Source organism: Sus scrofa, chromosome 5 (assembly GCF_054392235.1).
Source record: "Sus scrofa isolate SSC_HxYL_T2T_F1_AM1 chromosome 5, Sscrofa_HxYL_maternal_Yorkshire_Landrace_v2.0, whole genome shotgun sequence".
NCBI lineage: Eukaryota > Metazoa > Chordata > Mammalia > Artiodactyla > Suidae > Sus > Sus scrofa.
Window position 1 is genome coordinate 773,667 of NC_139387.1, and position 138,072 is coordinate 911,738.

General features: G+C 59.4%; 2 protein-coding genes and 1 pseudogene across 23 annotated transcripts; 1 reads left to right on the forward strand and 2 right to left on the reverse strand.

Annotated features, from left to right (window-relative positions):
* Positions 1-807: 807 nt before the first annotated feature.
* On the reverse strand, positions 808-23,142 carry ZBED4 (zinc finger BED-type containing 4). Its single transcript, XM_021091352.2, has 2 exons — positions 22,988-23,142; positions 808-5,902 (listed from the first exon to the last, which is right to left on the reverse strand). Exon 2 carries the CDS (start codon positions 5,560-5,562, stop codon positions 2,041-2,043), a length of 3,522 nt encoding a protein of 1,173 aa, XP_020947011.2. The 5' UTR covers positions 5,563-5,902; positions 22,988-23,142; the 3' UTR covers positions 808-2,040.
* A 295-nt stretch (positions 23,143-23,437) lies between these two features.
* Positions 23,438-73,430, forward strand: BRD1 (bromodomain containing 1). Of its 21 annotated transcripts, XR_014845352.1 has the most exons (16): positions 27,119-27,397; positions 35,724-36,050; positions 37,511-37,817; positions 42,090-43,467; positions 54,150-54,306; positions 57,952-58,083; positions 58,294-58,422; positions 58,584-58,896; positions 60,236-60,496; positions 64,494-64,804; positions 64,887-64,991; positions 69,799-69,931; positions 70,282-70,409; positions 71,128-71,237; positions 71,444-71,598; positions 72,303-73,430. XR_014845352.1 is itself a non-coding variant. In XM_085024971.1 (15 exons), the coding sequence occupies exons 4-15, from the start codon at positions 42,104-42,106 to the stop codon at positions 72,484-72,486; spliced, it is 3,171 nt and encodes a 1,056-aa protein (XP_084881097.1). In that variant the 5' UTR covers positions 23,438-23,514; positions 35,724-37,364; positions 37,511-37,817; positions 42,090-42,103; the 3' UTR covers positions 72,487-73,430. The 21 variants fall into 21 exon arrangements, 12 of the variants coding, with proteins under 12 accessions (XP_084881097.1, XP_084881092.1, XP_084881096.1 ...); XM_085024971.1 differs by lacking the exons at positions 27,119-27,397; positions 64,494-64,804 and adding an exon at positions 23,438-23,514 and having other exon boundaries at positions 35,724-37,364; XR_014845348.1 differs by lacking the exons at positions 27,119-27,397; positions 35,724-36,050; positions 37,511-37,817 and adding exons at positions 39,581-39,736; positions 66,882-67,114.
* A 46,879-nt stretch (positions 73,431-120,309) lies between these two features.
* LOC146403058 (palmitoyltransferase ZDHHC3 pseudogene) lies at positions 120,310-133,324 on the reverse strand (annotated as a pseudogene). The gene is made up of 4 exons (XR_014804646.1): positions 133,207-133,324; positions 129,619-129,686; positions 126,961-128,287; positions 120,310-120,743 (listed from the first exon to the last, which is right to left on the reverse strand). The product of XR_014804646.1 is annotated as a palmitoyltransferase ZDHHC3 pseudogene (transcript).
* Positions 133,325-138,072: the final 4,748 nt, after the last annotated feature.

Below are 138,072 nucleotides of genomic sequence, written 5' to 3' on the forward strand. Positions count from 1 at the left end.
TATGGTTGGAAGGGTAGGGAAGGGAATTTTAATTTTAAATGACATCCAACGTTTTAATCACAGACAACAGGATTTGCTCATGGGGATGGGATGGGCCCTGACGCTCAAACAAAGGCTCCTGTATCATGACAGTGACCAGAGAGGTTAAGCGGACCGCCGGAGACGTCATCGAGCTGCCGGGCAGTGAACGGCTGGCGACCGGGGTCTGAAGGGGGCGTTAAGGCGGGAGGAGCTGAGAAGACACACACCTGCCACCGTATGCGCGGCGCCCTCGGCCTGTGCCGCTGTGCGCCAGTGCCAGCCCCGAGGAGCGTCCCAGTGCTGCCAACGGCGAGCCCCGGGCTTCTTCCCGCAGGCCCACCGCTCCTGGCTCCGTGGCACCTGGTTTTGGCTGAACATCCCCAACCCCGTGAGCACCCCACTGCCCCAGGAGGCCCGTGCCCTTGGCCGACTGGAACCACCCCCCCTCACCACCTGAGGCTGGGCTCCCCGACAGGCAAACAGCAGCCCGAGGCCACCACCAGTTTAACAACACAACAGGGCAGGCGTGCGGCAGGCTGGCAGGCGTGCTCTGCAAAGGGCCGCAGGTGACCTGCCCGGCTGCCGGGCCCGTGGGCTCTGTCCCAGGGACTCAGTGCTATACCCCTGCCAGACAGGCGGCTGCAAGTACGCCTGCACTGCCCCCGAGGCACCTGGGGTGAAGGAGACAATTCCAAGGCTGAGCGAGTGTGCTCTCTGTACGAGTCGGCCCCCGAGAGCAGGACGATTTTATTGCCCTCAGAAGAAAGAGGCAGTGTTCGCCAGCAGTAGAAAATTGCAAATAAAAAGTTTAATTTCAGAAACTGAGTTCACCATTTATAAATACACTAAAACATAGTCAATGCAAATCCAGATTAATGGTAGGTACAGTATTTTAACAGAAGGACGACTTCTCTAAAAGTCGTAGGCAAGTGAGAGACCTGTTTCATCCAGAACATTTAACTGGCTGGAAATAAGGAAACGAACCTTTCCTAGATGTTGAGGCAGAAACTTCGAAGACGTAGTATTGTTAGGAGAACCTGGTGACTGATACTGCGTCCCGATGTCCTGGGTTCTGACACCCGCTGATGGCTGCATCTTCCCTGTGAAACAAAAAAGAAATTCGAACCCCCTAAGGCTAGTCTTACAACCGCAACACGACAATCGCTTTCCCCGTTAATAAGCCGCCGCCGCCGCTTCTACAGAGAAGTTTACACAGAAGGTGATCAAACTGGAGGTCAGTGCACACGTTTCCAGCTGGCTTCACGGCGTGGAGCCACCAGGGAGGGCTTGGAGAGGGGTCATCGACGGGATGCTGTAAACGGGTGTGCTGAGCACCGGCCACACGGCGGGCACCGCGGGCACTGCCCGTAAACAGCTGGGATGTGTCCGGGGCATCCGAGGGAACACCTGAAATGGGCGCACGCCCCCGAGTCGCGCAGGACCGGTAGCGTGACGTGCGAGGGAAGGCTTGTCTTCAACGCCACGTCTCCGCTGCAGTGACAGTCACCTCCCAGATGGCGCTCTGGACTCGAGGCGCGTCAGAGCTGCAGCCGGGAAGGGCGCGGGCAGGATGGCTTGAACTCCGCCTCCTATTTACAGATTGGACTCGACGGCCACAAAAGCTGCTTTGTTGCAATTAAAGCAATGTTAAACGACAGTACAGTACCTGATTGGTGGTTTTTACGTAATCGAACAAAAAGCCTAGAGAAAAAAACCTGCTTCCAACTCCTCTGCCATTCCAGTCCAACACCTCACTGACCCCCACCCTACAAACGCGTCACAGTCACGGGTGGACGCCTAGTCATCGGACTTCATGATCGACACGACAGGAGGTTTCTGGCGGACGCCTCAGAAACCGCGCCGCGGTCCCGGGCTCAGGACCGGGAGTAAGGCACGCGTGGGCAGGACGGGGAGGGCTGCGGCCCGAGCGCCGGGCCCGCTGTCCTCGGGGCCCCGGGCGCGCGAGCCACCAGCCGCGGGGCAGTCGCTGCCTCTCGACCGGTGGCTGCACTGCGCGTCTCAGTACTGGAAGGAGATCAGGGGAAGGTTCACTTTGAGAAAGACGAGCTTCTCGAAATGCTCCATCATGAGCCTGGACGGGCCCAAACTGCCGCTCTCGGTGGGGGTGCCGAACAGCTTCTCGGCGGGGACGGCGCTCGGCGGGCAGGCCAGGAAGCGGACGGCCAAGGCCGCGAGGCCCGGCCAGGCCGCCCTCTTCAGGCTCCAGTAGGCGAGCGGGTCGCAGCCGTGCTCCAGCACCTCCTCCTCCAGGTACGCGAGCACCGCGTCCTCCGGGAGCCCGGGCTGCCCCCGGGGTTCGGCCTTCTGCACGGTGGCCATGAGCGACCACAGGCTCTCCTCCCCGGCCCCGGCCCCGGCCCCGGCCCGCGGCGGGGACGCCGGGTCGCCGGCGCCGTTGGCGACGGGCGCGGGCCCGGAGGAGGAGTCCAGCGTCTCGAGTTCCCTGATGAGATCCTGCTTGTACTGCTCGGCCTCCTCCTGGGAGAAGAGGGAGGCCTTGTACCGCGGGTCCAGCAGCGTGGCCAGCGCGTACCGGGGGTCGTGCAGCGGGGCCGACAGGCGGCTCACCATGGCCTCCCGCAGCGACGTGAGCATCGTGTCGACGCCCGTGGTCTCCCCGAAGAGCATCTCCACGCGCCTGTGCAGGATGTGGATCATGGGGATGACCTGGCTGAGCGTGGACACGCGGGCGCCCAGCTCCCGGCGCGCGGCGTCGAAGGGCTTCAGGGCGTGGCACACGGACTGCATGACCTCCCACTGGTCACAGCTGATGAGCTCGCGGAAGTGGCACTCAACCGACAGCTCGTTGACCGCCCTCTTCTGCTCGAGGAGCCGCTCCAGCATGTGGAGGGACGTGTCCCACTTGGACGGCACGTCCTGCAGCAGCGGGTGCGCCGGCAGCGCGTACTCCCGCTGCAGCTCAGCCAGCTTGGCCTTGGCCCGCGGCGACCGGTGCACCCGCTCGCAGATCTTGCGCGCCGTGCTCAGGAGGTTCTGGACCAGCCTCTGGCTCTTGATGGCCTCGCCGACGATGAGGCTGACCGTGTGGCTGAAGCACTGCACGCTGGAGCGCGCGCCCTCGTTCAGCGTCCTCCCTATGCTGGGGTTGTCGGTGACCGTGATGCCCACCTGCAGGCCGGCCGACGTCACCCAGGCCTCCCACCAGCACTCCAGCTGCTTCTGGACGCTGCTGCCGCTGTAGTCGCAGTCCACCTGGGACACGTCCAGCAGCGCCGAGCAGTGGCGGTCCTGGCGGTGCGGCCGGGCCGACGACTCGAAGGTGACCCAGTGAGCGGTGAGGGTCAGGTACTCCCGCGTCTGGCTGCTCATCCAGACCCCGGACGTGAAGTGGACCACGCCGCTCTCGGCTTCCTGCAGCTGAGCCATGACCACGTGTCTCACGCCGTCGTACATGGCCGGGATGGCCGTCCTGGAGAAGTAGGACGCGGGCGGCAGGGAGTACTGGGGCCTCAGGTGCCCGAGCAGCCTGCCGAAGCCGACGCTGTCCACCACCGAGTATGGCTGGAGGTCAAGGGCGATCATTTCTGCCACGAGACTTGTTATTTTTTTGGCAGCTGGGTGAGAATCGGGCAGCTTCTCAGCGGTGTCCTCGCAGGAGGCGGCGCCGGCGGGCTGCAAGCTCAGGGGCGCGGGGAGCCCCGGGGAGGCCGACGGGGCCGGCCTGGGGGCGTCGGGCTTCAGCACGCTGCCGTGGAACCTCTGCAGGTGCCGCAGGAGGCAGCTGGTGCCCAGGTTGGTGGGCTTCTTGCCCCGGCTGATGGTCCGGCCACAGTGCAAGCAATCCACCTTCGTGGGGTCTGCGGAGCAGACGGAAAAATGGTTCCACAGCTTGGAGGTCTTTTTGCTGTTGGCGGGAAACAGGCCTTGGCTGTTTTTGGCCGCCGCTGTCGGCAGGTCGGTTACCTTGGAGGCGGTTTCTGCAGAGGCCAGGGTGGCGTAGGGCGAGCCCGCCAAGCCGGCGCCCAGGAAGCCCCGCTGGCCCCCGACCACGGCGGGGTGACGCCGGCAGAGGTGGCGCATCAGGCAGCTGGTGCCCACGTCGCCACGCCTACCCCGGCTGATGACGCAGGCGCAGTGGCGGCACACGGCCTTGAGGCTGTCGGTGGGGGCCAGCGAGAAGTGGTGCCACACCTCGGACTTGAGCCTCTTCATGACCTTCTTGTTCTGCTGGAACACGGCGCCGGGCTCCACCGGGCGGGGGCGCGCGGCGTCGCCCTGCTGCTTCTCGGGGGAGGACGCCAGCGAGGCCTCGCCCCCATCGGAGGACGAGGACAGGGCGGGCGCGTCTCCCGCCGGCGCATCCCCGGGGCTCCAGCGCGCAGGCAGCTCCTCCCGCAGTCGATCGGGGGACGGGGACGCGCACGGGGACTCCGGGACCGGCTTCCCTGGAGATGCGGGCCCGGAGCTGGGCTCCCCGTCCGGGGGCGGCGGCGGCGGCGGAGGCGGCGGCGCGGGCAGCAGGGTCGGGGGCGCGGAGAAGGGGGGCGGCACGCCGGCGCCCGCGCCGTTCTCCTGCAGCACGACCGAGCGGTGCGCCCGCCACATGTGCCTGATGAGGCAGCTGGTGCCCAGGTCCTTGCCGTTCTTGCCGCGGCTGAACTCGTTCATGCAGTGGACGCACACGGCCTTGGAGCTGTCCAGCGGCGACAGGTAGAAGTGCTTCCAGACAGCCGATCTCCGCCTGGACCCCGACGAGCTCCTCGGAAGCGGGAGGTTCTTCTCGGCCCCGTTCTCGGGGGACTCGTCATAAAGCGGTGGGGGGCCCCCCGGGGCCTCCTCCCTGCCGCCCCTGTCCGGGACCGACACGTCCGGGGGGACCTCCTCGGGAGAGAGCCGAGGCGCAGCTTCCTCGGCGCCCTGACCGGGGGACCTCGGGAGCTTGGCCGCCGTCGGGGGGGCGAGCGGGGCGGGCGCGAGGCCGGCGGCGCCCGGGTCCGCAGCGTCTGCGGGGGCGGAGAGGGAGGCCAGGCCCGGCGCGCCGGCGCCGGGGCCCAGGAGCATGGCCGGGTGCGCCCGGCGGACGTGCCGCATCAGGCAGCTGGTGCTCAGGTCCTTCTCGTTCTTGCCCCGACTGAACTCCTTCATGCAGTACGTGCAGATGGCCTTGGTGCTGTCCCGGGGAGAGATGAAAAAATGCTTCCAGGCTGGGGACTTCTTCCGCGAGCTCCCGTGCGGGCCGGAGAGCAGGCTCTGCGTCACGGCCTCCATGGCCACGCTGTACAGGGCGCTGCTGTACTGCGAGAAGAGCGCCCCGTAGTCGTCCTCGGCCTCGGCCGAGAAGGGCTTGCCCGGCGGCCGGCAGCCGCAGCCCGCCTCCCGCACGGCCTGCTCATCCCCGGCGGCGGCGCGCTTCCTGTCCTCCTGCTCCCGCCTGGAGGCGGCTCTTTCCAAACTGCGCCTGGGGATTTGACCCTCATCTTCCTCTTCTATTTTAAAACCTACTTTGTCAGAAACAAAACCCCCATCCCCTTTGGGGCTGGTCTGCCGGCCGTTCTCCATGACCGAGCATAACTGTTCTGGCTGCTCCAACACCCCACGTCTCAGGTTGGTAGGAAACGGACCAAAATGCTCATTTGTGCCCCACTGTACATCGTCTTCAGTTCTGCTAAATGACCTGATCCTTCGGGCCGCTTCTGCACATGGCTGATCCCAAGCCTCTGAGCCGTGCAGCAGAGATGGGGGCTCAGGTGCGCCCGGGCCGAGGCTGCAGGCCGCTGCCTCCAGGCACTCGACGGCTCACCGCCTCCCGGGGCAGACACGCGTGCGCGCAGGGGGCACCTGCCCGTCTCCGACTCAGGGCCGCCGTCATCTTCACGGCACGACGACCCTTTGGCGTCATCTGTAAAAGAAGAAACCACGTCAGGCACGGAACGGAAGGCCACATTTCAGATGCACGCGGTCATGGATGCACGCGCCTGGACGCGCACAGGAAGACAGTCCATGATGCGAAATTAAAGCGAAACACCTTGTTTCTTGACTTTTTCACAATCCAGTTTCACAGTAAAAACACCCCACAAATGCACAATAAGCAAAAAAAAAAAAAAGATGCAAATTTAAATTCAAAGGGCCTATCCGTGCGGGACTGAGGGCCTGGGAAAGGCCCCGCAGTGAAAGGCAGAGAGCGGCCGCTCTGCTCAGGAAGCTCCTCCCTTGTCCTTGGCGGAGGAGCCTGTGCCGCTGTGCTCGGCAAAGCTGCCCACAGGAGCCCAGCAGCAGCAGCAGGCGCCCGGCCCGGTCTCTTAGCACCCCCGCCCCTGCAGACACAGCCTCTCAGCCTCCTTGGGCCCAACCTGCCCATTGGGGGCTGGCACAGCCCAGGCCGCTGGCTGCCCAGAAATGAGCAGTGCCAGCCAGAGGGACCTGTTCCTGAGTGCGGGGTGGAACACGGCCGCCCAGCTCCACCCGCCGACAGGCACCGAGGTGAGGGCCCCACAAGGTCCAGCCTGAGCCACTCCACACAGCTGCCCCCGGGGAAGCAGGAATGCCCTCCTGCCAGGGCCCCTTTGGCCGTGAGGGCAGCCCCAGCGCCTCTCAGAGGCTGGGACCCAGCAGGCAGGGGCGGGGAGGGGGGGGGCTCTGCAGGCGATGCAGCCTGCGGAATCCGTGGGTGTCAGCACCCCTGCCCTGTGCCCCTGGGTCCCCCCCACCCCCGACCTTACTTTATAAGGTGGTATGGGGCACACACACGAAGAGCAGGGAGGGCAGAGCTGTGCCCCGCCTGCCAGGTGAGGCTGTCCGCGGGCAGCGCCTAACACACCGGCCCAGTGAGCCACCACCAAGTTCTGGGGCCAAAGCCATGAGGTCGCCCAGCAGTGATGCCAAACCAGAGCATTTTCTTCTTCTTTTTCTTCTTCTGGTCACTCCCACGGCCTGCGGTTCCCAGGCCAGGGACCGAACGGGCACCACGGCAGTGGCCCAGGCTGCAGCAGCAACAATGCTGGATCCTTCACCCTTATGGCCCAAGAGAACTCCCAACACCAGGGCCTTGCTGAGAGTTACAGGAATCAGGGTTAATAATAACGCTGGGACAACAGGCGTACACTGAGCCTGCCCGGGGCAAAGGCAGAGGGAAACCGCTCACTTGCATCAGAACAGATGGGGCAGTTTCCGAAAGAAAGCACTGCAAGTGATCAATTCCACCGGGTTTAGCCAAATGCTCTCAACATTTAAAATGAGCATATAAACAAAACCTCACGAAACACAAGGAAATAGGCCACCGAGAGTAAGAGAGAGGGTAAAACAGCAGATTGGCGTCAGCGAAGCCTCCCCTCGCTGGAATTAGCACATACAGCGCAAGAGAGTCACACTTAAAAGCAATTCCAACCCGTATCGTTACACATATGTAGTTATTTTTAAAATGAAACACAGGAAACAAAGAAAAGTGAGCAAAAAATGAGAGACTACAAAAATGAGCAGCACCACAAGTCATATAACCTGGAAACAAAAAGGTAAAACTGTCCTCAGTCATATTAAATACATCTGGGAAGGTAAAATAATCCTTAAGAAATCTATAAAAGGCTACTAAAAATTAGTGAATTTAGACAGTTACAAGAAACAAGAGTTGATTTACAAAAAAAATTGCATTTCTACAGGCAAACAATAATTACAAAGGAAAATTCCCCATTTTACAGCAGACAAAAATATAAAACGTTAAGAGATAATTCTTTTAAAATGTACACCTTGGCGTTCCTGCTGTGACACAGAGGAGACGAATCCAACTAGCATCCATGAGGATGAGGGTTTGATCCCTGGCCTCTCTCAGCAGGTCAGGGATTCAGCGTTGCCCTGAGCTGCGGTGTCGGTCGCAGATGCGGCTCGGGTCCGGAGTTGCTGTGGCTGTGCTGGAGGCTGGTAGCTGTAGGTCCGATTCGACCCCTAGCCTGGGAACCTCCACATGCCGTGGGTGTGGCCCTGAAAAGCAAAAGCAAAAAAAAAAAAAAAAAGATCACCTGTGCACTGAAAACTCTGAAACACTGCTGAGAGAAACGAAAGCCCGTAAAGAGTTCACGAACTAGAAAATCCAACACAGGCATGATGTCAGCATCCCCTGAATTGATCTATACACGCACTGCAGTTCCAAGCAAAATCCCAAAATGCTTTCTGGCCGTGGCTGATGAGCAGAATATACAATTGACACGGAACTCCAAACAACCAGGACTTTTTTTTTGGGGGGGGGGCCGCACCAGAGGCACATGGAGGTTCCCAGGCTAGGGGTCCAATCGGAGCTGCAGCTGCCGGCCTCCACCACAGCCACAGCCACACCAGATCCAAGCCACAACTGCGACCTACACCACAGCTCGTGGCCCCTCAGGATCCCTAACCGGCTGAGCGAGGCCAGGGGTTGAACCCGCGACCTCATGGATGTGAGTCGGGTTCATTTCCTCTGAGCCGCAACAGGCTCTCCCAAGAACCAGGAGTTTTTAAAACATTATTTTGAAGAACAAAGTGGGAACAAGCTGTGCGTGCAGCCATGGTGGAGTAACAAGGACGGGCAGAGCCCTCACATGAGACAAGCGGCAAAGCAGGCGCTACACAGGCACACCTCCTTTTGCTGAACCTGGCAGATGCTATGCTTTTGTACGCTGAAGGCTTGGGGCGGTCCTATGCTGGCAGATGATGGTCAGCATCTTTCAGCAATGAAGCCCTTTTTTAATGGCCATCCGTGCAGCAAAGGGAAGTTCCCAGGCCAGGGATCAAATCCCAGCCACATCTGCAACTTACACCATGGCTGCGGCCATGCGGGATCCCTGACCCACTGTGCCTGGCTGGGGATTGAACCTGCACCTCAGCAGTGACCTGAACCACTGCGCTTGGACTCTGAACCCACTCACCTACGGCACATGGAACTTCCCAGGCTAGGGGTCGAACTGGAGCGGCAGCCACAGCGATGCAGGATCTGAGCCACATCTGAGGCTTACACCACAGCTCATGGCAACGCCAGATCCTTAACCCACTAATCGAGGCCAGGGATCGAACCCGCATCCTCACGGATACTAGTCAGGTTCTTAAGCCGCTGAGCCACAATGGGAACTCCCAGCACGGTGGGGTTTTTTTGTTTGTTTTTTGTCTTTTTGCTATTTCTTGGGCCGCTCCCGTGGCATATGGAGGTTCCCAGGCTAGGGGTTGAATCGGAGCTGTAGCCACCGGTCTACGCCACAGCCACAGCCACGCAGGATCCGAGCCACATCTGCAGCCTACACCACAGCTCAGGGCAACGCCGGATCGTTAACTCACTGAGCAAGGCCAGGGACCAAACCCGCAACCTCATGGTTCCTAGTCGGATTCGTTAACCACTGCGCCACGACGGGAACTCCAGCACGGTGTTTTTAATGAAGGTGTGTTTGCTGTTTTTCTCAGACACGATGCTCTTGTACGCTTGACAGACGACCTGGAGACCATAGGCCGAGACAACCAAGTCCTCAGGCGGGTGGGGGCTCAGTGGGGCTCGGGAGCCCCCAGCAAAGCTCCAGCGCCAGACCCAAGAGGCCCCCTGCGACCAACCTACCTACAGCCTCAAACAGCCTCCCCATTACTCATGAGCCGTTACAGCATCCTGCACCCAAGAAAGTAAAATTCAAAATGTCTTATATCAAACAAAAATTCCTGGACACACAACAAAGCGGGAAACACTCCCCCGGCCAGGAGAAAACAGACCCGGCTACGACACAGACGACAGAAGGAGGAGCTACGGCCCTTAAAACAGGCAGTACGAGTACGTGCACGGTCGGAGGAAGTAAGGGAGACGGCACGCGTCATGAGCAGACGGCAGAAAGAGGAGCCCAGCGACCCCTCTGGAAAGGGGAACCCGAGGCTTTGATGGGAGACTCATGTTGCACGGGGTTAAGGGCGCGTAAATACCACAAAAGAAGAAATCGATAGTCTCGAAGATCTAGCAACGGAAGTAAAGCAGGACGAAGCAAAAAAACCAAACAGACCCAAAGTTTACGACTTCTGCGCATCAAATGATATCATCAAGAGTGAAAGGACAACCGATGAATGAGAAAGATACGCGCAACTCATACATCTGATAAGGGGTTAAAACCCAGAACAGATGACGTGAGCAACGCACCAACCAAACCCAAACCCAAAGTGGGTAAGGGGCCCGAGCAGGCGCTTCTCCAGAGAAGCTCTGGAGACGGCCCGCAGGCACCCAAGGTGCTCCCCCGTCATCGCACACGTGCACAGCAAACTCCAAGGAGCTCTCACTTCCTGGGCACCAGGCTGCTGTTGTTTAAAGAGAAAAAAAAGGCTGACAAGGACGTGGAGGCGTTGAAACCCTGTGCGTTGCTGCTGAAGAGAATTAAAAAAAAAAAATGGGGGGAGTTCCCATCGTGGCGCAGTGGTTAACGAATCCGACTAGGAACCATGAGATCCCTGCCCTTGCTCAGTGGGTTACCGATCTGGCGTTGCCGTGAGCTGTGGTGTAGGTTGCAGACGAGGCTCGGATCCCGCGTTGCTGTGGCTCTGGCGTAGGCCGGTGGCTACAGCTCCGATTCAACCCCTAGACTGGGAACCTCCATATGCCGTGGGAGCGGCCCAAGAAATAGCAACAACAACAACAACAAAAAAGACAAAAGACAAAAAAAAAAAAAAAAAAAAAAAAAAAAATGGGGCAGCTGCTACGGAGAGCGTGTCGGTTCCTCAGAGAGTTAAGCCAAGAATCCGGGTCGGACCCGGTAACTCCACTGCTTGGTGTACCCGGAGGACGGACACCGCCGAGTCCACAGCTCCCCGTGAGCAGCAGCCACGGGTGGAAACAACCCGAGCGTCCGTCCGTCGAGAGGTGAGTGGACGACAGGCCGTGGTCACACGGAATACGCTTCAGCCCCAAGAGCAAGGACAATGGGGCACCTGCTCGAACGTGGCTGGACCCCGAAGACGAGACGCTCCAGGAAACGGGCCCTAAGGCAGAGCCAACAGGAAAAACACGGCGCGCTGCCCCTTCGGATGGGGTCCCGGAGAAGCCAAATCCAGAGACACACAACAGCTGGGGGGTCACCAAGGGTGGGGGAGGTGGGGAAGGGCGGGCACCGCTTAAGAGGGACGGGGTTTCTGCTCGGGACGAAGAAGACGTTCCGGAAACAGCCAGCGGCACCACCTTCGAGAATCTCCTCAACGGTTCTAGATGGAGATTCAGGTTTACACCTAAACCCTGGAGGGCACGGACACGCCAAATACGCAGACCCCCAGGAACGAGAAGCATATTCCTGCTCCTTAACCAATCTCTTTGAAAGACGAGCGACTACGGGAGCTCTCTTCGTGGCACAGTGAGCTAAGGACCTGCCGTCGCCACTGTCCCTGGGGCACTGCTGTGGCACAGGTGTGATCCTTGGCCCGGGGCACTTTCCCATGCCACGGCAGAGCCCCCCCAAAAAGACCGTTGACTATATAAAGCAAAAACCGTAATGTGCTGAGACGTTTACAGTCCATGCAACAAAATGTGGAAATAAAACGCAGGACAAAAATGGCTCAACACGGGAGAAAAGACCATTTCCAAGTTCGAAGGACAGGGCGTCAGTTGCCCGGAGAGCGCCTGTGACGACGACACGAGTGGACATCGCGGGACCCGAAGAAAGGCCCGCAGAGACGAAGATGGGCAGAGCCGAGAGGACAAACGCGGACACGAACGAGCATCTCCTTTTCACAGCCCACCCGGAAACGCCAGCAAAGGACGCAGAAGGAAAACACCCGCCCGGGGGAGCCCGCCCTGCCGCTTCGGCCCTTCCCACCGGGCGGCGGCGGGCGCTCAGCAGGGCCTGGACGTGCATCGACTCGAGGGACAGCGCGGAAGGTCCCACACGCTGCTTGGCCGCGGCGTCCTGCCGGGGGCCTGTTCAGCTCGTGCGTTTTCTTGGTGCCGAGCTCTGGAAAGAAGTCCTCCAGCGGGCGTGGGACTCCAGCCTGTGGCTCTGCACTCCCTTCAAAGAGTAAAGGAGAAACGAGAGAGCCTTTCCTCATTTACAGGCTGTACTTAGGAGGTGCCGTCGTGGCGCCGTGGTTAACGAATCCGACGAGGAACCCTGAGGTTGCGGGTTCGATCCCTGCCCTTGCTCAGTGGGTTAAGGATCCGGCGTTGCCGCGAGCTGTGGTGTAGGTCGCAGACGCGGCTCGGATCTGGCGTGGCTGTGGCTGTGGCTGTGGTGTAGGCTGCAGCTCCGATTGGACCCCTAGCCTGGGACCCTCCATATGCCATAGGAGCAGCCCTAGAAGAGGCAAAAAGACCACAAATAAAAATAAAAATAAATAAAATACAGTTTAAAGAAGATCTAAAACGTGTGTGCTCCGACCCGGCTCCCCCCATCCACCCCGGAAACCCGGAGGGCGAAGCAGGAGAACAAGGAAGACTGAGGGCTCTGAAATGCCCACGGTGAAGGCACAGAGTGAAAGGGCGGGGGCCAAGGGGGTTTATTTCAAGGGGTGGGACTCACTGAAAGTTTACTGATTTAAAGTGCGACCTCCAGTGCGCCTTAAAACAGGCGCGCGAATGACGGCTCTTCTAGAGCAGGGGCTGGCGACCGGGCAAAAGGGCCAGAGGTTCAATATTTTGCAATCTGACCTCTGCTGTGTCTGCTCATCTCAGTCACTGCAGCCAAAAAGCAGCCACGGATGCAGGGTGAGTACAGGAGCATAACTGTGTTTCCGTCAAACCACATTTACAAACAATGAAATTTGAATGTCATATACTTTTCATGTGTTACGGGATATTCTGTGAATTACTTTCAACCATTTAAAAATACAAAAACTGGAGTTCCCGTCGTGGCTCAGTGGTTAATGAATCCGACTGGCATCCATGAGGACGCAGGTTCGGTCCCTGGCCTCGCTCCGTGGGTTAAGGATCCGGCCTTGCCGTGAGCTGTGGTGTAGGTCGCAGACACGGCTCGGATCCTGCGTGGCTGTGGCTCTGGCGCAGGCCGGCAGTACAGCTCCGATTCGACCCCTAGCCTGGGAACCTCACATGCGGCGGGTGCAGCCCTAAAAAGACAAAAGACAAATAAATAAATAAAAATATAAAACCCATTCTAACAGCTGAGAGGCTCTCTCCCTAACACTTAACACTTGTCTCCTAGGAAAATCACTGGACTTGGAGGAAACGAAATGCCATTCAGGCAAAAACGCTGTTGCTTACAAGGGAAGGAAAATGAAACTGTCATTCATTTGACAGCGATTTTTTGTGCTGAGGCAAGAGAGTAACATTTAAGATGCTCAGAGAAGAAACATGTGAGCTAAGCTCTTCCCACCCAGTCAACGGGACTTCCGAGAGTGGGGCGCAAACTGTTACCACCAGGCAAGAGCTCAGGCATGCCCACTGGGGCGCGATGGCATCAGCCGCGTCCGGAGAGTCGGGGAGGAGGGTCTGACTCCCGGCCTGGCGCCTGGCGCTGCGGCCTAGGCCGCGATGGCTGCTCAGCTCTGATCCCCGGCCAGGGAAACGCATGAGCCGCGGGGAGGCCCGAAACGAAAAACAAAACAGGGACGCGTTCAGAAAACAGGTTTTCAGGAGTCCTTCCTGAGAAATCGCCCAGCAACAGACCTCACCTAGAAGTCTGGAGCGAGAAGCACCAACCTAGGACGCCGGCGAGCGCGACGCGCCAGCTCGCAGAACCCGCTGCCTGCCGGGTCCGGGAGGCACGAGCAGCTGACGGCGGATGCCCCACAAAGCGGAGCCCGAGCAGCCACAAAGAAGGGGAAGGTGACCAGCCCTTGTCATGGGCGAAGCATCCCGACTGCCACGGGCAACGGCCCGGGGACAGTGGCACAGCCACTGTTATCGGGGATGGGGACGAGCTCGGCCGGACGAAGGCGCAGGGGTCGGGCTAAGGCGCTCCCTCTCTCGGCGCCCATGTGCTTGGGAGCCAGGATCCTGGGGCGGGAAGGGACGACCAGGGCTAAGAAAGAGCAGGCATCCTCTGGGTGTGAAGAGAACACGCGCCCTGGCGCTGGTCCCCGCCAGGACCTCAAAGTCGCGGTCGACTTAGCGGGCACGAGCTTCCCTGACGTCCAGACCACGGGTCCGAACACCACGGCCCAGGCAAAGACCAGGGCTGGGCAGGAGGGTCCGGGCGCCAGGCCGCAAGGGCCCCCGCTGCCCAGAGCGGGGGCAACGTGCACGTAGATGCGGGTCATGGTCACCCAGGAGCCACAACAAAACCCGCGACGGTCGCCTCTGCAGGAGGACAGGAACCGGACGCGTCACTCTGAAGACGGCAGAGGGAGCACGGAGCGCCTATCTTCAGTTGCCTACATGACAGACAGCACGAGATGACCCAAGAGTAGCTGAGGCCAGGGAGCTCCCGTCGTGGCGCGGTGGACGAGTCTGACTCGCACCCACGAGGACGTGGGTTTGACCCCTGCCCTCTCGGGGGATCTGGTGTTGCCGTGAGCTGTGTGTAGGTCACAGACACGGCTTGGATCCTGCGTGGCTGTGGCGTCGGCCGGCAGCTGTAGCTCCGATTAGACCCCCAGCCTGGGAACCTCCACGTGCCGCAGGTGTGGCCCTAAAAAGAAAAAAGAAAAGAAGAAGAGTAGCTGAGGCCAGGACTGAAGTCCAGCTCGTAAAAAGGACACTGTGGCTGAGCCCAAACATCCCTGTGTGGTAACTTCGTAACAAGGAGGCATGTCGGTGTGGGCATCACGGGCTGCGGGGAGGCGGGGCCAAGGGCGAGTCCCCGCCCACTCCAGTGCCTGCCACCCCGGAGGAGCTGGCGGGAGAGCAGACCTGAACCCGATCCATCCACCGACCAGGGAGACGGGGGGAGCCGACCCCGCAGCAGAGGCAAAGCCCAGACCTGGGAGACAGGAGTGCGGCCTCCCGCTCCCTCCACGCTTGGCTCCCGTTTGCCATCGCCTGCCAGACGCGGGGGCCACCGGCGGGCGTGGCACCGGGAGGGACAGCGCTCCTGTGTCTCTGCCGCCTGCGCCTCCTTTAAATGCTCGGTTTCCCATCCATCGAGGAAGAGCCGATGCGCAGGCCGGGCCGACCCCACGCTGCGCCCCGCTTCCCCCCCGCACTGGAAACCCGACGGCGCGGCTCCTACTTGAGCAAAGCGGCCGGCGTTTGCTCGAGTGGCCTTTCACTGCCGAAGAAAATCCCTCTCCACGAAGCCAGCACTGACTTTTAAAAAAGCAACACACCACGTCAGCCCGAGTTTTCCAACCACAAGAGGAAGACGGGCCTCAGGGTCTCAGACACCGGCAGGCGGTGGCGTGAAGAGACGGGGTCCCGGCGGCCCGCCTGCCGCTGGAGGCGGCGCCCTGGCCCCGAAAGGCCGCGCTGCCTCTTTGCAGGGCACCCGGGAGGCAGCGGGGACCCGTTACTCCGCGGTTCTGCCTCTGTGCTCCAGCAGCTAAAAATCGGTCTAAAAACAAAACCCACGCGCACCTAAGATGCGGGGCTCAACGACAGGAAGCCGAACAGAACCTCCCGGAACAAGTCCCCTCAGCTTCCCTGCTGCGACGCTGTCCCGGGGACCCTGCGCCCCATCTCGCCCGGCCCCACCCATCTCTGGGTGGCGGGGGCCACGCTGAGGCACCGCGGGAGTTAAGGCAATAAGCGGCCTGGGGGTTAGGGATCCAGTGCTGTCATCGCTGCAGCTCAGGTCAACCCCTGGCCTGGAAGCGTCTCATAAATAAAATAAAATCCGAAAAGGAAAACACTGTTTCACTCAAACAGTGAGCACAGCTGCACTACATCATGAATGGAGACAGAAGAGAGAGGATGAGGAGAGAAGAGCCGCCCAAACCCAACCTTCCGCAACTTCAAGCTTCAAAGACAAAAACAAAAACAGCCAAAAGCAGAGGCAGCGAATCTGAGGACGCTTTCCACCGGCTGGAAAAAATAACATGTACGGAATAGCCTCAATTTTTTTTTTTTTTTTTTTTTTTTTGTCTTTTCTAAGGCCACACCTGCGGCACGTGGAGGTTCCCAGGCTAGGGGTTTAATCGGAGCTGCAGCTGCCCGCCGACACCACAGCCACGGCCACGCCAGATCCTTAACCCACTGAGCGAGGCCAGGGATCAAACCCGCAAACTCATGGTTCCTAGCTGGAGTCTTTAGCCACTGAGCCACGGTGGAAGCTCCCCGAATATTCTCAATCTTACACGTGTTCTGACCTGGAGAATATATTGTTATTTTTTATTTCAAGAATTAAAGAAACCACTTCCCAGGAGCTCCCTTGTGGTGCAGTCGGTTAAGTATCCAGCACTGTCAATGCCGTGGCTTGGGTTTGATCCCTGGCCCAGGAACTTCCGCAAGCCACAGGAGCGGCCAAAAGAAAAAAAAAGAGAGAGAGAGAAAAGCAAGACACCACTTCCCAAGCTACTGTAACACAGAGGTAAGTGTAAAGGCAGCGTTTCCCGTTTCCCGTCCTCGCCCTTCAGGGGCCACTCAGACTCAGTGACTCATTAACAGTGAGCAACTTTCGGAGTTCCGGTTGTGGCGAAGGGGAAACGAATCTGACTAGGATCCATGAAGATGCGGGTTCAATCCCTGGCCTCGCTCAGTGGGTCAGGAGCCCGCGTTGCCATGAGCTGTGGTGTAGGTCGCAGATGCAGCTCAGATACCACGTTGCCGTGGCTCTGGCGTAGGCTGGCAGCTGTGGCTCTGATTCGAACCCTGGCCTGGGAACCTCCATATGCCGCGGGTACGGCCCTAAAAAGCAGGAAAAACAAACAAAAAACCAGTGAGCACCTTTTCCTGAATGCCCTCATCTACTTTGATACCTATTCACGTGTTTGCCCATTTTTCGCATTCGGGGTGAAGCCTATCAAAAGACACCGCTTCAAGCTACCAAGTCTCACTGGGTCAGACCGGCAGAGACCCACAAGGGTGGCAGCGCCTCCCCGTCAGGCTGAGAGTGATGCTGTGAGCAAGCTGGGAATTTGGCGACACCTGCCAAACGACAACTGCCCAAGGAGCTGGCGAGCCCACTGCCCGGAAAAGACCCTGAAGATGGACTTCCTTCATCAAATGCAAAACATCTGCCCGGGTGACGGCGGGGTCAGCCGCAGGGCAAAACCACTCCAACACTCACCAGTGAGGGCTGACGCGCCCACAGACTGTCCCGAAAGCAAGACACAAGTGTCACGGCACCTGTTACGTTTCATCAAAGACGAGAGGGAACACAAGGGAGTTACCAACACGTGCGCTCATGTTGATGGGATAAATGTGGCAGAAATAAAAATCGTTGCCTATAGGAGTTCCCTTCGAGGCTCAGCAGTTAATGAACCCGACTAGGATCCATGAGAATGCAGGTTCGATCCCTGGCCTCGCTCTGTGGGTTAGGGATCCGACGTTGCCGTGAGCTATGGTGTAGGTTGCAGAGGTGGCCCGGATCCAGCACTGCTGTAGCTGTGGTGTAGGCCGGCAGCTGCAGACCTGATTCAGCCTCTAGCCTGGGAACCTCCATATGCCGTGGGCGCAGCCCTAAAAAGAAAAGAAAGAAAGAATGAAAACTTTCAGGATGAGAAAAAGACACGGGATTTCGTGCCGTGGTGCAGTGGGTTAACATTCCAACAACGATGACTTGAGTCACTGTGGAGGCGCAGGTTCAATCCCACCTGGTGCAGTGGGTTAAAGGATCTGGCGTTGCTGTGGCGTAGGCTGCAGCTGCAGCTTGATTTAATCCCTGGCCTGGGAACGTTCATATGCTGCAGGCACAGCCCCCCCCCAAAAAAAAAAGATCAGAAAGCTGAGTATGAGCTCTCCCTGTTTTAACACATATCCTAGCTCTGCCCAGCAGGTGCGTGCTCCACGCTGCAGCAACACACAAACACACCTAGTGCCTAGACCTTGGTTTCTAAACACCTTCAGACACTGAGGGCACCAAAGCCCTGCAGAAACAGCGGAGGGAAGGTCTGGAAGGGGGGCGGGGAGTGCAGCCAGGACAATGGGAGATGCTGCCCGCGGCCCCCAACGGGTCACCTCCCTATCGGAACCTGCAGAGGATTTGAACAGAGTACAACATAACGACCAAATTAAAATCCACTAGTCTGCACTGATATGCAAAGGCGAAAGGGAAAAAAAAAAATCTGCCACAACGGAGGTGAAGGTTATGGCCACCACTTTGCCAGAAAAAGAGGGATTGGAGCTCCCGTCGTGGCTCAGTGGTTAACGAGTCCGACTAGGAGCCATGAGGTTGCGGGTTCGATCCCTGGCCTTGCTCAGTGGGTTAAGGATCCGGCGTTGCCGTGAGCTGTGGTGTAGGTCGCAGACACGGCTCGGATCCCGCGTTGCTGTGGCTCTGGCGTAGGCCAGTGGCTACAGCTCCGACTGGACTCCTAGCCTGGGAACCTCCATATGCCGCAAGAGCGGCCCAAGAAATGGCAAAAAGACAAAAAAAAAAAAAAAAAAGAAAGAAAAAAGAAAAGAAAAAAAAGAGGGATAAGGGGAGACGGCGCCTTGGTCCTGTTTCCCGTTTCCCAGAATGCAGGGGATGAGGCGACGCGACCGGAATCCAGAAAGAGCAGCAGTCCCGGCAGGCGGCTGTGCAGGCGCGAGGCGACAGGAAGCCCAGCACCGCCTGCGCGGAGGCCGCTCCCAGGAGGGACCCGGGAGGGCGGCATCGAGGATGCGGGGGAGCCCTGGAGGCCGAGGGCCCCTCCGCGCCCCGCCGTCACAGGGTCCAGCGTCAATGACAAAGCAGAAAACCAGCAGAGACACCCAGAACGGGGGACCTTCACGACAGCTGGCCCAGTCTCTTCAAAGAGTCAATGACCTGGAGTTCCCTCCTGGCTCAGCGGGGTCAGGATCCGCTGCTGTCACTGCTTTGGCTCCGGCTCCTGCTGGGGTGCGGGTTCGAACCCTGGCCTGGGACCTTCTGCATGGCGAGGCGGTGGCCCAAAAAAGTCGATGGCGTGGAAATAAACGGGGGTGGCAGGGGGCCTACAGTCCCCATGCTCGTGCGATGACCCAGACGAGAGGCTGGTTCGGAAACGAGTGCCAACAAACACCCTGGGCAACGGGACAGCAGGGCCATGGGGCCTCAGGAGGGACTGCGTGCCCTGTGCCGCCTCGGCCGCCCGGCCGCTCAGGCAGAGATCCCCGCTCTGCCTCTTCTCTGAGGAGCAGCACCGGAGAGGAGGTCCCAGGACAGGCGCCGTCCCCCCAGGATGCGCCGCCGGGGCGCGAGGGGCAGGCGACGCTGCGCCAGGTGGGGGCTCCCCCACCACGGAGGCCGTCCTGCTGTCGGGTCAGGGCCCAGGGGCTCCGGGAGCGGCCAGGCACGGAGGCAGTCTGAGCCCTGGCCTGGCTTGCCCCCGGCCCGGCCTCCGGAGAAGGCGTGCCCCGAGTCTGAGGGTGACGGGAACGCGTTCGGAGGGCGTGAGGCCACGACTAGCCGATTCGGGGGGACAGGGGCACCCGCCGTGCCAGCAGGAGTGGCTGCAGCCACATGAAGAGCGCTGTCCACGAAACGCCTGGGGCAGGTGCAGAGCGGTCCACAGCCGAGCCCCAGAAGGGGGCCGCTGAGGCCACCCGGACCCGCCACCCCGCCACATCCTGGCCCAGAGCAGCCCAGTCCTGCCAAGGGCCCTGCCCCGGCCTGCCTGTGTTCCCTGGAGCATCACCGGGCCTTTTCCTCGGGTTTAAGTGTCCCCACCATCATTACGGAAGTTCCTGAATGGCAGAAACTTCTCTCTTCTTCTTTTCTGGCCTCGCCCGCGGCATGTGGAAGTTCCTGGGCCAGGGACCGAACCCATGCCACAGCTGTAACCAGGGCCTCAGCAGTGACACCAGGTCCTTAACCTGCTGAGCCGCCAGGGAACTCCCGGGAACCTCTTTTAAAAGCCACTGTTGTTCTCAGCAGGCAGAAGCGTGCCAGGTTCAGAGTAGAGAGGGGAAGAAACCACAGGCGGAGCCAGGCACGCCTGTCCTCAGCAACAGGGGGCACCAGAAGAAAAAGACTCCACTTCGTGCCTAACAATGCCTTCCGGGATTCCAGCTGCCGAAAGTTCCTATCAGATAATTAGCCAGGAAGTGGTCGGGAACGATGAGCACCTGGCAATGAGCAGCAGGGCAGGGCAGAGGGCAGAAGAGACGGGAATTCGAAAGGGCTGAGCATGGGGAAGGTGGCTGCTCTGAAATCCGCTGAGATCCGGGCTCGAGGGCGGCCCGGCCCGAGAGGCTGCGGGCCGGCCAGGGCCACAGGCACCCCGACTTTCTCATGCAGCTGAATACGTAAGACACAGAAACGCCCACATGCACAACTACGGCCCCGCAGCTTCTATCAAGTCCGCATCAGATGCTAATTACGAGATGGACACTCGAGGCTGTCAGCACGTCTGTGCAGAGATGCTCAGAAGGAAACAGAACGCGGCTGTGAGGGAGCCAGAGGCCCCGCACCCAGAGCCGAGTTCAGGTAACGCGGGCGCTGAAGCCGGGCCCAGAGCAGCGCAGACCCGACGCCAAGAGGAGAAAGCATGGACCACTGTCACTGCTCTTCTGGCTCCAAACTCCACGCCAGGCAGGGGTCTGAAATACAGGTACACACGTTTCCTGCACCACATAAACGCGGCATCGGCGCCTTTGGGCAGACACAGATCCAATCGGCAACCCTAATAATTCCCAGCGTGTTGGGGACATTCTTTGCACCGCCTGAGTCATGGACAGACCTCCTTGTGTGTGCGGTGGCATTTTTTAAAAAAGAGCAGTTTTCAAGCCCAAAAAACATCAGGAATGAACCAGAACAGGGTTGGGGGAGGGGGGCTGTCCAGGAAGACCCTTCTTCCAATCCAGTAGGTTAACGCCTTGGAAGATTCACAGAGTTGCTCTTGAGCAGTGCTGGGCTTTTTCCCGAGAAAATGTAAATCATGACAACCAGATACAATCTGTGTAAGGACCACAGGAAGTGCGCGTGCCTGCGCGGACATCCCACTCGAAACCCTCAGCACGCTCAACTGTTTCCTCTCACGGAGTGACTGTGTACAGAAATTCATAACTGAAAGCTGGCTTAGAGCACTTTTTAAAAACTCCAACTAGGAGTTCCCACCACGGCTCAGTGATAATGAACCCGCCTACTATCTATGAAGATGTGGGTTTGATCCCTGGCTCACTCGGTGGGTTAAGGCTCTGGAGTTGCCGTGAGCTGTGGTGTAGGTCGCAGACAGCAGGTGCGGCTCGGGTCCCCCCGTTGCTGTGGCTTGTGGTGTAGGCCAGCGGCTATAGCTCCGATTTGACCCCTAGCCCGAGAACCTCCATATGCTGGGGGCGCAGCCCTAAAAAGCCTAAATAAATAAATCGATTAATTAACTAAAACTCCACCTAAATTCTTTTTCATCTCCTACTTTTATCACCATGATATACAGAAAACATCAAAAATACTTTTACACGGGAGTTCCTCATGTGGCTCAGGGGTAGCGAACCCAACTAGCATTCCGTAAGGATGTGGGATCAATCCCTGGCCTCAATCAGTGGGTTAAGAATCCGGCCCTGCCATGAGCTGTGGTGTCGATCGCAGACACAGCTCAGATCCCAGCTGCTGTGGCTGTGGCGTAGGCCGGCAAAGGCAGCTCCGATTCCACCCCTAGGCAGGGACCTTCTATAATGCTGCAGGTTTGCCCTAAAAAGCAAAAACAAAACAAACAAACACTATATAAAAAGTCACAAGAATGCACCTGCATTGGCTCACTGGCCTCATGAAAAGTCTGAAGTGCAATTCTTAAAACTATAGACTTGATCGGATCAGAGTTAACTTCAAAACAAGTAACTTCCCTTTTTCACAAACATGAAAATGCCAATAGCAGGTTCTTCTGATGGCTCGGCTTGGCAGGGACTTGTTTCCAGAGAGGTACACACACCCACTGAAAGAAACCCCAAATACAGAGTCGAGGGGCTGGCACTTGTCTTCAGCAATGCGGGCCGCGTGGGTCACCGAAAAAGGAAAAACAAGACACACAAATGACTCAACATTTACTTGGCTCTAGCAAAACAAGCCCAATTGGAAAACTATTTGAAATTATGCTTGATAATTTGATTCACGTTTTTACTAACTCAGTGTGAGTGGTCATACCCAGACACACACACACAATGACTGAAAAGCATCAGAGGCCCGCAGCAGTAAGACTCGGCTCATCTGCTTCCTAAGACATATGTAAATAAGGCCCTCGGTTGCCTCTTCCTGAAAGTGCACTGAAAACGAAATTCGGTATCTAGAGAAAAACCCTACAAACATAATGAGTACGGTCATTCGCTGCGGTGGCAGAGGACAAAGTACTTGAGGAAAGACACGCGACCAACACCTGTCAGCGGCTGCGAAGGGCTGCCGGCCGCCGGCCCGCGACCCCCGCGCCAGGACCGGTCTTCCCGCACGGCTCCGGCCCCTCGGGCCCGCCCCGCGCGCACAGGCACCCGCGTGGTCAGCTCGACAACTTCACGCCGGCCCGGCACCTCTGCCACGGGGCTCCTCTGCAGCCTCCGCGGCCCGCGCGCCGCGCCAGCCCCGCCAGCCCCGCCGGCCCCGCGGCGGGGCCCGGGCCGGGGGTCCGCACCAACTTTCCACCACTTCGGCCGTTTCCTCGACCAGATCCCGCGGTCCGGAAAATGCGCCCGGGTGTGACCGTCCCGCCCGGCCCGCCGCGCGCCAGCTGTCAGCCGAGGCCGGGGGCGCGGGGGGCGCGGAGTCAGGGCGGCCCCGCACGCAGGCACCTCGGCCGAGTCGGGCGGCCAGGGCGGGGTCCCGGCGACGCGAGGCCGCGCCCCCGGCCCCCCAACCCCCGGCCCGGCGCCGGCGATACCGGGGCGACCCCCGCTCCCGCCCGGACCCCAACCCCGCTCCCCGACCCCCGCGACCCCGGCCCCAGCCCCGATCCCCCAACTCCGACCCCCTAGCTCCGCCACCCACGGCCCCCGGCCCCGACGGCGCTCCGGGACCGCCTGGCCCTGGGCGCGAGCTCGCGGCTGAGGCAGAGCCGGTGCCGGTCGCTCACTCACCGCGGGCTCCGGGCGTGGGGCGACTCGCGCCCGGCTGCGGACGACGGCCGCGCAGGCGGACGCGCTCTCATTCATTAGCCGAGGCTTTGTCTGCCCCCGCGCCCCTCCCGCCGCCGCCGCCTCTGCCGCCTCTGCCGCCGCCGCCGCCGCCGCCCGCCCGCGACGCCGCCGGACGCTGCACCCCTCCCAGGGCCCCGCGCGGCGCGGGGCGGGGCCGGGAGCGGGGCCGGCGCGCGCAGGCGCACTGCCCGCATGCCCGTCCCACCCCGGGGCGGCCGGATGGGCAGCTCGAGGGGCCGAGGCGGCGCTGACGGGGCGGCCCGGGCCGACTGCGCAGGCGCAGCCTCCGCCCCTGGCCGATGCGGGCCGACCGCGCAGGCGCCGCCACCGCCCCCGAGCCAGTGTGGGCGGGCTGCACAGGCGCTGTCTCCGCGCGCAGGTCCTGCCTCCGGGGCTGCGTCCCGGGGCTGCGGCAGGGTTCGGAGTCGCTGGAGAGCGCGTCCCAGCGTGTTCCCGGCGGCTCAGCGGTAGGCGGTGGAGAGGCTGCAGACATGCTGGGGCCGCGGGGACTGCGGCGCGGCGGGGGCTGGGTTCTGGCAGCAGGTGCGCCCAGATGCTTGCAGGTAGCCCGGCCGGCCGCGGGGCCGCGGGGCCCGCGAGGAGGGGAGCCCACCAGCCTGGGAGCCCTGAGGCCGGCTTACCCCAAATCGGCACCTAGTGTCCTTCTCGCAGAGGGGCTCCGAAGGGCTCTGCACCACGTGCTGGGTGCGCTTAAGCCCTTAAGTCTAAGGCGATAAGGTGCTGCCTTGCGCGACCTCGGTCCCTGTAAAACAGGGATTAAAACTTAACCCCTATAGGGACTGGGGGGCAAGAGAGACCCTTCCATTGCAGCCCGGACTGGCGGGCTCTGGCTTCCGAGGCCCAGCGGCAGCAGGTGCCGACCAGGTGGAACTCTGGTTGTCTTCCGGTGCATGTAAGAAAGACCTCCGGACATTTAATGTGCAATTGCCTAATACAAATTTCTGTGCAGACTGAATTTGGCCCAGAAGCCCATCCTGTTTTAGACTACAGCTGATTTTGTATGAAAGTGAGACAGATATGTTCACTAGTCTTTTTTTTTTTTTTGTCTTTTTGCCTTTTTCTTGAGCCGCTCCCCCGCGGCATATGGAGGTTCCCAGGCTAGGGGTCTAATCGGCCTACGCCAGAGCCACAGCAACGCGGGATCCGAGCCGCGTCTGCGACCTACACCACAGCTTATGGCAACGCCGGATCCTTAATCCACTGAGCAAGGCCAGGGATGGAACCCGCAACCTCATGGTTCCTAGTCGGATTCGTTACCCACTGCCCCACGGCGGGAACTCCAGATATGTTCACTAGTCTTAACGTGATGACTACAAAAGTCTTTCATTCAACAATTACTAGGAGTTCCTGCTGTGGTGCAGCGAGTTAAGGATCCAGCTTTGACTCTGCAGCGACCTGGGTTCTATCCCAGACCCTGTGCAGTGGGTTAAGGATCTGGCATTGTTGTAGCTGCAGCTCAGTTTTGATCCCTGACTGGGCAACTTCCATGTGCCAGCCAGTAAGGCCAAACACCAACAACAAAAGAAACAATGATTGGCCTTGTTCGGTGAGATGAGTGCCCCCTGGGGCTCCCCCCCCCCATGGCCTCCATGACCCCCTCCCCTGTGGCTGCACCCCCTCCACCACTGGTTGCACCCAAGCCTCAGTGCCTGACTTCTGTGACTGAGCCAAGCAGGTGAGGACTTAGGACCTTCTCGACTCTGTAATTGACTTTATTATCAGATCTCTAGCGGCAGGGTTTTGTTCTTTTGTTCTAACTGCTGGAGCCAGCCTCCTGGAGTGCTGCCTGGCACAGAGGAGGGGTGGATGTTTGTTGTAAAGCTCAGGGGGCAGCAAACTATGGCCAGAGTCCAAGTCCTGCCTGCCACCTGTTTATGTTCAGCTCCTGAGCTAGGAATATTTTCTCATTTTTCAATGGCTGGGGGAAGAATATTAAAAAAAAATGTCACCACATGAAAAAGAATGTTCTATGAAACTCACATGTCAGTGTCCTGAGTGGAGTTCGTTGGACTGAAACACAGGCACGCCCACTGATTCACGGACCCCCTACAAAGCTGCTTTCCCAGTGCAGGCCAAGTTGAGGAGCTGCTGCTGAGACCCTGTGACATGCAAAGCCAGGAATACTTGCTCTCCAGCCCTTTACAGAAATGGTTGCAAACCCCTGCTCTAGATGAATGAATAGCTTCCTACCTGCGCCTCGCCCCAGTCATTCCCCACTGACACCCTCAAGGAGGTGTCTGTTTCAGCGTCAAAGCTAAGATTCTTACAGCCGTGTGAGCAGGCCCACACTGCCAGGCTCCAGGTGCCCCTGCCGCCCTTGCTGTCTTGGCTTCAGCCCCACGGTTCTCCTCTTTGTGCACCTCAGGGCCTTTGCACTGGCTGGTTTCCTGGCTGGAATGTGCTTCCCCAGATGTCTGCCCGTCTCACTCCTTAGCTCTTCAGACCTTTGCCCAAATGTTCCTGCACCGGGGAGGTTCTCCCTGATCTTCCTCTGCCCCCGCCTCGTCCTCCTGGGGCATTGCCTGGGCGGGGGTCAGCCGCCTAGCAGACTGAACGCTCCAGGAGAGCAGGGCTGCTCTTCGTGTGGGGTGGACGATGCCTGGGCTTGAGAAGAGCGGCTGCTCGCTAAGTGTTGGTGGGTGGGGGGGTGTTGATCGAGTCCCCACCAGGGCCAGGCACCCATCCGCTGAGGTCAGAAAAGCCTCTCCCAGCAGAAGGGCCGTGGGGACTCCGTCTCTCATCCACGTGCCCCTTCCTGTCCTGCGGGGCAGCCGGGCGGGGCCTGCTCTGACTTCTCCCAGGCAGGCCTTTGTTCTGTGCTGAGCGTGGCCTGTACCTAGGGTGGCCCCCTGGGCGTGGGGACATGAAACAGGGTGCCTCGGTCGTGAGACTGGCACCGGCAAACATTGGACTGTGCCGCCCAGGCCAGAGCCCGGGGGGCCCTGTCAACAGCTGCAGGCCATTCATGTAGCAAATCTTTGATGGTTATGTTCCACGTGCCCAAGATGCTGGGCCTTGTTTTTAACTTAATGTGAGCAAAAGTGTCGGCTCCTGGGTTTTATCCAAGTTCTGAGCACAGACTTGGAGCCCCGGGAAAGAGGGAGGGGTTTGCGTCCAGCCTGACACGGGGCGCTGTGTACCGTCCACACTCAGCCTGGGGACTAAAGAGTGACTGGGCACCTGCTCTGAGGTCACTGAGGCCACCGAGGCAGGGGACTGACCTGCAGAGCCCGCGGTGGCCCTCGGTCCATGCGGGCAGCACTGCAGTTCTTGGAGGGGCTTCACTCCATGCTCAGCCACACAACTTTGAGCAAGTTTCTCAAATGGTAATTAAGATTCCAAGCTTAGGAGTTCCCGCTGTGGCTCAGCAGGTTAAGAACCCAACTGGTATCCATGAGGATGCGGGGTTAATCCCTGGCCCTGCTCAGTGGGTTAAGGATCTGGTATTGCCGTGGCTGTGGTGTAGGCCGGCAGCTGCAGCTCCAATTCCACCCCTAGCCTGGGAACCTCCATATGCTGTACACGTGCAGCCCTAAAAAGAAAAAAAAAAAAAAAAATCCCAAGCTCGGCTCTGGGGGCGTGAGGTTCAGCATGTCATGTAGGGAAAAGCAGCTGGCCCCCTGGCCCTGGTCCCTGGGGCAGCACATCCAGGGCCTGAGGGCCCGGCCAGGAGCAAGGGTGGCTGTGCCTTGGAGCCCCTTCCGCACAGTGGTGCGTGGCGGGCGCCTGCCTGGCTCTTGCCACAGGTGCTTGAAGCGGGCCTCCGGCTCGGAATACAGGTCCCGTGGTTACCTTCCCCTGGAGTCTTGTGTGGCTCCTGGACCTGGAATGTGGCCTCCTCTGTTGACCTCAGCATGTGTCCCTGCCTCCACTTCATGGCAGCAAGAACGCTGTGTGTGTGCGCGCACGCGCGCGCATGTACAAGCTCAGGCAGGCGGGGAGGACCCAGGGGGGCCCAGGGGGAAGGGAGCGGTCAGGCTGCAGGAAGGAGGGGCTCCAGGGGGCTGGGCCCCCACCAGGGCCTCACTGCACTGTCCCCGTTGTTTGTGTGCCCCCGCCCCAGGCAGGAAGTAGGCTCCTCATTCAAGGACCCCGAGCTGGAGGGCGGAGGGGCTCCCTGAGGTCACAGGCCAGCGGGCGCAGAGCTGGAATAGAGTCGCCCCAGCTGGGGGGGGCGGGTTCAGGTTTTACTCTGGGCCCAGGTGGGCAGGGGATTGGGAACCCCCCCAAGGACTGCGCTTCTCCTGGGCATCAGGGGGGTCACCTGGGGGAGGCGCCCAGCCTCGTCTGAACTGAACCAGGAGTCGTTCTGCAACCCTGACCTTCAAGGTGAGGCTCGGGCCTCCCCGCCCTGCGCCCTCCCTGCTTCCCGGGGGTCTTTGCGATGAGGGGGAGCTGGGCCGCTGGGTGGGAGAGGGAAAGGGGCGGCTACCCCTTCACCCATTTGGGTTGGGGTGCCCTCAGGGTGTGGGGGAGGGAGGAGGGGGGGGCGGCGTGGGCGGGGAGGAGTGAGCCCCTCACCGAGGCTCGGGTCAGGCTTGGTAGGGAGGGCCCCACTCGCCCCCAGGCCGCAGACCTCACACCTGTCCACCTGCTGGTGGGGCCCCACCCACCCTCCCTCCCAGCGAGCTCGGAGCTCCCTGCCCCAGGAAGCCAGCCTGAGGAGGCGGGGAGGGGCGAGGCCTGGGTACCACCATCGAGGCATCTCCGTAGGACCTCCCTTGCCTCCTGGGGTGGGTGCGGCCCAGAGTGACGCCCCAGTTGCCCAGGACCAGCAGAGAGGAAGGGCCTCGGGTTTTCAGGCCACTCTGCTGCAGGAGGCGGAGAGCTCAGGCGAGGTGTGGCTGGTGGCATCCTGGTGGCTGTTCCTCTGGGGGGCGGAGGTCAGGGCCGGGCGTGGCCTTCCTCCTTTGGGGCCCAGGAGCTGCAGGGGCCTGCACTTAACCGCTTCCGGACAGCCGGCCTCGGGGCCTCACTGCAGCCCCCAGTGGTCCTTGTGTCATTGACGTCCTGGTGCCACCAGCCTGGGGAGTGACGGCGGGAGTGGCAGGCACAGGGGCCCCGGGCGCAGGGTAGGTGCGAATGCCCACTGACAGGCCCCCGTCCCGCCCGCCGCTGGGAAGTCTGGGGCCTGCATTCCCCACCAGGACCAGGAGCAGCAGGGTCTGGGTTGCCCGGATGCCGCTGCGCCCCTGCTTAGAGGACCGCAGGTGCCGCCCAGGCGGAGGCCCAAGGGTGGGACTCCTTGAGGGTGGAGCCAGTTGAAGCTGAGGAGGTGAGGCCACAGCCGTGGCGAGGTGCAGTTCCTAGGGCACCTAGCTGGAGTTTGCCCTTCCTGGGGTGCAGGGGAGGTCATTTGGGGGTGGACTGGGGTGGCTGTGTGAAGACTGCTCGGGGTGCTGGGGAGGCAGTGCAGGGGAACATGGCATCTCTGGGGGGCCGCCCGGGGCGGGCGGGGGGGGGGCCTGGGAGAGAAAGTGACAGGGTTTGGTAAGGACTGATCTGCAGAGACGCTGCGGGGTGGAGGGGTGCCCAGCAGGCAGCGGCGCCCCTTTTGCAGGGGTGGGTGGCTGCTGGGAGGGGTGTGTGCAGCGCGTCCAGTACAAAGGCCCCAGGGCAGGGGAAGTGCCTGTGGCTGGTGGTGGCTCGAGCTGGGAAGGAAAGGGCCGGAGCCTGAAGGGGCTTGAGGGCCTGCCGAGGGCCCCGGGCCCAGGGAGGAAGAGGGGTGGTGACCGAATGATGCAGTGGGAGGGGCAGGGGCTGCTGCTGGAGACAGACGGGGAGATCCCGGCCGGGGGTGTCCTCCATGAGAGCCCAGGGAACCCAGAGCCTGCGGAGGGCAGGCCCCGGGGGGCTCAGCCCCTGGCCCCCAAGCGTGGAGGCACCTGTCTGTGGTGGCAGGTCCCGCTTTATTCTCCAAGGAGGAAATGAGCTCGGAGCTTTCGGTCATAACGCATATCGCCGGGTTTAGCCGAGGAAACTGCACAGGCTGCATGGGCCTCCTCTGCTAAAATGTTTTTGTTTAGCTCAACTGAACGTGTAACTTGGGGAGTTCCAGTTGTGGTGCAGCGGTGACGAACCCGGCTGGTGTTCATCAGGACGCAGCTTCCATCCGGGGGCCTCGCTCCGTGGGTTAAAGGCGTTGCCCTGAGCTGTGGTGTAGGTTGGGCCGATGCAGCTCAGATCTGGTGTGGCTGTGGCTGTGGCTGGCAGCTATAGCTCTGATTCCACCCCCAGCCTGGGAACTACCACATGCCTTGGGTGTGGCCCTAAAAAGACAAAAAAAGAAAAAAGAAAGAGGAAAGAAAACGTAACTTGGTGAGAAAAATGAAAGAAAAAAAATGGAAAGAATCAAACAAATTAAAAAAAAAAGTACAAGAGAAAGAAACTGTAGCTTTTGCCGCGCTGTATTTTCCCTACAAGCCTAATGGGAACAGGAAGGCTGTCCCATAAACAGTGACACCAACACAAAGGAAAAAGCAGCACGTCCCCAAGGCGAAACTTCGCAATCAATTCGACAAATCTTGCCCAGGTTTTACATATGAGACTTCAGATTTGGGAGTTCCCGTCGTGGCGCAGTGGTTAACGAATCCAAGTAGGAACCATGAGGTTGCGGGTTCCATCCCTGGCCTCGCTCCGTGGGTTAAGGATCCGGTGTGGCCGTGAGCTGTGGTGTAGGTTGCAGATGCATCTTGGATCCCCTGTTGCTGTGGCTCTGCCTGTGGCGTTGGCCGGCAGTGACAGCTCTGATCCGACCCCTACCCTGGGAACCTCCATATGCCGCACAGGTGCAGCTCTAGAAAAGGCAAAAAGACAAAAAGAAAAAAAAAAAAAAGAGTCTCCTGGTGGTCAAGTGGTGAGGACTTGATACTTTCACCCCTGCAGCTGGGGGTCCAGTCCCCGGTCTGGGCGCTGAGACCCCAGGTCAGGCTGTTGCCTGCAGTTGGACTCTTTTCCTCGAATCCACCGGTGTATTTAGCGTTCACGTTTAAGCCTTTGATGTTAGAGCTGAAGTCTGCCGTTTTATTATTTTCTGTTGGCTTCCTCTCTTAATGATTCCTCTCTCTCTCTTTTTTAGTCTTTCGTCTTTTTAGGGCCGTACCTGCGGCATATGGAGGTTCCCAGGCTAGGGGTCAAATTGGAGCTGCAGCTGCCAGCCTACGCCAGAGCCACAGCAACGCAGGATCCGAGCCACGTCTGCGACCTACACCACAGCTCACGGCAAAGGCGGGTCCTTAACCCACTGAGCAAGGCCAGGGATCGAACCTGCAACCCCATGGATACAAGTTGGATTTGTTTTTTGCACAATGGGAACTCCCCTCTGTCTCTCTCTCTCTCTCTCTCTCTGTCTTGGAGGACACTAAACATTGTTTAGAATTCTATTTTGATTTTTTTATACTTTTTTTTTTAATGGCCACAGCCATGGCATATGGAAGCTCCAGGCCCCAGGATTGAATCCGAGCCACAGCTGTGACATAACACCACAGCTGCAGCAATGCCAGATCCTTTAACCGACTGTGCTGGGCTGAGGATTTAGCCCACATGCCTCCGTAGCAACCTGAGCTGCTGCAGTTAGGTTCTTAACTCACTGTGCCATGGCGGGAGCTCATGCAGTGTTTTTGAGTATAACATTTTGTATAGGGAGTTCCCGTCGTGGCTCAGTGGAAACCGACTAGTGTCCATGAGGATGTGGGTTCGATCCCTCACCTCGCTCAGTGGGTTAAGGATCCGGTGTGGCTGTGGTTGTGGTGTGGGCTGGCAGTTGCAGCTCGGATTCATCCCCTAGCCTGGGAGCTTCCATATGCTGAGGGTTCAGCCCTAAAGAGCAAAAAATAAATAAAAAGGAAGGAAGGAAGAAGAGAAAATAGGTTTTGTGCCGTTTCCCAGTGACTCTGCCTGCTGTAGTTCGTACGCATCGGTCACCACAGCCTGTTGACAGAACTGCAGCTCTTTGACGTGTGGAAATCTCACTTCCGTTTAGCCTTCTTCCCTGTCTCCATTTAAAAGACGTCATTGTAGGAGCTCCCGTCGTGGCGCAGCGGAAATGAATCCCACGAGGCACCATGACGTTTCGGGTTCGATCCCTGGCCTCGCGCAGTGGGTTAAGGATCCGGCGTTGACATGAGCTACGGTGCAGGTCACAGATGAAGCGCCGATCTGGCATTGCTGTGGCTGTGGTGGAGGCCAGCAGCTGCAGCTCCAGTTCAACCCACTGCCTGGGAACTGCCGGCCTGGAGCTCGCTGTGGACCTGGTGCCTGCCGAGTTCCTGCACAGCCTCTGTTCGTTTCCCCGCAGGAGGACAGCTGGGCTTCCCCTTGGGCTGGGCGGGAGGGTGGAGAGACAATGGGCCTTTGGCAGGGGTGCCTTTTTCCTCAACGCTGGGTTGCCCTGGCAGCATCTGGAGGCTCCCGGGGCGGGGGGGGTTTGAATCGGAGCTGCAGCTGCCAGCCTACACCACAGCCACAGTGACGTGGGATCTGAGCTGCGTCTGCGCCTACACTGCAGCTTGGAACGACGCTGAGCCACAACGCAACTCCCCGCCTGGCTTTCTCTTCCACCAGCGTCCCATGATTTGCTGGTTGTATTGTCTCCCAGTTTTAAAAGTTAAGTTTAGTTGGAGGAGCTGGAAGGCCATACGACATCCCCTCCTGAACAGGAAGTCTCTGGTGCTATTTTTATTTTTTTAATTTACGTAATTATTTGTTCAACATATATTAAAAAGAGCTTTATTGAGATAGAAGTCACATATCCTACACTTCACTCATTTAGAATGTGCAATTCAGAGTTCCCATCATGGCTCAGCAGTAACGAACCCGACTAGCATCCAGGAGGATGCAGGTTTGATCCCTGGCCTCGCTCAGTGGGTTAAGGATCTGGTATTGTCATGAGCTGTGGTGTTCACAGATGTGGCTCGGATCCTGTGTTGCTGTGGCTGTGGTGTAGGCCGGCAGCTACAGCTCCAGTTTGACCCCTAGCCTGGGAACCTCCATGTGCCTAAAAAGACAAAAAAAGACAGAAAGAAAGAAAGAAAAATTGAGGGAAGGAAGGGTTCGTAGTGGCTGAGAAAGCTTGCTTAGACTCGCTAACGTAGCTTAAAAGGTGGTTAATGTTCTACAGGCCCATAAAATTACAACTCTTCCAACCAATCTCCCACAGAAATAGTACTACTGGACAAAACGCATTTGCATAGCCCTCAAGCGAGAATCGCATTACCTAGCCATTCATTTCCTGCGAGTTAATGTCCACCCTTTCTGAGTTATAAAAAAAAATCAATCAAGGAGCTCCCTGGTCGCTCAGTGCATTAAGGACCTGGTGTCACTGCAGTGGCTCAGGTTGCTGCTGTGGTTGGGGTTCGACCTCTGGCCTGGGAACTTCCACATGCCATGGGTACAGCCAAAAAAAATCATGGTCAGAGTTCCTGCTGTGGTGCAGCAGCTTAAGGATCCAGCCCTGTCTCTGTGGCAGCGTGGTTTGATCCCTAGCTTGGCACAGTGGATTAAGGATCCGGCGTTGCCGTGGCTGTGGCATAGGTCTCAGCTCTGGCTCGGATTTGATCCCTGGCCCAGGAACTTCCATGTGCCATGTGTGCAGCCAAAAAAAAAAAAAAAAAAAAAATCATAAAGAGCAAATTAAACAGGTCCACACTGCAGAGGATCACAACCCCCTTTGCAGCTGGGCTAGATCACAGCCGCCTTGTGCCGGGGACCCGCCTCCATCCCCTCGGGGAATCTTCCTCCGCGCTCCCCCAGGACCGTGCGTGGCTCCCAGGTTGCAGCTTCGCCTCACAGAGAGCCGGTCCTGCGCTGGGACCGATTCAGCTCCGTAGGTGCCGAAACGGGTAATTCACGCGGCCCGGCCTGCGCGGCCGGCAGGAACTTCGAAGCCACGTGGGTTACCCAACGCCCGAGGCCGGAAAACCCACTTCTGTCTGGAGGCATCCCGGTGGGGAATGTAGCCTCTAGCGTGCCTGGGACGGAAATTTCTCTTCCTGCTCCTCTGTTCCAGGCCCGGAAACCGAACGGACCTCCCCCTGGTTCGCCCGGGCTCTGCGCGCACGGGCGCGGCTCCGATGCGGGGACCGAGGCGCCTGCCCCATCGCCGCCTTCCCCTCTGCACCCGGTGCACCGAGGCCCGGGTGCCGCTGTGCGTCTGGGGGCCTTGGTGCCGAAGGTGGGTGGGTCACACTGAACCCCGGGAGTCGAGTCCTCAAATGTGACACCCTTTGAGGCCGAGGTGACCCAAGCTTTTTGTCTGATTACATCCTGCTAAGAAAGAGGACGGAGTGCTCTTGAACCTGTGCAAAGAGCGAGATTGCTACTGAAACTGAATAGTCGGAAGAGGTTTTTTTGCCTTTTTTTTTTGTTGTTGTCTTTTTAGACCTCAGCATACGGAGGTTCCCAGGCTAGGGGTCGAATTGGAGCTGTAGCTACCGGCCTACACCACAGTCACAGCAACGGGATCCGAGCCACGTCTTCGACCTACACCCCAGGTCACGGCAACACGGGATCCTTAACCCACTGAGTGAGGCCAGGGATGGAACCGGCCTCCTCTTGGATGCGAGTTGGGTTCGTTATGGCTGAGCCACGACGGGAATGCCAGAAAAGATTTTACCTAAGAACAAACACTGGTTTTTTTCTGAACTCCTAAGTGAGAAAATACCACTTAGGAGTTCCCGTGGTGGCTTAGAGGTTAACGAACCCGACCAGGAACCGTGAGGTTGTGGGTTCGATCCCTGGCCTCATTCAGTGGGTTAAGGATCTGGTGTCTGTGAGCTGTGGTGTAGGTGGCAGACGCGGCTCGGATCCGGCGTTGCTGTGGCTGTGATGTAGGCCGGCAGCAACAGCTCCGATTAGACACCTAACCTGGGAACCTCCAGATGCTGTGGGTGCGGCCCTAAAAAGACCAAAAATAAAATAAAGATCATTTTGTTTGTGAAAGCAGTCTGCTAAATCAAGGCTTAGACATCGATCAAAATTTTATCTTACTCTGTCAGAAAAAAAAATATTAAAAAATGACACGAGTACCTGTCTCCTTGCCTTTGTGGGGGCCAAGCTTTGGCTGCAGAAAAGAAGGGTGGGCGCGGGGCTGTGGAGCGGGAGTGGGCAGGGATGTCCCGGAGCCGAGCTTCCAGCTGAACCATCTCATGGGGGGGGGGGGGGGTGGCTGATGGGTCTGGGGCCAGGTTTCTGGCTGGCGCAGCCCTGACGCACACAGAGGCTTCTTGTTGCTGGGTGAGCGTGGGAAAAGGGGCAGGCAGGATGAGTCTGTAATGAAGGAAAAGGGGTGTGTGTGTGCGTGCGTGTGTGTGTGTGTGTGTACTTAGACACGCTCCTGGCTCTCTGCTGAATGGCAACGGAATGGGGCTTTTTGACCCTGTCTTTCTCCCACCCGGCATCACGGGTCAGAGACTTGCCGCGTGGCTCCCGGCAGTGTGGTTCATTCATTTTGGTTGCTGTGTGCTCGTCCATGGTGTGGACACACCTCATTTTATTCCTTTTATTGTCGGGCATCAGGGCGGGTTTCTCCAGCGTGCAGCTGGGCACAGAGGTCGCGCATGTGTGGCCTTGACCCTAGGGCTGGGAACAGGTGTGCACAAGCTGGTGGCTCTTGGTTTCCCAAACGGCCACCCCTGCTCGCTCCCGCGTGTTCCTCTTAAAAGGTGACCCTGACTCTTCTTTCCACAGGAAGCAGGGTGGGCGACCCCTGCCTCCTCGAGCTGGACAGCTTTGTGCAGGGCGACGCTCTGTCACTTCTGAGGCTACAACATGGAAAGGGACACAGGCCCCACCTGGCCCTCTGGGGACTCTTGCTCTGGAAGCTGACCACCCTCCCACGAGGAAGTCCCCAAGACCTCAGCCCCCAGCCTGAGAGTGCCACCTTGGGTGTGGCCCCCTCTGCCCCGGTTGGAGGTGCCCCAGGGGAGTGGCATGGAGATGCATGTTGCCCAACAGCAGATCCGTGAGTGAACCGAGTGACGGTTGGCTTTTTATGTTTTTTTCTGGCCACACCCATGGCATGCCCAAGTTCTCGGGCCAGGCATCGAACCCGCTCCATAGCAGGGACAGTGCCAGACCCCGAAGTCCTAGGCCACCAGGAACTGTGACGGTTGTCTTGGGTACAAAGTTTTGGGGGTGCTTTGTTGTGCAGCATCTGATAACTGCTGCACATCCAGTTTCTCGGGGAATGGCCTGTCCTTTACCCGGAAAACTGTGGCCCTGACGTTCCGGCCGGCAGGGCAGGCCTCGGCTGTGACCCACCTTCTTGCCGTCACTGTGACTGGAGTGTGACTTTAACAGCTGTGCTTGTTTGGTGTGGTTTTACTCTGAATTTCCAACATTGCTAGTGAGGTGATTGGCCCTTCTTCTCTGCAAGGAGACTAATGACAGGATTTGCCCATCATGTTTTGGCTTGTGTGTCTTTTCCTAATGGATTTAGAAGGGTTCTTTCTGTATTTTGGATACTAATCATTTGCAAAGTGGACCCGTTCCAAACACCCTCTGGTTTTCAGTTCTTTGTTCTCTTCAGAGTCTTTTGAGGAACAAAATTTACGTCACATCATTTCTCTCCTGTTCAGTGTCTGTGACACTTTTAGGAGTGTTTCTTGTAGAGACTACGCGACGGTATTTACATTCTTTTTTTCTTGTTTCTTTTTAGGGCTGCATCCACAGCAGATGGAGGTCCAATCGGAGCTGCATCTGCCGGTCTACACCACAGCCACAGCAATGCAGGATCTGAGCTGCACCTGTGACCTACACCACAGCTCAGGGCAATGTCGTATCCTTAACCCCCTGAGCGAGGCCAGGGATCGAACCCGCGTCATGGATGCTAGTCAGGTTCACTAACCATTGAGCCACGACGGGAACTCCCGAGTATTTACGTTCTAATTAGAGAGACTGTCTTTTGATAGGTGAATTTAACTCCATCCTGTCTCTGATTACTCAATGTTTTATTCCTGTCATCTCATGCTACGTTCTTTATTAGGTATTTACCTTTTTCTCCTTTCTGCTTTTTGTTGGCACTGTCAATTTTTCTTTTTTGTTGTTGCTGTTCTTTTTTTTTGTTTGTTTTTCTTTTTGCCTTTTCTAGGTCCACACCTGCGGCATATGGAGGTTCCCAGGCTAGGGGTCCGATGGGAGCTGCAGCCACCGGCCTACGCCAGAGCCACAGCAACTCCGGATCTGAGCTGTGTCTGCGACCACAGCTCATGGCAACACGAGATCCTTAACCCACTGAGCGAGGCCAGGGATTGAACCCGCAACCTCATGGTTCCTAGTTGGATTCGTTAACCACTGCGCCAAACGGGAACTCCTGTTTTCTTTTTTTTTTCACTGTCAATTTTTCATTTCAGTTTTCCCCCCAGGTGTTTTGAAATCTGTAAATCTTTTTTTTTTTTTTTTTTCTCTTTTCTAGGGCCGCATTCTCAGCATATGGAGGTTCCCAGGCTAGGGCTCTAATCGGAGCTGCAGCCGATGGCCTACGTCATAGCCCCGCCAGATCCAAGCCGAGTCTGTGACCTACACCACAGCTCAAGGCAACACTGGATCCTTAACCCACTGAGTGAGGCCAGGGATCGAACCTGCAGCCTCATGGTTCCTAGTCGGATCCGTTACCCACTGAGCCATGACGGGAACTCCTGAAATCTGTAAATCTCATTTCAATTTTTCTAGTGGAAACTTGAGTATTTCAGACTTTTTTCTATTGATTCTAAAACCTAGCAATACAAGCAATTTCATGTTTTGACTTCCTGCTCCCCCTCCTTGCCATATGCCATGTTGGGCTCAGGAGAGATTTTCTCTCGAGTTCTTTGACTTTCTTTGAACAGTCTAAGCTGGTTTCTTGGTTGGCATCCAGGGCTTACTCTTGGAGTCACTTTTTGTTTTGCGATGGTGTATCTTTTAGCCCTTTTTGAGAGATCTAGCATGTGGTAAAGCTTGAGTATTTACAGGGAGTGAAGACACTTGTATTTGCTGTTCACTGTGTGTGGAATTCGAGGTTCAGTTCTCGGAATGCTGACAATTTCGCTCCTTTGCCAACTGACAGTCAGGTTCAGTCTGATTCAAGAAGATCTTTCCAGGAGTTCCCGTCTGGTGCAGCAGGTTAAGAATCCGACTAGTATCCATGAGGATGTGGGTTCGATCCCTGGCCTCACTCAGTGGGTTAAGGATCCAGTGTTGCCGTGAGCTCTGGTGTAGGTCGCAGACCTAGCTCAGATCCTGGGCTGCTGTGGCTGTGGTGGAGGCCGCGCAGCTGTAGCTCCAATTTGACCCCTAGCCTATGAACTTCCATATGCCGCAGGTACAGCCGTAAAACACGGGCAAAAAACCAAAAAGGCCCTTCCTCTGAAGGTTTGGAGCTAGTCCCTCTGGCCTTGGAGTTCCAGGCCATTCCCCCCGGGTGTCACCCCTGCTGGAGTCACTCTCCTGTCTCTCTTCCTTCTCGAGGCTGCCTCCGGCCTGCTGGCTTGCATCTGACGGGCCTGGGGAGGAGAAGGGCGCAGTCCTCCACTGCTGCCCTTGGGCCTGGACGACAGACGCCTGGAAGAGCAGAGGACGCACATGCAACTGCTCGTCTGGCGCAGATGTGGTCAGGCCCAGCGGTGGCCCTGCCTCACCTCGGCCTGAGGATGTGTATGCAGGCTGGACCTGGCACAGGAACTTGACCACTAGGTGACACTGGCTGCTGTCCTAACCCACCCTCCAAGCCTTCGCTTTCGACCTGTATGCCGTGTGCAGTGGGGCACAAGCACTGGTCAGTGACAGGCCCCACTTGGGACACTTGGCTGGAAGGGCCGCCCGTTCTGCATAAGGCATCTGGAGGAGACCCTAAGCAGTGGAGGTGCCCTGCAGGGAAAGGTCTTTCCAGCTCAGAAGAAACCTGCGTGCCCCCCCCCCCCCCCCCCCCCCCGCCCCCAGCTGCAGGCTGGGGGCCACCTGCCACTCCTTGGCTCGTTGGGGCCACTGCACTAACCTCAAATCCTCAGGGAAACCAAGGAACCCTCTAGGCCTCTCCCTCCTCCCAAAACATTTTGGGACTTAATCTTGGGGTGACAAATGCCACAAAAGCACTGTATTTTGGAGTTTGAGCCAAGTTCAAAGTGGAAGCAGCCAGTGGGAGGCTAAGCTCAGGCCTCTGCACGCCAGCGCCCAGGGGCCTCTCGGCTTCACCTGGACCCCAGAGAGGGGCTCAGGTACGGAGGCTGCCTGGGCCCAGGCCTGCTACACCTGAGACAGGGCAGGGCCAGCTGCCGTGCCCCCCGCCGGCCCCCCTCCCTCTGCACATGCAGACTCCCCCAAACCCTGTCTCCTCTGCCAGGTGCTCATGGGTCCCTATTCCACCCAGCCTGGCACTCCCGGTGCCCTCAACACTCAACTGGGCCGGTCCCACCCAAAGCCCCACTATTCCGGGTCTGGCGTCCCACCTCTTCATCCCCTCAGGCCCCTCTCCCCGATGCCCCCTTCCTTGAATCCCCTGCCCCCCAGGGAACCCCCAGCCCTCCCATCAGGAGCTTCTCCCCCTCCCTGCGTCCTCTCAGAGGAGCCTCCAGAACTTCGTGTCAGGCGCCCCTCCCGGCCCGGCGCCCCCCTAGGCCTTGTCTTGGGTCCCGGTCCCCGCCCCCGCCCCCCCCCGGACCCCTAGCCCTCGCGTCGGGTCCCCCCCTTGGAAGACCCCCCAGCCCTCGCGTCGGGTCCCCCCCCTTGGAAGACCCCCCAGCCCTCGCGTCGGGCCCCCCCCCGGAAGACCCCCCAGCCCTCGCGTCGGGTCCCCCCCCTTGGAAGACCCCCCAGCCCTCGCGTCGGGTCCCCCCCCTTGGAAGACCCCCCAGCCCTCGCGTCGGGTCCCCCCCCTTGGAAGACCCCCCAGCCCTCGCGTCGGGTCCCCCCCCTTGGAAGACCCCCCAGCCCTCGCGTCGGGTCCCCCCCCTTGGAAGACCCCCCAGCCCTCGCGTCGGGTCCCCCCCCTTGGAAGACCCCCCAGCCCTCGCGTCGGGTCCCCCTCCTTGGAAGACCCCCCAGCCCTCGCGTCGGCCCCCCCCCTTGGAAGACCCCCCAGCCCTCGCGTCGGGTCCCCCCCTTGGAAGGCCCCCCAATCCTCGGGTCGGACCCCCGTCCTCGCCCGCCCCCCTCGGAGGACCCCCGCCCGGTCCCCGCCCGGCGTCCGCGCGGCGCCGGCGCTCAGGGCCCTCGCGCCCTCGGCTCCCCTCCCCCCGGCGGCGGCGGCGGCGCGTCATGGCGGCGGCGGGCGGGGCGCGTCTCGCACGCAGCGCGCCGGGCGGAGCGCTCGCCGCATTGTTTGCTTCGCTGGGGAGCGAGCGAGCGAGCGAGCCGGCCCGGGCGTCCGAGCAGCTCCGCGCCCCGCCGCCGCCGCCGCCGCCGCCGCCGCCACCGCCGTCGCTGCCGCCGCCGCCGCCGCCGCCGCCGCCCGCCGGCCGGGCCCCCGCGCCGGGCCTCCGTCCGGCCCCGCCGCCCGCGCGAGCCGCCTGCCCGCGAGCCCGCGGCCGCCGCGCCGAGAGCCGGGCCGGGCCGCCGCCGACAGGAGCCCGCGCCCAGAGCGGCGGCGGGCCGGGCCTGCGCGGCCGTTGGCGGAGGAGCCGCGGGCGCCATTAGCGCCGCCTCGGCCGCGCCGGCCCCCGCGCCCGCCGCCCGGCTCCCGCGGCCGCGGCCCCGAAGGTGAGTGCGCCGGGCGGGCCGAGCCGCCCCGCCGCCCCGCCGCCTCGCCCCGCGGGCCCCGGCCTCTCGGCGGCGGGCGCCGCCATGTTTGGCGGCGGCGGCGGCGGCGCATTGTCCGCGGGCGGCGGGCGGAGGGGCGAGGGAGGCCGCGGGGCCGGGGCGGCGGCGGCGGGGAGGCCGGGGGCCGCGCGGCGGCGGCGGCGGCCGGGCGGCGGGGCGGCGGGCGGCGAGAAGGGAGGGCCGGGGCCGGGGTCCGCCGGCCGAGGGGCGCCTTATGTAACGGGCGCGCTCGGGGGGCCGAGCCGGGGCAGGAAGCGCCGTGTTCGCGGGCGCGGGCCGGGCGGCCTCCGCCCCCGCCCCCGCCCCCGCCGCGGTGGCCGGGCGCCCGGCGGCCTCCGGGCTCTTTTGAAGAAGTAACTCGGCGGAGTGTCGTTCGCGGGGCCGCTCGCGCTGCAGGACGGAAGTCGGAGCCCGCTCCGTCGCCGCCGGGTGGGCGGGCGGCTGCTCCTGCCCGGCACCTGCTCGCCTGCGGGCCCGGGAGAGCTGGAGGGGCTTGGCCGAGGCCAGGCAGCATCGGCGCTGGCGTGGGCTCCGCGGAGCTGGCCCGCGGGCGCCCGGCCCCTCTGCCCCTCTTGTGGCCTCCTGGCTTTTCCAGAAGCGTTTAAGGAGAGGCCGGTCTGCTGGTGGGAATGCGTGTCCCGTCCAGAAGCCCAGGTCTGGCAGGAGCGGGGCCGAGAGCAGAGCTGGTGGGTGCAGGGGAAGGACGGGTCGGGGGCAGGGACCCTGTCAGATGAGGAGCTGTGTGGCCTTTGAGGGCTATTCCTCTTGGACCAAGTGGCCAGATAAAGAGCTGCCGTGCCCTTCGGGAGAGCGGGGGTTTTGAAGGGCTGGTTGTGCTTAGAGCCACTTGGTACTCTGTTGTCGAGAAGAAAACTACATGTTGGCTTTTAACTTGGTGAGTAGCCAACTGTTGCATCTGCTCTGCTCCAGTAAAGACCCCTGAACTGGGCCCGGGCGCCCGGGGATCCCCTGGGTGCAGGCTCTGGGGCTGACAGCTGGGCCTCGCCCATCTCCCTCACAAGGGCTGGCAGGGCCAGCTTGGTGGTGGCTTGGCTGACCGCACCCCAGGGTCCAGGGCTGGGGTGCAGGTGAGTTAGGGTCTGGCCGATCAACTGCGGTGTTTTCCATGCTTCTCCTTGCGGGGGGGCGGCGGCTAGTCTAACGTGAAACAGGTTTCTGCTCGAGGAAAGAAAAAGGAAACCGCAGCCTGAAAGTTCTCGTCTTCCAAGCGCACTTTGGGTCCGTCTGCTGGGATTTCCTTTGGGGTTTAACAGCGCGAACCTTGGCTGGCTCTTCCCAGAGACTGACAGCCACCCGGGCCCACAGGCAGCCGTGGGCCTTGGGCTCCACCTTGAAATGTTTGTCAGTTCCTCTCTTAAACATCATTTTGCCTCCTGTCAGTCAGGTGTGGTTGTTTGGAGGGTGGAGAGTCCTTGTCACCTGGTCTAAGGTGCCACTCTGCTTGGTAGGCAGTGGTTCAGAGTCAGGAGTCTCCCTCCAAGGGAGACGGAACGTAGGCTTGGTCAGTGACAGATGGCAGACGTCCGAGGAGAGTAAATTCCTGTAAATGTCCGCGGCCAAGTCCATGGCCAAGATCTCAGGTGCCTGAGTCTGTGTGGCACGGGGTGGTGGGGGTGGCAGGTGTGCAGGGGTCTCGGTGCGGCCACTCCTGAGTCCCCGCAGAGGCTGGCTGGGGGCCTCCCAGGGGTGAAGCCTGCCCCCAGGCCAGTGCAAGGCTTCCCTCTTGGGTCCTGGTGGCCGGTCGCCTTGTGCCTCTGCGTAGGTGTGGGGGGAACGTGTTCCTGGGAGGATGGGTTACTCCCGGCAGGGGTACTGCCGGGGTCAGCGCCCTGGGCTCCAGGGTGCTCTCCTGGGCTGTAGCAGGGCGGGGGGCGCCGGGGACCAGAGCCCCTCACGGGCCGGCCTGGTGCTCACAGCCTCCTGCCCCTGGAGTCCAGCTCTGGGCTGGGCTTTCTCCGGCAGCCCTGCTCGGGAGGGATGTTGTGCTTGGCTGGGTGACCTAAGAGGGTGGCCGGCGAGCGCTGGAAACGAGACTGTCCTGGAAGGACCCGAGACCGTCTTGGAAGGACCCGTGGGCGCGGGAGCCTCTGCAGGGCCACGCCTCCGCCCACCCGCTCTGGTCCCTGGAGTCCCCGGGGAGGGTGGCCTGGTGGGATGAGTGATTTTGGAAACCTCAGGGACCGGTGAGCGGGGGGTTCGTTTCGATAGCGCGGGAGTCTGCGCCGCCCCCGCATCCTCCGCGCCGAGGTAACGTGTGCCTGGTCTCTTTCAGGGAGTCGGTACCAAATGAGGAGGAAAGGCCGAGGTCATCGCGCCGCAGCGAGGCCCCCTTCCTCCCCGAGCAGCACGAAGCCCTCCCCCGCGCGCGAGACCCTGACCTACGCGCAGGCGCAGAGGATGGTGGAGATCGAGATGGAGGGGCGCCTGCACCGCATCAGTATCTTCGACCCCCTGGAGATCGTGCTGGAGGACGACGCCACCGCCCAGGAGATGAGCGAGTGCAACAGCAACAAGGAGAACAGCGAGCGGCCGCCCGTGGGCTCGCGGACCAAGCGCCACAAGAACAACCGCGTCAAGAAGAAAAGCGAGGCCCTGCCCAGCGCCCACGGCGTGCCCGCCTCGGCCAGCGCGCTGCCCGAGCCCAAGGTGCGCGTGGTGGAGTACAGCCCGCCGTCGGCGCCCCGGCGGCCGCCCGTGTACTACAAGTTCGTGGAGAAGTCGGCGGAGGAGCTGGACAACGAGGTGGAGTACGACATGGACGAGGAGGACTACGCCTGGCTGGAGCTGGTCAACGAGAAGCGCAAGGCCGACTGCGTGGCGGCCGTGTCGCAGAGCGTGTTCGAGTTCCTGATGGACCGCTTCGAGAAGGCCTCGCACTGCGAGAAGCAGAAGCAGGGGGAGCAGCAGTGCCTGATCGACGAGGACGCCGTGTGCTGCGTGTGCATGGACGGCGAGTGCCAGAACAGCAACGCCATCCTCTTCTGCGACATGTGCAACCTGGCCGTGCACCAGGAGTGCTACGGCGTGCCCTACATCCCCGAGGGCCGCTGGCTCTGCCGCCACTGCCTGCAGGCCCGCGCCCGGCCCGCCGACTGCGTGCTCTGCCCCAACAAGGGGGGCGCCTTCAAGAAGACGGACGATGACCGCTGGGGCCACGTGGTGTGCGCCCTGTGGATCCCGGAGGTCGGCTTCGCCAACACGGTCTTCATTGAGCCCATCGACGGCGTGCGGAACATCCCGCCCGCCCGCTGGAAGCTGACCTGCTACCTCTGCAAGCAGAAGGGCGTGGGCGCCTGCATCCAGTGCCACAAGGCCAACTGCTACACCGCCTTCCACGTGACCTGCGCCCAGAAGGCCGGCCTCTACATGAAGATGGAGCCCGTGAAGGAGCTGGCGGGCGGCGCCGCCACCTTCTCCGTCAGGAAGACCGCCTACTGTGACGTGCACACGCCCCCGGGCTGCACCCGGAGGCCTCTGAACATTTACGGGGACCCGGAGATGAGAAACGGCGTCTGCCGGAAGGAGGGCTCGCTCAAGACGGTCAGGGCCACGTCCAAGGTCAGGAAGAAGGCCAAAAAGGCCAAGAAGGCACCTCGGGAGCCCTGCGCCGCCCTGCCGCCCGTGTGCGCGCCCTGCATCCCCCCGCAGAGGTAAGTGCCCCGCGGCCCCCCGCAGAGGGAAGCGCGGCGGGCTCTGCGGCCCGAGGCCGGGCGCGCGGAGGCCCACGCGGGGTGACGGCCCCCCTGCGCAGCTGCGCCGAGTCGCTGCTCCCCGGGAACGCGGACGTTGCCGGCGACTCGGGTCTGTGAGACCAGCAGGGCGGTGGTGTCCTCGGTGCCCGCTCCGGCCGCGGGGTGCCCTGGCCGTTGTGGCGGCCTGGGTGGCTGCACCTGGGGCCCGTGGCACCCCCGAGGGTCGCCACCGGGCAGGACGAAGTGCTGTTCCTCGCCCTCCCCCTCGCCGCAGTGCGGGCATCTCGGGGAGCCCCCCCTCTGGGCTCGTGGGCGAACGATCCATTGTTGTCACTGTACCAGGTCAGGTGCCTGCAGAGGCGCGGGTTCCTTCTCGGGCCGGGGAGCTTCCACCTGGGCATCGCCGAAACCGATCTTAGGAATCTTGTGGGTTTTTTGTTTTTTTTTTTTTGCTTTTTAGGGCCGCACCCGCGGCATGTGGAGGTTCCCAGGCCAGGGGTCGGATCAGAGCTGCAGCCGCCGGCCTACGCCACAGCCACGGCAACGCGGTATCCAAGCCGCGTCTGCGAACTACACCACAGCTCACGGCAATGCCGGATCCTTAACCCACTGAGCGAGGCCAGGGATCGAACCCACAACTTCATGGTTCCTAGTCAGGTTCATTTCCACTGCGCCACCATGGGAACTCCCTTCTTGTGGGATTTTTAAAATCACTTGTGGAAAAGTTGAGCAGGGTGGCCGAGGAAGGCCAACACCAGGGCAGAGAGCCGCGTGGGGCTGCGAGGGCCGCGTGGGGCGGGGTGCTGGCCCCCTTCCTGGTGGGGGCAGCCTCTGCTTTCCTGGTTCGTTCCCTGGCATTTCCCTGGCGGTCCGGACGGGGCCTGGAGTGGTCTGTGCTGGTGGGGTCAGGACCCCGAGGGGCCCCCTCACCCCTGCACGGAGTCTAGGGCCGTCCCCACCCTGGGCTTGTCTCCTCCTCTGATTGTCCCCTTGCCACTTACTTGTTCCTTCTTTCTCCTTTAAAAAAAAAAAACCTTTCTAGGGCCACACCCGTGGCATACGGAGGTTCTTAGGCTAGGCTAGGGCTCGAATCGGAGCTGCAGCTGCCGGCCACCGCCGCAGCCACAGCTGTGCAGGAGCTGAGCCGCGTCCGCGACCTACACCACAGCTCGTGGCAACGCGGGATCCTTAATCCCCGAGAGAGGCCAGGGATCGAACCTGCGTCCTCATGGATCTTGGCTGGGTTCGTTTCGGCTGAGCCGTGATGGGACCTCCCTGACGTGTCCTTTTTGTTTCCTCCCGTCTATGCTGTGGCTCGGGACACGAGGCAAGTGATGGACGCTTTCCCGCCAGAGCCTGAAGTGCCCAGAGGTCTGGGGGAGACTCGAACCCCGGCCTGAGCTTCGGGGAAGTGGTAGCGCGGTTCCAGTTGGGCGTCCGTCCCGGGAGCAGGCCTCCCGCGGGCTGTGCCGTCAGGTCGTCCGGCGAGGGGGCCGCCCCGTGGGGTCCGGCTTTCAGCCCCAGGGGGTCGGGTCCTCGCTGTGTGTGGCTGGTGGCGGCCTGGCCGGTTTCCCCACGTCGGCCTCGGGCTCTTTGTGGAGCAGCTCAGACTCACGACGGGGCCGGTCAGTCCGGTCCAAGCGCCTTGAAAGCGCTGCCGGTGCCGCGTCTCCGGAGAGCATGTCCCGCAGAACCAGGGCTTCTGCGAGTCCGTCCCTCTGACTCCGGAGGACGGCGTCGCTCGGGTTTGGATCTGCTCCCAGGGCTCGAAGGCCGGGAGCTCGGGCGCTGCCAAGGCTGCGCCCAGGCCCGGGTGCCCTGCGGCGCCGACGGCGTTTGGGGAGGGGCCCGTGGGCACGGGCGGCGACAGCCGCTGGCGAAGGGCTCTGTGCGGCCCCAGTGGCTGGCGGCGGAGCGGGGCCGTGTCCCTCCTGTCCTTCCTTCCCCGGCTCGGCTGCACACCGAGCCTCCAGGTCGGCGTCAAGGCGGAAGCTCGCCGGGGGCATGATCCTGGCTGCAGGTTTCGAGCGCAGTGTGGACCCCGTTTCAGGCCACTTCAACCCCCTCCGTGACCCTGCCTCCCCCCTCGGCCTGTTGGTGACCGGGTGTCGGGACCCCCCCCCCCGTAGCTGGGACAGGAGGGGCAGCGGGTCTGGTGGCCACTTCTCAGGCCGGAGACCCCGGATCCCTGGCGGTGGGGTAAAGCCCGGCCTTGGTGACCAGCTTTGCTGCGGGGCCGGGCGTGGGGGGCAGGAGAGGAGGGGCCTCTTTCCCTCTCAGGGGGCTCCGAGAGCGGGGTGCCTGGCAGGGCTTGTGATGCTGTGTGGCGTGAGTGGCCGAGCAGCTGAGGACTCGGGTGAGAGGGAAACCGAGACCAGCGGGGTGGAAGGTCGCGCTTTGTTCTGGACAAGAGGGGAGGACGGGTGTGATGTTTTCACTTTGTAGTCTGACTTTTTCTTTTCGGGCTGCACCCTCGGAGTGTGGGAGTTTCCCCAGGGCCGGGATGGAACTACCCGAGCCGCTGCCGTGACAGCACCGGATCCCCGACTCGCTGCGCCACAAGGGAACTCCTACTTTTCGGTGTTTTTTTAAAATTATTTTTTTGTCTTTTATCTTTTTGTTTATTTATTTATTTTTTGTCTTTTTTGTCTTTTATCTTTTTTAGGGCTGCATACGCGGCATGCGGAGGTTCCCAGGCTAGGGGTCTAATTGGAGCTGTTGCCGCCGGCCTACGCCAGAGCCGCAGCAATGCGGGATCCGAGCCGCGTCTGTGACCTACACCACAGCTCACAGCAATGGCAGATCCTCGACCCGCTGAGCGAGGCCGGGGATCGAACCCCCAACCTCATGGCTCCTAGTCGGATTGTTAACCACTGAACCACGACGGGAACTCCATTTCCCGCATTTTTAAGTTAAAGGATTGCTTTTCATCTCTTGGGTAATAGGCTCTGGAACTAAGTCGTGGCAGTTCCCGGGCCTGGCCCCCAACTGGGGACTCGCGCTGTGGGCAGGCCTGTTGTCTGTGGCGGTGGTGGCGGCGTTGCCTTCGGAGTGGCCGCTTTTCCCGTTGGGTCCTCTCCTGCTTTATGGGGGCAGTGTTGGGGGGTCAGGCCGGCGGAGGGACTCGGGGTGGAGCCTCCTGGTTCCCCGAGGAGCTGATTTAGTCGAGTTTCTGCTGTGTGCTGGGCCTGCCAGTCGCTCTGTGTCAGGTGTTGCCCTGTCTGTTGGGGGTCCCTCCGCGTCGGGGAGCACGGCCTGTCCTGCTGGCCACTTGGTCTCACATGAGTTCCTGAGCCTGGACGCTGCCTGAGGAGCTGCTGCCTGAGGAGCTGCTGCTTGAGTTACGGGTGAGGTTGGAGGGGCGGGTCCCGTCTCTGCTCCTTGGGGTGCAGCTGGGGCCCCAGATCTGGGCGGAAGCTTGGCGTTCCCTGGACGCGACGGCGAGGAGATTGGACCCGAGGTCTGCGTGTCTTCCTCCGTGTCTCTGGCGGTTAACCTGAGCATCCTCAGGAAAGTTCTGTCGGCTCCCGCAGGTGCAGCCGGCCCCGCCCTCTGCACCCGTTGGGGGGCATCTGCCCCCGTGGGTGCTGCCCGCCCTCCCGGGTCCTGGGAGAGGGAGCACCGCGACCCTGGCTGTCAGGTCAGACCGGGAGGCGCTGGGCGTCTGGAGGGTCGGGCCCTGCTGCCCACCCTCCCCAGCTCCCTCTGGCCGCGCCCGCGTTCGGGGTGGGCCTGGCGGAAGCCGCACCTGCTCAGTGCTATTTAATTGCTGTGACTTCAGCGTCCCTGAGGGGGCTGGGTGTCTCCCTGGGTGAGCCCGCCCTCGTGGGCCTCTGGGAGGTGGGAGGTGGCACCTCTGGCGAGTAGATTTGTTTTGATCGGAGAATGAGAACAGCACAGGAGAAGAGTCTGGCGGCTTCAGGGGCGGTCTGGGGGCCTGCAGAGCTCTGCACCTCTGATGCCTTCAGGCTTGGTCTTTGCGGGGCACGGTCAGTGCTTTGCAGGCAGCACTGTGGGCCTGCCGTGCTCAGGGCTCCCGCCCAGGCGCCCAGGGCAGGCGCAGCCGCGGGAGAGCCTGCCAAGGTCGCGGCTTCTCTGCATCTGCTTTGCTTTGGCAGAGACGGGGTGAAAGTTCACCGCGCATCTTCACTCATCCTGGCAGCCGTGGGCTGGCACCTCGGTCTCACCCCGCTCCTTTCTGGACCTTGGCACACCCTCTTTATGCAGAGTCCTCTCTGGCTGACCTCTAACCTCTTTGACCTCTGGGGATGGTTCCCGGCGCCTCGGGGCCCGGGGCAGCCTCCGCTGCAGCCCTCCTGCAGTCCGGACAGTGCTTCTCAGCCTCCTTTGATCTGGGCGTCCCACGCCTCCCCCTGCCGCAGAGCAGGCCTCGTCCCGCGTTTGTCTGCGGAGGGTGCCTGGAACCGAGCGTCCCTGCTCCTTGGTGGCTGAGGTGCCGCCGGTGCCTCCACTGGGTGATTGCTGCCTTTGATCTTTGTGGCGTCGGATCCCAGGTCTGGGAGGCCCCTGGAGGTGGCGGCTCCCCTGCTTGTAGCCCAGTGGCATGTCCCTCTCCTGCCCGGCCTTCGTCCCTCTGGTGTTCGGGTCCGCTAGGGTCCTTCTCTCCCCCACCCGCTGTCGTGGCCCGGGCACTGGGGTGGGTGCTGCAGGGTGTCTGGCACCTGGTGGGGTTCCTTGTGGACCCTCACCCCCAGCCTTGGGGCTTCTGGCCGTTGTCTGAGGGGCTGGAGCCTGGAGGAGGGGTGGCTGGTCCTGACCCGCGTTGTGCTGGGTCAGGTCCCCGGGAACCTGTGTGGTGAGAACCACTGCCCTCCCGAGGCTGATTCTGGCTTTCGGGGCCTGGAGGGTGGCTTCCCTTCCCTCATGTGTCATGTTGTCCCCCTCGCCCCCGTCTGAGCTGTTCTGAGAGTGAGCACGGCCATTGTCCAAACCCAGCAGTTGGAGTTCCCTGCTGGCTCAGTCGGTCGAGGATCCGGTGTTGTCACTGCCGTGGTGCACACTTGATCACTGGCCTGGGAACTTCCGCACGTTGAGGGCGCCCCCCCCCCCCAAAAAAAGAGTGGACAGTTGAGGAGAGAAGGGGCAGACGCAGGATGCAGCTCCCCAGAAGTGATGCTGGGTGTGCCGCCGTGTCTGCACGTGGTGGGTGGGGCTGCTTCTTTAAATTTTTTTTTCCTGTTTTCATGATTTATATACAGAGCTTAGAAACAAAATACTAGACATTTACCTTTTCTTTTTTTTTTACGTCTTTTTAGGGCCATACGCACGGCACATGGAGGTGCCCAGGCTAGGGGTCGAATTGGGTCTGCAGCTGCCAGCCTACACCACAGCCACAGCAATGCCAGATCCTTAACCCACTGAGCGAGGCCAGGGATCGAACCTGCGTCCTCATGCGTCCTGCGTTACCACTTAGTTACCACTTAGCCACAACGGGAACTCTATAGACGTTTGTGTGTTTTAAAATTTGTTTCTCTTTTTTTTGTTCTTTAATGGCTGCATCTGCTGCATGTCCAAGTTCTCAGGCCAGAGACTGAATTTGAGCCCCAGCTGCCACCTGTGCCACAGCTGCAGCACTGCCAGATCCTTTAATCCCCTGTGCTGGGCCGGGCTTTGAACCCTCGCCTCCACAGCTAGCTGCGCCCAGCCGCTGCAGTCGGATCTGGGACATTTGTGTGTTATCAAGGGCAGCAAATTAACAGAAATGTGATGTGCGGGCCCCCCCCCCCCCCCCCGCCCCGGGGTGGGTTCCTCCCCGGCCCGTGTTCCTGGGTTTCTCCCTGTGGGCAGAACAGGACCTAGGCGTCGCCCTGAACACGGGCTCCCGCCGCCGCCCGCTTCTCTCTGGCCCGCTTGGCATCACTGGCCTGGGCAGAGCAGGCATGTTGGGGTGCTGGCGCATCCTGGCCAGTCTTGTCCTTGCGGCTCGGTCGTGCTGTCGCACGTCTTTGCTCAGCCTGTCTTCGCACGCCACTGTCTCTGGAGAATCCTTTGAAATGTGTGAGTCCGTGCCGTGCCCGGCCTCAGCAGCGCCTGGCCGTCTCCCTCCCCTGCCCCTTCCCTTTGGTCATTTTGAGGCAGGTCCCAGTCCTGTCACTTCACCAGGAACCACGTGTCCGTGGAGATGGCGGGTGAGGGGCCTGGAAAAGGTGCCGCGCGTTGGCGGTGCCTCGCAGGATGCAGTTGGACGGCGAGTGTCCTGGCTCAGGTCTGAGGACCCCTCCCCAGGGCTCTGGGCTCCCTCAGAGGCCCGCAGCCACCCGCCGCCGCGTCGCTGGAGCAGGAGCCCGGCCCACCTCGGTGCTTCTTGAACACTTTAATGGGAGTTTGTGGTTTTCTCCGTAAGGCCTTCAGTCTTCGAAATAGCTGTTCTTTTCCGATTCGCATTTTTGGCTCTCGTGTAGCTGCAGGTGTTTTTAGGTGGATGTGGCACCTCGTAAGTTTCCTTAGGTCCTTGGAGGGAGCGCCTGCGAAGGGGCGCCTTGGGGCGGCTCTTCATCCCTCACTTGTCCTGTCTTCTTCCCAGCAGCCCAGCCCCGGGCTGCCTGGCCGGCGCTCTGCGCGGTTGCCTGCTTTTGTAACGCGTGTTTTTATTTATTTTAAGGCTTCTGCTTGTCCTGTCTGATGTGATCCTTTGTTCCCGCGGGCCTTTAGCTCTTCTTCTGAAGGCTTTAGAACAACCCCCGCCCGTCTGGCAGCCCCCTTGGCCTTGGCTCAGACCACGTCCCCTCAGCCCAGCTGGCCAGGGCCAGGCGTCCAGCAGGCTGTCCTTTGCGTGGCTCCCCGTGGCCGGTCACGGGGCGGGCATCTCGGACATTGGCCGCTGTCGCCCGCGGGTAGTTCCTCCTCCGCGGCTCCATCCCCGTCCGCCTGCACCTGTGCTGCTCTCTGTCCGCCTTGGACCCCGAGCTGCTCCTGCTCCGTCTGCGCGTGGATTTCCTGGGCAGACCCGGGCCGCCGTGTCCACGCTTGGCCTCCTCGCCTCCCGCCCCGGTGCCCCGGTGCCCCGGTGCCCCGGCGCCCCGGCGTCCGGTCAGGCCAGCCCGCCCCTCTTCTGAAAGCTTGCCTTCTGTTTTCCTCAGGGGTGGGAGGAACTTTTTGAAGGGTTAAGTCAGTTTCTGGAATAATTGTATGAATGTACTTAGATTTTCTTCTTTCTTTGCAAGTCAGATCTGATAAGTTACAGGTTTTTTTTTTTTGTTTGTTTGTTTGTTTTGCAAGTTTTTTTGGTATCTCATTTCAGGATACTCGCTTTTAATTGATTTCTGTTCCATTTGTTTCTTTACAGTCTTCCAAAAACAGTTCTGGTTTTGTGGAGATTTTTTGTCTGTTCTTATTTCCACTTTCGTGATTTCTTTTTTCTTTTTCTTTTTTTTTTTTTTGTCTTTTCAGGGCCACACCCACGGCATATGGAGGGTCCCAGGCTAGGGGTCGAATCAGAGCTGCAGCTGCCGGCCTCCACCACAGCTCACAGGAATGCCAGATCCTTAACCCAGTGAGCGAGGCCGGGGATCGGACCCGCGTCCTCATGGATACAGTTCTTTAACCGGGTTCTTTAACCCCAGAGCCTGGAGGGATCTTCTCCGCATGATGTCTTGCTCCTTTGCCTCTTCCCCCAGCTTTGCCGAGATGTCATTGAGTGGGACGCTGTAAGTTTCAGGTGTCTGGTGCTGCCTCTGAATCGCTTAAACATCCCAAGTGTTCGCAGGGTGAAGCCGGGTAGCAGTCTGGGGCCTGACTGGCTGCTGTTGCCACCGTGGTGAGGAGACCGAAGCCCCTCCGCGCTGTCCAGGGCGCCCCTGCCATCCCCCTGTCTTCTCCTAACCTCTGCGGCACGTTTCCAGTCAGCCTCTCCTTCTGAGTTGCACTTTGTCTTTTTTTTTTCCTCTTGGGGCTGCACTGGCGGCATGTGGAAGTTCCCAGGCTAGGGGTCCAATTGGAGCCGTAGCCACCAGCCTACACCACAGCTTACGGCAACGCTGGATCCTTAACCCACTGAGCAAGGCCAGGGATCGAACCTACAACCCCGTGGTTCCTAGTCGGATTCGTTTCTGCTGCGGCACAACAGGAACTCCCTGTGTTGCGTTTTGGTTGTCACCGAGCAAACTACCTTTAAAAAGCAGTGTCGTGCCTTCCTCATTTTGGATTTGAATCCAGCGCTTTTGATTCCAGGGTCACGTAGGGAGAGGCGGGAGCTCTGGAACACTGACAGTGTGCACGCGTGGAAGTGGAAGTGAGTCTGGGCTCTGGGTGGCGTGGCAGGCATGTCTGTGTCCCCTCCCAGGTGACAGCTGGCCAGCCACCATGCCCCCACCTGTCGGTGTGTCCCTCTCACTGGTCTGTGAGGGTTGGGCTTCCTCTGGCTCAGGGAGTGGTGACAGGGGAACAGAGCAGAAGAGCCATGCTGGGCGGACACACCTCTTCACAGAACTTTCGGGGCCGGGGTGCTGCCGCTCGGGATGCCCGCCGCTTCCTTCTGGTGTCTGCGGATGTGACGCGGGCCTGAGCCGCCACCCCGAGGCCTGGGCCTCTCCTCCTGGGGCCTCTCGGAGGCCTGGCCCCAGGCCCCCCCGGAGCCGGGCTGTGCTTTGGAGGCACCTGGTTTACGAGATGTGCTCAGAAGGGCCTGAGGACACCGGACGGCCGACCCCTCTCAAGGTGCTCTGTCCAAATAACGAGCCGGGTAACACGCCGAGGCGGAAGCCGGGCCAGGAAGTTGCGTAGACGAGGCGCGTAACCTAAGGGTGCTTGCTGTCGGGCAGACCCGCTCGAGGCTGCCCTGGGCCTGCGGGGCAGGGCCGTGCCTGCTGTGGTTTTGCCTTCTGCGCCGCTGGCCACGCGCTTGGCTGTGCCTTCGCTGTCACTGGTCCTGCATGCCCCCCCCCCCCCCCCCGAGGTCCTCGGAGCCTTTCCCCCCTGGACGTGAACCGTGGAAGGAGCCGGACCCCGTCCCTTGGTGGGGGGGGTGTTGCTCGCATTTCCGTGGGGGTTTGGTGCATCTCTGCTCTCCGCGGGCCGTGAGTTGGTCATTGAGATGGGCCAGTGGGTGCAGGGCGTCCGTAGGGGTGCAGCGGGTGCTCAGCCCCGCCCTCCTCTTCGCGACTCCTGAGCAGACCCGTGGCTGGAATGTGGTGCTTGCTGAGAGCCTGTGGCTCAGGTCTGGGGGCCGCTGCTGGCTCAGGAGTCCTGCCTCTGGAGACGAGGGGGCTGGTTTCACGTGCTTCCTGGTCTTTCTTACAAGCGTGCTGCCTGATAGCACCTTCCTGGCCGTCAGATGCTTTTATCTGCATGGCCTCACTTGGCCTCAGATAGCCGAGCCTGTGTGTGCCTCAGCACACGTCTGCGTGTCTAGAGATCCACTGAGCTCCAGGGACGCACTGGGCGCTGCTGGCGGGCGTCTGTCCCATCTCTGCTCCAGCCCTGGGGGTGTCCTTGCTTGGACTCCCGATTCCTTCTGCCTGGGAAGCTCTTGGTGCCTTGGGGGCTGGATGCGCCATGGCCTCTTCAGAAAGCCCCTAATGGGTCCCCTTGCTGCGCTGACACTCGAGCCCCGTCCTGCCAGGTCACCCCAGGAGGGCAGCCCTGTGCGGTGTCCCTTGGCACCGAGGTGGCAGCTGCTGCTTTGAAGAGAAGGACCGTCAGGGGCCTGGACGTGGCAGAGCTGAGGGCCTTAGGGCGCGTCCCTGGGATTTAGCCTTTGGGTTTGCTCTTGGGAGTTCCCATTGTGGCTCAGTGGGTTAAGAACCCAACTAGCATCCACAAAGATGCAGGTTCGATCCTCGGCCTTGCTCAGTGGGTTAAGAGTCCAGCATTGCCATGAGCTGTGGTGTAGGTCGCAGACGTGGGTTGGATCCCAAGTTGCTGTGGCTCTGGTGTAGGCCGGCGGCTACAGCTCCGATTTGACCCGTAGGCTGGGAAACCTCCACATGCCGCGGGTACGGCCCTAAAAAGACAAAAAAAAAAAAAAAAAAAAAAAAAAAAGAAAGAAAAAAGAAAGTTCTGAAAATTCCTTAGTTTCTGTCCTGAAGCGCTAATGTCTGGTGCACAGGGAGGAGGCCTCGTGGTCCTGCGGAGGTTTGGTTTGCGACGGCGCCTGTGGTCTCCGCGAGGCAGGAGGGGTGATGACGGGCTGGGAGCTCCCTGGCCGTTTCCCCCCTTGGGAGCCTGTTTACGAAGCCTTCCCATTTCGTGGTCCCTGCGAGGGTGTCGTTGGGCGGGGCCTCAGAGGTGCCCGGGCGGAGTAGCTGAGCCCCGCTGCTGCTCCCTCCCGTCGTCCCGTCCCTCTCTTTTGCCCTTTGAGGGGCCGACCACGTAGGACCCGTGCCCGGGCGCCCCCGGCCCGGTGAGAGTGAAGGTTGTGCAGGGGGCCCGGCTGCACAGACCCCCAGGGCTCTGCCAGTGTCTTTCGCGATGAGATGTCCGTCCAGGCACGGCGGCGGATCAAAGGTGGCCAAGGCCTGTTTCCGCAGGAACGGGAGGCGGGTGGTAGCGGCGAGCAGGCCGTGGCCGGGACGCGCGGAGGGGCTCCCGTGGCTGAAAGGGATGCCGTCGCGTCTGGTGTCCACGACGAGGGCGCGTCGATGTCCTGCTTCGCCGTGACCTCTGAGTGTCCCGTCTTCTAGGTTAAACAGGATCGCGAACCAGGTGGCCATCCCGCGGAAGAAGCAGTTCGTCGAGCGCGCGCACAGCTACTGGCTGCTGAAGCGGCTCTCCCGGAACGGCGCCCCGCTGCTGCGCAGGCTGCAGTCCAGCCTGCCGTCCCGCAGGAGCCCGCCGCAGGTACCCGCCGCCGCCCCGGGCCTCTGCTTCTCGACGGGCGGGCGGGGGGCGGCAGGGTCCCGGGAGGCCTCTGCCACGCGCCCCCCGGGGGTGGGTGGGGGCGCTGGGGTCCGAGCGCCGTGCCAGGCAGGGCCCCGAGCACCAGCGGACTTAGTTTCTTGTGAGAACGAGACCCCGCGTCTCCGAGGTTCCCTGGGCTCCTGGACCCGCTGCCGCGGTAGAGCGCTTCTGGAGGAGTGGCTTCAGGGGCAGGGGTGGGGTGCAGTGAGGGCCGGTGCCGGGAGGCGTTGCCCAGCCCCCCGGAAAGGCGGCCCAAGCCCTCGAGTGGCTCGCGTGTGCGCGCTTGTGTTGGGGCCGCAGCCTCGGGGACGACCCGCGTCCGCGGTCGGCCTCGGCTCAGCCTCCCTCTCCGGCCGGATGCCCGGAGGAGTCTGCGGAGAGAGGAGCCGGCCAGAGCTGCGTGGCGTCCTGAGGCAGAGCGGGTGGCCCTGCGAGCTGGGTGGCTGGGCCCAGGGGCCTGCCCCTCCGCGGAGCTCTGTCCGGGTCGGGTCCCCGTCCTGAGGTCGCCGTGGCGTGTGAGTTGGCCGCTGTCCTGCTCCTGGCTGCTCGGCTGTCTCGTCCCTTTCCACGCCTGCCCGGCCCGGACGGTGCTGTCTCTCTAGGGAGCCCCGTGTCTCAGCTTTCCCCGCGCCGCTGTGTTGACAAGTAGGTCAAGTCACCACCACACTTTTAAAAACTACATTTAAAAAAAAAAAAGAATTGGAGTTTTAACGTCTTTTTTTTTTTTAAAAAGGGCCGCTCCCGCGGCAGATGGAGGTTCCCAGGGTAAGGGTCTAACTGGAGGTGCAGCCGCCGGCCTACACCGCGGCCACAGCGATGCGGGATCCGAGCCGTGTCTGTGGCCTACACCACAGCTCATGGCAACACCGGATCCTTAACCCACTGAGCCAGGCTGGGGACCGCACCTGCCGCCTCATGGTTCCTGGTCAGATTCGTTTCTGCTGCACCACGATGGGGACTCTTTTAACGTCTTTCTAATGCTTTTTGAAACTCACGGAAAAACTAACTGTTCAGATTCCGGGCCTGCGTAGGACGGGCTGCACCCCTGCCCGTCGTGTCCCTGGGGACAGAGGTGCCCAGGGCCGGAGTCCTGTGCTGTGCAGACCCACTGCCCAGGGCAACGGTGCCGGGCCACGCTCCTCTGGAGCCTGCGGGTCCCTCCGAGCCTCTCCACTCTGTGCAGGCCCCCTCGTCAGGACCCAGCGTTGTGGCTTCGCGGGACGTGGGTGCAGGGGCGCCGCTGACTGCTTTGCACGCACTGCTCTCGGTGTGCTGCTGACCCTGGGGGGCGGGGGGCGTGGGAGCCCTGTGCTCGCCGGTGGGCTTGGCCTCCTGAGCACGTCCCAGACCTTGTGTCACAACTGGGGCTTTGCTGGTGACACAGCACGTGCTCCTCCTCCTCCCTCTGGAGTGGAGGTCGTGGCTCCCTTCGGGGCCGGGGCAGTGCGTGTGCCCGCGGGCCGGGCCGGGAGGGCTGACTGCAGGGTCGGGGGATGTCCAGGATGCCCCAGGGCTGGGGTCCGGGGCACCGGGGGTGGCTGGCTTGCCCAGGTCCTCTGCCCGTGGCCAGGGCCTGAAGTGAACGGTGACCGGCGGCCTGCTGTCCCTCACGTACGCGGGCTCGCTCGGGAGCCGAGGGCTGGCCTGTGTGGTCTGGCCTGGGACCTGGACCTAGTTTGGGGCAGGGCAGGCACCCCCCTGCTCTTGGGTGAGCGCTTCTGCCAGCGAACCTGTGCTCCCCTCTGGCACAGGGGAGGCGTGCCCTGTGCCTCCAGCACAGCTCGGTCGTCCTGCGGTGTCAGCTCAGAGCCTCTCGCCTGCCGCCCTGCTGCTGGCGTCAACTTCCGGGGCTGGGGTCTTAGGCGCTCAGTCGTGTCCTGGGTGGCTGCCCTGTGCCCTGGCATGGGTTTGATCTGGTGAGGCTGGTCCTGACCCTGACCCTGACCCTGGCCCTGGGGTTCTGGCCGTCTCCCTCGGGCGGTGGGGCCTCTCACCCATCGCACAGGGAGTCCTCTGAGGTCCTCTTCCTGCTAGAGAGCCGCCTGGTCCCAGAGGTAGCTTCACTGCTGTCCTGCTTCATGGAACCTTCCAGGATTGGTTTCATGTAGGAAATGAAGGCCCCCTGAGAACAGGGTCGGAAAGTCAGGCCCTTTCATGCCGAAGAGGCGTGAGTCTTGGGCAGGTGCTCGTGTGCCGGCTGTCGTGGGCGGAGAGCGTGGCCCTCGCAGCCCTGCAGCCCAGGGAGGCGGGCTCGTGGGCAGCGCAGCAGGGGGGTCCTGGGGCTTGGGGGAACCGCCTTCCCCATTTGGGTCACCAGGCCGAACCTCCCTTCTGCTCGTGTTTGCAGAGGGTCTGTTGAGACGAACAGACGAGGCGTTTTCAGGTACTCTTGGGGAACTGGGTTTTCTGAGCCCACCTCGTAACACAAACATCGGCCTCGCTTACACAGCCCCCGTTGCTGTTGACTCCTGCTTAGAGGCTGAGAATTTCAGACAACATAAAAACAATCCCAGGGATCTGAATCCGAATCTGGCGGAGCCAGGAGAGAGCAGTGGGGTCTGGCGGAGAGGAAGCCCAGGCCCTGCCCCGGCCCCTCCCTGCGGAATTTCCCACCCGGGTCTCTGCCTTCAGACCCCAGAGCCCGCAGGCTGCCAGCTGTACGGGCAGAGTCCTCCCTGCACCAGGGCTCAGGGCGCTGGCTGGGGTCCCGCCTGGCGGCTCTGCGATTTGAATCCTGTCTGCATGGGGCTGGACGCCCAAGAGGCGCCGGGGGCCAGAGAGAGAAGAGGGTTTGACAGTCGGTGGAGCATGTGCTGGACTCTGATGCTGGGCAGCGTCAGCCGCTGCAGGCGTGTGCGTCCATGGCGGGTCACGGGGAGCTGTGCACCTGAGCGGGGTGGGGGGGGGGGAGCACACGGGACAGGTGTCCAGGGCGCTGTGGCCCGGGGTCCGCACACCAGCCAGGAGCCTGGATGGGGCAGGTGTGCATGTCCTGGGGGACTGGTTTGGGGGGAGGTGAGGGAGGTGCTGGGTCTCCCAGGGGCCGTGGTCGGTCCCCTGCCAGAAAGGAGCCTGGCACAGGGTGGGCTCAGCCTGGGCGGGCGGGTGGGCCCCTGGGGTTGGAGCCGCGGAGCAGAGGGCGAGCATCTGGAACCACAGGTCCTGGGCGGAGCCTGGGGACGGGAGGAAGTTGGGGGCGGCGGCGGCGGTGGGGGGGCGCTGGGGAGGGTGGGTCAAGGGAGGTGCGAGGCGGCCCCGCTGGGGCAGAGCGGGTCTCGGGCCTTTGCTGAGGCCCTGAGTGTGTGCTGCTCAGGCCGCGGGTCTCTCGTCCCTGTGCCCTGGTCCTCGGCCCTCCCTTGTCGGCCCCACCGGCCCCTCACCTGCTGCTGGCCGGGCCTGGAGACGGGCACGCATGCCCCCAGAGGGGTGGCCCGGTCCGGGAAGGGGTGTGCGCCGTGCTCTGCTTCCTCCAGGCGGGCGGCCCCTCCAGCCCCTTCCCTGTGGGGACCCGCCCCCACCGCCGCTTGTGCTGGTCCCTCTGCGGGGTGTGCGGGCGTCGCGGCTGATCCCCGATCCTCTCCTCAGAGAGAAAATGATGAGGAGATTCAAGCCGCTAAAGAGAAGCTCAAGTACTGGCAGCGGCTGCGGCACGACCTGGAGCGCGCGCGCCTGCTCATCGAGCTCCTGCGCAAGCGCGAGAAGCTCAAGCGGGAGCAGGTGGGTGGCGAGCGGGGGCTGTCGCTCTGGGTGCAGCTGCCTTGGCCGAGCCTGGCACTGACCTCTGTCTTGAAAGAGGCTGCTGGTGGGGTCGGTGCAGCTCCTGGCGGGCGTGGGCCGGAGAGGGGCGCCCCGGGCCGAGGGCAGGCCGTGGGCAGTGAGCGGCTGCAGGGAGGGTCCCCAGGCACTGAGACGAGGGCCGGCCCCCAGGTGAAGGTGGAGCAGATGGCCCTGGAGCTGCGGCTGACCCCGCTCACCGTGCTGCTGCGCTCCGTGCTGGACCAGCTGCAGGAGAAGGACCCCGCCCGGATATTCGCCCAGCCCGTGAGCCTGAAGGAGGTGGGTGTCCTGCCCCGCCTTCCGCCCCCGTCCCGGGGCCCCAGCGCCCCCTCCCAGTGGTGTGGCGGGAGGCCCTGCGCGCGCCTCTCCGAGCCCTCGCGCTGCCGTGTCGCCGGGGTCCTGTTGGGCCTGTGGACGAGCGGTGTCCTCCCTGCAATCAGGTCCCGGACTACCTGGACCACATCAAACACCCCATGGACTTTGCCACGATGCGGAAGCGGTTGGAGGCGCAGGGGTACCGGACGCTGCGGGAGCTGGAGGAGGACTTCGACCTCATCGTGGACAACTGCATGAAGTACAACGCCAAGGACACGGTCTTCTACCGCGCCGCCGTGCGCCTGCGCGACCAGGGCGGCGTGGTCCTCAGGCAGGCCAGGCGCCAGGCCGACAGCGTGGGCTTCGAGGAGGCCTCGGGGATGCACCTGCCCGAGCGGCCGGCCGCGGCCCCCCGGCGGCCGTTCTCCTGGGAGGACGGTAAGCCCAGCCCGGCCGGGAGGAGGCGCATGGGCCCCGTGTGCGGCTGGAGGCTTCTTGGGAGCCTGGCGGGAAGAGGGCAGAAGCGGTGGAAGGCCCTCTGATAACCTGCGTTTAACCCGGTGGGTCCCGCGGTTCCCGCCTTTGAAGGACTCAGGAGTCACTGAGGCTGGCGTTTGCCGCGTGGTGGGTGTTTGACACTCAGCACCCTCTGAGAGGCCTGCGTGGCCTGTGGTTTGCCTGGTACAGCCCACAGTGGAGTGGAGTTGGGGCCGTGGGCCCTGGCGGGCCTCTGACGGTGGTGTCGTGTGGCAGTGGAAGGCCGTGGCTGTTTGGAAGTGACAGCACCCATGCGCAGGGGCCCCGGGCTCCTGCCTGGGCCCTCTGGCTCCGGGTTTGCCCACCTGGCAGAGGCGGCCTCGGGAGAGGCGCCCTGGGCTTCTCAGACCCGTGCAGCTGTCCACGGAGTCTGCGGTGCTTGGAAGCTGGGCTCCGGCCTAGAGCTCCCTGCGATGGGGCGGGGACCTTGGTGGGGTGGGGGTGGGGGCTTCCGGAAACCTCAGCAGGTGCCACATGCCATGTGCCGTTCAGGTGGGTGAAGGTAGGGGCGAGAATTCAGGCCATTGCTTCCCCAGCATTTGATCGGGGGGCACAGGTCAGCCTCTCGGTGGAGCCTGCCGTGCTCCTTCTCCTGCAGGCAAACCAGACGTTTCTCCCTGGGGCTCAAATGCCACAGTTTTGTTGGTGGGACTTTTTGGAGGTGGCGGTAGCTGCGAGGTTTTGCTGGGAGGCGGTTTGCTCGCTTCCCCGAAGCCCCGCGTTTCTCTTATGGGCGGGCGGTGCTCTTGCAGGTGGGCCTGGGGGGAGCAGGGCTCCTGGTCTGCCTGGCGCTTCTGCCTCCACTGGGTTCCGTAGACCAGTTTCTGGTTTTACCCACTTCTCCCTGATTTAAGGTAATCTGTGCTTTATAGGTACTGGTGTTCGGCTGAAGTTGAAATCGCTAGGGAGTTTTGTAGTAAATTTGCCTGGAAACTTGGATCACGTGTGGGTTTTGCAGCCCAATTTTTAGAAAGCCACGTGACAGCCTGGGCCCTGAGACTCGTGCTCAGACACCAAATGTGACGTGCAGGTGCCCAGCGGGTGCCCTGGTGCCCCGAGCTCCTTCCTCATGCCTGAGCTCGGCACGGGCAGCTGGCCCGGGCAGGAGGCTTGGTTGGCCACGTGTGGGGAGGGCGCCCTCCCGGCTTCCTGCACCGGGACGCCTTCCCGCGGTGCCAGCGGGGTGGTCTGAGGCGGTGGCCCGGCTTCGAGGACTGACGGCTGTGTCCTCTGACCCCAGTGGACAGGTTGCTGAACCCGGCCAACAGAGCCCACATGGTCCTGGAGGAGCAGCTGCGGGAGCTGCTGGACAAGCTGGACCTCACGTGCTCCATGAAGTCCAGCGGGTCGCGGAGCAAGCGGGCCAAGCTGCTCAAGAAAGAGATTGCCCTGCTGCGCACCAAGCTGAGCCAGCAGCACAGCCCGCCCCCGCCCGCGGAGTCAGGTACTGGCGGCCTGGAAGAGGACGGTGCTCGGCCGGGGCCGCAGGCCGGCGAGGAAGGTAAGCCCGCGCCGGGGGCTGGGCCGGGAGCCAGCTCCGCCCGCTGCTGGGAGGCCCTTGGGGCAGAGGAGGGGCAGGCGGTGCCCCCTGCCTGGGCGTCGGTCCCCTGGCGAGTTCCGGGCCCAGAAGGAGACGTGTCACCCTGTCCCAGGCAGCTGTTGGGAGAGTGGCTTAGCTCCGGCCGCCTCGCATAGCAAAGAACCCGCTGGCTGTGTGATGGGGGGCTCTTTCTGTCCTGTCAGGGAAGTGGGGGCGCAGGGCGCTGCATCAGGCCTTGGAGGGCCCCCCAGCCTTGGGACAGGGGTGCTCTAGCACCACTGGCGGAAGGGCTCCTCTGGGCACTGGGCTCCAGGGCCCGGGCCTTGCCTGCCCCGGGCGGGGGGTGATCAGGCGAGCTCTGCGTCCTGTGGCCCCACCGCGGGCTCCGCCTGGGCCTGGGAAGCGAGCCGTGGGCATGGAAGGCCCCTCCCGCCCTTTCATTGCACAGGACACACGTGGGGTGAGACTCTCAGGCCCAAGCAGTGGTTCTGATCTTGCTCAGTTTTCCTGGCACGTCCAGTGAGAACAGCGGCAACGTTAATCAAAGCCGGTCTTCAGGCGGCTTCTTTACAGGAGCCGTGGCCTGCTGCGGACGTGTCCGCATCACGGCCCTGCCACGTTCCCGGCAGTGGCGGCGTGTGTTTCTTGGGGGGGTGCCCGTGAGTCGGCGCTGAGGAGGGCGGCGGAGGCTGCTCTGTTGAGCGGTGCCCCAGTGTTGCCACCCCTCTGTCACCCGGCTGCATGAGGCAGCGGCGGAGGCAGGACCTGGAGCCTTTAGGCAGTGACCCCGGTGTGCGCGGCTCAGCGTCCTTCCGCAGCCCTTTGCTCCTTCCGCTTGCTCCGTGGGCGGCCCTGGTGGCGGCTGCAGGGCGGACGGTGGGAGCAGGTTTGTCCAGGGCGCACCCCTCCCCAGCCCCCCGCCTGCGGGCTCTGTTCTGAGGGGCCCTTGCTCATGGCACCTTGGACGCCAGCCTGGGCCCTGGGCCCTAGGGGTCCTTGGGATGCAGGGTGGTCCTGGCGGTCGGGGCCTGGAGCGTGGGGCACATGCTCGCCCCCCAGCCGGCCCCCTCCTACTGCCCGAGCTGTCCCTGGCGTCGGGCGACTGGTCCCCTGTTGTCAGGGGAGCTGATCTGAACTCCCTCTGGGTGGGCGGCCAAGGTGGCCGCTCCCGCTGTCACCTGGGGTCCTTTGAAGGAGGCGGCACAGTAGCCGTGAGGTCAGAGACGGCCTGCACGTGCTCTGGTCTGAGCGAGTGGGAGTTCCCGCTGTGGCGCGGTGGGTTGAGGATCGGGCCTTGCTGCAGCTTTGGCGCAGGTCACCCCTGTGGCCTGGCTCTGATCCCTGCCGAGAGGCGCGGCCCAAAGAGAAAAGAACGCGGGGGCAGGGCTTTTCCTGGCAGCGGACGCCGAGGTGTGGGTGCGAGAGGCGGCCCCCGCCCCCGTAAAGATCCCATGGCGCCTGCGGTCCGGGGGGGCTGGGGACCACGGTTGGTGACAGACGGTGGTGTGAGACGAGCCGGAAACAGCCGCCTGAGGAGGCAGTGGTTGGCAGAGTCTCAGGCGGGCTTCTCGATGGCTCGGTTTCCCGCGGCACCTGGAACTGCCAGGTGGGGGTCCCGCCTCGGGGGACGCGGGGGTGGGGGGCTCTGCGGGCCCGCGGCCCTGGGCCTGTGCGGTGTGGTGGTGGTGGTGGGGGGGGTCCGTGGGGTCCGAGGCCTGGGTCCTCCCGCGGACGCCGGCTCTGCTTTCCGTTGGTCAGTTGGGTGCGGAGCAGGGACTCCGTCCCCAAGGGGCAGCCGCCTCCGGGGTCGGGCCGTTTCCAGGCGGTGCCGCGGTTGAGTGGGGACCACGGCTCCTGACGCGAATCTTGGGGCAGGGAGCCCAGGCGGGGTGCACAGACAGGCCTCCCGCCCAGCTGGAAGCGGGGTGGCGGCCCGTGTAGACGGCGGTGAAGGAGTGGCGGCTCGGGGGAGGCGTCTGAGTGTGACCCTCTCTGCTGTTTCGGGGGCGGGGGGGGCTCCAGTGAGTGGAATTTCAGCTGCAGGTTTGATTGGTGAATGTGGAGGTTCTGCGTTGCCTGTCCATGAACAGAACTTTTTCTGGAAGTTGATGGGGAGCTTTTCACCAAGTTCGCATCCATGGTTGGTGGCAGCCAGGGACCTTTGAAGAGAACTCGTGTTGTGTCACCTGGGCAGGAGGTCGTCCCCAGGCTCCTGGTCGGCACCTGCCGTCGGGGGTGCGGCTGGTCCTGGGCACAGACAGGCTGCTTTGCTCTGGCGGGTGAGGAGGCTGCACGCAGGTCCCACAGCTGGTGGGGGGGTTGCTGTCCCCTCTGCACCCCCAGCAGCTTCTGCTCCTGACCTGCGCCCTTGCTCCCGGTCCCTTGGGGCCTCGGGATGCTTCCAGGAGCGCCCCCCCCACCCACACCGGTGGTCCCTGGAGCAGGGGCTGGACTGGCAGGCGATGGGCAGGAGGCTCAGGAGGCCCCTCTGGTGAAGTGTCAGCCTTCGTGCGTGGCAGAGGCTCACGTGGGGCAGGAGTAGCCCTGTGCGGGCTGAGGGCTGCCCAGGGCCTGGGCTGTGAGGACAGGTGCTGGGGGAGGGAGGGGCCTTGGGCGTGGGGGTCCCACAGAGGGAAGGGGGCTGCTGATGGGGAGCAGGGGCTCCCGTTCTGGGGTCCAGGGAGGAAAAGGAGGCAGGAGGTAAAGGGAGGCCTCTGCTTGGACTGGGGGGTGGGGGTGGGGGAGCCATGCAGAGACCCCCAGGGCACTGTCACCTCCCCGGGGTTCCTGTCACGTCCCTGTGGCCGACCAGTGGGCCAAGGGTGCCTGCGCCTCCTCCTGAAACTGACTCTTCTGACAGCTGGTGGTTCCCTTGTCACATGCTGTAACAAGCTCTGAGTGGCATTTGAAAGCGAAGGGCCCCTTCCGAGCAGAGCCGCCCTGCAGCCCCGGCACCTGGGCACAGCTGGGCACCTGGGGCGGAGCTCCCAGCTCTGAGCCTGCTGGCCCCTCTCCATAAGTTGGCAAGAGCCTTCAAACACTCGCTCAGAGATGCAAGTGAACCTCCGGAGTTGGGTAGCTTTTTTTTTCCCCCCCAAAAGATTTTGGATTCACAGTGTTTAACTCTGTGTACTTCAGACGGTTTGGAGGGGTCACAGGTTCCATTCCGGAGACGTTGTGCCGCGTGGTGCCACGCGCTGCTGTTCTGGTTTGAGGTGCTGGACCCAGAACCAGCCTCTTGGAGAGAAACCCCTGTGGCTCAGCCAGCGGGCCGTGTCCTCCCGCCCACGTCCTCCTGGACGGGGTCTCTGGGCTGACGCCGGGCCCTCAGTCAGGTTTCAAAGCCCTTCTTAAGAGGTTACGATACTCCGTCCAGGGCTGGTGCTTCTGTCCGCGAGTCAGCTTTTTAGCCAGAGCTTAGACCGCACCTTTCCCGGAGGGGCGCCTCGGACCACCGTGGGCTTCGCTCCTTTCCTGCAGAGGGTCTCGGCCGCTCCGCACACCCTGCTTTTTGACCTGGTCAGCGATCAGGTTGACCCGCCCGTTCCCTTTGGTGTGCTCGGCCCCTTGGGGTCCAGGTCGGGACGGTGGGGCTGCCGCTCTGACCCTTAGTCGCACGCGTTGCTCTTCCTCCAGGTAAGTGAGTGGTGGATGCGGAATCTGTCCCGAGGGCGCTGCGCTTCAGGCTGGCGCTCGCGAAGGGCCTCACAGTCGTTCTCGGAGGGTGACCTTGTCCACCCGGGCGCCGGGCGCCAGGCGCCACGGTCTTGGCGTCAGGGAAACGCACCCAGTAGAGCCGGCGCCGCGGGGCCCACGGGGCCCTCGCTGCTAGTTCCGCGCGATGCTTTGTTTCCTTGATTGACTGAGTGTTTTGGTGGACGTCACATTTACAGTACGTTTTATGATAGACTTTATAATTACCAGTTTTCAAAAATCACTTTATTTATAATTTTTTCAGGAGATAAATCTCCCCCTAAACTTGAACCATCAGATGCATTACCTCTTCCTTCAAACTCGGAGACTAATTCAGAACCACCAACCCTCAAACCAGTAGAACTCAACCCCGAGCAGAGTAAACTTTTCAAAAGAGTCACATTTGATAATGAGTCACATAGCGCTTGCCCTCAGAGCGTGCTGGTAATCGGACACCCTCCAGAGCCCACCCTCGCCAGTAGCGGCCATGCGCCCGCAGCAGCGGCCTCCGCGGTGGCGGAGCCATCAAGCGATGTAAACAGACGCACCTCTGTCCTCTTCTGCAAACCGCAAAGTGTAAGCCCCCCAAAGTCTGCCAAGAACGCTGAGACCCAGCCAGCTTCTCCTCAGCTAGGGACCAAAACCCTTTTGTCTGTAGTCCTTCCGAGGTTGGAGACGCTCCTGCAGCCAAGAAAAAGGTCGCGAAGCACCTGCGGCGACTCCGAGGTGGAGGAGGGGTCCCCGGGAAAGCGCCTGGACACAGGTAAACGCACGGGCGCCCGCCGGCCCGCCTTCCCTCGCGGGGTCTCCGGGCGGAGCGTGGGGGGCGGCGCCTGCCGGCTTTGGCGTGGGGCTCGACCGCCCCGCTTTCTCTGGGCCCCCGTGAGAAGACCCGGCTTCTCTCGGCCCGGCGCGCGCTGTCGGTCCGAGGTGGCGCCACCTGGCGCCGGCCTGGCCCGGGGGTCCCGTTGTCCCTTCTCTGGAGCCTCAGGGCCGAGGGGTGCCTGGCCGTGTCGTGCGCCGTGGGGCGCGGGCGGGCCCCCGTGCTCCGGAGTCGCGCGGCCGGGGCTCAGCGCAGCATCGTGCGCTCGAGGAGGGCGGTGGGGCGTCTGCTCGCGGCCCCGCTCACCTGCTGGGACGACACGCGAGCGTGTTTGCCCTTGACCGCTCGGCTCTGTCCCCGAAGCGGGTCCATTAGCTCATCAGGACGTCCGCCTGCCTGCGGGGCGTCCGCGGCTTTGGCGGAACTTCCCAGCCAGGTTTGAAGGAGGCCGCCTTTGCTCTTGCTGCTCCTTCTCGGCCTGTTTCTAACCTTCCCTGGGGAAGGCAGGTGTCTCTGTGCTGCCGCCGCCGCCGCTGTGGCTGTGCTGGGGCCGCCTCTCCCGGAGGCGAGTTTGCACTTTGGTCCCAGGGGTGGGCCAGAGCCTGGCTTGTGTCCCGTCCAGGCAGGGGAGCGTCTGTCCTCTTGTGTCCCGTCCAGGCAGGGGAGCGTGTCCTGCCTGAGGCGGAGCCGTGGGGGGTGTGCTGCTGGCCAGGGTGGCGCTCTCCGGGCGTCCTAGAGCCGCTGGGTTGAGGTCGGGGCAGGGGCTGGAGGCCTGCGTGCTCCCTGGCCCGTCCTTGAGTCTGGCGGGGGCTCCGCCAGCCTCCCTCTGCACTGTGCACGCCTCCGCAAGCACGTCGTTCTGTCACCCGGCCAGGTTCTGCACGTCGCTGGTCTTACAGAAACAGTATCCGCCCGTGCTGTTGTGGCTGTTGTGCTGTCGTTCGGCGCCAGGTTGCTGTTGTTGTGGTTCACGTGGTTCGAGCCCCACGGAGCGGCCCGGGGGCTCCGAGGAGTGGGGCGGGGACAGGTGCAGGCGGCCTGCGCAGTGCTTGGCCGCGCCCTGAGTCCCACCAGGCCTAGGCTGAGGCCGGTCAGCCGGTGGGGTGTCCTGGCACCCATGCCACATGCCCACCACGGTGAAGGGCCCCTGGTGAAGCTGGTGTCTGGGGGCTGGGCTGCCAGACCCTGGGCGGGCCTCGCTGACCGCTTGTTCTTCCGGAGTCATTGCCGCGCATGGGCCTCCGGGACCCTCTTGGGCTCCCTCACCAGGGTCTGCTCCCGGTGCCCTCGTCCGAGCCCAGGGCTTCTCGGGTTTTCGGTGAGGGTGCGTCTGCAAGGAGCCCTCTGGCCTGGCCGCCGCGGCACCTGGCCCTTCTTGTTGCAGGACGGCAGTGGATTCAGTGCTGGCGGGTCTGAGGCTCCTCGCCCGGTGGCGCAGGGTCAGCCTGGCGCCTGGGGCCGCCCCCGCCCCCACTTCGCCTCTCCTGGGCCTCTGGTGGCTGCCACCCCTGCAGCCTCAGGATGGGAGGGCATCGTCTGCGCCCTGCCTTGCGGGGACCCGCTGGGGGCCACGCGTGGCTCGAGGTTGCCCCCACCCGCCCTCGCGGGCTCGCAGCGGGGTCAGCGCCTGACCCTGCACCTTGTGGTGGTGTCTCCGGGGCCGCCTTGTGTCCCGCTTCCTTCTGTGACCGCTGGTCTCCTTGGGCCGCTCTGCCCCGAGGCTCCCGTGTGCGTGTGGCAGGTGCGCGCCCGTCCGTGTCACAGGCTCAGGGAGGAGGCTGGTCTGCGGCGCCTGCAGTCGGACTAAATGGCTTTTTCGCTGTTTTCCAGGTTCTCATTTTAACTACTAACATGCGGGGTAGCCCCTCTTTGGATCCTAATTATTTTCTCTTGCTCAACTCGGACTGGAGCTCCGCTGAGCGGTCGCTGTGGAGCGCAGAGGTCCCTGCATCCTTGCATCTCCCGTGGTTCTTGTGGATGACGTTGGCAGCTTCAGCTCAGCCACCTCCCAACACACACACACCAGCACTCGGAGGAGACGCCCCCACCCCACCCGCCCCTCTGTAAGTCAGCCAGACGCCCGCGGGCCCCCGCCGAGCGGCCTGGCGGTGCAGAGGGAAGCCTGGGGCCCCGGTGCCCGGAGAGCCTGCTGCATCACAGTGACTTCCGTGGACACAGAGCCTGGCCCGCCCTCGGCCGGCACAGAACCAGGTCCGAGGTGACCGGGCTTCTGGTTTGGCCCCCCCCCGGGCCCGGGAAGGACTTGCAGGCTGCGCTCGGCGCTCTGGACCACGTGGCGTCGGCACCACCTCGCCCTCGCAGTTGGCTGCTCGCGTCTTCGCCTCCAGTTTCTGTTCCCCGCCCCCTCCCCCGCTCCTCTCTCCTCATCCTGGTGCCCCGGGTCCCCGAGCGGCACAGCTCTGTCTCTGGCCAGCCCGTGACACCTGCTGCCGCGGGGCGAGCCTTTCCCCCTGCTGCGTCTTCTCGGAGCCGGCCCAGGCGAGAGGCTGCTCGGGATCTTGTTTGCCGGGTTTCTGTCTTTATCGAAAGGTGGAAAAACGCACAAAGAGTGCAGTTCTCTTGCCAGTAGAAAAAATAAAAACTTGCCCACAAAATCAAGGCCCGCCCTGCTCCGCGAGGCCCTCGTGTGGGGAGCCCTGGGGTCCACACCTTGGGGCCGCGGGGGGCGCAGCTGCTCTGCCCGCTTCGTCTCTGGCTGGGCCGCCGTCCAGGCCTCCAAGGCCCAGTGAACTCGTAGCCTGGGGAGCTGGGCCCACCAGTCCCGTGGGCGCACATGGGGCTTCTCGCTGCTGCCCCTGCCGCCCTGGGCCTATCTGCCCCTGGGGCAGAGATGGGCCAGAGACCCTGTGGTGACCCCTCTGTCCTGGCAGAGGGAGGGCCTTGGTGACCCTGCGGGCGCTTCTCACTGGGCACTGACCTGGCTCCTGGCGTTTAAAACTGAGCCCTGCGAGCTCGCCGGCCGAGGTGGCCCCAGCAGGCCGGCCCCCGGGGCCTGTGCGTATGCGGCCCTGCTCCGGCCACGGTGGCCGTGTGTCCTTGGGCTCGTCTGCGGCTCAGTGACGTTTCTCCGGTGACACGTGGGAAACTGCGTGTCCGACTTGTCCCTGGGGGGCAGTGTCTCCCGCGCACTTCGGGGACGCGTGTGGCCGCCGGTCCCTGTTGGGCGTCCTTCCTTCTCCGTGTCCCTCGGGGCCTGGCTTCCGGTGGTGGCTGTCACCGCACGTGCTATGTGGGGCACGACTGCCCTCGTCCTCGCTCTGTGTCCCGGAGCTGGGCCGTCTCCTTTCTCCTTTCTCTGTGCCCGAGAGGCCCCTCTTCCCCTCGCCCTGTCCGGCCACCGCCCGCTGCAGGGCGAGGGTGAGGGTGCGCGGATGGCGGGCGCCATTCGTCTCCCCCATCGCCTTCGAGGACCTGCCTGCTCTGCCCGGAGGGTCTGTGATCCGCTCGCTCCGCTGGCAGGAGCCGCACGTGGCCGGGGGCTTGGTCTCAGGGGCGGCTCTCACCACAGGGAGTGTGCACCTGGCCCGGCGTCGGGTGCCTTCCCGGGGGTCTCGCGGCCTTGCTGGTGCGGCCCTGGGCCCTCCTTGCAGACCTGGGTCCGGCTGGGGGCCGGTTCTCTGCCCTCGGGTCCCAGCACGCCTCCCAGGGAGCTGGGGCCCAGGCCCCGGGGCTGGGAGCGGGCCTGCCCCTGGGCTCCTGCTTCCCCGCACCTGCCAGACGGCGACGTTTCAGGACGCAAGGCTCTGCGGCTCCGTTTCGGGGGCTTCGTTTTCAAGGGGGTTTGGTCCAGACTCCAGAAGTGAGCATGAGGTTGGCTGCAGTTACTCCTTAGAAGTATGAGTTCGGTTTAAAATCAGAAACGCTAAGCTCTTCTTAAAGCCGGTGGCGCTAAGTGGGCCCGAATCAGAGCAGGACGTCTGACCGGCTCGTTCGGGAGCCGGGGGTCCTTGGTGCCTGCGCTGCGCCTTCTCCGCGGCCCACCGGGCTCCTCACTCCCTCAAAGAGACGTGGACCCGTAAAGCAAATGAAACCCCGGTCATTTGGCCACGACGACGTCAGGATTGTTTCGAAAGAAACAGATTTTAGGATGTTTGAAGCCTGAGGAATAGGATTCTTTCCTGGAAGAAACGCGCGCCCGCCCTGCACCCGTGGCCCGCCCTGGGGGCCAGGCCGGTCGTGACCCCGGAGGGAGGGGACGCGGGTGTGTCCTGGCAGCGCCGGGCTTTCAGGGCTGGGGACGCGCCTGACTGACACGCTCCTCAGATGCTCAGGTGACGTCGCCGCTTGGCCGCTTCCCGGTGGCACGTCCTCGCCGCGCGCTGTGCTGCTGACAGCCTCGGGGCCTCTGGCCACGGGCGCCCGTGTGCGCAGGTCGGGCATTTTCTGTCCGGGCCTCACGGTGCGCTGAGGCCCGCGGAGGCTCAACTCTGGCCACACTGCTGTCCCGGGAGCCCCGGGCCCCCCGGCTGCCCTGCCCTGCCCGGCCTCGGGGCCGGGGGCCAGGGCCGCCCTCCTCTGGGGAGCCTATGGCGTCGCGCGGTGTGCCCGACGTGCTGCCGAGGGCTCTGTGGCACGTCCGTCCGTCCGTCCGTGGGTCCGTCCGTCCGTCCATCCGTGGGGAGCGTGCCTGGGCCGCGGGTGCGGGTGCGTCGGCCGGTTAGAGAGGACGCGTGCGCGGAGCTGCCCGCTGCGGAGCTGAGCGCAGGGCCCCGTGCCTCTGTTGCAGGTCTCACCAATGGCTTTGGGGGAGCGAGGAGCGAGCAGGAGCTGGGCGCCCCGGGGAGGAAGGCCGCGCCCCGCCGCCGCTGCGCCTCCGAGTCCAGCATCTCCTCCAGCAGCAGCCCGCTCTGCGATGCCAGGTGGGCCCGCAGCCCGCGCCCGAGCCGCCACCCCGGCCCCTCGCTGGCCTGGGCCGGCATGTTCTGCCCTTGGCGGGCGGCTTCCCGTGTCCCTGGTGATCTGCCTCGTAGAACTTAATCCGAGGCGGGAAAGCCATAAAAGCCTAGCCCACTTTTTGAAGGTGGAGGGAGTTGTGTGTACCGTTGACTCCCCCCCCAGTCTCGCCTTTATCCAGACGGTGGCAGGAGTGGCCCTGCCCCCCTGCCCTGGGGAGGCCACTGGGCACCTGCTGGGGCTTGTGGCTCATGTCCGTGTGCTTGTGGCTCCCGTGGGGCCCAGCCCTGACTCAGCCTCGCTTTGCCTCCTGCAGTTTCAGCGCGCCCAAGTGTGGCCGCGGCAAGCCAGCCCTGGTCCGCAGGCACACGCTGGAGGACCGCAGCGAGCTGATCTCCTGCATCGAGAACGGCAACTACGCCAAGGCTGCCAGGATTGCGGCCGGTGAGTCTGCGCCCACGTGCCCCCTCCCCGCTTCCCACAAGGGAGCCACTGTCAGGGCAGTGACGTTTGTGTGGGATCCTTGGCTCCGAGTGGTTCATGACCACTGGACGCCGTGGGGGCTGGATGTTGGGTGAGGCCCTTCTGTCACTCATGGTTGAATGTGGGGTCCTGCGAGCGGTGGTCCCCCAGCTTCCAGGAGGAGGGTGGGGTCCTGCTGGGCTGGCGCTGGCCAGCTTGGGGTCAGGTGGGCACAGCTGCGAGGCCCTGAGCAGAGAGGCCCGTCAGTGTGGTCTGAATGAGGCCCTGGGCTGTGTGCAGAGTGGGCTGGGGCCCAGTCGGGCCTTTGTCCTGGGGCGTGGACTGGGCCACCCTTGAGGTTCTGAGCGAGGTGCAGGCTTTTCTGGGTTGGTGCGTGAGGAGGGCGGGGTGGGGAGGGAGCCAGGCTGTGGTTTTGGATTTGAGGGGTCAGGTGCAGAGATGCAGGGGGGTTCCCACCTTGGAGGTTGGCGGGGGCTGCTCCGGGGGGCGGGTGTAGGGCTGGGAACTTGGAGGCCGGAGGGCCTTGAGCTGGGCAGGGGCCAGGGGACGCAGGGTGACATGGCCTCCTGGCTTCAAGGGGCCCCCAACACCCACGGCGGCCCCCCCACCTCAGTGCCCTCAGGCCGGGCCAGCCTGGGGGCCACCCTGCTGAGTCGCTTCTCTCCCCGTCTCTCCCCAGAGGTTGGTCAGAACAGCATGTGGATTTCAACCGATGCTGCAGCCTCTGTTCTCGAGCCCCTGAAAGTCGTGTGGGCCAAGTGCAGCGGCTACCCCTCGTACCCGGCCCTGGTGAGTGGGCCCTGGCGCGGCGGGGGAGCAGTGGCTGAGCCCCGCGGCCCTGTGTCCCAGGTCTGGGGCCGTCCCACTGCCCCTGGGACAGGCGTCCTGCGGGTGGCGGTGGGGCTCCTTCACACCAACCCCCTGCGGGGCCGAGGCGGCTCTGGGGGCGCCGGGGTGAGCGCTCAGCCCTGCCTGACCGCCGGGTCCCTCGGCAGATCATTGACCCCAAGATGCCGCGCGTGCCCGGCCACCACAACGGGGTCACCATCCCGGCCCCGCCGCTGGACGTGCTGAGGATAGGCGAGCACATGCAGACCAAGGCCGACGAGAAGCTCTTCCTCGTCCTCTTTTTCGACAACAAGAGAAGCTGGTGAGTCGCCTGCCGACCAGGGCGCCCGTAGGCTCGCAGGCCCCCGCGCTCTGCTGGGAGGCGCCCCCTCGGGCTCCGGCTGAGGGCTCGCGGGAGCCCACCCGCACACTCGCCAGCGCTGGGCCCCGAGGCCTTGCCGCAGCTCCTCTGTCCCCAGCACCGCGGCCCTGTCTGTGCCCGAGGCGGCTTGGTGTCAGCCAGCGGCGGGGCGCGTGTGCCTGGACTGGGTGTGCGAGTCTTGCTGAGGGGTGGCCGTGGCGCCCTGCCCCTCCTTCTCGCACCCTGCCTGGGACCTGCGCCAGGGCCACCACCTGCTGGGTTCCTGTGGCTCCCGGGCCTCCCTGACCAGCAGCCGTGCCCCCCGGCCCACGCCGTACCAGTGACACATACGTGCGCCTCTGGGTGTGTCCCTGTGCGTGTTGTGTGCCGCCCCGGGCCCTCGTGGGTGGCAGGGGAACCGCCGGCCTCCGGGCAGTGGTGCGGAGGAGAGGAGGTGACGCCTGCTGTGTGTGCCTTCCGGAGCCCCCCGCCCCCTGAGGGTCGGGCCGCACTCCCTGCCCCGTGGCCCCAGGCCGGCCGGCCGCCTCCGTGCTCGCGGGGCTTTTCCGAGGAGCCTCTTGGCCGGAAGGGCCTGATGGTGGTGCGGGGGCCCCGCGGATCCGATGCCGCGACGAGGCCTCACTGCCCGTCTTGGCCTTTGATAGGCAGTGGCTCCCGAAGTCCAAGATGGTGCCGCTGGGCATCGACGAGACCATTGACAAGCTGAAGATGATGGAGGGCCGGAGCTCCAGCGTCCGCAAGGCCGTGCGCGTCGCCTTCGACCGCGCCACCACCCACCTGAGCCGCGTGCACGGGGAGCCGGCCAGCGACCTCAGCGACGTCGACTGACCGGCCGCTGCCTGGCACGGGGCGGCTGCGCTGTACATGCTGTATACTGGGCAGAGCTTAACTTATTCTGGTTCGTAGGCGAAGTCGCCCTCTTCCTTCCCAGGGAGGAGGACTTGTTCCCCGTTTCCTAGGCCCCGCCCCGGCCGGGCGCTCTGAGCCCGGCGTGGCCGCGTCGCCGCGTGTGACTCCGCGTCCTCGCAGGTCACCCGCGGGTGCTGCTCGCCTCACTTCCCTTGATCTGGAGCTTTTTTTTTTTTTTTAAAGACTTCTGAATGTTTAATAAGTTTGTACATCATTCTCTTTACACAGAGTACCACTTATTTAATAAGACGGGATGTAAATTTACGACGACAAATGTGTATTTTAAGAAAGAAAATTACCTTATTTTGAACGGTACTTTGTGGAAAGAGGTGGAGAATAAATTTATGCCACGCGCATCACTTGCAAAAATCACCAAAAACCCTCCGCCGCCCGGGAGGGCCGGGCGGGCACGTCCTCCCGCCAGCCTCCGCCTGCCCGCCCCAGGCTCCCACGGGTGTGCCTCCCAGCGGGTTATTTATTGTAGAAAGTGTATTCATTTGCTTTATAATGAAAAATAAATTTGCAAAAGTATATTGATATGCATTTTTATACAGGCACATAAAAATTCAACTTACTTTGGGAGCAGGATGTGTTGGTTGGTGTATAAATGACTGGCTGTGTGTTTTTGATTTTGTAACTTGTAGTCTTTTGTTTACAACGAGGGGCTTTTTCTGTAACTTGTTTTCGTTTAGGAGACTTTGGTAGCATAGGGACTTTGGATACTTTTTGTATGGTACATGTGATGTATATAGAATTAGGACTTTATTTTTATTTCTAAGAGGTAAAGCATTATGTTAGGGGAAACGGCGGGGTGGGTTTCCAAAATGGCATTTTTATATTAAAAAATAAAGTCAAGATTTGGACGGCGTGGCCCTTTCATTCCCACATCGCCAGAGCGCCCGGCGGGCACGCGGCCGGGCGGGGGCCTGTCCCTCAGCGGAGGCCTGTGACACGCCTTCATCTCACACAGTGTCATGGGGTGTCGTTACTTATTATTTTGCCCAATCATTTTTTTATTTTGAAATAATTCGAATTTTCAGTGGCTTTTTTCTCTTCAGTCTCCATTGTTTGTAACGTCTCCATAGAAACTTGAAAATAAAACGTCTTCCTCTGATAGTTTTGTCCCATGTCTGACGGACACTTTCTCTCCGCTCTGGTTCCTGGCTCTTCTCGGAAGGCCTGTGGTCAGAGTGGGGACAGAGGAACAGGGAGGACAGTGACCCTGGAGCTGCACTGGCCCCTCCTCCGCTTCCACTCCCTGCCCCCCAGCCTGTCACGTCCAAGGGCAGGGGAGGCACTGCTGGTGACCTGAGCCCCTGCCGCTGTGGTTTCCCTAGAGCCTCACCAGCCTGGGGGTGGGGGGCGGCCAGCAGTGCCCGCCTGCTGGAGCTGGCCCTCGCCACCACGCCACCTCCGGGGCCGCCCGCTCTGTACCACTGGGCGGGGCCCGGCCTGTCTTTTCTCAACCACTGAAATTGGCATCTCTTTGGGAGCCTCCTCGGGCCCTGGTGGTTGGTGCCCCCACACCTGGCCTGCCCGTGAGCCCCCGTCTTGGAAGATCTGACCGCCTGGCATGGCTGCGCCTTTGCCCCAACCCCGTGCAGGGGCTGGCGGGGCTGGTGGTGGAGCTGCTGGCGGGCCGAGGGACGCTGTCCTTGGCAGGGCCTCCTGGGCCCCACTGCCCACTTGGGTCAGGTCTTGGGGGCCCTGGCTTCCTTCCCTGAGGTGCTTTACAGCAGAGGCGGGGTCCCAGTCCAGCCCCGGGCGCCTCCGGGCTCCCTCTCCTGCTGCTTCCTGCTGGGTTCTGAGTTTATGACAACTCGCATGTTGAGGTCAGGGGCAGGGACACCAGTGGACACTGGGGGTCCCACAGTCTGGGTGGTGGGGCCTGAGCCCATGAGCCCCCAAGGTATAGACCTGTGTGGCCCAGTGTCCCGGGAGCGCCCACCGGCCGGGGCAGTTCATGTCCAAGGCTGGCCGGCTCCCAGCTCTCAGGATCCCAAGGTCCCCTGTCCCCCTTGCAGGCGTGCTCCCAGTAGGCTGGCTGTCCTGCTCCTGGACCTGCTGCATCCCTGCCCTTCCCCTGGGAACCAGGGCTGCCCCAGCCTGGGAGATGGTCCACACCCCTGCACCCCCAGGACCCCGGGGACGGGGAGCACCGTCAGTGGGAGCAGGAGTCCCGGGGCCTCGGGCTTCCTCAGCCGAGTTCTGTGCGATGGACAGCAGCCTCCCCAAAACCAGCCACTGAAGGGGTGGCTCTAGTTGGCCGCCCCCCACGCTGCATTCGCTCTGTATCGAAATGAAGCCACATCCCCTCCCAGCTCCCTTGCAGACGTGAGACCAGATCAGCAGGAAGTCACCGGGAGCATACCTCCCGGAATGTCCTCCAGGTGAGAGGGGCTTCTTCCTTGGGCTGGGATGTGACTGAGGCAGACGGGGCTGGAGCAGCCGTCTGGGTCCTGCGGAGCAGAGAAGGGCCCCAATTGATGGTGCTGGGTCTTTGATGCAACCACAGATCTTTCTGTTGTGAGGCAAAATTCATGTCACGGCAAAACCAGAGAAACCTAAGCAAAACATTCCTCTTTGCCCTTTGGCCTCTGCTCTCCCCTAACCGCACTTGTGTGTCTGCGTCGTGCTCGAGCAGCGCCCCTCAGCCGCAGGAACACCTCCCAGCGTCAACAAGAAGCTCCTTAAAAGAGAACATTCCTTTTTTTGGGTTTGGTTTTTGGTGGCACCCTTGGCATGCAGAAGTTCCCAGACCAGGGATGGAACCCACATCACAGCTGTGACTGAGCCTCAGCAGTGACGAGGCTGGATCCTTACCCCACGGAGCCACTGGGGAACTCCCATAGCAGTCCTCCTCACTCTTGTAGGGGGTCACTTGAACCCCTGGGAGGTGCAGACCTGGTCACGGAACTGCCAATGATCCGTCGTTCGATGGACAGCCCTCCGTCCGAAACTCACATAAGCTGCCGGGCAGAACAGTTCGCACAGCCTTCTGAGATGCTCTTTGCCGGTTATAATCCTCAAATTTGGCTTCAATAAAATTTTTTATTTCTTTCTTAGTTCGACTGATTAATTACCAATCCTGAAGTTTTTTTTTTTTTTTTTTTTTTTTTTTTTTTTTTTTTGCTTTTTTTAGGGCTGCACTTGCTGCATGTGGAAGTTCCCAGGCTAGGGGTTGAATCAGAGCTACAGCTACTCGGGATCCGAGCCGCCTCTGCGACCTACACCACAGCTCACGGCAACAATAGATCCTTAACCCACTGAGCGAGGCCAGGGATCGCACCCGCAACGTCCTGGTTCCTCGTCGGATTCGTTTCCACTGCGCCACGATGGGAACTCCCGCAGTTGTTTTCTTTACAGCAGGTAAATTTCAAATGAGTCAAAGCGAAGTCATTAAAATTCCAGAAAAAAAATCACAGCCGGATGGTTTATAGCCGCGGAGTGGGGGTCATGCTTTCAAGTTTTGCCCGGCGGCTTCCCAGCAGCCCTGCGCGCAGCGTGTCAGCTCTGGCGACAGCCCGGCCTCAGAGGAGGTCGCCCTCTGGAGTCGGAGCCCCGAAGAGGGGTTTCACAAGGCTCTTATGGGCTGGTTCTTGCGGGTCCGTGCTCGGCGGACCAGAGTGAGAACTGGCAGGTTTACAGAAGCAGGTGTGTGGGGGAGGGGTGGCTGGGGCGGCGGGCGGGGCTTTGCTTGGTCGTCTTGGCCGGTGTTTCTCCTTTCCACCTTTTTCTACCTTTTTATCGCGACATTTTCTCCTACAGTACGTGACGCAAACTCCAGACACCATGAAAAGAAATACCAACATATTTAACAATGTAAAACGAAAAAAATCGGAGTTCCCGTCGTGGCGCAGTGGTTAACGAACCCAGCCAGGATCCATGAGGACGCAGGTTCGATCCCTGGCCTCTCTCGGGGGTTAAGGATCCGGCGTTACCGTGAGCTGTGCTGTAGGTCGAAGACGCGGCTCGGCTCCCGCGTTGCTGTGGCTCTGGCGTAGGCCTGCGGCTGCAGCTCCGATCGGACCCCTAGCCTGGGAGCCTCCATGTGCTGCAGAAGCGGCCCAAGAAATGGCAAAAAGACCAAAAAAAGAAGAAAGAAAAAAATGGTGCAGGTCCGATCAAGACCCCGCATTCACAACGCCAGAGAACCGCTTAGAACATGTGCAGCTCAAACCGCAGACAGAAGGGCTCGTTTCCTTCGCAGGGAAAAACTGCACATCAGTTTCTAAAAGAGTTTTTCAAAGACCAGTGAGAAAAAGATGGGCAAACTCTAGACTCGTGTTATAGAAAAGTGAACACGCACAGCTCTAAACATTCAAACGGCCCCGTGTCACTCGCAGTCATAGAAAAAGGCAAATCACAGCAGCCTGGAGAGGCCACTTGCCCGCTTGCCTGGAAGGCAAAGGAACAAAACCTCAGGAAGAGGCCAGGGGAGGGGACAAGTCCCCAGACGCGGCCGGGGCGGCCGCGCTGGTCCCACTGATACCGCAAAGATGATCCCAGAATCCGGGTTCTTGCTCACGGGCGTCCAAGAGTGAACTCGGCGAAGACAGGCAGCGAGCGAGCAAAGTCTCTGTCAAAGGAAAGCAGGATGCTCCCAGGGTTGCTGGGAGCGGGGACGAGAGCCCCTCCTCTACTGTCCTATAGGGTTCTTTATCCCTTAAAGATGGGGGGACCAATGGGGGTTCCAGAAAGACGGGTTTTCCCCTCCCATTGGCCGTGTTCAGTCACCCATATCTATCCTTGTCCAATAGGACCTTAGGGGTGGAAACGTCCCGTCAGCCTCGTGGTGTCTTTGTCATTTCCTTCCCGTAAACTGACTCACAGGGGGTTAGGGACTCATGTCCACCCGGCGGCGGGGGTCCACTCCCTGCAGTAAACCGAGCCCTTAAGCAACCGATGTGAATCAATGGCCACATCAGAGAAGCATGGAAGCCCTGCTCCTACAGGGATGGACGGACGGACAAGTTAATATCCTGCCTCACCCCCGAGGGGAACCACCCGTCATCAAAGGACGCCTCTGACCCAGGGATTCTGTCCTGAGCCTTTATCCCGGCTCCGTTCCCGCCCGCGTGAAGTGACCGCTGGCGGCATCCCGGTCCAGGGCAAGGTTCGACGCAGCCAAGGGGACGGCGCGGGTCGGTGGAGGCCGTCGCAGCGGGGCCCAGGCAGCTGCTGCCAAGGAGAGGCGGCCTTGCGGACCCAGGTGGACAGACGCAGGGCTGCGGGGGGTCGTCTGGAGTCGGGGGCCTCAGCGGCCAGGGGGACCCCTCTGGGCGCACGCTGGAGAGTTCCCGGCTGTTTGTCGCCTGGAAGCTCACTTTACAAATGCATCGTTTCCATAAAAACAAACTCGGCCCTGGTGTGGTCACCACTCTCGGTTGCTGCTGAGTACGAGGCTCAGCGTGGGCATGATTTTACACACCAGACTTGTGGTTAAAAGTAAATGCTGTGACATCCTGGAGGGGTTATTCTATTTGGTCTTAAAAAGGGATATACACCAAGATACTGGAAATTAAATATTCATCACTGTTCGGAGAGTCCATCTGTGGCTCACCGAGACCCAGGCGGTGATGTGTTGAGGTTGGGGGCCCGGCCTTGGTCTTTTCTGCAGATCTGGGGAGAAACTGTGAGCCATGAACGCTGGGCTGGCTCCCCAGGGGTGCAGGGCAGTGAGCAGGAGGCACCGCCCTGGCCACCGGCGCCCGGGCTGGCTGGTGGGGACTGACACACCGAAAATGCCCCTCTTGTCCGCTTTTAATGGGGTTCTCTCGCTTTATCTCACCTCAGTATTTATTTCTGTTGAAAATGAAAGGCGGAAGTTCCCCTGTGGTGCATTGGTAATAAACCCGACTAGCATCCATGAGGACGCAGGTTTGATCCCAGGCCCTGCTCAGTGGGTTGAGGATCTGACATTGCCATGAGCTGTGGTGTAGGTTGCAGATGTGGCTCGGATCCTGCGTGGCTGTGGCTGTGGTGTAGCCCGGCAGCTGTCGCTCTGATTGGACCCCTGGCCTGGGAACCCCCATATGCCGTGGGTGCGGCCTAAAAAAAAAAAAAAAGCAAATGAAAGGCATTTCTCATGATACCAGCTCCCACCCTGAAGCCCCCAAGCCCCCCCAGGCCTCCAGCCCCCCTGCACCTGGCTGACAGTCCTGAGCAGGTGGAGGGGAGAGAGGTTGCTGTGTCGGGGGTGGGGGTGGGGGGGGCACCGTGTGGAAAGGATCCTGGGCTGGGGGGTTGGGGGGAGGCCCGGTTCCTCCTGGTGTTACTATTATCATTTTCTGGCTGATCCATGAAGGAGGTTCCCCCGCCAGGGAGCAGGAACCAGAGCCACAGCAGTGGCAAGGCCAGATCATTAACCTGCTGAGTCTCCAGGAAGCGCCCCCTGCTGTTATTTCTCAAACAGCCCAGGTGAGGTCAGAAGCGGACCCCCCGCCCCCCGCTCCTGCCCCTCTGCCTCTGCGCTCGCTCTGTGAACCCCAGGCTCCGTGACCTGTCCCTGCCGAGGGTGGGGGGCTTCAGGTGACTGACACGGTCTGAGGACAGGCTGGGTCCGCGTTGGTAGCCCAGCCCCAGGGTCAACCCAGGAGAGGGAGGCACTGCCACGCTGCCTCAGCTCCGCAGAAGCTGCCTGAAATTTGATCTCCTCCTGCGGCCTTTAGCTGGTGGTGATGAATGATCAATCGCCGTGTGTGTGTGTGTGTGTGTGTGTGTGTGTGTGTGTGTGTGTGTGTGTGTGTGTACATACATGTCTGTGCGTATATTTTCAGCCCAGAGGAGTGACCCCAGCGACTGCGTGTGTGGCAAGGGTGTGTGTTTTGTTGGTGAAAGAACCTGAACCTGGCATCTGTGTTCAGCTCTGTCATCAGGGTGCGGCTGGTCCTGGTCGGGGCTGCAGGTGCTGCCCAGCCTGTCCACACCCGCCAGCCCGCGGTGGGGAGCAGCCCGGGCCAAGGCGTCTCCTCCGATGGGTCAGTGGCTCTGCTGTGGGCGTGAGCACGAGCTTTCAGCGGCACATAAAGCGGAGACGTGCGACGTGCTGGCTGCGGCCGGTTCCAGTGAGTGTCCGAGAAACAGCGAATTTGTTGTAATTTATACGGAGCAGATGCTTGGCCTTTGCTGATGTGCTGCGTGCACCCCGCCTTGCGCTCTGCGGCCTCCGTGGGCCTGGAGCTGGGAAGGACCTGGGCTCCTCGGGCAGGGGGCTCCCCCACTCGGCCTCCCATCCCCGCACGGAGTCCCCCTGGGTGCGAACCCTCAGCAGCAGGTGGCGGCCGTGAGCTCCCGGTCAGGAGGCCTCGGCTGGGGAGGATGGGCGGCCTGGGAGCCGACGGCCACCTGGGAGAGAGAGGCATTGGGCTTGGGGTGCTGGGACCCCGTCACTGGGACCCCAGACCTGCCCCCAGACCCAGGCTTTCTCTGACCTTCCCTGCGGGGTCAACGGGCACTGTCTCCCTCCACCAGAGGTGGCTGTCTTTGCATATCTGGGGCCGGGGGCAGCTGGGCCGCTGCTCGTCCCCCACCAGCCCCGCTCCGGCCCCCTGGCCACACCCTCTCCAGACCCTGCCCCTTTCTCTCCTGGGCTGCACGCCCTCGGGGCAGTGCCCCCTGCCCTGGCCGTCCTCGTGGCCCCCTCGCCCCGCCTCTTTGCTCCCTTCAGCCTCCGCCGCTGGCTTTTTCTCCAGCCTCTTGGCTGCCGAGCCGCCATCCTCAGCTCTGTCCATTCTCTTGTGCCCTCCTGCACACGTCTGCCTGGGACCACAGATAGTTCCCAGGACCGCCTGTGTGCCAGGCACTGGGAGGACAAGAGATGGGCGACAGCCCACTGCCCCTATCCAGGCAGGAGCTGCGTAGCACCCAGAACAACAATGAGGGGCCATGGGCATGCCAGGCAGGCTTCCTGGAGGAGGCGCCTCCGGCACTGCCCCGGATGGGAAGGGCCTGAGTGCACAGCAAGGAGGGGTCAGAAAATGGACCAATTTAAAGCAGAGAGAGGTCGGATGGAGGAGTCCCACAGAGGAGGTGGGCAGGGCAGGAAGGCCGCCTGGACAGGCCGGTGGCTCCATGGTGCCGGCCATGCAATCGTCCATCTCGAGGGATGAAGTCGAGGCCGTGACGTGGCCAGACTGAGCTGCAGGGGAGGCCAGTCTGAGGCTGCAGCGGATGGATCCCCGCACCCCGGGCTTCCTGGGTAGAGGGGCCCAGACAGCCGGACACAGGCATGGGGGCTGGGCGGGCAGGCGTCTTGACAGCGGTGGCTGTTCCCCAACAAGGGGGGGCCTTCCCATTCTCCAGGGTCTGCGGGTACGTGGTCGGTCTTGGGTGGAGGGCAGGCAGGGCAGCGCCCTGGGCCCTGCGAGGGCCATGGCGAGGGCGGCTGCAAGCTGAGGGGGAGTCCTGGGGGGCGCTGCAGGTGGGTGACAGGTGGGTGTGGGTGGGAGTCCCAGGACGGGGTGTGCGTGGCCAGGTCAGCCGCGGTGCTGGGGCCCTGGGGAGGTTGGACATGGCTCTGTGGCTGGTCTTGGGCAGGAGACGCCGTGCTCCAGACTTCCCAGGGGTGGTGTGAGGTTGGCACGGGGGTGGGGCTGGAATTGTCCAGAAAGAGGGAAGGTCCCCACTGCGCAGGTGTGTTCAGAGCATAAGGGTCTGGGGTCTGGGCCCAGGGAGGGGAGGGGGCACAAGGAAGATGCAGGTAGGGAGGCTTCCTGGATGCCGAGGGAAGTTTACAGAAGGAAGAGGGGTGCCTTGGGGTCAGAGGCCTCCTGGAGACACCTGGGGCCCTGGTGAGGGTGGGCCCGCCAGGTGGACAGGAGATCGTGTCTTTCAGAAGGAGGCGCCTCAGGCTGAGGCTCTGGTCCCACCTCTGCCCCCTGAGGGCGCGGCCCAGCCCTGCTGGGGAAGCACCGTTTGTGTAAAAGGGAGACCAGTGAGAGTCTCTGAGTGCAGGTGCCAGGTCCGATGGGGACCCTGGGGGGCAGGGAGGCCTTGTCAGAGAGCCACGCAGGTCGGCTGTGTGTAGCCGCAGCCAGCCGGCTGCCCCCACCAGCTGCCCCTCTGGACGTGGGACCACTGGCCCCTCCAACCGCTTCCAGTCTTGCTGGTGGGTCAGAGGCCAGAACCCTGCACAGCAGCAGGGACAGGTGTGTGACAGGTGGGTGTGGGTGGGAGCCACAGGCGTTCTGGGGCTGGCGGCCGGGGCCTGTGTCCCGCCCCAGGTCACCGAGGGCCTGGGGGGCTCCCCCAGTCTCCGGAGCCGTGACCTGGGGAGTCGGGTGCGTCCCCGGCACCAGCCCTCCCGGCTCCCGGCACTTGGAGAAATTGGATTGTGAGATGAGCTTGAGCTGGCTGACTCCTGATGGATTCCTGCAAGTCAATTGAAAATAAAATGCATGATCTTTCCTTCTGATGAGAAAAGGCAGGTTTAGCTGGAACTAATCAGCAGTGGGGCTGGAGAACCCTGGAGACTGTGGAAGGAAAAAGTTTGAAGGCATTTGAAAAATAATTCTGCACAAACAATGTGAGTTTTGACGCATCAACACGCGGGGCTGCCCCCCCGACCCAATCCCGTCTCACTGTCCCTGCCTCTTCATCACAGCTCCTTCTGATGCCACGGACTTCCCCTCACACCGACCGTCCCCACGAAACGGGACTGGGAGCTGGAGCCGAGGCGCTGGTTGGGGCGGGGAGGCCGCGTGCCGCAGCCTCTCGGGACCCCCACGGCCAGCTCCGCTCGCAAGGATGGGCCCGAGCCCCTTTGCACCCGATTCCTTCCTGAGGCTTCTCAGAAACTAGACTGCCGTTGGCGATATGGATGCGGGGCCACCGGGGACACTGGCCAGTCGAGCCCCTGTCTGGCCCGGCCTGAGACGAGCTGCTGTGCTCACATCCCCTCCTGGAGGGCTCAGACCACACACGTTTATGTGGGAAGGCCCGGGCTCAGGCCTTGTGGCCGCAGTGCTGGTGGAGGCGGGCCGCGGGCCCATGCCCCACCGGGCGAGAGGCCAGAGACTGCCCTGGGGTCCTGGCGTGTGGCAGGCCTGGGGGCTGCTCTGCCCGCCTCCTCCCACCCCCGCCCATCACAGGATCTCAGTCTCTCTCACTTGTGTTCTCTTGGTCAGAAGCCCGGGGGGAGTGGGCAGGCAGAGGGGGGACACCAGGATGTGGGGGGCACGGGGCCACCCAGGAGTCTGAGCCCACAGCACAGGCTGTGCCCACTTCGTGATTGAGGGAGGACCAGCCACACCCTGCTGGGCTCACCAAGCTGGCTTGAACCTCCGCCCGCACCCTGCCCCATCTAGCCCCCTCCCACGGCCCCGCCAAACCTCCTGGGCCTTTGCTCTCCGCTCCCTGCCCACCCCGACCTTTGGGCAAAAGCAGATGTGTCGGTGCCCAGCCACAGAGGGCAAACATGGACAGGACAGCAAGGAGAAGTGGCCGGGCCCACTCTGATGGTGGGCACGGCAGCTCCCTGTTAGTGACCAGCAGCTCCGGCTGGCAGACAATTACGAAGCAATCGCTGAGCTCAGCAGCGTCCTCCATCCGTCCTCGGATCAACACTCACAGACGGCGTCACGCAGCGAAGCAGAGAAGGCTCTTCTCAGGCTCACACGGAACAATCGCCGAGACAGAACCCACGCTGCGCCACGAGCCACAGCTTAACCAATTAAAAAAAAAAAAAAAAAAAAAAGAAATCAGGGTTCCTCTTGCGGCACAGCGGAAATGAATCTGACGAGGAACCAAGAGGTTGCAGTTCGATCCCTGCCCTCGCTCAGTGGGTTAAGGATGCGGCATTGCTGTGAGCCGTGGTGTAGGTCACGGACGTGGCTTGGATCTGATGTGTCTGTGGTGTAGGCTGGCAGCTATAGCTCTGATTCAACCCTTAGCCTGGGAACCTCCCTACGCCATGGGCGTGATCCTAAAAAAGACAGAAAATAAAAAAAAGGAAATCACACGATGTCTGTTCTCAGACAACTGGGATTAAACCAGAAATCAGTAAGAGGAAGATACCTGGAAAATCCCTAAATATTTGGAGAATAAACAACATATAGACCAAAGAAAAATCTCAAGAGAAACTGGAAAATACTATGAACCAAATGTAGATGAAACGAAAAGTTATCAAAATTGGTAGAAGGCAGCAAAATTGGTAGAAGGCAGCAAAATTCGGGCTTCGAGGAAAATTTAGAGAAGAATGAATACATGAGAAAGAAGAAAGCTCTAGAGTTCTCACCTTAGGAAACTAGACAAAGAAGAATAAATTAAATCCAAAGTGAGGAGAAAATAATAAAAAACTGCAGACGCTAATGAAATTAGAAATAAGAAAACAATAGAGAAGATATTGAAACTAAAATTTGGTTCTTTGAAAAGATCAAGGAGTTCCCTTGTGGCACAGCAGGTTAAGGACCTGGTGCTGTCACTGCTGTGGCTTGGGTTTGATCATTGGCCCAGGAAGTTCCACCTACCATGGGCCCGGCCAAAAACAAAGAAATGAACAAACAAAGAAAAGATCAATAAAATTGATACACCTGTAAGCCAGGCTAAGAAAAACAGAGGGAGAATACATGAACACACCAACGAATGGTATCAGAAAGATGGGCCATCACTACAGATCCCATGGACATGAAGGGTCATAAGGGATAATAAAGGAATTCTTTTTTTTTTTTAATTTTTTAATTTTCCCACTGTACAGCAAGGGGGTCAGGTTATCCTTACATGTATACATTACAATTACATTTTCCCCCCCACCCTTTGTTCTGTTGCAACATGAGTATCTAAACAAAGTTCTCAATGCTATTCAGCAGGATCTCCTTGTAAATCTATTCTAAGTTGTGTCTGATAAGCCCAAGCTCCCGATTCCTCCCACTCCCTCCCCTTCCCATCAGGCAGCCACAAGTCTCTTCTCCAAGTCCATGATTTTCTTTTCTGAGGAGATGTTCATTTGTGCTGGATATTAGATTCCAGTTATAAGGGATATCATATGGTATTTGTCTTTGTCTTTCTGGCTCATTTCACTCAGTATGAGAGTCTCTAGCTCCATCCATGTTGCTGCAAATGGCATTATGCCATTCTTTTTTATGGCTGAGTAGTATTCCATTGTGTATATATACCACCTCTTCCGAATCCAATCATCTGTCGATGGACATTTGGGTTGTTTCCATGTCCTGGCTATTGTGAATAGTGCTGCTATGAACATGCGGGTGCACGTGTCTCTTTTAAGTAGAGTTTTGTCCGGATAGATGTCCAAGAGTGGGATTGCGGGGTCATATGGAAGTTCTATGTATAGATTTCTAAGGTATCTCCAAACTGTTCATAAAGGAATTCTATGATCAGCTCCAGGTCCCAGATTTTATAATCTGGGTGAAACGGACCAATTTCTTGAGAGATACAGCCTGTCAAAACTCACACAAGGAGAAATACACAATTGGAACAGGGCTACATCTATTCAAGAAGTTGAATCAACAATTAATAACCTTTGCAAATAGAGAGGATTAGGGCCAAAAGGCTTCACTGGTGAATTCTGCCAAACATCTAAGGGACAACTTAGACCAATTCTCTACAATCTGCTCCAGAAAATAGAAGCGGAGGAAACATCTTGTAACTCATTCTCTGAAGCTGCATTGCTCTCGTACCAAACAAACGCATTAACCACAGGAAAGAAAACCGTAGACCAGTATTTCTCATGAACAGAAGGTGCAAAAAATTCTCAACAACATATTAGCAAACTGAACTTGACAATGTAGAAAACGAATATACTGGGACTACGAACAAGCGGGGTTTGTTTCAGGTTGGTTGAACAAGCAAGGTTCGTTCACATTCAAACATCAAACAACATAGCCCACTGCATCAACAGGTTGGAGGAAAAAAACCACAAATCGTATCAATAGATGCAACAAAAGCTTTTGACAAAATCCAACACACGGCACGATGACAACTCTCAGCAAAATAGAAACGGGGGATCTAAAAAACCTGCAGGGACCATCACACTCAATGGTGAAAATCTAGATGCCCTCCCACTCATTTCCGCTGACTCAGTGCAGAGGCACCTCCTCCAGGCAGACTTCTGGATTCCTCCCTCCCTCTCCTGAGGGACAGGCCTCTTCTCTGGGTCCACAGCTCCTTGTGCAATTGTGACTCGCCCAACTCTGCATCTGCTGTTCCTCCACCGGTGAGCTCCTCGAGGGCAGGCTCACTGTCCCCAAGTCTGGCGGAGGGGCTGCACGCAGCAAACATGCAGCAAAGACAAGATGAAGCGGTACAGTGGGGGCGGGGATGAGTGAGTTCTGTAAGACAGGCCATCGCTCAAGGGCTTTTGGGAGGGAGGGGCCAGATCTGGGTGAGGGATGGGGTGCAGAAGTGGGTTGACTGGAGTGGGTGGGTGTTCGAGAGGGACACTGCCGAGGTATGCGCTGAGTCTAGGCCAGTCGCTGACAGCTGGTCCCCACTGGCTGTTGTCTCCACGTGCCGGCAACCGTGTGCAATATGTGGGTGGGAGGAGCACATCTCAGGGAGCTGGTGATCGACTCACAGAGTGAGTCCTTAGAGGTGAGTGAGCAGTTGTCTGGGAGTGTTCATGGCACACCTGCCAGGCAAGAGGAGCCTTAGGACCCAGCAGGATCGTAACGAGCTCTGGGCAATTTCTGGTGCTGTTGAGGGTCATTCATACATCCCTCCATTGATCCACCCACATGCCATCCACCCATCCATCCGCCTGCCAGCCATCCATCCATCTACCCACCCACCCATCCATCCATCAACCATCCATCCACCTGCCATCCATCTACCCACCCATCCATCCATCATCCACCCATCCATCCACCCATCCACCCATCCATCCACCATCCATCCATCATCCATCCATCCACCTGCCGTCCATCAACCACCCATCCATCCACCCATCAACCATCCATCCACCCATCCATCCATCAACCATCCATCCACCTGCCGTCCATCAACCACCCATCCATCCATCAACCACCCATCATCCATCCATCCACCTGCCGTCCATCAACCACCCATCCATCCACCCATCAACCATCCATCCACCCATCCACCCATCCATCCATCAACCACCCATCCACCCATCCACCCATCAACCATCCATCCACCCATCCACCCATCCATCCACGTGTCTAAAAAGCTTGATAAACTCCAAGCACATGATGAAAATTACACCAGGTGCATTGCTTAAAATGAGTGCTAAGACAAAAATCCCAAATACAGACGGAGGAACAAAGATAAAACGCACAGCCGACTTATCCTCGGAAACAATGCATGCCGGGAGAGGGTGGGTCAGCCTTGTTAAAATATTGCAAAAAAAATATTGGAACTGATAATGCTATACAGTGAAAATATCCTTCAAAATTGAAGGCAAAAAGGCTCCCAGACCTATGAATCTGGAAGAATTTATCCTCAGAAGATGCAAAGCAGTTATGAGGGGGCTGCTTGTTTGGCTTCTGCTGCAGCGCAGGCCAGGGCCCTGGTCGCCAGCCGTGAGCTGGTGGAGACAGAGGGGCACTGGCCTATGGTTAGCCTTCTGAGACCCTCCTCTGGGCAACACTGAGCCTGGCTGATCAGAAGCAGGGCCCCCTCTTGGGGCAGCCAAGCTGGGAAGGGACCCTGAGGGGTCCCCTCTCCGACCCCCGACCTGACCCTGGTGGATCTGAGGTGTAAGTGGTCTGGGTTGATCCTCCTCCCACCAGGGCCACCAGGCTTGGTGGCTGCTGCCTCCTGGTGGAGTCCTGCCTGTCTCCCTGCATATGCGGCCGCCTGTGGCCACCCCCATGCCCGGGGGTCCAGACAGCCAGCCGGCTCTAGCCTCTTCCCGGTGTCTTAGCTGCCGTCCCGTGTGCCATGCGTGCTCCGTGTCTGTGCTTCTGGGCTCTGGGGACGGTCTGGGGTGCAGGCCGGTCAGCCGCCTCTGGGGATGGGACACCGTGTGGAGCCCCCATCCGGGCAGCGGCCTTTTCAGGTTCGGAGGCCACGGCTTCATCTGGGGCCTTTGGCCTCCATTCTGGGGGTGAGCTGAGGGGTGTTTGGGTGCCTGAGTTCTGCCTGCTCCCCCAGGGAGCTCCTGCCAGCTCTGCTCCTGGGTGGGTGCTGGTGTCCAGCAGGGCTCCTGTGGGCACCCGCTTTTTTGGACGTGTCCTTCTGCAGCCCCGCGCATGCGTCTTATTCCTCAGATGCAAATGTCACCTGTCAGGCCAGACGCCCTGTGTGCAACACCCACGTTTAAAACAGGCTGATAAGGAGTTTCTGTTGTGGCACAGCGGAAGCGAATCCGACGAGGAACCGTGAGGTTGCGGGTTCGATCCCTGCCCTTGCTCAGTGGGTTGAGGATCTGGCGTGGCTGTGGCTGCGGCCTAGGCCGGCGGCTGTAGCTTTGATTCGACCCCTCGCCTGGGAACCTCCATATGCTCCAGGTGTGGCCCTAAAAAGATAAAATAAAATAAAATAACGCAGGCTGATAAGACCCGGGCTCTGGGGTCTTTCCAGCTGGTTTGAGGCCCTTCATCTCTGAGGTCGTGGTGACATTTGCTTCTCAAGTTTGCACCTGTCCGGTCTTGGCAGGGGCCGGGAGGGCCTTTCACCTTGCAGCTCGCTCGTCCCCGAGAAAACACTTGGAAGGGGTTTAAAACCTGGTGTCTGGCTCAGTGGTGAATGAAGGCCCTTCCGCCTCTGCAGACAGGCCCTTACGGGGCTTCTCAGCCTCTGTGTTCACCGCTCAGGGCTTGGGGGAGGGGCTCCTCGGAGCCTGCTCGGGGCCACGTGAAGTCACGGCCCCCCGATCCTGCAGCTGGACCTTGCAGTAGGTGTCCTCTGCAGGGGAGAGGAGGCTGGGCCTGGTGGGACCTCTGCAGCTCCCTCCCTCCCGCTCTGTCCTCCCGGTCCCTTGGGACTCCGGGTCGCTGCCTCTGGGGCCTCCATGTGGCCTGTGCAGCCTTCGGAAGCCACCCCTGAGAACGGGCTGTGCAGATGCTCCCAGGGCCCAGGACAGCCCAGGGCTCCTCGAGGCCTGGCCTTGCAGGGCAGGGCCACCCCACCGCCACCGGCAGCCTGTAGACACACATTAGTCACCCGCTGTGTGCCAGGGGCTGTGGGTGCTGTGGGAACAGGATGGGGAATTCTCGGAGGCCTGCCTGGGCCTCACTGGGACCTGAGGATGCTATTCTGTTACAAAGGCTGTTTTTAAAGAGGATTTTTTTTTTTTTGGCAATGCCCACGGCATGTGGAAGTTCTCAGGCCAGGGACTGAACCCGTGTCACAGCAGTGACAATGCCGAGTCCTTAACCACTAGGCCACCAGGAAACTCCTAAAGAGGATCCCCCCCCCTTTTTTCTTTTTTGGCTGCTCTGTGGCATAGGGAAGTTCCTGGGCCGGGGATCAGATCTGAGCTGCAGGTTTGACCTAAGCCACAGCTGTGGCAACACCAGATCCTTAACCCTCTGTGTTGGCCTGGGGATGGAACATGGGTCCCAGAGCTCCCAGGAGGCCACTGATCCTGTTGCGCCACAGTGGGAACTCCAAGAGGATTTTCTTAATCACAACGCATATGCGGTGATTTTTACTAATACAAATAAATTTTGCCTAAAAGCAAGAGAAGACATTGGATTTGGTGAAGTAGCTGATATAAGAATAAACGAGAGGAGAAAGTTGGAGTGGGGGGCATCCTGCAGGGAGAGCAGGGTCTTCCTGGGTGCCCTGTGCCTGGACCCCCACCTGGGGGCACACTCCAGGGCCACCCTCCACCCCTGGGTCCCCACATCTGGGTCTGGCCTGGGGGCCCCTTGACCAAGGATCAAGCCACCTGCTTTCCAGCAGGGCCCCTCAGGGTCAGCTCTGCCTCTCTGGCCTGGAGAGGGAGGGCCGGGAGGCTGTCCAGCAGGCGCTGCCCTCGTCCTTGCTAAGGGCCTCCCGGGACCTGGGGGGTCCGGTCCAGCGGGAGGGGGAGGTGGGTGGGGCCAGCGGCCCTGCCTTTGGTCCATCCGAGGCCTCTCCCTTCCAGCCCCTTTGCCTCAGGATCTGCCAGGAAGCCCGGGCTCCTCCCTGAAGCCCAGGGCTTGAGGCTGGGGGTCCGGTTCTCCCGGCTCTGCCCTGGGCCCGTCAGACTCAGGGGAACAGCGGGGAGGCCCCCAGGCCCCTTGGCGAGTGTGGCCGCCGCATCTAAGGAGTCGCTTCCCTGGCGGAGGGGCCCCTCTCTGCGGGGCCCGGGGTCCCCCTGCGCGGACGGCCCCAGCCCTCGGCCCCGGCGGGCGTCATTCCCCGCACGGCCACCAGGGGGCAGGAGCGCTCTTCGCTGGCCGGGCGCCGCCGCGGAGACGAGCTGCAGCCCAAGAGCCGGTGGCCTGAAGGCGAAGTTTGGGAGGAAAGCGTGAAAGGTACAACAGAAAACGTTTACAGTAATTTTGGGCAGGATTGAGACGTTCTCTCGAACTTGAAATGGTGCCCATTATTGGTTAACAGCGTGTTTAAGAGCGGAACGTGGGGCGTCGGGGACTCTGGGCTGGCGGGCCGGTGGGGGATGGGGCGCGTTCCCCTCCCCCCCCCCGGGGGGGGTGCTCCCTAGGGGCTTCACTCCCAGGCGGGCTGCTCAGTGTGTGGCTTTTGATCCCCTGGGGAGGGAGGCACACCGTAGGCTCATAAGACTGGCAGCCAGGCTGGTGGGCAGGGCCCAGACCCCAGGGTGGTGGTGGGGACGGCGGGGGTGGATAACCCTTCCTGCGGGGAGCCCGGCTGGGCTGGAGCCTGGAGGCAGGAGGGCGGGGTGTCTGTGGCTCCTCAGTAGGCCTGGAAGGAGCAGCTGCAGGGCCGGTGCCCCCCCACCCCCCCCACCCCCACCCCGGCTCCCACGCTGGACCTGGGGGCTCGGGTGAGGCTGACTGGCCAGGATGCTCCTGGACCCTCACCACAACCCCCAGGAAGCCCCCTGCCCCCAGAGCTGCTTCTGGCCACATCAGGGGAGGGTCACTGACTGCTGACAGATTCACGTCCCTTCTCCCCCAGATTGCAGCCCCAAGGGTGGCTCTGCCGGCCTGGCTCTTCTCCCCCCACCCCTCTGCACGGGGCTTGGGGCACAGCTCCAAGCAGCGGCGTCCCCAGGCCCAGGAGTGAACATGGGGGGGACAGGGGCTGGCATGGAGACACATACTGACGATGACTGGGTGTCTGAGGCCGTCCCCCTGAGAGCTGGCTGTGTGCTGGGCGGGTGAGGGTGGGGCTCAGATCCCTGCTTTTCAGCACCAGGACGAGCTGCTGGAAAGAAACGGTTCATCACCACGAAGAAAGCAGGACGCGAGGTGCCGTCTCGCTTGCTCTTTGAAAAGCACACCTGCGGCCTGGTCACTCTCTCCTGGCGGACGGGACTGTGGTGGCCGGTGTTTCCCAGACGACAGGCTCACGGCACCGCTTTGCAGCTAGATGCGAAGCAGGAGGCTGGAGGGCATGGAAGGGTTTGTCCTTGTCCGTTCTTTGTCCTTGTCCCCTCTTTGTCCTGTCCCTCTGAGATGCCTCTGAAGTTACCACGGCCTTTGGGGGCAGGTGGGAGGTGGGGGCGCTGGGGTGGTCACCAGAGGCTAGAAGAGGCAGAAGGGACCCTCCCCGGAGCCCCTGGAGGGAGCGAGGCCCAGCCTGCTCCTTGACCTCAAACTCCAGCCCCAGGACTGTGAGAAGGAACCCTTGCTGCCCTGAGCCCCCATGGCATCCTGCCCACCAGCTTTGCCAGAACGGGACGCTCCAGCTGCCCCTCCAATAGGATTCTTGCTGGGAGGACCTTGCGCGGCTCTCACCGGCTCTGCTCCTGCTGAGCTCTGAGGGGGTGCAGGCCAGCATCTGAAAGGGGGCAGAAGCTCGTGTGCTCAGTCCATCCTTGCAAGCCGAGGTCAGAGGGCCTCCTGGAGCTTGGCCTCGGGAATTAAACAGGGGTTAACGTGGATGACCCAGAGTGTGGAGCAAGATGGCGGGGACCTGACACAGGGTAGTGGGAAGGGCAGGTGGGGGAGGGTGGATGGAGCCGAAAGGACCCCGTGCGTGAGAACCAGGGGGCTCAGGGGGCTCAGGGCTCCCCACATTCCTGATGTGGTCCCCTTGGTGGGGAGTGGAGGCTTTACAGACAGGAGCCTGGGCAGTGTGTTATATTGGGGGTGTATGGATTCTGTTCTATTCTATTCTATTCTACTTTTAAAGCCTGCACCTGCAGCATACAGAAGGTCCTGGGCTAGGGGTCGAGTTGGAGCTGCAGCTGTGACCTATACCACAGCCGCAGCAACACCAGATCCTTAACCCACTGAGGGAGGCCAGGATCGAACCTGCATCCTCATGGATACTACGTGGGGTTCTTAATCCCTGAGCCACAACGGGAGCTCCTAAGGGGTCCGTGGGTTTTAAAGAGCCAAAGGCTGGGGTGTCTGAGAGGTGGCTGCAGGTACAGGTGTGTGGTCTGGGTTACAGGTAGAAATTTGAAAAATGATAATAATAGGAGCCCACTCGCTCCTCAGACTGCTCTCCAGCAAAACAAGCAAGAACTAAGAAAACGCCATTTAAAGTCTCTCTGAAGTGTCCTCGGGGCACAGAGCGAATGAAGACACATCTATTCAAGAAAACCTACTAAATCTTGGTAGGAACGCTGAGCCCAAAGGTCACCGTATCTCACCCCCCGTCATCATTCCTGTGTATAAAAACCCAGGGAACCTACGGAAAACGATTAACGCCAATAAACAAGTTGAGAAAGGCTGCGCGTTACAAGATCCACATACGAATTTAATCGTGTTTCTGTACAGTAGCACGGAGCAAGCCCAGGGTGGAATTAGGAAAATGATCACACTTACGGTGGCATCAAAATAACAAAATACGTAGGCATAAGTTTAACAAAAGAGGCGCAAACTCATACCCCGACAACTACAAAACGTTATGGGAACATCAGTGATGCCTGCGTGGGCACCCCCTGCTCTTGGGCCCGAGGTTTAATCCTGGTAGGGTGGTCGTGCTCCCCAAACTGGCGTCCGGATTCAGTGCGGCCCGGTCAAAATCTGAGCTGGCCTCTTCGTAGAAATGGGAAAGCCACCCCGAAGTCACGCGGAGGCCCAGGGGACCCTGAGGCGGGGGCCTTTCTTGAAAAAGAACAACAAAATTGCAAGACCCCTACTTCCTGATTTCAAAACTTACCGTAAATCTCAGCGTGAACACGGTGTGGTGCGCGATGAAGCTGGACACCAGGAGACCGGGGAAGAAACTGGACAGTCCGCCAACAAAACCTTGAACTGATTTTTGACAAGGGCGCCAAGACCACTCATAGGGCGAAAGAGAAGAATTTTTTCAACAAACAGCGCTGGCACGACCGCTTATGTGGGATCCACACCCCAGACAGTATTCAAACATTAAACAAAAACCCCTCAGGGATCCAAATGTAAGGGCTGAAAATGCAAAACGCTTCGAGGGACACACAGGTCTGACTCATCGGGACCTTGACTTAGGTCGTGGACCCCTGCATATGACACCAGAGGCACAACAACAAAGGAACAGATAAAGTTAGACTTCATCAGAATTGAACAATTTGGGGAGTTCCCAGGGTGGCTCAGCAGGTTGAGTTAATAACCCAGCGTAGTCCCTGTGAGGATGCGGGTTTGATCCCGGGCCTCGCTCAGTGGGTTAAGGATCCGGCGTTGCCACAAACTCCATGGTAGTTTGTGGATGCAGCCCGGATCTGGCGCTGCTGCGGCTGTGGCGTAGCAGCTCTGATTCAGCCCCTAGCCTGGGAACCTCCATATGCTGCAGGTGCAGCTGTGAAAAGAAACAAAAAACAACTGAAAAATTTGGGCATCAAAGGACATTATCAAGTAAAGGAAAATAGAGGCGTTCCCTTTGTGGCTCAGTGCTGGCCTCACTCAGTGGGTCGAAGATCTGGTGTTGCCGTGAGCTGGGATCCCTCGTGTTGCTGTGACTGTGGTGCAGGCTGGCAGCTGCAACTCTGATTCAGCCCCTAGGCTGGGAACCTCCATATGCTGCAGGTGTGGCCCTAAAAAGACAAAAAGAAAAAAAAAAAAAAAGGAAAAGATAACCCAGAGAATTAGAGAAAATATTTGCACATCATGTGTCTGATAATTATTTTTACAAGTACTATTACAAGTCAGTAATAAAGTGATAAATCAATTAATTAAAATGACCAAAGAGGGGGAGTTCCCGTCGTGGCGCAGTGGTTAACGAATCCGACTAGGAACCATGAGGTTGCGGGTTCGGTCCCTGCCCTTGCTCAGTGGGTTAACGATCCGGCGTTGCCGTGAGCTGTGGTGTAGGTTGCAGACGCGGCTCGGATCCCGCGCTGCTGTGGCTCTGGCGTAGGCCGGTGGCTACAGCTCCGATTGGACCCCTAGCCTGGGAACCTCCATATGCCACGGGAGCGGCCCAAGAAATAGCAAAAAGACAAAAAAAAAAAAAAAATGACCAAAGAGGAACTCCCTGGTGGCGTAGTGGGTTAGGGATCTGGTACTGCCACTGCTGCGGCGAGGGTTCAATCCCTGGCCCTAGACTGGTTCCCTAGGACATGGGCTGGGCAAACAAAATGAGCAGAGGATCTGGAAGACACTTCTCCAAAGAAGGTCTGTAAATGGCCACATGAAAAGATGCTCAGATCACTAGTCATCAGAAAAATGCAAACCCAAACCACCGAGAGATACAACTTCACACACAACGGGATGGCAATTGCGTAACAGACGGAGGAGGACGCTTGTTGGGGAGGGTGCAGAGAAGCTGGACCGCTCAGGCCTTGCTGCTCAGAGTGACAGATGTGCAGCCACGCTGGCCAAGAGCTTGGCAGCCCCTCAGATGGGACCATGTAGAGCCACCAGGTGTTGGAGGAGATCCACTCCTGGGTACGTGCCCCAGAGACGCCCAAATGAGTGTCCGCGCCGACACCTGTACACAAGAGTTCACGGCAGCCTCATCTGTAGTCGCCCCACCGTGGAAACAACCACATGTCTGTCCAAGGATAAGCACATTAGCAAAACGTGGTGAATCCACACAACGGAATATTACTCAGCCATGAAAAGTAGTGAAACACTGACACAGGCTGCCATATGGATGGACCTTGAAAATAACATGCTAAGCGGCCAGAGTGGACAAACCTACAGGGACAGAAAGCTGATGAGTGGTTGCAGGGGCTGAGTGAGGGGGCGGTTGGGGGTGATAAAAATAGTCTAAAATTGTGGTGGCAGATGCAGGGCTCCACCCATATACTAAAAGGCATTAAATTGTGCACTGTAAATGGATGAGCTGAATAAATGTGAACTGTATTTCAATAAAGCCATTAAACATAAGAAATGGCAACTCTAATACAAGCTTCTTTATCCAACGACCCCACCGGGAGGCTGGGGCAGGAGGCCGGCGTCTGAAGGGATTCAGCCTCTGGACCCGAGACTGAAGGTGGTGGCTGTGTCCACGGGCCCCGTCCCTCCTGCGCTGGAGCCAGGTAATCACGTTTATGGAGTTGCTTTTCCAGTTACGGCCGTGTTTGTAATTAGTTTGGAAACTGTTAAATGTCTTCTTACTCTTGTTTTTTTTTAAGTCAGAATTCTCTGCTAATTACTAAGTATAATTTTAAAGACAGAAGGGCAGAGGTTGGGAGTAGCTGTGCATCTCTGACTCCGGCACAGAGATGCTGCTGACTTTTCTTTCTTCCTTCATTTTTTGCTTTTTAGGGCCGCACCCGCGGCATATGGAGGTTCCCAGGCTAGGGGTCGAATCGGAGCTGTCGCCGCCGGCCTACACCAGAGCCACAGCAATGCGGGATCCGAGCTGTGTCTGCGACCCACACCACAGCTCACAGCAATGCCGGAGCCTTAACCCACGGAGCGAGGCCAGGGATCGAACCCGCACCCTCGTGGTTCCTGGTCGGATTGGTTTCTGCTGCACCACGACGGGAACTCCAGTCATCCATCTATCATCCATCCACTCAGCCGCCGTTCAGCTCTCCATTCATCACTTCAACCACCTGTCCACCTGTCCACCCACCAGCCACCCACCATCCGTCCATCCATCCATCCATCCACCCTTCCGTATTACTAAGGGCCACTGCATTCCAGACACCCGACAAATTGATTTCCGTGTGTCCACTCTGTTCATATGACAACAGAAGTTCATGCCCTGGTGACCAACAGGACTGGAGACAGGCCCAGAGAAGTTAAGTGACTTGCCTGGGGTCACACAGTGAGGGTTTGGGATTTAGGCCCGTCTGGCGGCTCTCCCCTGTCGGGTGTTGTTATGCAGTGACTCCTGGACTGAGCCAGGAGAGGGGTGACTCAGGGGCCTACACTGTCCCACATGGTGGATGCCACCTTGGGGGCTGGACATGGCCGGGCGGCAGCAGCCTAGCTCTGATGGGGGTGCCGGGCATGGTTGGGGTGGGGTGGGGGGTGCCCGCCTGGATTCTCCCCACGTGTCTTGCTTCGGGCTCCTTTGAGTTATCCAGAAACTGCCATTAGCGTGAACTCTGGGCTTGGTCTGAGCTGATTCCTGCTCCTCCGAGGAAGAGGGGCTGGGCGAGGGCTGGTCTGGGGTTACCTCTCTGTGTGGCCGCTGGGTCCCTGACCCTCCCTTAATCTGGGACATTGGGTGACACTCTCCCAACACAGTGCTTTGTGTCACAGAAAGATGCTATGGGGTGAGGTCAGATGACACGGTGGGGAGGGTGGCCCAGCCCTGTCCCCTGTCCCCCCCAACTTCTCTGGGTCAGGAAGGGTCTCAGCCACAGCGGGTGATAGGAGCCCGTGAAATAGGAGAGAACAGGGCGGGAAGAGCCAGTGCGGGCGGCCCTGGGCCAGCGGGCGGACACTGCGAGCAGCGGCCCATGTCCCCAGGGCTCCGGGCTGTCCCCTCCAGCAGGTCTGGCTCCCTCCCCCACCCCGTGGTGACTGCGGCCTGTCTGTCCTCCCCAGGCCGTCTGGGTCAGTGGAAACTCCTGCAGGGAAACGGAACTTGTCTGGCTTTGGGCTCTGGCCCCAGCTTGAGACAAAGATGAGCCACCCCCAACCCCAGGTATCCAGGTAGGCGGTTGTGGCCTGAGGGCTGCACATCCTCGGCCAGGTCCCCGTGTGCCACGAGGAGGGGCCGTGTTTCCTTCAGCAGGAAGGCGCTGACCCCGGGCCACTGGCTGTGAATTCGGGTTCCGGGCAGACGCAGCTGCTCCCTGAGGGCAGGACCTCTGATGCTGGGGTGAGGTCTGCGGGAGGATGGCAGGGGACACCCGGGGCTCCTGGGTCCTGCAAGGGTGGGTCGGACTCTGGGATGAGAGGCAGGAGGCGGCCAATCCTCTCCTCTCCAGCCTCAGGCTCTCGTCTGGCGTCGCTTTCACAGCCACTGTCCTGGGCAGGTCTGTCACCTGCCCGAGCCCCGGGGAGTCTCCGCCCAGCGGGGAGGATGGTCCACCCACGTGCCCCCAGGCCCAGCAGCTCAGCATCTCCGCCCCGTCAACTGAGGGGGACTGAGGCGGGGCCTGGGTCCAGAGTGAGATTGCCGCCTCCAGGAAGTCTCCCTAGGCTGGGCCTTCCTTGGGGCTCTGCTGGCTCCCCTCCCAGGTGTGGGGTCTGCAGCAGGTGCAGGAGAGGGTATCTCGGCTCTCTGCAGCCGACATCCAGCGGTAGAGACGGACACAGGATGTGATTTCTGGGGTGGGAAACACGAGGCGGGGGCTGGGGTGACTGGGGTGGCCGGGAGCTCTGTGTCACCTCCCAGAAGGCGGCGAGGCGGCGACCTTTAGGGAGGGGCCAGCAGGGCGTGAGGGGGTGGGGGATGGAGGGTCTTCCTTCTACGTAAAGGAGGCGCCCACGGGGTCCTCAGGGTCCCGTGAGGCTGGGGCAGGGCGGCGTGGCACAGGGCGGCGTGGCACAGGGCGGGGCTCGGGCTGGGCGGGCCCGCTCGGGGGTCAGGGAGGATGGGCCTCCTGGTGAGGGGCAGCAGGCAGGTTACCAGGAGCCCCCTCCACCTGCCCTTGGCCACCAAATGATGCTGCGAGGGCTGCACAGCGGGGCGGGGGGCTGAGCCCGGGGCGGGGGGCAGGCAACTCTCTCCTGTAAGCTCCTGATGGAGGGGCTGGTTTTGCAGGTGGCTGCGCAGGGGTGTGTGTGGGGGGGTCTGCCGCCCCAGCTGTGTGTGCGCTGGTGAGCTCTCCCGCAGCAGCTGGAAGGAGGCGGGGGTCCCTCGTGGGTGGGGTGCCAGCCCCTCCTCCCCAAGATAGAACCCGGATTCTGGGAGCTTTAAACCCTCTGGAATTTGAAGCAGAGAAATTTGTCAACATGCAGCTTCTTTTTGCAAAACAAGAGATTTCCTCTAAATAATATTTGCAGCTGTAAGTGAACTTTTTAGATCTGTAATTGTGCTCATTCGGAAACCGAGTCCCGTTTGGCCTCATCCTGTGTTTTATGAAATAAAGTCAAAATTGCCACCACATTTCTGTATATTTATTTCCTTTCGGAAGGGGTTATAAATAACTGCGCTTCGTAGAAGCCGATATAGACACACAGCTGCAAACGAATCCTGTCAACAGCGGCAGATCCTTGGCCCCAGTGTCAGGACTGGGGTGGGACCTCCAGCGGGACTTTGGGGTGAGGACGCCGAGATCTGGACGGGCCCTTCTTTGTGGTCTAACTGGGATGCATCTGCCAGCTCCTGAAATTACAGAGCTGACAGGGAGCTCAGCCCTCCGCAGGAACGCCCGGTCGATTTCTGGGCAATTCTGTGCTCCAGAAAGAGTCTTCCTTCACTGAACGGAAGCCGAACAAGGCCGCCCCACACACCTGGTCCTCTGTTCCCTGGCCCAGAGGCCACCATCCTGGGGCCTCGCGGCCGCCTCCTCTCGTGGTCTGTCTCCTACATGGCCGGAACCCCCAACTGTCCCCTACAACTGGCCCTCTGCTCGGGCTGTGTCCAGCGCTGCACTGCCCCGGCTGGAGCTCCAGGGCTGGGCTGGCCCAAGCCTTGTGGGTGCCTTGGTTGAGCGGGAAAGAAGCCGGGAGACTGGGATTTGTTGGTTATTTGGTGGCCGTGGGCAGACAGCTGAGAGGTGGTCTCTCTACCCCTCCAGGCGCCTCTGGCTGCTGAGAACGGGGCTGTGCAGGGCCCCAGTCCACGGGACGGGCCCCGTCTTCCCGACAGGCCCTTGCGGAGACCCCTCCTATTCCCTGCATCCTGCATCTGGCCTGAGCTGGGCCGGTTGGCACCTGGCACAGCGCCCTCCTGCCGCGGGGGACCAGGCTGGCCGAGGGCATTGTCTGCCCCAGGGAGCGAGTGGTCTCCTGTGCGCCCTGCGGGGGCTGGCCTCCTCCTCCAGGGCCCCGGGGCCCGCCCCTCCCAGCACACTCCTCCCTCAGCGGGCCCCACAGGGGCGAGAGCACCCCCTGCAGTGGGAGGTGTCGGGGTGGACTGTCGGATCCCCGGGTGTCCCTGCTCAGACCGCGGAGCCGGGGGCCTGCTGTGGACACACCCCGCCTCTAGCACCACTGCCGACGCCCTCCCAGGACCGGCTGCTGCTGGGGCTGCCCCCTTCTCGGTTGGAGGGCCCACCAGGGCTGTGCCCCCACAGCCCGCCCTCCTGAAGCCCCCTGCTCCTGGTGACGGCCACACCACACGGGAGAAACTGGAGTGGCTTCCTCTGCAGCAGGGCGCGCTGCCCCCAGAGAGACGCCGACCTCCTGGCCGCGAGCTCGGGTCTTTTGAACGCGAGCTCAGCTGCAGATGCGCTGATCCTGAGCCACGGCCCGCTGGACCCTGAGGACTGTCCCCGGGCGGCAGCTTTGACGTCGGTAGGACAGAGCAGGTGCTCAGCGAGGAGACGGGCGGAAAGAGTGGCAAGGGCCAGGAGGAGGACGGAGACATGCTCCTCCGAAAATCAGGGTGAAAACGCGATCCGATTATGGTGGAATAATGCTGAGCAGCACCGTGGAAACCGCGGGCTTAGCTGGGGGGCTTTGCAACCCCTCCTGGAGCAGACTTTCCTTAGTGTTGCTGCTTCCAGTTCAGACCCCCTCCCCCGACAGAAGCGGCTTCGGGACCTCTCCCGGCGGCTCGTAAAGTCCCTGCTCTGGCAGGTGCACGGATGCCCCCTGAGGTGGGATGGGGCGGGGGGGCGGCGTGGCCAGGCCAGACGCCCATGTGGCCCCTTCGGTCCCCGAGCGCTTGTGCCCTCTCTGCAGAGCATGGCAGGGGCAGAGTCCGTCGGGGTCATCTCTTCTCTGACCCCTTTCAAGGCGACGAAGGGCCCTGAGGAGGGTCTTTAAACTGCGCTTACTGTCCCACCCACACACGGGAGGCGGCGCCGTGCAGGTGCCCGTGGGAGCAGCTCCAGGCCAGCTCGGGGGTGGAGGGCGGCTGCCGGGCGGCGGTGCAAGCTCGCGGTTATGTGTTTACGCGGACGGACGGGGAGCGCAGACGGGCGGGGAGGAGGGGCCCTCCTGCTCTGCGGCGCTGGGAACTGCAGGGTCCCCCGTCTGCTGGGAACTGCAGGGTCCCCCGTCCAGGGCCGGCCCGGGGCAGGGCGAGGCGACCTGGGTGTGCTCTCCTGGCTCTCACTGCTCCGGCCCCAGGAGCTGATTTCCCTGCGGGCATTCCCTCTGTGCTGCTCTGTCCCCTCCACCCCAGAGGGGACAGGCGGCCTGGGAGAAGGTGAACTTGTCGGTGCGCTGCGCCCTGAGATGGCTGTGGCAGTAACACTGCAGCTGCGTGGTCCTCACGTGTGACACTCACGTGGCAATGTCCTTGCAGCCTGGCGGTGGCGGGCAACTCACACTCCGACCCAGGCTCTGTGCTGGGGGCTGGGGACCAAGCGCGGAAGACACGGCCGCAGTCCTGCTGTGCGGGGCTCGGCTGGGGGGCCGGGGCCCAGCCGACATGAAAACGCTCAGTGGGACCAGGTCCAGGCGCCGGACGTGGTGCCCAGAGATGGGGTGGGGCGGGGGAGAGAGTGCACCTTAAGGGCAGGGACGGCTTCTGGGGAGCCGGTTAGGGTTCGGGGTTCGGGTTCGGGTTAGGGTTCGGCGTTAGGGTTAGGGTTAGGGTTCGGGGTTAGGGTTAGGGTTCGGGGTTAGGGGTTGGGGTTAGGGTTTGGGGTTAGGGGTTGGGGTTAGGGTTAGGGGTTAGGGGTTGGGGTTAGGGTTAGGGGTTAGGTTTAGGTGTTGGGGTTATGGTTTGGGGTTTGGGATTAGAGGTTAGGTGTTGGGGTTATGGGTTAGGGTTAGGGGTTAGGGTTAGGGTTAGGGGTTATGGTTTGGGGTTTGGGGTTGGGGTTAGGGTTAGGGGTTAGCGGTAGGGGTTAGGGTTTGGTGTTAGGAGTTGGGGATTAGGGTTAGCGGTTAGGGTTAGGGTTATTGTTGTGGTTAGGTGTTAGGGTTAGGGTTAGGGGTTAGGGGTAGAGGTTAGGGTTAGTGGTTAGGGGTTAGGGTTTGGGTTTGGGTTAGGGTTAGGGTTAGCAGGCTTTGAGCTCAGATGCAGGCAGGTAGGTGTTAGTGGAAATGGGGAGACCTGACCGTTCCAGGAAGAAGGGTCAACAGCTCTGGCCACAGAGGACGGGGCTCCGGTGAAGACTCCAGGGCTTCCATTGGACCAGTCCAGATCTCTGCGGCCCCACACCGTGTCATCCATGTCCAACCCGGCCCCGGGGGTGGTGGGCTTTTGCCCCACTGTGAGTCAGGAAAGGGGTCCTTCCAGCTCTCGAGCCCTCTGCCTCCTGCATGGCCCAAAATGTTTCTCTGGAGTCACCTCCACTCCGGGCAGAGGCCAGGAGAGCGGCAGGGCATGTGCGGGAAGCTGCCGTGGACCAGGCTGGAAACCGCGCACCCAGCTCCTCCCACCATACACATCCGCCAGACATCGGGACCGCAAGGGAGGCTGCCAATGCAGTTCAGTTGTGTGTCCAGGCAAGAGAGGAAACAGATTTGGCGACCAGATGGTCAGCTTCTGACACACTGCTCTCTTCTCATCACCAAATAATGGGGTGCACCCTTTTCCCCAGGCTCGGAACCCATGCACCGCGAAGCCTTCTCACCACCAAGGAGACACTTCAAGATCCCATCTGGTGCCCGCATCTGGCCCAGGGCCCAGGGCCTCTCCTCAGTGATTATCCACCATCCATCCATCCACCCATCCGTCCTCTATGTCTCACAGAGGTTCGGAGATGCGCGAGACACACAAAGGGAAGATAAATGCCATAGTTGGTATTTCCGAGTGTGCATCTATGGAACAGAAAAATTTGCCTTATCTTATTTTTTAAATTTTACGGCTGCACCCACGGCATATGGAAACTCCTGGGCCAGATCCCTTAGCCCACTGCTCTGCGCAGGGGATTAGACCCACACCTCTGACGTGACCTGAGCTGCTGCAGTTGGATTCTTAACCCACTGCACCATGGGGGGACTCCAAAGCATTTATTTTAAAATGTAATGAAAGTCTCAACAAAATACTAGAAAAGGGTTAAGGATCCGGTGTTGCCGTGAGCTGTGGTGTAGGTTGCAGATGTGGCTCGGATCTGGTGTTGCTGTGGCTCTGGCGTAGGCCGGTGGCTACAGCTCTGATTCGACCCCTAGCCCGGGAACCTCCATATGCCCCGGGTGTGGCCCCAAAAAGACAAAAAAAAAAAAAAAAAAAGCCACATCAAAAAACCCCACAGCAAACGTCATCTTTGAGAGAGAAAGAATAAAAATGTTTCCTGAGTAATCAAATCAGGACAAGCCAAGACGCCCATTTTCACTGCTTTTATTAACACATTTCTGAAGCACCAGCAAGAGAAATTAGGGGGAGACGAAAAGAAATAAAAACCCCTCCAAGCTGGAAAGGAAGAAGTAAAATTACCTCTGTTTTGAAGTGACATGAAGTGACATGCGGAGAACTTTAAAGATTCCACAAAAAACCCTTTTAGAATGAATAAACCAGTAAAGTCACAGGGTACAAAATCTGCACACAAAATCGGTGACATTTCTGTGCCCCAACAATGAACGACCCAAAAGGAAGTTAACAGTTCCATTTAAGGCAGCATCAAAAAAAGACTCGAGCACTTAGGAATTAACCAAGTAGGTGAAGGACTCGCACTGAAAATTACAAACTGTGACTGAGAGAAATTAACCAAGACATACATGCCCCGATGTCTTTCGTCCAGGTCTCATTGCTAAGCGGCCAGCGCTACTCAAAGTGACCCTACGGGGTTAACCCAACCTCCCGCAAAACCCCGGAGACATTTTCTGCTGAAATAGAACAATTCACCTTAGAATTTATAGGGAATCTGGAGACTCAGAATAGCAAAAACAATCTGGAAAAAGAAGCACGAAGTGGCAGGACTTGCATCTTCTGTCTTCAAAAGTTGCGACAGAGCTGCGGTGATCCGTGTGCCCTAAGGACATTCAGACCTAAGGACCAGAAGAGCCAGTCTGGAAATAAATGCCCAGAATAGGGCCGAGGCTGCCAGGACCATCCAACGGGGAAAGGAGGGTGCCTTCCACAGAGGGGCTGCGAAAACTGGATCTCCACATGCAGAAGAAGGAATCTGGCCCCTTCCCTTACAGCAGATGCAAAAACGAGCTCAAAGTGGGTCAGAAACCTAAATATAAAAGCCCAAACCGGAGTTCCTGTCGTGGCTCAGCCCAACTAGTACCCATGAGGATGTGGGTTCCATCCCTGGCCTCGCTCAGTAGGCTAAGGATCCGTCCTTGCCATGAGCTGTGCTGCAGCTGCCGCTGCAGCTCCGATTGGACCCCTAGCCTGGGAACCTCCACATGCCGCGGGTGCAGCCCTGAAAAGACAAGACAAGACAAGAAAAGAACTAAAAGCATAAAACTCTTAGAAGAAAACGAAGGGAAAAAGCTTGATGGCAGCAGGTTGGACATGATGTCTTGGATATGAGATCACTTGAATTTAAAACTGAAAGCATCCAGAAATACTGAAACTAGGATAAGAGAACAGCAAAATCCAGCCGAGCAGGGCTCTTTGGCGGGAGCTGGGATGGAGGGATGGAGGCGGGTGGTCCAGTCGTCCAGGAGCTGGGGTGGTGGGGATGGACGGGCTGGAGACAGGATAAAGTGGTCAGAGGGCCTTCTGACAACACCCAGGAGGTGGGCAGGGAATGGCAGCATCTCCTCAAACTCAGCGCAGAATTCAAGCCACACAAAGTCAACTTTTCAGTGTCTTTTTTTTTGGTGATTTCTACTCCGCTAACCCTGGTTTAGTAGAATTTCTTAGGAACGTTGGAGAAGGAAAGACGTATTTCAGCAATTTCTTTGCTTTGAAAAATCTGTTTATTTCAAGTACAATGCGAAGCTCAATGGAAAGGAACAGTTACCATATGGAGCCACTTTTTTTTTGGCCACTCCTGTGGCATGTAGAAGTTCTTGGGCCAGGGGCTGAACCAGAGTCACAGCTTCCACCTACACCACAGCTGTGGCAATGCTGGATCCTTAACCCATTGTGCCACAGCGGGAACTCCTGAAACCAGTTCTCAGTCTGTTTGCTCTTTTCACTCTCCTTCCAGTGGGCAGTTTAAGGGGGGCTGGAGTTGTGCCCACCAGGGGTCGCGTGGGAAGATTTTAAGTTTTATTTTATTTACGTTTACATATTTATTGTTTGGCCGTGGTGTGCAGTGGCTTGATGTGGGATCTCAGTTCCCAGACCAGGGGCTGAACCCGGGCTGCAGCAGTGGAAGTGCCGAGTCCTATTCACTAGACCACCAGGGAGCTCCTAAGGTTTTAAACTTTAATTCTTTCCTTTTATTTTGTATTGCTTTAACACTTTACTCAATTTCTTTTCTTGTCTTTTTAGGGCTTCACCTGTAGTATATGGAAGTTCCCAGGCTTGGGGTTTAATTGAAGCTACAGCTGCCAGCCTACACCACAGCCACAGCCATGCCAAATCCGAGCTGCATCTGCGACTTACACCACAGCTCATGGCAACACCAGATCCTTAGCCCACTGAGCGGAGCCAGGAATCAAACCTGAGTCCTCATGGATACTAGTCGGAGTCTTAACTGCCTAAGCCACGACGGGAACTCCTACCTTGCATCTTTAAATGAGCATGTACTATTATAAAAACCTAGGTAACCTATCTTAAAAAATTAGAGTAACCACCAGAAATTGGATAGACAACTCCCTAAAGGGAGAAGCAGAAGAGAGAGGCCGCATCCAGCTGCAGGCAGGAAAAGCAAAGCCGGGCACAGGGGCTGTGGCACAGCGGCAGGCGGGGTTCCTCTACTTACAGAGACTCTCGAGCGGAGTAAAGAATGATTCCAGGGATTCCCGTTGTGGCTCAGTGGAAACAAATCCGACTAGGAACCATGAGGTTGCAGGTTCGATCCCTGGCCTCGCTCAGTGGGTTAAGGATCTGGCGTTGCCGTGAGCTGTGGTGTAGGTTGCAGATGAGGCTCAGATCTCGAGTTGCTGTGGCTGTGGTGTAGGCTGGCAGCTGTAGCTTCGATTAAACCCCTAGCCTGGGAACCTCCATATGCCGTGGGTGTGGCCCTAAAAAGAAAAAAAAAAAAAAAAAGAATGATTCCAGCTGTGTCATGATGGTGAGAAAAAACCTAAAAGAAGGTGAAACAAAAAATAAAATACACACCAGGCGATTGTCAAAACAAAACAAAAAAGGCAAACTCGCTAATGTTAACATCAGGCAACAGGAAATTCAAGAAGAAGTGCATTAAACAGGACAAAAGTGGCTCTTTTTCGCTTTTCGTCTTTTAAAGTACAATTCACGAGGACCAGGCAGATGGTGTGTATTAGGCTCTCTGCACACAGGTTCCGGTCAAGAACAAGTGCCAGCAGCGAATGCTCAGAAGAGCAGAGGTGGGGGAGGCGCAGTGCCCCCAGGACAGGGCATCGGGTAGGCGGCCGCTGGGAGGGACGGCTCAGGAGCAGGGGCCCAGCCGGGGGCCCCTGGTGTGGATGCTGCAGAAACCAGGGACCCTGACTGACTTGATGAGGCGGGCCAAAGCCTGACACCCAGGTCAGAAAAGGAAAAAGTTCAGCCTCATTGAAAACATGGAAGTAAGACCCTCAATGAAACGCCAGTAATCAAATCTAGCAGGTATCGCAGTATTTAGTACCAGGAGGTCAACTGATACCACTTAATGACATATTAAGTGGAACTCTAGAGACAGGGGTTCGTAAAATCATTCAATAAAGGTTTACCTTTCACCCCTGATGAAAAACAATGTGCGTGTCCACTCGTCCAAGCCAGTGACAGGCCTTCCCTGGATTCAGGGCAGGAAAGCAGACTCCACGCGTTGGTGGGAATTGCTGGGAGGGGAAGCGGCCCGCTTGGAGCGCCCTCCAGTGGCAGGAGGTTTTACTCGCAGACCAGTTATTTCCTTTGCGATGCGGTGGGTTTTACTCCTGACAGTCTGGCTTTGTGATGTGGCTGTTTTCTCGATGGGTCTTCGTTTGATGGGGGACCACTAGAGGGACTTAAAAAATACCAATTCAGCATGTATCTTTCACAAAGATCGGGCTTTTTAAGCCTTTATTTAGTCTCTCTCTTGTTAGGGACACGCCCACGGCATATGACGCTCCCAGGCTGCGGGTTCATTCGGAGCAGCTGCAGCCACTGGCCTACGTCACCGCCACAGCAACGCCAGATCTGAGCAGCATCTGCTACCTACACCACAGGTCACCGCAACGCTGGATCATTGACCTGCTGAGCAAGGCCAGGGATGGAACCCTCTGTACTAGTTGGATCCTTTACCTGCTGAGCCACCACGGGAACTCCCTAGTTTTTAGTTTAAAATTTTTTTTTAATTAAAAAATTTTTTTTGTCTTTTCTAGGGCCGCACCTGTGGCATATGGAGGTTCCCAGGCTAGGGGTCTAATTGGAGCTGCAGCCATTGGCCTACACCACAGCCACAGCAAGGCGGGATCCAAGCAGCGTCTGCAACCTACACCACAGCTCACGGCAACGCTGCATCCTTAACCCACTGAGCGAGGCCAGGGATGGAACCCACAACCTCATGGTTCCTCGTCGGATTTGTTAACACTGAGCCATGACGGGAACTCCCTGGTTTTTAATTACGGTCAACTACACGTGATATTCCTTCAGGAGCACAGCTCAGGGGTGCTGAGTACACTCTCGTTGTTGGAAAAGATGAACTTTTCCATCTTCCGGACTCCGCGCGGAAGGGACCTTTCGTGCTTATGGCCACCAGGGAAGAGCCACTTACTTTCTGCCTTTTCCTCGCCTGTTCACACCATCTTTCCAAACTCCTCTGGGTGGACCCACCCCACCCGTCTACACTGCTGCTTGCTTCCGACACCTAGCCCTGCGTCCTTCCCCCCAGCCCCCAAACCCCCAACCCCCCACTCCGCCAGCGCCCTGGCCCCAGCCAGCCCCGCCCTGCTCACTGCAGCGCCCCACCCACCAGTCCCTGGCCCCGCCCACGGCCCCGCCCCGCCCACGGCCCCGCCCCGCCCAACCGTGCCGGCCGGGGCCTCTCGAGGCATCCAGGCCTCCAGGGAGGGCTGCTTTCAGAATTCCCCCTCATCCCGTGAAATCCAGGCAGAAGAGGCCAGAGCGGCCAAGTCCCAGAATGTTCGCTCCCCTAGAGTGACCTCAGACCTGGAAGCTCTGTGACCAATTATGATGAGTCGGCCAGCGGATGCGTGGACACGCTCCTGTCGCCGCGCAAAGGGTTCCCCCGTAACTCATCCAGTTGGCTCCTTGAAGTCCTTCTAGGCTTCAAATGGGAAAAACTGCAGGCATTTTCGTGCCTTTTTCCTGGGAAACACCGGGCTGGAAGGTGATGGCTCTTCGCACTCAACGGGCTGTTTCTCCTGAAAATGTTTTCTCGCTTTTGTTTTTGAGTCCTCGATGTTAAACACACAATTTAAAAACGTTTATTGACGTTTAATATAAAAGCCCTCAACTGTGAAGCGGAGATGAACACTGTGGGTTAATTTAGCATATATTCCTTCCACCGGCTCGCAGGAAAACACGTCTGCGGGAAGGCCGTCGGAGGCACGGAAGGGCCACCTCGAGAAAGCTGCCTGCCGGGGAAGGCTCGAGGCCGCCGGCTGAGTGCGCTCGGACAGCGGGCTGAAGTGGGCTGCCCACCAGCCGTTAGAAAGAGGGGTCCTTGCCCCCCCAGCCTGAGACCACCTTTTCTCTGCCGCAGGGGCTGCACGGGCTCGGGCTGTGCACAGATCCGGGCATAGGGGAAGCGCGCGTCTTCCGTGGAAGAGGTGTTGGGAGATCGATTTGTTGGAGACCCGAGGCCGCTTCAGCAAATGGAATATTTATGAGGACAGAATAGGGAGGACGGTTTTCCTGCAGCTCTTCTCGGTTCACCAGCTTTGCCTTGAACGCCTTTGAACAGCCAGCCCTCCGGGGTGGGGACCACTGTCAGTGGCCAGGCTGCGGGGGCCTCTGCGATGGGGGCCTGGGCAGAGGGCCCCTGTCCTCCTGCAGCTGGACACGCACCTGGTCTGGGGAGGAAGGGGCATGAGGGCAGGGGCGGGGCAGCCACAGCCGCTTCGACTTTGCAGGGAACGGAGCCCTGGGGCTCCGTGCAGCTAGGCGCTGTGGGGCCATCGGAGGTGACGACCTGGGTGAGGGGCTCCCAGGACCCACCCCCTCACTTTGCAGCCCCCAGGGATACAGAGTCTAGTCCCCATTCTTTAGTCTGGGCCGGACCTGTGACCTGCTTTGGTGCCGTGACTGTGCCCAGGATCTGGGGCGGCCTCAAGGGTCCAGCCTGCTGGAGGCCAGAGCAGGTAGAGTCCACTTGTCCTGGTCAGACCAGCCTGCAGCCAGCGGAGCCCCAAACATGGGACAGAGCCAGCCCCCCTGGTCAGTTGACACCCATAAACCCATAAAAAACGATGCGTGTTTGTCACTTCCAGCACACACCCAGGAAGGGAGAGGGAGGGCAGGGCAGGGCAGGGGGTCGGGGCAGGCTGGGCGGGGCTCGTCCCCCCTGCTCTGACCTCGGGGCGCCCCGGCAGCATGGCCTCTGCTGGTGTGGACAGAAGGGCTAGAAGCCAGCCAGGAGCTGACTGGTGCCTGAGGGTCAGACCGACCCCTCCACACACTCACGCGGGGGAGAGTCGGGAACTGCCATTTGGAAATTTAATTATATCTCTGGAAGACATGCATGCTCCTTGGAGTGATTGTATTTAAAAAGCCCTCAAAAAATAGAGCCTGTTTTTTTCCCCTCTCTTGTGATTAATTCCAACCAAATAAAAGGAGCCGGTGAGCATCATTGACAGCCCGTGGGGAGTTTTCATTTGTGATATCTGTAAACCTTGAAATCTCAATTTGTGTCAAATAAGCTCCCACAGGTAGAGTCCTGGGTTCCAGCACCTCGTGTCACATTTTTTCCATTTGCGTAAATTACATATGCGGCCACTGCAGTGTTATTCCATCTTCTAATCAAATCGCCAATCTGTGGCGCGCCAGGCCAGGGTCCCCTGAGGTGGGCTGCTCACACCCTCGGCCCCCAGAGCGAGATCTGGATGGAAGCATGGCTGTAAGGAGAGAGGCTGGCAGCCTCAGGTGGCGGGCACGCCTCAGCTCTTTAAGGGGCTCAGCTTTTCAGCCTGCTCCCACGCCAGGTCTCCCTTCTTGCCTCTAGAAGCAGTGAAGGTGGACCGTGCTTGATGGCTGGTAGGGAGCAGCCATGGGGGACAGGCATGCCGTCAGCATGGGGCTCTGCCGGGTGCATCCGCTGACCAGCCTGCGTGGACGTGCGCCTGCATGCGTGTCATGCGGCATGTGTTTGTGTGTCAGTGTGTGTGCCGGCAGGCGCACACGTGTGTGTGCTTGTGTGGCATTTTTGTCTATATGCACTGGTGTGTCTGGGGTGTATGTGTGGATGTGTAAGCTGTGTGCGTGTATGCGCACTTGTAAGCAGAATGCATGCGTGTGCATGCGTGCCCCCCAGCACCAGGCGGCCCCTGGAGCCCCCTGAATCCTGGGCTTTCTTCAGGACTGGGGTGCAACTTTCCAGGTTCCCGGGCACTTTTGCCTTCAAGAGCCTCTTGATCAATTTTTATCTTTCAAGTTTCCTTGAGGAGAGAGCGTTACATTTTTGATGTCGCATGTGAGAAATCTTTGCCAAATTCAAAGCCTGCTTTGGCTTTTATTGATTTCCTCAATTCTTTTTCTTATTTCTATTTCACTGATTTCCTCTCTGGTTTTTGTTTTTTATTCTGCATTCTTTTAATTCAATATATTGTCTCTCCCCTCCACCCACTTTCTTAAAGTGAAAACTGAGGCCATTGATTTGAAGGCTTTTATCCTTTCTGATGTGAGTTTTAGTGCTATGAACTTTCCCCTAAATACTGCTTTAGCTGCAGCCGTGAATTTTGATGTGTTCAGTTCAAAATACTCTTCTTTGATCAGACGTGTGCTACTTGATTTCCAAATAGGTGAGGATTTTCCAGATAAAGTTGTTCTCTTGATCTCTCATTTAATCTGTGGTGGTTGTAGAATATACTTGGTGTGATCTGAGTCTTTTTGGAGGTACTGGGGCCTGTTCTATGGCCCGAACCTTTCCCACTCACTGAGAGAGTGCATGTTCTGTGGGCTGTTTTTCATGGTGAAGTGTCTGACCACGTGTTCAAGTGCTCCCTGTCTTTACTGGTTTGCTCACCCTCTCAGCTGTCGGGAGTGGGTGTTGAAATGCACATAATTGTGACTTTGTCTATTTATTCACCTACTGCTTCGATGTTTTCAAGTTCTGCCATTAGATGTACAGGAGGGATGAACTGATGTCTGTCGTTATGGAATGACCACACTTAGCTTCCAGAGCCACTGTTTGCCAGTGGGACTTGTTATCTGGGGAAGAAGGCCTGCTCCCCCCGCCCCCCCAGCAGCCTCCCTCCCCAGGGCTCTGACCCCAGGGCTCTGGCCAGAGCTGCACCACCTGCTAGTGCGACCTGTGGCCCTGCAGCTGCACCCAGGACAGAGGGCCTCCTCCAGCTGCTCCAGCAGCTGGGGCAGAAGCAGTAGCTGCAGAGCTCAGCACAGGGCTCAGGGCAGGGCTGCTGACCAGGGAGGAGACATGGACCTGGGGCGAGGGTGGCTTCGGGGAGCCCTGTGGCTCTGGGTGTGGATGGGCCCGGGGTCAGGGGCTCTGTCGGGAGGACCCCAGGCCGCCCAGTGCCTCGCAACCCCCTGACCACTGGCACTCAGGCCCTGCATGCGGGGACCCTAGTCTCCCACAACACCCCCTTCCCCCCGGGGAGCTGGGAGTGATGGGTGTCGAGGGCCAGCAGGCAGGGAGCAGCTGTTGTTGCTGATGATTTTCCCTCAAACCTCTTCTGGCCTCAGGAGCTGCTGGCAACGCGCAGGCTGTGGGCGCAGCAAGAAGAGATAATGAAGACGAACGAGCTGCCTGGAGCTGGCGGCAGTGCCACGCTCAGGTGGCATCTCTGGGCGGCACAGCTGGGTGGTGAGGGGGTGGGTTGGGAGGGTGTCTGGGCTGCTGAGCAGGGAGGGTGGGGCCAGCTGCAGGTGGACGCTGGTCTACCACCTACCTCCCAGGCTCAAGTTGACTGTGACCCCCAGGAACCTGTTCCTTCGGCCTTGACCGGGCAGGTGCCCTCCAGGTGTGGGAGCACCTGTGAGCCGCACACTCAGAGCCCCCCAACCTGGCAGCTGCTCGAGGAGGGGAGGGGAAGGGAGAGGCTGCCAGCGCCCGGCCTGGCCCTTACGCTGAGGCAGGAGGGCAGCTGTGACGGGCAGTGCTGGTGACCCCGCTGGCCTGGTGGCTGCATTTGGTTGTGGCTGGGAGAAGATGCGGGAGAGGGGGACGGGGGAGTGGAGGAAGGGTCCTGGGTGGGTGTGGGTGGCTGGAGGGTGGGGCCAGAGTTGGGCGTTGCTGGATGAGGGTCTTTGGGAGGGAGTGGCCCTGAGGAACCAGGTGGTGGGTGGGCTCTGCCAGTATCTGTCCCCCACCCATGCTGTTTTCCATAAGGAGCTCTCCCTCCAAACCAGAGAGCTTAAGGCCTGTTCTGAAGACGGTAGGTGTCCCCCAGGCTCTGGGACAGGAGCAGGGGGCCTGGGGACAGCCTCAGCCCCTCTCACTAGGTTATTGTCACTTTCTCTGTCATAAAAGTGGAGCATTCTTGGTGGCAGAAACTCAGCAAAAACAGAGAAAAACGTCCAGTGGTCCCCTGGCCCAGAGGTCTTGCTGCCGGTTTGTGCGGGTCGGCGCCCTCCCCACCGCCCTCAGGAGGCTCTCGGCCTGAGCTCGCGCTGGGCTCCTCACTCAGGGCACAGGGCTGGCCAGGACCTGGGGCTTGGGGCGGAGGATGCAGGCAGGGCAGTGGGGACTCCCAGGAGGCCAGCAGTGGCTGGGAGGGGGCAGCGGGGTGAGGCTTCCTCTGCTCTGAGACCCCCCAGTCCTCTCTAAAACCGCCTCAGGATTGAGCCTGGGGCCTGAGAGGAGGTGTGTGACAAAGCGGCCAGCGGGTGGATCACTCAGGACGTGATATCCCACCCCAGGGATCCTTTCCCGGCTCCCTGAGCCTGGAGCCCCCTCGCCAGGCGCCTCGTGGCGGGAGCAGAGCCGGGCTGGCTGGGGGGTCGGGAGGATGTTTCCGGTGGAGAGGCGGGACCCCCGCCCAGGCCCGAGCGAGGCTGGGGGAGGGGCCGGAGGTTGGGGCGCCCAAGACCCCTGAGTGGGCGCGGTGTCCAGCCTCACGACGGAGGGGCCTTGCCTGAGCAGCTCTGGGAGGCCGGTCAGGGGAGGGGTGTCCTTGGCTGCTGGGTATGTGGGGGGCGGGAGGGACGGGGGCGCCGCCCAGGGCCCGGTGGGTGACCGGGGTCTGCGGGAGCATGTGGGCAGCGTCCAGGATCGTCCTGGGCAGTGATCAGAGCGCCCCGCCACCATCAGGGGCGCCTCGGCCCGGCCCGGCCCGGCTGGACCAGAGCGCGCGGCTGCGGGCTGGGCTTGGCGGCCCGGGGCTCAGCGGCTCGGCGCGGTGGGCCCCGGGGGCCGGGGCCCGGCGATGCCTGTTGCGCCGAGGGGCGTGGAGGCCGAAGGCTGCCGTGCGCTGCGGCGCCCGAGCTCGAACTAACACGCACCGACAGCGGAGGTGAGCGGCCCCCAGCTGCGGGTCTCAGGCGGCCACCGAGTGGCACCCGGGGCGGCCGGCGGTGCTGCAGGGGTCGGGTGGGGGGTGGGGGCCCTCGGGGCTGGGCGTGGCGCTATGCGCATGCGCTGGGTCGCCCCTCCCCCACAGCAGGCGTGCAGACCGCGGGCTTCAGCGATCCGATTGCAGGTCCAGCAGCATAGATGGGTTGATAGCATCAGCGTATCAGTGACTGGACAACGGGACCCTCTTGAGAGTGAGGGAGGCCCCTGGTCACGTTGGGGACGTGGGCGCAGACGAGGGTGCCGTCGCCTGTTCCTGGGCGGGTCTCAGCCCCGCCGCACTCAGTGTTCTCTTCAGACGAGTGGACGCCCCGTCCAGGTGGACCCGATGCGGCCTTCCCTGAACTTGGTGATGGGGGTTGGGGGGGGGGCTCACCTCCCTTCAAGATGCCCTGGATTTGGGACATGATTCTGGGTGCCTCCACAGGGAGGAGGCTGTGGGGACAGAGGGTCAGAGCTGTCTCCTAGGCGGCCAGTCGCCAGCCTGTGTGGTCTCCCCCCCCACTCCCGTGTTGCCGGGAGACCAGGTGGGTCCTGGCTCAGGGGCCCCTGAGGTGCGTCTCCCGGGCTGGCACACACGGGGCCCAATTGTATCTGCCTTCTCAACAGGTGCCCGACGGTCACCTCTGCACCTGCCGCCATGGGTTAGGTCAGTCCCCAAGTTGGCCCTGCCAAGTGGTGTCCAGGTAAAGCAGGTAAAGCAGTTTCCCCTGGGCTCCCAGCCTGTCCCCCCAGGGAGTCTTTCTGGAAAGGCCAGTGTTTTCCGTAAGTAATTGACATGTGGGTGAAAAACCGCATCCAGTTCTACTCAAACAGGAATCACAGTTCTCCACAGAAACACACTTTTGTGCACAAACAAAATAAATCAGGGTCCCGGAGAGGGGGGCTGGTGGGGGGGGCGAGCCCCCGAGGAGCCGGCCTAGCGGGATAATGAGCAGGCCGCCTCATTACCGCGGCTGTGATTACATTATCTTGGTAAGAAGTTGTGACGCAGCATCTGTGAGTGCGACACGGTGACTAATAAAGGGCTGATCCCGTCAGCTCTCGGTGGCACTGATGTGTATCTGATGACAGTCAACTGTGGGGAGAATTCAGATGAGCAGCTGCCGGGCCGGAGGCTGTGGGGCGGGGTGGGCTTGCTCCAGGGACGTGGGCATATGCCAGGCCGACGGGCCAGCCCTCAAGCCTCTGGGTCACCCAAGCCCTTCTCTGAACACCGTCTCGGCTCCAGGACCACAGGCGGCCAGTCCTGTGATGCCCTGAGCCACGGAGCACGTGGGCCCTGGACCAATCTCAAGAGCCCCGTGAGTGTTCACGGCTGCCCCCGACCCCCCGCCCACTCCCCGGCGGCCTCCTGCACGGGTCCTAGAGGGAGGATCTGGGAGCCCCACAGCACCTCCACCTCCAGGAAGCCCTCTGACCTCTCCGCTGGGGAAGCCCGTTTCCCAAGGAAATAAGCCCGGCTCTTGAGGCTGGAAGAGGGTGAGAAGCAGCCTCCTGCCCTGTCCCCTCCCACCCACCCTGGGAGCAGCAGGCATGGCCCCCGCCTTTGGTGCCATGGGCCCCTGGCTGGGCCATGCAGACCCGAGGTCCCTAAGGGCTCAGGAGGATAGGAGAGAAGATGCGTGAGGCCATGTCTGTCGCCTGAGGGCTCAGTCCCTCCAACTGGTGCCGGGGGAGGGGGGCACTGCCGCGCCCAGCAAGGGGGCATCTGGTTTGGCAGCAGAAGCCATTCTTCAAAGAAAGATGAACGGTCCTTTTAGGAAAACAGTAGCAAACCCCAAATGCCAGTCCCTGCCTTCTGGGCTGGCCTTAGCCTCTCAAAGCCTCCCCCTGGCTCCTTGAAAGCATCTCCACCCACCCGTGAGGGTTCCTTCCTTTGTCACCATTCTGGCCAGAAATCAATTTCTCCTTTAATTGCGCCCACTAAGGAGACGTCTTCCTGAATGCTGCCGAGACTGGCTGTCGGTGCCCCGCTGGGAACGTTCGCTTCCTTGGGAGGGAGAGGGTGACGGAGGCGGGGATCTCTCGGGGACCAGGGCACAGTCCAGGCAGGCGGCCCGAGGGAGGGGCCAGCCATGAGGAAGGGTGTGGGGTCCCAGGGGCGGTGGGAGAGCCTCTCATGCTGGGGACGGGGTCCCGGGAAGGACCGAGGGGGGCAGAGGACCGATGGGCACCCACGGGTCCCTGTAAGATCGTCCTGGCTTCGGGCAGAGACTTCTGGTTTTGTCACCCCAGACCGGCCTGGACCTGCCCCAGGGGGCCTCCTCCTGGTGACCTGGGGCTGCGGGGGGGCGCCGAGGACTGGTGATGGATGGGCAGAGAGGCGGAGCGTGGCGCTGCCCCGGTTGCTGTGTCCAGCCCTCTGCACGTGTCTAGAGTTTTGCTGTTGACATCATGCAAGACACACGGTCACATGGGCACACCTCAAATACACGGATGCACAAACATGCCAGTGCACGTGTACAAACACACAGGCCCACGTATGCACATGTAGGGACTGGGGGCTGATACACGCACACATGTACCGCCCCACCAGCCCCGAGCCTCCCTCTGCTCCTCCAGGGGGTCCCTCTGGCTTCCGTGTCCGTGGTATCTTTCATGTCACCTCCTCTGGGAAACTGTCACAGACCAGAGAAGGCCAAGGACACGGGGCCGGTGGATGTGGCGCTCTGGATGGGTCCTGGCCCGACCTGGCCCCCAGACCCCTCCCTGGGGGCCTTACACACCTCACACGTCCACACAGGCACAGGTCCGAACGCACGTACCGACACATACACTTCGACACATACATTCATAGAAATATTACCAAGGAGAAGAAACAGTACTGCCAAAAATCATTAGATTAAAAAAGACGCCTTGGGAGTTCCTGCTGCGGCTCAGCAGTAATGAACCTGACGAGTGTCCATGAGGATGTGGGTTCCCTCCTGGCCTCACTCACTGGGGGGGGGATCTGGTGCTGCCGGGAGCTGTGGTGTAGGTCGCAGACGCGACTTGGATCTGGCAGTGCTGTGGCTGGGGTCTAAACCAGCAGCTGCGGCTCGATGCGACCCCTAGCCTGGGAACGTCCATATGCCAAGAGTGTGGCTTTTAAAAGAAAAAGGAAAAAAATCGATGCTTGAAAAATTGGTTACTATCTAGAAAAAGGAAGGAAATGAAGTGTCACCTCCCTCTACATAAAAATCCGTCCCCCCCGCGGTGGCCAGTGGCCGGGGCTGGGGCGGGAAGGAGGGGGGTGGGATTGGCAGAGGCTGACGGGGTCCTGCCGCCTGGCACAGGGCACGGTGCTCCGTCTCCTGTGGTAAAGACCAGAGTGGAGGAGAATGCGCCGAAGAACACGGGCGTGGGTCCAAATCATTTTACACGAACACACACTCGAAAATCAACTGCACTTTGTTTTAAATGGTCACACCTGTGGCACATGGATGTTCCCAGGCCAGGGATGGAATCCGAGCCACAGCGGCCACCTAGGCTGGATCCTTTGTTGTATTTTATTTTTTGTCTTTTTAGGGCCACACTCACAGCGTTCGGAGGTTCCCAGGCGAGGGGTCGAATTGGAGCTGGAGCTGTAACTCAGGATCCGAGCCACGTTTGCGACCCACGCCACACCTCACAGCTCACGGCAACGCCAGATCCTTAACCTACTGAGTGAGGCCAGGATCGAACCTGCGTCCTCATGGATGCTAGTCAGATTTGTTTCCACTGAGCCATGATGGGAACTCCTAGGCTGGATCCTTTAACCCACTCTGATGCACTGGGGATCAAACCCGCACCTCTGTGGCAACCTGAGCTGCTGCGGTTGAATTCTTTTTCTTTTTTTTTTTTTTGGTGGGGGGGCCACAGGTGCAGCATATGGGGGTTCCCAGGCTAAGGGTCAAATCGGAGCTGCAGTTGCAGGCCTACAGCACAGCCACCGCAGACCCCTCAGCACGGTTTAAAGCACAGGAGAAAGCTTTCTGTGGGTCCTGAGAGCCAGCTGCTGTCCTTTTGGAGGGAAGAAATATTGATTGCTAATATCTGCAATAATGAACCCCAGCAAATGACACAAATTACTTCTCAGATGGCAGCTTAACAAATGCCATTTCCAGAGGAGTCTGCAGAAATGTCATTTGCCAAACTCCTATTAAACACTCTCCCGAGACAGATTTGGAACAACTTTGGGCGTGAGTATCTAAACGGCGCAGATGTATCGGTGACGACACGTGCCAGTCGGAACTGTATGTGTGTGACCTGATTCTCCTGTAAAGGAATTTGAGGACTTGACTGCAAAGCCGGGCATTTTCGTTGTTAGCAATTACCTTGTAACCGGTTAGACTCTAGACCCCCAAAACCTCAGTAGACTTTTTCTCGTGGCAGCTGGGTTAGGAAAATCAGCCCGTATGGAAGCAACACGGGAAGTTTTTCTTTTTAAAAACTGAAGTGCGGTGATTGACAATGTTGAGGGAAGTTTTCTTTTTTGGGTGCGAGGCTGTCTGCTCCGCTGGCGGTCAAGGTGGGCGGGCCGGGGACGTGCGTTTAACTTGGGAGGAACACGGAGCAGCCCTGCCCTGTCTGGTCACTTCTGTGGCTGGCCTTTTAGTCCAAGGACACGGGGGTCTGAGTGCAGAGCTCAGAGGCATGAGAGCTTTCACTCAGGCCTCCTGGGGACGGGGAGGGGACAGAGGTTTAGAGTCTCATCAAGAGGAAACGGATCCCACTTGGCCCTGTCTCTTCCATGTGCTCCGCCCAACAGCACCTGCAGGTGTGCGGCTGGGGATGGACAGAGCGCCCTGGCTGAGGCCACACGGCAGGTCTGGGTGGGCTCCAGGAGACCCCACAGGGCATGTCCTGCGTCCCCTTGGGCGTGAGGAGCGGGTGCCCCCGGGGACCGTGCTTTCTGCTATGAAGCCCGAGTTCCTGAAGCTTAACTAGCAGTTTTATTTATTTGTTTTAAATGTTTTTGCTTTTTAGGGCTGCACCCGTGGCATATGGAGGTTCCCAGGCTAGGGGTCTAATCAGAGCTACAGCTGCCGGCCGACACCACAGCCACAGCAATGCAGGATCTGAGCCGCGTCTGCAACCTACACCACAGCTCACTCTACGCCGGATCCTTAACCCACTGAGTGAGGACAGGGATCGAACCCGCATCCTCATGGTTCCTGGTTGGATTTATTTCCACTGCACCACGACGGGAGTGCCTAACCCGCAGTTTTAGATCCCTTGGAGAGTTCGGTGCCTCCGGCCTGAACGATGCCAAAGCCCCAACATGCTGGCTGGAAGTCGAGAAGGCTTTGCTGCATTTTTATAAAACATCTGTGGAAATGAGAACCACTCGCCCCACCTTAAAGTCAGGTTTTCCGTCTTTCCGGACAAGCAGAGGTTAGTTTAAAGGTGAACTTTACGGAGCTCCCGTGGTGGCTCAGTGGGTTAAGACTCTGACTATGCATGAGGAGGCAGGTTGATCCCTGGCCTCCCTCAGTGGGTTAAGGGTCTGGTGTTGCTGGGAGCTGTGGTGTAGGTTGCAGACTTGGCTTGGAGTCCACGTGCTGTGGCTGTGCTGTCGCTGACAGCTGCAGCTCCGACGGGCCCCCGAGCCTGGGACTTCAGTGAGCTCCCCTTGGAATGCTCTGATCTCACCCCCAGCCAGGATCTGACTTAAAGCCGTGGTGTTAGGATACAGCGGCCGTCCCTCCCGCTTCTCAGTAAAGGGGGCGTTTTGTCCTGGAGCCTGTTCCCAGCCTCCGCTCCTGGCCCAGGACACAGGACCATCTGCCTGCCAGCATTTCTTTCCTTCCCAGTTTACTTAGAAACCAACCGCTCTGCGGGGGGCTGCAAAAGCTACTTGTGTCCCCCCGGCCCCCACTCCAAAATGCCGTTCCCCTAGATCCAGAAGTGGGGAAAATGCAGCTTCTCCTGTCTTTTATATCATTTTCTATTTTTTTCTCACTGACTATAGGTATTAAAGTTCCATTTTTTAAACTTTTCCATAGGAGAGGACTCTGCTCACATTTTAAAAGAGCCTCCCACGGGGGCCTTGCAGGACCTCAGCACCTGCTCTGGGAAGTGCTGTTTCTTATTGGAAGAAGTCAGGACGTCATTTCAGCCGCCCACTTCATACGCATCCTCCCTTTTAAAGTTTTATTTTGAAATAATTTCAGCTTTACACGGAGTCGAAAAGACGGCAGAGTCCCCGTGTGCCCTTCTCCTGGCTTCCTCTGCAACGTCTCGCCCAACCGGGAACAGAGCAGGGGCTCCCCGCCCCTCGAACTAGTCCCGGGCTCTACTGGCTGCACCCACTTTCCCGGTGGTGACCCCCGTCGGCTCCGGGATCAGCCAGGACCACGGACAGTTTCCCAGCCTCTCATCTCTCTCGACCCCACACTTCGGAGGCTCTGGCCCCGGGGTTTGGTGGCGTGTCCCCAGGGCTGGCTCCTGTGGCGTTCGCTCCCTACTCCTGGGCCGTGGATAAGCATCACGGGCAAAGAGCCCCCTTCTCTTGGATCAAACCGCAGTGGCCCTTCCTTCTCAGCACAAGGGCGGTGTCACCTCCATCCAGCTCTGTGATGGCTCGGGGTTGGGGAGGTTCCACGCCCACCTGCACGTGTGCCGGCCGCCCCCATATCCAAGGCTGAGCCCCTCTCAGCGCAGTCCCCGGGGCCCCCATAGACACCTTGGAAGGACCAGGTCTGGCCTGAGCTGAGTGTCCTGGCAGAGGCCCTGGGGCGAGGGCCTGAAACCCGGCTCAGCGCTGGGAGCAGCTGACTGAGGGCTCTTTGTGGCTGTCCCGTCACGGCTCTCGGCCCCTGGAGGGCGTGGGCTCTGCCCCACCCCGGGGTCTCCTCTGAGGGTCTCGGAAAGAGCTGGGCCCCTCACACCTCACTTTCTCAGTCTTTGTCCAATTTCATTAAAACCCAAATCCCAAAGTATCTGGGGGTCGGACCACAATTCCCACTCGGAAGCATCAGATGTTTTCCAGCCCACGGCCCAGATTAGGCGATTACTAGTCACCAAGAAGCAATTTATCCTCAACCCCTTCCTCCGTCAGCCGCTTGACAGAGCCCTGAGCAGTTTCCCGGCAAATTCCCCCAGCAGCTGGGCGAGATTTGGGCTCTGGGACCCAGATTTCATCCCGTGGCTAATCCTGGCCCCACTGCATGTTCACGCTGCTTTGCAGACTCCTATCAGCGTCGCCTCTAATCTCCCCTGAAATGGCTTTGGTTCATTACTAAAGCCCTCCACGGGCAGGGCTGTGTCCTCACCGTCTCGCTAGGAGCCCTCCCTCCTCCCCCAGGCTGTGGGGCTTTGACCGGATCAGGTGTTCCCTGGGCAGTCGTGGGCTGGAAGGGTACAGGTCAGCTGTCCACACAGAAGAGGGCTCTGCCCAGTGCTGACACGGCTGCAGAGCTGTCCTCGTGGGGACAGGCCCCCCTGGCTTTCTGCTTGGCCGATAGGGCAGTGTGGTGGGCAGGTGAGCGGCCCGGGGCCAGGTGGTCTGGGTCCAATGCCAGCCCCACCAGCTGCTGCTGTGCCGCCTCGGGGAATCAACTGACCTCTCTCTTCTGCTTTCCCATCATTAACTGGGGCTGTCTGAGGATCAGTGTGAGAACGAACAGGCTCAGATGGGAAAACTGCTCAGAATATTGCACGAGCTATTTAGAAGGTGCTGTCATTTTTTTCTTATTTTAAATGTCAGAACTGGGTGTGGATGTCAGACATTTATCAGAGGACCATTCTGACTGTCACGTGGTCATGCGGGTGGGCAACGGCCAGAGTCCGGAGGTGCCCAGTGTCCAGCCCGTCTCCCCAGGGGCAGCTCCCAGGCAGAGGCGGTCCTGGTGGGGGAGGGGCAGGAATGGGTCCGCTGTGCCCTCTGGGCTGGGGGCCGTCCAGGAGGAGGACAGGTGCCCTGGGCCTGCTGGTTACCTGCTGCATGTAGCTCTATGCCTGTGTTGGCCGAGTCTCTTGCAGAGTCGCATCTGGGCTCCAAGTCCCAGGTCATCACCCCTGACGTCACCTGCACTTAGACCCTGGGATGTGGCCCTGGAGGTCCATGCTGGCCATGCCTCTGTAGCAGCCTGGAGTCGCTCTGGCAAATTCGAGAAACATCAAAGCTCGTGAGACGGAAGCAGTGACCATCTGAGTGAAGGTGACAGATTCGCCTCTCCCAGGTCTTAAACATTTTGCTTTAAGACTATGTTTGAGAACATTGCTTGGGGAGGTTTTGCACCTGTAGATGTAACATACAAGAGGACTAAACTAGAGACAGGAGGGTAAAGGGACCTGAAGGGCCGGGGGCAGGACACGGATCCTCGGTAGCCTGTGGAAAGTCAGTACGCAGGTGGCAACTCCCAGGGACCATCCAGAAACTTACTCAAGGAGATGACACAAAAACCAATCCATGGGAGTTCCTGCTGTGGTGCAGTGGGTTAAAATCCAACTGCAGTGGCTCCCTCAGTAGCTATCCCCCCCGGAGCAGTGGGTTAAAGAATCCAATGTTGCTGCAGCAGCAGAGTAGGTCACATCTGCAGCTCTGATTCAATCCCTGGCCCAGGAAATTCCATATGCTGTTGGTGTAGCCATTAAAAAAAAAAAAAAAAGGACAATAGATTAAAAACCCCACAATAGATAAGTTTAAATGAAACACTATTAGTCATACAAAGAATCAAATAATGCCACTTGCAGCAACATGGACTGACCTAGAGATTGTCATACGGAGTGAAGTAAGTCAGACAGAGAAAGGTAAACATCACTTGATTTTTATATGTGGAATCTAAAACACGTTGATACAAATGAACTTATTGACGATGCAGAAATAGACTCACAGGCATAGAAAACAAACTTATGGTTACCACAGGGGAAAGGAGAGAGGGGTAAATTAGGAGTTTGGGATTAAAAGATGCACACTAACACATATAAACTAGATTGAAAAACAAGGACCTTCTGTGTCATGCAGGGGACCACATTCACTGTCTTGCAATGACCTACAATGGGAAAGAATCTGAAAAAGAATGAGGATATGCACAAGCAAATCACTCTGCTGTTCGCCTGAAACATGGTAATTTGACTATACTTCAATAAAAAACTGGAATACTGAGAAAAGTTCAAGTAATCGAAGCAGGGGAAAGGAAAACTAGAAAAATGAATAGCAGGAAGCAAATGAAACAATAGACCAAACCATAAAAATTACACTAAACGTAAATGGTCTAATTAAAGGACAGGTTAGAGCGGATAAGAAAACAGAACCCTGCACTGTCTGTAAGAAACTTATTCCAAATGGAATGGCGCCGATTGGCTGAAGGATGAGAGATAGAGGGGACCTTATGAAAGATGGACACATCACTTCACAGAAGACACAGAATAAGCCTATTGTGTGTGTACCAGATGACAGAGGTTCAGTCACTGACACACTCGCAACCCCCTGGGTCTGCCCAGCACTCTTTTCCAGCTCATGTGGGAAATTCGCCAGGACGGACCCTCCTCTGGTCATAAAACAAACTTAACGTCTTTGACAGAATTTAACTCTACAAAGCGTTCTTGGAGCATAATGAAGCTAAACTAGAAATCAGATGCATAAAGAGAGCTGGGGAGTCATCCAACAGTTGGAAACCAAATGACACAATCTAAACCATCCACGGACCACAGAGGACATCTCAAAGGAAATAAAAGAAAAAGCTTCCAACTTACAAAAATGAGGATAAATGCAGGAAAATCTGCAGGATCTGGCTTGCGTGTGTGCTTAAAGGGAAAACGACAGTGTCAATGCCTATCTTAGAGCAGAAGAAAGATTTGAAGTCGAAGATAGAGGCCTCCGACTTAAAAACCTAGCAAGAGAAGACCCAAACAAATCCAAAACCAGCAGAAGGAAAGAAATAACAACGTCCAAGCCCAATCAACTCGGAAAGAAACGCAGAAAATTAATAACACTCAAAACTGTTTCTTTGAAAAAACGGACAAAGCTTTAGCTAGACGCACAGAGGAAAAATAAAGAGATGGCATAAATGACGAACCTCGGTAGTGAAAGAGTGGGTGCCATTTAGACCCTGCAGACACGGAAAGAACCACAAAGGCTGTGACGTGGGAGACTGGACAAACTGTGGTTTACCAGAACTCCCCCAGGTGAAATGGGCGATAGTTCTGCAACTATTAGAGGGACTGGATTTGTCCTTAAAAATTCTCCTGAAAAAGAAATCTCCAGGCTGAGCAGCTGTCACAGGCAAACACTATCAAACAGTTACCGAAGAAAGAAAACAAATTCTACACAATTTCTTTAAGAAAGTAGAGCAGGAACACTTCGCAACTCCCCCAATGAGGCCAGTATTGTCTCAATACCAAAACTAGGTGAAAAAGAAAACTACGACCCGTGTCTCATGGACTTAGAGGCAAAACTTCTCAACAAAATACTAGTAAGTTATGTCCAAACACAATCTATGTTTATATGTATCGCTTTGTCTATAGCTGTACCTGTCTGTGTCTATATGTCTCACGGCCAACCTGAGCACACAGGTTCGGTATTTAAATCAGTGTCTGTAATTCACCACGTGAACAGTCTAAAGAAGAAAGGTCCTGTTTATTGACACAGAACGAGCAACACTGAACATGGCAGTCATTTTAGAATAGAAGGGAACGCCTTCCACTGGGTGGAGGACGCTTGCAAAAGCCCTTCACTCCCTGGTGAGACTGAGGCTCTCTCTCTCTCAAATCAGGATCGAGGCAAGACTGCCCCCTGTCACTGCTCTGTGTGTGTGTGTGGCTGTGCCCACATCATGTGGGCACATAGCGGGACCAGGATTCCAAAATACCCCGATGGGCAGCATCCTGACTGGAGAGGGTCCACATGCGCCTCCGGACATGTGAAAATTCCGCCAGCTGCGCACACGGTCAACCCTGCTGTGTGTTAATTTAGAAACAGAAATGAAATTAAAAAGTGAATGGAAAAGAAAGGAGGAAATATTTAAGGCTTAATGACAATGAGTAGGTGTCAGCGTTTTGAAGGTGCACCACCACCCAGAGGAAATTTCACACCTGTAAGTACCCTTTGCTGGAAACAAGACCATTTAAAAAGAAACCATTCATATAAATCAGAAAGACAAAGACAAATACCACATGACATCAGTTATAACTGGAATCTAATATACAGCACAAATGAACCTTTCCACAGAAAAGAAAATCATGGACTTGGAGAATAGACTTGTGCCTGCCTGGGGGAGGGGGAGGGAGTGGGAGGGATGGGAGCTTGAGGTTATTGGATGCAAACTATTGCTCTTGGAATGGATTTACAAGGAGATCCTGCTGAGTAGCACTGAGAAGTATGTCTAGATACTTACACTGCAACAGAACAATGAGAGGAAAAAAAATGTATACATGTAAGTGTAACTTGGTCCCCATGCTGTACAGCGGAAAAAAAAAAATAAACCATTTGATTCAAGAAGTTTGAAAAATAGGAGTTCCCGTTGTGGCTCAGTGAAAATGAATCTGACTAGCATCCATGAGGATGCCGGTTTGATTCCTGGCGTTGCTGTGAGTAGTGGTGTAGGTTGCAGATGTGGCTCGGATCTGGCGTTGCTCTGGCTGTGGCGTAGGCCAGCAACTGTAGCCCCGATTGGACCCCTAGCCTGAAACCTCCATATACAGCCCTAAAAAGCACACACACAAAAAAAGAAAAGACAAAAAGAAACAATGAAAGGGTTTTAGGAGCAATGCACACTGATAAACTTGAAAATCTAGATTAAAAAACAGATTTCTAGAAAATAAGCAATGTACAAATCTGGGCAAAAAGAACCAAGACTCTGAAGAGTCACTGACCAGTACGTGATGAAAAGGTAAAAACATCTCTCCTCTCAGAAAAACTCCCCTCCCTTACTCAGCCCAGCACTGAGCAATAGGGCAAGAAAAAGAAATAAAAGACCCACACGTTGGAAATAAACAGTAAAACTGTCCCTATTTTTAGAAAACAGATTGTCTATATAGACAATCCCAAACAAGCTGCAAGAACAAGATAAAACGATAGGAAAAGGAAGTGAGTGCAGTGAAGCAGCGGGAAAACAGATCAACCTACAACAAGCAAAGGTATCTCTACATAATAACAACAAACGTGTGGAAACTGGAACTTGACACACAAAACCATTTACAACTGATCCATAGAAAGTGAAATCCCTCAGTGTAAATCGAGCCAACATGCACGGGTTCTACATGCTGAATATTACACCAGGCTTGTGACAGAAATGAAAAAAACCTGAAATCAATGGAGGGACACACTGCATTGTGGGCTGGAAACTCAGCCTCCAAAGGCATCAATCCCACCCCTGGATCCACAGATTTAGTGCAATTCTTCCCAAAAATCCCAGTAAGATTTCTTTCCATAGACGCAGACACACTGAATCTGAAATGTATATGGAAATGCTAGGACCCAGAATAGCTAAAAGTTTGAAAAAGAAGTGGGAACTATCACTCTACCTGCTGTGACGGCTTATCACGAGCCACGGTCACCAGGGCAGCGGGCACGTGTGGAGGGATAGGAGCAGAGTTGGACGGAGCTGACGGGAGGACCAGGACATCCCTGAACGGCATGTCCAGTGGGCTTGGGCGGGGGGCGGGAGCAGCGCTGGGGAGAAGGACGGCCTCTTGAGCAGGTGGTGCCACAGCAACGGGACATCCACAGACAGAAATGATGAGCCTTGACCGAAACCTCATCCTCACACAAGACTCAAGGTGCAGCACAGATTTGTACATAAAACATAAACCACAAAACGTTTAGAAAAACACATGGAAGAAAAATCATGTGACGTGGGGCTAGACACAGAGTTCTCGGACTTAACACCCAGGCATGATCCATAAAGGAGAAACGGATAAACTGGGCCTCACCAGTTAAAAACCATTGCTTCATAGGGTGACCCAGTGAAGTGGATGAAAAACAGATGAATAAAACAATTGCAAGCCTCACCTCTGACCAAAAAACTACACAAAGAACATATAGAGAACCCTCAAAAGTCAGCATTAAAAACCCAAATAACCCAATTAGAAAATGGGTAAAAGACATGAACCGATATTTCACTGAAGTGGGTACACAGATGGCAAATAAGCACATGAAAAGATGTCCAGCATCCTTAGTCAATTGGCAAATATGAATTGAAACCACAGTGAGACCACCATGCACTTATCAGAAGGGCTTAAAAAAGAATGATAACATCGAATGCTGGAGAGGATGCAGATAAATGGATCAGGCCTACCCTGCTGGTGGGCACACAAAATGGGACAGGACTCGGGGAGGGCAGGGCAGTTTATTTGCAAAACTAAACATGCAACAACCATATGGCCCAGCGATTGCGCTTCTGAGCGTTTATCCTAGAGAAATGAAAACTTGCATTCACACAAAAATCTATGCACAAATGTTCCTAGCAATTTTATGTATAGTAAAACTGGAAACAACTCAACGGTCCTTCAACCAGCAAATGGGTAAATTGTGGTTATTGTGGAGTATTACTCAGCAGTAAACAGGAATGAGGCTGCAACAGAGACAGGCCTCAAGGGAAATATGTTACATGAAAAATGTCAGCCTCAAAAGATGACACATTACACACTAAACCTACTTACACAGCATTCTTGAAATGACAGAATCCCAGATGGAGAACCCATTAGTCACTGCCCAGGTGTAGCAGGGAGGGAGGGAGCTGGTTCTGTATCCTGACCGTGGCGTGCACACACAAACCTCCATGTGTGATATCACGGCCCAAAGCCACACATACAGGTATGCACAAACGCGTGTGCGTCCAACTGGGCAAACGTGAGTGAGTTTGGCACGACTAGTGGGTTGTGTCCATGCTGATTTCCTGGTGTGATGCTGAGTGGCAGTCAAGCAACTAAGCACCCAGTACCATGGGGGGAACCGGGTGAAGGGTACGTGGGACTTCTATGATTCCTTATAAGTGCACACTAATCTTTAAGTATCTAAAATAAAAGTGAAACAAGAAAACCCAACCTCAATGGTTTGACTGGTGAGATCCAGCAAACTTTCAAGGGATAAGCAGTGTCAATCTCCCTTAGGTTGCTTAGAACATACAAAAAGAGCCACAGCTGCCCTACGCATTGTCTATGGGTCATGTGATCTGGAGTCAATCACAGAGTAGGTTAATAAAAGAGCAGAAAATTAGAGACCCATTTCACTGATGAGCATACACACCCAAAGCCTAAATAAAATATAAGCTTACCAGATCTGCCAGCTAAAACACCACTATCCATCTTTAGGGACTAGGTTACCATGAATGGAAGGATGGTTCGACCTCGGCTAAGGCATCCTTGCAACTCACCGCGGGAGACGAGGGGGAGGAATCAGTAGCGACCTCAGCTTTAACAGGACACTTTGTTCACAGGCAGTGGATTTAATTGTTTTCCACAGGAAGGTGTTGGCAGAGTGAAGAGTGGGCGTTTCCCTTCCTTTCGGGAAAGGGTCTGGCCTTATGTTTTTCTTGGAAGCTCGGACGTCCTAAACCCCACCTGCTGCTCAGAAGAGGACCTGGTGCTTTTAAATTCTCCGTCATCCTGGTCTCGTGGTCGAACCCGCAGAAAAGGCGTCTTGTTGTTTAGTCTGTTCCTGCGATTTTTCCTCAAACACCCGTTCCGATTTAGCAGATGGTAGCTGGGTTCACCCAGGCGGCCTCAGACTATGTTGGGGGGCTCGCTTGCCGCCTGAGGGTCGGGGGAGGCGAAGGGGCTGATCCAGGCCAGGGAGAGGCGGTGGCCCAGGACCGCCTGCAGGTTCTTCCACGGGGACGCCCGGCCCGGCGCGCCGCTCTGCCTTTGCGGCGGTTGGATTCCAGGCCGGTCGGTGAGGATGGCGTGGATCTGGATGGTGAACATCACGGCGGCGAAGACGAAGCCGTTCAGAGCCACCAGGAAGAGGTAGATGAGCGAGCCCTGGGGCTCCACGGTGGTGCGCAGGTTCCACTGGCCGAGCGCGTGGGCGCGCAGGGCGGGGACGCCGAGCAGCAGCAGCACGTGCAGCGCGGCCAGCGCCGTGTAGAGCGTGAAGAGCAGGAAGAACTTCCGGTTGTCCTCGCCCACGCAGTTGTTGACCCACGGGCAGTGGTGGTCCCGCCTGCGGATGCAGCGCCCGCACACGCTGCAGTGGTGAGCGCCTGGCGGCTGGACGGCGCCGCAGAGCGGGCAGCAGGGGCCGCTGGGCGTGGGGCCGGGCCGGGCCAGGGCGCCAGCGGGCAGGGCGCCTGGGTCAGTGAGCATGGTCCGCGCGTGAGACGCCAGGGCCAGGAAGGCCAGCAGGTGGAAGAGCGAGCCGTGTGCCAAGGTGTAGGCTGGGCGCCGCGCAGGGAGCAGCCACGCGCACAGCAGCACGACCCCCTCGCTCAGCACCAGCAGCCACGTGGCCATGGCACACGCAAGGCCCAGGGCGTCCAGCACGAACCACACGCGGGGCGCGTGGGACGTGGGGCCCACCTCGGTGGTGCCAGGCCGGCGGGTCCGCGGGTCCTCCAGCCCCAGCCCCTCCCTGCCCCCTTGGCTTGCCGCCTGGTGCGACCCCTGCTGTGTTCTAGAATGTGCCCGCAGACGGGGCTTTGTGAACCCAGAAAGGGAGGCCCCCGCTTCACCCAGGAGGACCCCTTCCCAGCCACGAGCTTTCTGTTTGGGGGAGAGCAGGGGAGTGGGCCTCAGGGGAGACAGCGGGGCTGAGGGTCCATTTTCAGGACCTTGTAGAAAAATCTGGAGGAGGAGGAAACAGCAGTGCTTCCTGAGTGTGTGTGTGTGTGTGACTCCTTAATTCCCACAACTCTGAGAGCACAAACTTTTACCCTGATTTTTAGATGGCGACCGGAGGCACAGAGCAATGAATCAGTGGTCTGCGAGTGACAGGTCAGGACTCCAGCCATTTGATGCCCAGGATAGCATTTCCTGTCCCTAGAGGAGGGTGGACAGAGTGGTGGTGGGTGTGTCCGTCCTCCAATCTGCGGAGGACGCCTTGGCCAAGGCGCTGACTGACCAGGAAGGATGGAGATGGGGTGAAATGCGCCAGCGCTGCGAAAGGACACCTCTCGATTCAGTCTAAGCAGTGGATCCTCGGTGAAGACAGCGGCACGGGGCGCACTCCTGTTCCCAAACACACAGAGCAGCAGGGTGTGGGCGGGGCTGACCGTGAGCTGAGATGAGGCCAGCACTGCTCAGGAAGAGTGTGCCTGCCAGGTTGCATTAATGAGAGTATAGCACTCAGAATGAGGGAGGGGCTATAACATGTGTGCTGGGCGGGGAGCAGCATGCCTGGGAGTGGGGGTGGGGGTGGTTGGGGGGGTGGCCGGGGCTGGCGGGGAGCAGATCTGGAGCCGGCAGGGGCTTGGGGAGCCGGGAGAGGCAGGGAGAGGGAAGGGCAGCTGGCTCTGGGGCAGGCGCGGGTGGCCTGGTGCGCCGCGGTTGCAGGGCTGGAGCCCGGCCAAGGGGAGGGCCGTCGAGAGGGAGCTCAGGGCCCCGGAGCGGGGTGTTCCTGACGGCGGAGCTCATCCTAGTCTCTGGCCCCGCATGGCCCCTGAGTCCCCAGCGCTGGTGCCACACCTGTGCCTCCCACAGTGCTGGCCCTTCCTCCCAGGTTCACGCACGCAGGCCGGCTGTCCAGCATCAGCCGAGCTCCCTCCCTCCTCTCTGCCCGCTGGGACCCCCGCCCCCCGCAGGTCACCGTCCTGTGGGGACTTGCCAGGGGTCGCAGCTCACCGTTGTGGTTGCCTCGTGGGCCAACAGGTGCTGGATGGGGCCTGGACACTGGTGTGGGGTCCCCCTGGCCCTGAGGCCCCTACCCGACTCCTGGCCCCGCAGCTGCGAGGCTCTGCGAAGGGGCTTTTCTCACGAGCAGGGTCTCTGTTGTTGCTGCACTTGGGAAGGCCTGGGGTTGTCTCTTTTGTTTCCAAATTTGTTGGTGCCAAACATTTCACTTTTTTCAGGTGATTTTTTTCCTCGGTGCATCTCACCTGCGAAGCCTCGTAACCATCTTTCTCTTTTAGGCTGTCGCTTGGACCCAAACTGCTGAAATAATATGCTGAATGACAACAGGCACAGTGGGTACCGCCAGCCCTGCGTTTAATTGGGTTTCTCTCCCTTGTGGCACGAGGAACCTGAAAACTGAAAAATAACGGTTCGCGTGCCAAGGGAATGCGCTTTTATCTCTAGATTTAAACAGCTTCCTTTTTCTGCATCAGGAAATGTTGAATTCCCAAATAACTTTTATGAATCTTGATCATGCCGTCACCCCGCTCGTCACCCCTCCCCCCTTCTGTCTGCTTTCGTACAAAACCACCCTCGGATCTGCGCACAAGCTGTGCACACACCCACCGGTCTTTCAACGGGGCTGAATTCAGACGGAGAGCGTTTAGCTACTCGCGAGCGAGGTTGGACTGTGGCTTATTTTTCTTCTCCCTTTGTCAGCTTTTTGGAATCAGCGTCTTCCCGGCTTCAGATGCCCTGGGCTGTGTCTCCCACTTTTCATGCCGAGCAGGGGTTCCTCTTTTGCAGCTGAATCTTCGCAAGCGCGCCTCGCTGAGGCTCTGGGCTCTGAGCCACTTCCCGAGGTGTCTGGGGCTGGCTCCCTGCCCGGGCAGGCGTTCTGCGTCCCCAGCCCCTTCCTGAAAATTGCACTTTCGGGGAGAGCCACTTTCCCGGGATTAGCACGCTTGTATCGTGTTCTGCTGTGATTAACCATCTCTGCACCTGGGTGTGCTCTCTTGTCCACTGGTTTTCTCAGGTTCTCTACGGCCCTGTTTTTTGAAGAGCCGGCTGTTTTTTGAAGGTCTGGAGATAAGAGTTCTCATTCTCCTTGTCCCTTCGCACCCGGGGCCCCTTCCTCCTGTTCTCTGCTCCCTGCACTGCCCCCGGGGTTTGGATTTGAAGCCTTGGGTTTTTCTTGTTCGACCTGAGAACTGGGTTCTCAGAATGGGCGCGGGCTGTGCTGTGTGCGTTTCCGCTCACAGAGCTGGTCTTGTTGTGATTTTCAGAAAACGTACGGTGTAGAATATTGATTTCCTTCTTCAACAGAGAATTATTCATGCGTGTGTTTTAAATGTCGCATCGTTGGCCTTTCTTCTTCAACCGCGTGCATTTCTGAGATGTTTCCTGGTGTTAACGGTACGGTTCCGGGCAATGAGACGTGTGGTGTCTCTGGTGCGATTTATTGTGGTTTTTATTCTGTGACGTTATTTGTGATCAACATTTGCAAACCCTTCATGAATTTTAGAAGAAAAGTGTGTGCCGCGTCTGAACAGGACATTTGTTAAATCAACTTTATTCATCGCATTATTCCTCTTTCCCTACAACCTCGCCTGTTTCTGTTCCTTTCGGCGTTTGAAGATTGAGTTGCGGGTTAGAGTCTTTCACCATAATTGCTTTTCTGTCAAATTGGAAAATATTTTTATTACTCTTGGTCTGTATCAAAGTTTCAGAGTCTTGTTATTAAGCTCATCTGAGTCCGCTGCAGTAATTTCATCATTTGGGTTCAACAACTTTTTTTTGTTTTGTCTTTTTCTTTTTAGGGCCACACCCGTGGCCCGTGGAAGCTCCCAGGCTGGGGGTCCAATCGGAGCTACAGCTGCCGGCCTCCACCGCAGCCGCAGCCACCTCAGAGCCTTAACCTCCGGGGCGAAGCCAGGGATCAAACCCTCATCCTCATGGATACCGGTCGGGTTGTTAGTGCTGAGCCACGACGGGACCGCCCAGAACAACGTTTGCTCTCCCGTCTATTGCGACTGCCCTTGGTGACCGATCGGCACGCCTGCCCCACTGGTTTCTTGGTCCCTTGGCAGCTTTGTCCCTCCCTGTGTCCGTTGTCAGCAGACACAGGGTGGATTTTGTTTTGGAACCTGATGTGTTTCCTTGAGGTCATTTAGTGGCACAAGCAACACGTTGACGCGGGAGATTCTCGTGCTCAGTGAAGTAAGCACGTCATCACTTATACGTGGGATCTTTCTCGGCGCAGAAACCGACTCAGACCTAGAGAAGAGACCTGTGGGTGCCAAGGGGGAGGGGGTGGGATGGCCGGGGGGAGTTTGGGGTTAGCAGATGCAAACTGCTCCATCGAGACTGGATGAGCAGCGGGGTCCTGCGGTGGAGCCCGGGAACGCTCTCCCGCCTCCCGGGACAGGACGCGACGGAAGCTAATGCGAGGAACGGAGTGTGTGGACGTGTAGGACGGGGTCCCTGTGCTGGACGGCAGAAGTCGGCACAACATTGTAAATCAACTCTATCTGAATAAAATCCCTTTAAAAGCAAATGCCTCAGTGAGTGGCCCTCTTGAGTCCTTGCTTTGCCCTGAGACCGAAGCAGCCCCGTCTCCGTCACCGTTGGGATTCTCTGAGCGGCCACTTCTGTTCCCCTGGGGCAGCGGTGGCTTTGCTGTGAGGCCAGCCTCCCTCGGCTGCGACGTGTGGAGGGCTCGGCCCTCGACTGCCCTGGCTGGTGAGGGCACAGTCTTTGTTGGTCTGAGGAGGCCCCCTGCCACCTGGCATGGTGAGCACTGACCAGAGCCCGCTCAGGCCACTGGGACCCATGGGGTCCATGGACCCGCATGGGGGTCTCTGGGTTTGGGGGGGACCGAGTCCCAGGGGGGCAGCTCCGACCCAGCAGGACCCTCACTCTCCTCCTGCTTCCTGGACGCTCTGTCCCCGAGGCAGCAGTGGGTGTGCTCTCTGGCCAAGGCCATGGCCTCCTGCCCAGCTTTTCTGGGGACAGAGTCCTGGCGGAGCAGCCGCAGTCCGGGGTGTCGAGGGCACGTCTGGCCCATCACTGTCTGAGGCTCACAGACCCTCTGGGAAGAGGCTGTGACCCAGCTTCCCCGACGCCCTGGTCCTGCTGTCTGAGGTGGGGGCTCCCTCCTGCTTCTCCGAGTCGGTAACAGGCTCCCGAGGGCAACCTGCCGTGTTTCTGATTCTCACCATTTTCCAGGTTGGAAACTTAAACTCCCGCAGGAAGGCACTCGATTTGGCAGAGGGACCAGGAGCACCGCTGCGGGGTTTCCTCACGCGGCCCTCGGCTCTGCTCTGGGGCGGGTCTGCCCCGGGACCCTGTTTATGGGGAGGCGTTGTTTAGAAATGCTTTCTTGGAAATGCGAACACACAGGAATCAGGTTTCCGGGCAGACCCTGGCTTCCCCGTGAGTGTCTATAAACTCACAAGGAGTCACATGTGAGACACGCAGCAGGGCTTGGTCAGTGTGGCGGGTGCGGCGCTAGGGTGCAGACCCCTCCCCGAGTTGGCAGAGGTGCAAGGAGACAGGGATGCTGGTTTCCAGAGGGGACCCTGAGCCTCCGGGAGGGGTGGATGGGGCAGGGGCAGGCCCTGATGGGCGGGAGCAGAGCTCCGCATTTGGGGGTGACACTGATGCGCGCCCCAGCTGCTGACACCTGCTTCTCCCTCCCTGGCCTGGGGAGCCCCCTGCCCAGCGGGGGTCCTCGGCCCTCTAAGGGCAGCGTTGCTGTGTAAATCTCTAGCTCCTGGTATGCTGGAATGGGCTGTGGGCACCACAGTGCACCTGTCTGGGCCGTGCACCTGCTCTGGGCTGCCCTGTCTCACCTCTTGAACCCCCGGGTCCTCTGGGTCCCTCCCAAGGCAGCTCCTGGCACTCAGACCCTCTCTGGGGCTGCTCTGGGGACGCAGACACCAGGCGATGGCTGAGGAACAGGGATGGCATTCCGCGCCCCCCCCCCTCGATCAGTGCTTCCCCAGGCTTGTCACAAAGCCACGTTCTTGGGCTCCACCCAAGGGAGGGGACCTGGCCGGCCCTTCAGGTGGCTTGATCCCTGGGGGCTGTGATCAGGAGTGCTGTCACAGGAGGGGACGGACTGTCGTCCTCTTTGAGGTCCGTCACCCAGGCCTCTGGGAGGAGGAAGAGGAAAGAGGCAGGAGCAGACGGAGGCTGGGTGTGGACCCCTGGGCAGGTGTGGACTGGTTTGGACACCTGGGCAGGTGTGGACTGGGTGTGGGCACCTGGGCAGGTGGGGGCAGGGCTTGGGCATCTGGGCAGGTGTGGACTGGGTGTGGGCACCTGGGCAGGTACGGGCAGGGCTTGGGCATCTGGGCAGGTGGGGGCTGGGTGTGGGCACCTGGGCAGGGGGGGCAGGGGGCTGTGCCTGGGCTAGGGGAGGCTGACCCTCGTGGGGAGGCTGGGCGGGCGGGTGCAGAGAGGGAGGAGCCAGGACCTTCCTGGGCTCGACTTCGAGGGGTCAGGGGCAGGAAGGGGTGAGGTCGCCGTGGACTAGCAGACCTGAGCGCCCGTGGATCAGCATGAAGGGGGGCACGCCTGGGGGCTTTTGTGAAGTCAGAGAGCGCCGGGCTCGCAGCAGAAATGCAGGCAGCGTCAGGGGCCGCATGCGGGTGGAGACCCCCCGAGGGGATCCTTCCACCCCCAGAAATCGTGAGAAAAGGAACAGTGAGTGTCCTTGTGCATAAACTGCTTATGCAGCTGAGATCATTTCCAGGAGTGCGACTTGTGGACAAAGCAAGGAACTGAAAAAACCTATTATCAAGATACTTTCTAGGAGTTCCCGTCATGGCGCGGCAGAAATGAATCTGACTAGGAACCAGGAGGGTGCGGGTTCAATCCCCGGCCTTGCTCAGGGGGTTAAGGATCTGGTGTTGCTGTGAGCTGCGGTGGAGGTCGCAGATGTGGCTCGGATCCGGCCTTGCTGTGACTGTGAGGTGTAGGCCGGCCGCTGTAGCTCTGGTTCAATCCCTAGCCTGGGAACCTCCATATCCCTGGGTGTGGCCCTAAAAAGCAAAAAAAAAGAAATCTTTTTTCTAAATATTTTCTAAGTGGTTGGACGTAGGGCCCACCCTAAGCCAAGGTGACCTCACTGTGAGACCCCTACCTCCTTAGAGAGCCAAGACCCTGTCTCCAAGTAAGGCCGCATTCCGAGGTTCTGGCTCTACGAAAATGGGGGGCTCCTACGCGGCCCCACACTCGATCCCCAGCTGGCCGGGCTGCTCTGTGCTTAGTGGCCAAAATTCCAGAGCGTGAGGGGCATTGGCCACAGAAGAGCCTCTTACCCAGGCCGGGCACGTGGCATGTGGGGCCACTGTGGCTTTAATTAGTTACAGATGTGACAAGCCAGGACCACCAAGTCGTGTGTCCGTGTGGCATGTGTGATGTGGGCCGGGGTGGCCCGGGCAGCAGCTGCCTGGGGCTGCTCCCCAGAAGGAGGAGAAGCCGGGCGGTGGGCCTGTTCTGGGGGAGGCCCCTGCTCCCAGATGACTCTCTGTGGCGAGCACACGCAGACACGCGTGTGCATATGCACACAGCACACGCAGACACGCACATTCGCTCTACACGCGCTGGTCTATCAGCCTCTCCTTCGATGGCCAGGTTTTGTTGTTGTTATTTTTTGTTTTGGCCACGCCCATGACATGTGGAAGTTCCCGGGCCAGGGATCGAACCCCAGCCACAGCAATGACAGTGCCGGGTCCTTAACCACTGGGCCGCCAGGGAAGTCCGGGGGATTTGAAGGGCCTGAAAGGCCTCCGTCTCTCCCCACGTCCCGAAGATACGTTCCCTGTTGTCTCTTAAGAAGTAGAGTTTCGCCTCTCACTTTGGGTCTGTGGTTCAGAAGGACTGATGGGGGGCGGCAGGGGCTGGCGCCCTGCGGCCCCAGGGCCACGTCTGGCCACAGCCTGTGTCGTCGGTGGAGTTTTCCTGCGGCACAGATGTGCCCAGATGTTTTCGTGGTGTTTACACACTAGCCCAGCCGAGTATCAAGACAGAGGCCAGCAACGTGGGCTGAAATATCTGCCCTCTGGTCCTTTAAGGGACCACCTGGCTGACCCCTGGCGTAGGAGGTGGGGTCCGCTTTCCTAGTTTCAGGTGGACGTCTGGCTCCCAGCAAGGCTTCGGAGAAGATGTTGCATCTCAGCTGCTCTAAGCCTCCGCCTCCTTCACGGGTCGGCGTCCACGTTGCTTGCCCCTGGTCGCTTGGTCTAAGTGGGAGCCGTTGCCACACTGTGCCCACCGCTCTGGCATTGTGACAGCCTTGGTACCTGGGCGAGCAGCCGTCCACTGTGGTCCTGCAAGATCGCTTTGGCTGTTCCTGACCCCTGCTCTTCCGTGTCAACCTGACCCTGCTCGTCAAGTTCCACCAAAGTCAGCCCGGCAGGTTGTTTGGGGGACAGGTGCCTCCCCGCCGTCCTCCCCTGCGGTGCTCCGTGAAGCCGCGTAGTCTCCTCCGGGGAGTCTTGGTCTTCCTCTGTCTGACTCCCTGCCAGAACGCGGCTGTTTCCCATGTTCTTGCGAGTGGGATCTTTCTAAGTTTTCATTTCCCAGCGGTTTATGTAGAAATAATTGATTTTGCTGTATTGATTTTGTCTCTGCTGTCTTGCTGAACTCTCTTGTTAATTCCTGCAGTTTATCCACGAGTAATTGCTCTTGTCATCTGCGAATGGGCCCAGTGTCTTATTTTCGAGTCCTGATGCCCTTTGGATTGTTCGTGTTTGGCTGACAAGTGGGCGCTCGCCCGTTCTGACTCGAGGTTCTGACCTGATGGAAGCAGGAGCGCCTGGCTCCCTCCTCCTCTCAAGGGACACTGCCCGTGTCTCCCAGGCAAGTGTGAGTCTTCTGGAGCTGGTCTTATTTATTTTACTTTTTACTTACACCTGCCATCAGAGTAAGTCGTGTTCTATTCTTTTGTCTTTTTCGGGCTGGGCCCGCCGCATATGAAGGCTCCCAGGCGAGGGGTCGAATGGGAGCTGTAGCCTCCCGTCTGCACCACAGCCGCAGCCAACACGGCATCAGTGTCTATGGCCTGCACCACCGCTCAGGGCAACGCTGGGTCCTTAACCCACTGAGTGAGGCCAGGGGTTGAACCTGTGTCCTCATGGATACTGGTCGGGTTCATTAACAGCTGAGCCACGACGGGAACTCCTGATGTTCTATTCTTGATTAAAGTTTTAAAATTTTTGGAGTTCTAGTTGTGGCTCAGTGGTTAATGCATCCGACTAGGAACCATGAGGTTGTGGGTTCGATCCCTGGCCTTGCTCAGCAGGTTAAGGATCTGGCGTTGCCGTGAGCTGTGGTGTGGGTCACAGACTTGGCTTGGATTCCGCGTTGCTGTGGCTGTGGCGTCAGCTGGCGGCTATAGCTCTGATTAGCCCCCTAGCCTGGGAACCTCCATGTGCTGCGGGTACAGCCCTAAAAAGACCAAAAAAAAAAAAAAAAAAAAAAATTTAAAAATTTCTGTTTTGACTGAATGCTGGATTTTTTTTTCAAATTCTTCTTCTGTATCTGTTGAGCTGGCAAATGATTTTTCTCCTTCTTTTGTTAATGGGGTGAACTTTGATTCTGGGTTCTCTGTTCTCTGTGCTAAACCTTGAATTTATGGAATAAAGTCAAAGTGACTACAATGCATTCTTCTGTTATTTACTGGCAAATTTGGTTTGATAATTGCGATTTCTTTTTTCTTTTTTTTTTTTTTTTTTTTTTTGTCTTTTTGCCATTTCTTGGGCCGCTCCCATGGCATATGGAGGTTCCCAGGCTAGGGGTCGAATCGGAGCTGTAGCCACCGGCCTACACCAGAGCCACAGCAACGCAGGATCCAAGCCGCATCTGCGACCTACACCACAGCTCACAGCAACACCGGATCGTTAACCCACTGAGCAGCAGCAGGGACCGAACCCGCAACCTCATGGTTCCTAGTTGGATTCGTTAACCACTGCGCCACGACGGGAACTCCTGATAATTGTGATTTTTATGTCTAAGACTATGGGTGGGATGGGCCTGAATCTTCCCTTGTAAAGACTGCCTTGAACAGATTTTGAGCGTGAGGTTGTCGTCGTCGAGAAGCACGTCGTCGTCTTGGTCGACCCCGTGGAATAGTTTGTGCGAAGCTGGAGTACATTCCTCAAGTCTTTGAGGGACTTGAAGCCTGTGGGCCTGGAGTTTGCTTTGGGGGAAGATTTTGTTTTTATTAGAGATGGAATCTCTCGGCTGATTACAGGACTTCTCCAGCTTTCTCTTTCTTCTTGAGTAAGTTTGTGAAAGTTATATATTTTTTTCTGAGACTCTGTCCATTTCATCCAAAATTTCAGTGTACTGGCATGACGTGCGTGGCTCACAGAAATCTCTTCGATGCCGCAGACCTGTCTCATATGGCTGTTGGGGCCATCAGATTTCTTTCCTGATTTTGCGCTCAGTCTCCCACTCTGTTTCTCAGGCAGAGGATGCACGTTCCCTGGTTCGTCTCTGTTACGCAGCTGTGCTCCGGGTCGCCCATTTCCGACGTTATCTCTGTGTTTCCCTCCAAATCTGTGTGTTTATTTTGCGGTTGTCTTTCTAGCTCCTGGAAACATTGATTTTGAGACGACTTTTCTAATGTTTGCCTTCGAGGCCGGAACCTTTTCCCCCAAAAGTTGCTGTGATTACACAGCCGGTTAGGTACATTCCCGGGACACCCT

What these genes read in the sequence shown, in the direction of transcription:
- ZBED4 (XM_021091352.2), bottom strand. Translation starts at nt 5,562, where the DNA reads ATGGAGAACGGCCGGCAGACCAGCCCCAAAGGGGATGGGGGTTTTGTT.
- BRD1 (XM_085024964.1), top strand. Translation starts at nt 40,426, where the DNA reads ATGCGTGTCCCGTCCAGAAGCCCAG. An exon ending in TGTCCCGTCCAGAAGCCCAG is followed by an intron (nt 40,451 to 42,089) that starts GTCTGGCAGGAG and finishes GGTCTCTTTCAG; the next exon opens with GGAGTCGGTACCAAATGAGG. An exon ending in CCCGCAGGAGCCCGCCGCAG is followed by an intron (nt 54,307 to 57,951) that starts GTACCCGCCGCC and finishes TCCTCTCCTCAG; the next exon opens with AGAGAAAATGATGAGGAGAT.